This window comes from Gordionus sp. m RMFG-2023, chromosome 1, assembly GCF_954871325.1.
Source record: "Gordionus sp. m RMFG-2023 chromosome 1, tfGorSpeb1-WG-v2, whole genome shotgun sequence".
NCBI lineage: Eukaryota > Metazoa > Nematomorpha > Gordioida > Chordodea > Parachordodidae > Gordionus > Gordionus sp. m RMFG-2023.
This window is the reverse complement of record NC_088775.1, coordinates 73,338,291-73,464,432: the sequence shown is the minus strand read 5'-3', so window position 1 is coordinate 73,464,432 and position 126,142 is coordinate 73,338,291. Positions and strand designations below refer to the sequence as shown.

Below are 126,142 nucleotides of genomic sequence, written 5' to 3'. Positions count from 1 at the left end.
TCCACTAAGATGACTCTATTGATTAAAGCTTAATCTCAATCTCTAAGAGACATTTAGAAGCATGAATATTTTATTATAAATAAATATTTAAAAAAATAAAAAATTTTATTTATCTGGTAATATAACTGTTAAGCTTAAATTTCCGGGTCGTATTTTTTTTTAAAACTATACCCGGGCCAAACCTATTTTTTCTAAAAATCAAATCAAATATTTTAAATCGCCATTATTACATATAAAAATTAAAAATACATATAAATATATTTTAAAAAAAGCCTGAGCCGGCATGAATTGTTTTTTTTTTAAAAAAAATCCGGGCCGGGTCGTAAATGGTATCCCTGCAGATCTCATACATATATACATAACTAATTATTTTTTTATTATTCATTTATAAAAAATTTGAATATTCTTTTCCTTTTTTAATTGAGACTTTTTCTTTCTGAATAGAAAACTCTGTTTTCCAAACCAAAAATGACATATATTATCTTTATAAAAACCTAAATTATAATATTACTCTTACTAGAAAAAAGAAATTTAATCTATTATTGTAAAAAATTTGATTAATTTTATATTTTGATTAATGTTAAATATCAATTCAAGTAAAATTACAAGGGCATTGTTTGATAGTGAAAATGTAATCATAAATAGTTCCCTGCAAATCTAAATCTCCATTAATTCTGGTAAGGTATGCACCGAATAGTTGAGTTTTTTGGATCTTACCATTTTTATACGTTTGTGAAATAGTAATATCCTTACTATTTTGGACCATTTCATTCTATAATAAATAAAATTTGAGATGGTAGAGAATATGTTATATTTAAAATTTTGTGATTTATCAGAGAATTTACCATTACCCCCAAGACGAGGGGATGATAACATTTTTCTATAAGTTTAATCTCGTTGTAATCGAGGTAGAAAATGGTAAAAGGACATGCTTCCATGCTGGCATTCATTGTGGCCACCAACTATTTAAATGAAAATTTTAATGAAATAGAAAATAATGTGAACAAATAATTGTTTCATTACGTTGCTTTTGATGTGCAATGAATATTGATTTTCTATCAGCCATTTAATTGATTCTATATCTTCTTTGGATATAGAGTTTTTTTTATTCTCATCATAAATATCTACTCCATCTATTTTTATCAAAATATCTCTATGCAATTTGATAATTTGCAAACGTTCGGGACTAAGATTAAATATACATTATAAATATATTGATTTCTAATATAAATTTGTATTCATACAATGTATTAGGCAAATCCGCTCCCAACACATCTTTCGAATAAACCAGTTCATTACTTTCAATTTTATCGCACAAGTTTAAGGATTCTAATAATAATTTAGATATTAAAATACATGTTCATATTATTATGTATTATATAAGGTCATTATAAAAATATTTTTTACCTTCAAATGGAGTTGCAACAATTGGTGTTGTTGATATTGTTTTGGTATCTATTGCTGATATTGTTTTGGTATCTATTGTTTTGGTATCTGTTGTTGATATTTTTGGAATAGAATTATAAAATAGAAGATGTTATTTATTTAGGTCAGAAATATGAACATTTTGTATAGGAATATTTTTATTCAGAGGAAACCTATTTTAATTGATATAACAATATAAGATTTGCTATTTAGGCAGGTACGTAATGTGTATAAATCGTCATCAAATTTTTTTTAAGCGTAAATTCAATTTATTCTTAATAAAAATTATTATTAAAAACAGATTTACTTATAGAGTATAATATTTATAGGCCACTCATTTTATGCAAATTCAAAATATCAAAATTAAAAGAAGAGCTATTTAAATATGTAAGCCATTTGAATTAATTTTAAGAGATGAAAAAACTGGAGAGTAGGGCATTATAGAAATAATCTTGGGTGAATTAATTTATATATAAGATGTTATTAATTAGAGTATGTCACCCAGTAAAATTTTATATTATAGGATGATTTGTGTCTACATGTTGCAATATTATTAATAATTAACCATCATTTGAAGGAGTTTAAATAACTAATTAAAAGTTATTTGAGATAGTCTATAAGCCAAGAGTAGTTATCATAATTAGCAATATAGATAACTTTTATTGAAGGTGTAATTTAAAAGATCAAAATTCAAATTTAAAAGGGCTGGTAATTTCTCTAATATTTTATAATTACCAGTATCTATAAAAAAAAAATTTCAGTATAATAAAATTGTCAATAATTTATTGATTCTTTCATCATTTACATCATTAATATTGAAACAAACGCGGTTTCAAATAATTTAGATATTTTGTCTGTATTTAATTAAAAGATAACATCTTTTATCTTAAATATTATAACCAAAATGGGAACAATTAAATTCCTAAATCTGTAAAAAAAATAATAATATATGGTATCAAAAATTTTCAGGTAAATCAATACAGTGTTATGATGATTTAATGAAACATGTTGATGATTAAATTAAAACCCATCCATATAAAAATATTTTGTTTGCAAAAATAATTAAAATAACGCAAAGAAGAATAAAAGAATTTTTAATAATGTTTTGTCTCTATAATTTAATTATTTTTGCAAACAAAATATTTTTATATAGATGGGTTTTAATTTAATCGTCAATATGTTTCATTAAGTCATCACAACACTACAAACAATAAAAAATTTAAACTTCTATTATTATATTAAAAATAATAATTATTAATTTATAATATCAAAGAAATTAAAATTTAATAAAATGGATATACAAATAATCTCTACTTGCAGAATTGCAGTTTAACCTAGGGATTTACAGTGTAGTCTTTTGATATTTAATTACCTTAACCTAGAAAGATATTGATTTCAGAATAACGAATTAATGGTTATCGATTCATATTTTACAAATATAAATGATATAATTCGAATCAAATATGAATAAGAAAAATATATTAGTCCTCAAATAATTTTTTATCCATTATTTGATTGAACTATTCCAAATCATAAATATTCGAAATTATTTCTAATATTTATTATCCTAAATATTGGAAATATTCAAGTAATATGTTCCTTGCGAAAATTTTTATTATTTTACTTTATTTCCCATCTCTATATCACTTTTCTAAATTTTAATAACAATTTTTAATAATATTTGAAGAATTTAATTTTCTAATCAAATCAAATATTCGAAGAATAGAATCTAATAGTTATTATTATTCCTACGAATACGAATAAGGAATTATTAAATTCCAAAGTCGATTCGAAATTACAAATAATGTAAATATTTGATTCGTATTATAGGTGTACCATTTGAGCATCAACTCAAGAAACCTAATGACAATTTAGCCAATTTCCTCATTGGTTATAAAGAAACGTGATTTTTTTACGCTCAAATAATTTTTTCACAGATTAAATTATAATATAGGGAGACGGGGCTTGGCAAACCACTTAATCTCATTTTAAAATTAAATACACCAGAAGGTTAAAATTTTATCCTAATATAGTTTTTATTAGTTTATATATGTATATAGACAAAAAATCTTTTGAAATATTTAATTATTAAAATTTTTATTTAAGAAATAAAATTTTGATGAAATTTTCAATAGACTTTTACACGACAGAATTTTAATTTCTATTAAAATATATAAGTATTTATATGTAAATTAAATTTTATAGCAAAGTTTAAACACTCTTTTATAATTTTGGAAAGTTTTATGAGTATTTATTATACCTCGATATTATTTCAATCATAATTTATCAATTTAGAGCTAGTGGGGCTTGCTAAACCATAAACGTCAATTATGGCAGTTAATAATGGAAAAAATTTCAAAATCTTGAAAAGGCAATTTCATGTCTGTTTTATGATTGGTATTTAGGATTTATGCTAAGAAATCATAAGTTTTAATTTTTATATATAATTATTAGCTTTAATTTATAAGTATATGATATTTTGAACAATAAAACAATAAAATTATTCCATACGTATCATTATTAAAAAAAATGCTATTATGGCCTAAAAAACCAATGAGGAAGCCCCTTGAAGTGGTTTGCCTCACCTCGCTATTTGGGGCTTGTTGGACAAATTTTTTACTTTTACAAAAAATAAAATAAAAAAAAATGATTATATTCTTAAATTTTTTTATAAGGCACCTTTATAAAGTATAGTTTTAGGTATCTAATCATATATTATTTTTTATATTATCTACAAAAAATCAGGAGCTATAGCCAATTTTATAAAAATCGGTTCGACTAACCCCAGTCTCCCCTACCTCTTAAATTATATTTTTGCTGATGAAATAGCTTTTTACAAATCTAAAATTACTGATCAATTTTATTAAATACTGATATTGAATTATTTATACTGATTAAATATTAATTTTATACTGGTAAATGAAAAAAATATACTGATTAAATTCTGATCAATAAAATAAATAGCCATTAAAAGCAGTTCAAAATTTTTAAAACAATAAAAATAATATTTTGTTTATGGTAGATTTTTGTTTAGGGTGGTGAATAGCTAAAGTTGGTGATCTACTGATTAGCAAGTTTATATTGAAACTCTAATGAAATTATTAAATTATATATACTTAAATTTTGGAAGTTTTTTATACAAGCTGTGAAGTCTTAGTAATATTTTAATATTAACGCTATTTAAAATATAAACCTTGGCATGTGTGTAACAATAAGTTGACTTTGTGTGTAGTTCCCTGAATTTTAAAGTTTCCAGACGTCCTTAAGATGAAAGATTTATCAATGTTTGTTTGAACATTATTCGATACTAGGACTATGCTGTCGCCTAGCTGTGTTAACCTTGCCTAACAAAATATATAAAAGATTTAAGGAATTTAGCATTTTAAAAGATTCGTATAATATTAAAGATTTGCATCCAATAAAGTTGCAATTAAATATGATTCGTCCATAACTTTTTGAAATGAATGGATATTGGTATTTTAAAAAAAAATTCGATTCTTAATAATATTACTTATTTTATTATTGATTATACATCGGTATTAGGTGGGCTGGTTAGATTGCAAAAAACATTGTCGATTTTTTTCATTTAAAAAAAATTTGAAATAGCATAATTAACTCGAATATATAATTAAACTAAGTAATTCAAATTAATTTTAATAAATGAGGTTAAAATTTTTTAATATTAATTAGGCTATATTTTAAATATAATATTAAAATATGCTATAAACTAATTTGAATAATCGTCTTACAGATGTCTCACAAAATTAGTCATAATTTATTGGGTTAAATTTTAAATTGAATATTAATCTAATTTTTCAATATTAAGATTAGTTAACTATGAATGTATTAGAACTTCATAAAATCTTGAGATGAAATGTAGTATATACATATGACGAAAATTGGGAAAAACTTTTTAAAAATTATTTTATGAAATATTTTATATACATCGTTATCGAAGTTGAGGATTGGGTAGGTGATTATGCTATTTAATAAGTATAATTCATTCAGAGTATTTCCAGTAATTGTGTTTTTATAGCAGTTTGTATTTAAGTTGAGGCATTCAATTGGCCTATAAATATTTTCCGCATCTACTGATCAAATAATCTGGTTACCATTTCTTAACAAAGGTATTTCTTGAGGACTTGTATTTTTGTTATTAATGATTTTATAAATAAACTTATATTGTATATAGATGACCATTAGCTGGAATACTTTGTCACGGATAAATAAACCACTTTACATTTACCCCATCCTCTTTTATTTTAATGATGATAGAGTCGTTACAACTTCCTATCACCATTCAATCTCTATAACAATCTTATGTTAAGCCCCCCCCCCTCCCCCCTCCTTACTCTTGTGATAGAAGTGCAACAAAATTTATTTAAAATCCGGGTTAAAAAATTTTCGATGGGAATTGGGATTAAAAAAATTATTCATAAATATATTTTCATACAATTCTTCTTGTAAATCATCTCCCAAAATATCTTTCGAATTAATAGTCTTCTGCCCATTGTCCTCTAATATTCCGCATATGTTAAGGGGTTCTTCTAATTTCATAAGTACAAGAAATATATATTATGTAAGTTAAAAAAATTATATTATATTTTTAAAATTTTGATCATAAAAATATTTGTACCTTTATTAGTAACAAGAGGTGTTGACGATATTGTTGTGCTTGTAGAGTCTAAATATTATATAGTTGACATTTATTAAACGTTCTATATAAAAATATATATAAATATACAAGAAAAAATCTGTTAAACTTATAATAAAATATTAGCACATCGGCAATTATACACATTTAAAGGTCCCTAATTAATTTTTTTTTTATATATTTGATTTTAATATTTTTGATTATAAACGAGTTACTTATAATATGTAATTGAAATGTTCAATGGTGTTACTCATTTAGTTATCAATCATGTTTATAAACCTTGGCATGTGTGTATCAATATGTTGCCTTTGTGCTTAGTGCCTTGAACTTCAAATTCTCCAGAAATACGGAAGATGAAAGAATTATTAATAGATGTTTGGAGCATCATTAGATACTACAAGAATGTGATCTTCGTGTTGTGTTAAAATTGTCTAATGAAATATAAATGTATTTAAAGATATTAGCAATCATGAATATATTATATAAAATTGCAATAAATTTTGTGATTACAATTTTTGTATAATATGATAAATTTATAATATCAGAAATATAAAATTATAATAACAATTACTTTTTAAAGTCAAAAGAGATGGGTAATGCGCACAAAATTTTGTTCCCGATATTTTTTAAATCATAATAACATATTGATAGTTCTTTATTGGAAGAGTTTCTTTGCTTCAAGTTCAACTAATTAGTATGAAATTAAATGAACAAAATTTTTATAATTTCCTTTACAAATTGTCTTAAATAAATAAGTTATAAAAAGATGTTAATAGGTTGATCTTAAATAATTTATCTTATAAGAACGATAACTATTAAACAATAAAAAATTGTATAAAAATTTTAATAAAAAAGATATTAAAAGAACAATCCTCCAAAAGCGTTGCAGATGATTGCATAAAAAATATCCCAGCCTTGTAGAATATCTAAATAAGAAGAAAAAAAGAGCGAACCGACCCAGTATAAAATCGTTGGAACCAATAAGTGTTGTTAAACGGCTCGATTTTAGTCTTTTTTTAAAACGGTTAACTCAATATTTTAGCTAGAAAAATATTGCCTAAACCTCGAGATTTCGCTAATAGATGTACAAACCTTTGTGCCATCTATGAGATAATCTTAGACTGAATAAAATATTGAGCTAGCCATTTAAAAAAATTGGCTCAAAACGAGCCATTTAACAACACTAGAACCAATTTTAACCTATTTATAAATTTGGGAATTTTTAACTTACTTTAAATAATAATTATTATAAATTTTAATATATTAATTTTTGATTTAAATTTTAATTATTTATGAAATTATAAATTTTTTATAATATAATTTAGTTAGCTTTATAAATATCACATAGGTTTTCTTAAATTTTTCTAGAAAAGTTAACAAATTTATTCCATTTATTTTTTAAATATAGATTATCATTGACCAATTAAAAAAGATAACTACATACAGTAACTGGCTAACTTACTAAGCTGCGCTTATAAATTATAACGTACGCTTTTCAGATATAAACTAGCTGCTTGTATTATCTATGTTTTGTGGGTTCAGACAAGTGTTGGGATCAGGCAGGGCCGACCATTTTTTGAATTTTTGATAAGTTGATATTGTACACGTATCCTCCGCCTACTAACCAGGTAAAAAATATCAGATAATTTATCAGTTTGATTTTATGGGGAAGGATACATGTGTGCTTTTACTATCTTACAAAATGTAGCGTGGTATCGCTATTTTATGCGGCAAGGAATATAAATTCAGTTGGTTCTGTATTTATCGCCTCCTAAACACGATGTCGGACAACATTTGGACAGCGAATGCCAGATAATGTAAAATTTGTTTCAAGAAAAAATGGCCCAAAATTTATTTCCAAGCTTGGGCCAGTTCTGTGCCTTTGAACCACATTTACCATTAAATTTTTTTATTTGTTATAATAATTTTTATCATTGGGATTGTACTTGGCACAAATCAAATTAAATCAATATAAATGTATGATAAATATTTTTCTAAAAAATAACCTACAATAAAATAGATGTGTTTCCATTTTTTTAAAATTCTAACAATATCACTACCAGGGCAAATTAAAATTTAAATTGGTATTAATTTAAATTCTTTTTTGGTTTCTTATTTTCTAAAGTATATATCTTAAACTCATTTAATTTTGATATTTAACAAAAATAGAGAGTTAAAGTTATTGAAAAAAATATTGGATATACATCGCTATCGAAGTTGCCAATGGCATCAGCTCCCATGATTCTATTTACCAATAAAAATTGATTTTTTGTACCAGCATTAACTGAACTTTTATCATCTTGTTTCTTCCTCAGGGCAGATCTCTCTTTTATAAATATCTTCTGCATCAATGGACCAAATTATTTCGTTACCATTCCTTAGCAATTGAACTTGTGGAGGACTGTTTTTTTTGCAATTTTATAAATAATTCGTTAGAGACAATTAATTAAGATTCAACTTGTATTATTTGAAAACACTCAAATAAGATTCGTTTTTGTTCCATTTAAAGAGGTTGCCAATAACTGTTTTTAATTTATTTAAAGGATTTTATGAAACAATCAAATAAAACTATCAAGTTACTTGACTAAATATTCAATTATTTTTTAATATTCGTGGGTTTATTAAAAATTACCATCGATTTTTAAGGAGAATCTTGAATTAAATTATTTAATATTTGGAACATGATCAGAAAATTTAAAAAAATTAATAATTCACTATTGTATTTAATTTAAATTGGTTTAAAAAGATCACTTTAAAATAATTTTTAAAATGTTTACATTAAATCTGGAATCTGGATAGAAGGAAAAATCTCTTTTATAATAAAATAACCACTCTTGTGAATTTTGTCGCAAATTTCGTCTCTCCATTCTAAAGAAAATTATATATAAAATATTGAATTATATAATTTTAATTTCTAACCTAAAATTGTATTTTATTCACAAATTATTAGCGCTGTAAAGTAACGTCGATAAAATAACGTCGTTACTAAGAGCGTTCCTTTTTTTTTAAAGAAACTTGCTTCAAAAAGTAACGAGTATTGCGTTTCTTTTTTTTGGGGGGGGGGGGTAAAGGTAACGCAAAACATTTCTATTAAATATAGAAAAAAATATTTTTTATTTTATTTTATTATATATTATAATATATATTTTTTTAAATTTATAAATAATTTAGCCGAGTTTTTAATTCAGATTAACCACCAATTTCATTATAATTTTATTTAATACTTTTTATATGAATAATAATGGTCTATTTTAAGGAATAGGCCCGAACAAAGTGATTTATAAATAAATGTGTCTAATTTTAGCGCCCAATATTTTGTTTCTTATTTTTCCCGCTATACACCTAAATGAATTGTTAAAATAATGAATGGCATTTTCTAGTGCTAAATTTTTTTATTTTATAATCTTATATTTTTGTTCTAGGTTCTCACATTGCTAAAGAAGATTAAAATTAGCATAGCCAATAAAACCCCTCCATAATCAAAACTTTGATTTAATCGGGCATGGACTTTTTATATCTTCTTATTTCCATGGGCTTTTAAGTTAGTGGCCTTGCCTCATGCGCCCACAGGTAACTGCGACCTGCCTCAAAAAAGTTGGTGGCCCTTCTCTTAATTATTTTCAGTTGTTTATTATCTCAGTTTGATAGGCTTTTTAGAAAACCAAGGTTTGCTTGGTTAATATAATTATGTTATGTATATAACGCATAGAGCTAGGCGCTTAAAATCCACATATTATATTTTTGTTGTTGAATTTTATACAGTCAAGTATTTTAATCTAATTAATATTGAATCTATTATAATTTATTTTCTCTAATGTTATAATTTATTTTATAAAGAATATATGTCATTAGTACTTACTTCATATGAAGATGATTTGACTTGGCTCTGGCCCCAGTATAAAACATTTTTTACACCAATAAAGAAAATTAAGGGCATTAAGTCTATACTTTGTAAATGTATTTACCCTAATTCAAATATTTTATACGGATGTCCAGCAGCTCAAATCTAAAAAAGCATATGAAGGCAAAAATATATATTGAGATTAGATTCTGATAAAGATAAATTTAACTCTTCCATCCTCTGCGATAGTTGAACCGTGTTTAGCATAGCAAGAGCTGTGTTGGGCACTAGAGTACTAAGCGCTCTTGTTTATCTGATCAATATTATCAATTGTTGTTAAAAATTAATAAAAAAATTATTTTTAAAAAAAGATTATTTTAGGTCCGTTTTTCAAAGCCATTGTTCTCGAAAACTCTCCCAGACGCCATTTAATCGCTAATAAAAAGCAAATAATTTAATTGATTGTTATTAACAATTAAATAGCGGCAAATTTATAATGTGCAAAAAAATTAATTTAACCATATTATCCTCTGTTTGGAAATAAATAAAAAATTAGCTGCAAACATGCTTAGAAAACCGTTGTAAAAAAACATTCAGTCTGGAAATGGCTTTATAATATATTATTTTTTATACTTTTTTTATTATCTATAGAGAAAAAAATAAAGAAAATTTATACATAATATTTAGTATTTTGTCAGAGTAGCATGCTACTTTTCTTTTTTTATAAGGTAAAGAACAATCTAGCTCCTTTTTAAAACGTTACGAGTAACAAGTTTATTTTTTGAAGTACTCAATTCTCAAGGTTGATATTTTACATAGGGAAAAGTGGCAAATAGGATAATAATCTCATATTTGCAGCTTTGGATTAAATTTATTGAGTTGATAGTAGCTAATACATGAATATCCTTTTTAGCATTTCCAGGTAGAACGTTTTTTTAAAGCGCTTCCCTAGGCATATTTACAACAATTTTATTTCATTTCCAAACAAAGTATAATAATTTCAGGAGCTATTTAATTGTTAATAAAAAACAATAGATTTTTATTAGCGATTAAATGGCATCTGAGAGGACAAAATAAATTAATTTGAGAAATTTTTATTCTTCATTTGGAATAAAAAAAATTGCTGGAAATATGCCTAGGAAACCGCTCTGAAAAATAACTTTTTATCTGGAAATAATCTTAGAGATATTTTATAGTAATTTAGATATTCGTAAAATTTATATATTTTTTATACGCATATTTTTTATATGTAGCAATCTTTTAATTTATAATTGAGTAGCGAACTTATAATTTGTAAAACCGATGTTATAATAGAATTAAAGGTATTTTTGAACATAAAATCTAAAATGAAAGAATAAACCGAAAGTACCTAGATCAGCAATGTTAATTTTTATACTTATTAAATTGCTGAAATAAGATATTATCGCAAATGAAACTGTTTAAATGCAGTTTAATAATAAAGAATAAATATTATAGTATCTTTAGAATAAAATTTTGATTCAATAAAATTTCCCAAGAAAATCGAAATGATAATTAAATTAAACTTATTAAATCAATTTAATGAATTTACCTTTTGTGGAGATATTTGTAGCAGATGTAACTATAGTTATAATAATTATTATTAAAGAATAAAAAGGTATTGTTTAATAAAGCATCATTTAATTATTATTTTAAATGCTGATATGGTGATATGAAAAAATTACTGGCAGTCGAGGGGTCATTAGGAGATGCTGCCAAAGCATTACCAAAAAGGGGATCTAATAAAAGTTTGGTTGAATAAAAAGTAAATTATATTCATATATTTTAATTATTTAAAATTTATTTGTTGAAGTATGAGTTACTACTATATAAATTTTTAAATATGTATTAAAATATGATTTGAGCAGGAAAATATTTTTTATAAAATATCAAGGAGTTCACCGTATGTCAAGAGTAAAATTATAATAAATTTGAAAGGGTTTCCATAATAACATGAATAGTCATATAAATTGTAAATCTTTTAACCAACAGTTTTATAACACAATTTTGTAGATATGCTTGCTTCCCTCGATCTGCCTCGGATATATGTTATAAATTCATTAGGGATTTCTAGGGTTTGCTTTACAACATTAAATGTTTGAGTTATTTTATAGCTCTCTGGCATTTGTTCGATCTTATTCTACAATATATATAAATAAATTAATGGATTGTTTTAGTTTACAAAAGAATAGTCGGGTAAACTGGCTGATAAAACGAAAATTATTAATTAAACTAATTCCGCTTTGTAGATAAAATGAAACAGATTTTATCTCTTTTTATAGTTATTTTATCTGAGTAAAATGTTTTCTAGTAAAAACCTTATAACTGGGAATTTTTTTTATATTTAAAATATTTATAATATAAGACATTAAATAATTTAATAGTATTTTATTTCTTAAAAATAATATTTTCTGTGCTTTTTTATTAAAAAAAAGGAAATGGTGATTTTAATCTAAATTTCTTTAACAAGAATTATATATCAAATTTATTTTGAAAGTTTAAACTTGTAATGTAATTATTGGCGGTTTGTTAAAAAATGGAAATATGAATTTGAACTTTTAATTAGCATAATTTAATCTAACATTTCAGTTTTACTTATTAACAAATAATAAGAATATGTTTCGTAAACTTCATCCTCCTCAAACTGAGTGAGGAAACAGATTAGAGTTGTCGTATTATCTACAAATCTTAAAGTGCATAGCTGAACTGGGGCGCAATTCTTCCAACTCTTATCAGCGAATATCTTCAACTAAAATACAATGTAAAAATAAAATCGTCAATAAAAAAATATTCTAACGTTAAGTGCTTTAGTTTTTATATCTATTTTTTATTTATGAATGAGAAAACTCTTTTAAAATCATCATACATCACTATCAATTATATGTTTCGACTTGGAAAAACGCTCTAACCAAACTATTTGGTTTTCAGTTTGTCTAGTGATGCTACGTTTTTGAACTTTCAATTTAGGGATGAATATATCTCTGCCATCAATAGGCCAATAAATAGTATTGTTATCGCGAATCAGATAAATATCTTCACCGCTAAAATGTTAAATAAAATGTAATATTGATTTATAGAAAATATGTAAAAAATAATTTTTTACAATATTTTCGGGATGTTTGTATCATTGATTAGACTTCTTATATTATAGAAATTGGACTTTGTAACAGTCTCGCATATTTGTCGTGCATCTAATTGTTATTTATAATTATTTTATTTTATAGGACTTATTACATAAACATATATAATTTATTGGTAACTAATAAAAATTAAAGAAAACTTAAACTATTTAAATAAAGTTTGGGCATATTTTTCTTAATTTTTTTATTATTTAAGCATGTTATTCCTATCCATTGTTTTTGTTCTTGTTGGTTTTAAAATAACACTAACCAATTTTCTCATCATGCTATATATAGATTGTAGTTGTTGATGAAAGTTTCGGAGTAGATGTTCCTGTAAAAGCTTCCTTTGGGGTGGTTATTTCTAATAAATCAAAGATTTATTAATGTAACAAAATGGCAATAATAGTAAAAATCACATTTCAAAAAGTATGTATGAAACTTGCACTAATAATATGAGAATGGTATAGAATTTATGATGATACAATAATAATTATATTTAAGTTTTATTAAACTATTTTCTTCTAGATTCAAATGATAATACAATTTTTACAAAATACAGTTATATACAATTTCTACAAAATACAGTTATATATACTTGGTCAAATAAATTAATCGGTAATATGCAGTGGCGTAGCCAGGATTGTTCCATGGCGGTGGGGGGGGGGGGGTTAAATTTTTTAAAAAAATTTGCCAATATTTTTTGCTTTATTAGTGTTTAATCACTATGGTAGCCAGCTTAAATGGAAAAAATATTTGTAACAAAATTTTGGCCAAATTTAAGATTAATACGCGACTGAAAGCATTATTCTGAAAATTTTATCAATGTTTAGTCAATTCTAAGTTAATTCAATCCATTCGGTGAGAAAAAAAAATCCCCCCCCCCCCAACCTCTTATTTTTTATGATAACTCTATATATCTTATTCTATGTTAAAAATAATTATTTTAATTAAATTTTTGCATATAGCAAAATTTTGCAGAGAATTTCAATTTTATTTATTATTAAAATACTTTAACATAAATAACCCTTTATTTAACTATGTATTTATTTTAATGATAATATAAAATAAATTTCAAAATGTAGAAATTATACAAAAAATAAAATTACAATAAAATATGAGTAATTCTTGTACGGTATTTAAAAAAATCTAATTTAACAATTATAATTAATACAAATGAGTATATTAATAAAACATAAATAATTCTTATTAGAGATCTGCAAAAGTAGAAAAATCAGGTTCGGGCTGGGTCGTGCCTAATATTTTTAAAAATAATTCCGGCGGGGTTGGGTCAGGCTTTGGAATTTTTAAATATATCTAAATATATTAATTTTATGTTAAGTTTTTTATGTAAAATAAAAATACTTGATTTTATTTATTAAAACTAGACGCCATATAACATATATCTTTTATTTTGAGTATATAAAAATGAATTTCTATATTTAAATAAATTCGGGCCGGGCCAACATAACTTTAAAAAAAAAATTCGGGTTCGGGCATGGCAGGGTCGGTAAAACTTTTTTAAAATGATTTTGAGTCGGGCCGGGCTTGAAAAATTAGGCCCGATGCAGATCACTACTTATTGCAAATGCAATATTTTTATTAAAAATAGTATAAAAGATCAATAGATAAATATTATGACTAAGAATTCATTATAATCACGTTTAGAATATAAAAATTTCATGACTAAGAACGTATTATAATCATATAGCAATTTATGATTTGAATTTATAAAGAGAGGTCTACTTTTTTTCTGAGACTTGGCCAATTCATCTATTTAATCTTTTCAAAGTTGAAAAACCTTTCATTAGTGCAGGTGCTAATAGGTAAGGTAGCTAAAGCAATGTTTTGATATTATGCAGGAAATCTAAAGTGCAATTACACATAGAAAGAGCCTGCAAAGTATTTTTTGATTTCAAAGAGTACTCCATTTTGTCAAAATTTTTATACCAAAATTCGACATTACAATAAATTATCATACGATCCTGATAATTCATCAGAATAAAACTCTGAGATTTTCTCAATATCCTCTCGCGTTTTAAGTGTATTCAGACTCAACAAAAGAAAATAAAAGCTGTTTAAAATAAAATTGTGATTAATAAATCTTTCCTTTAATTGAAATAAAAATGTATCAGGGGAATAAAAATATTTATTTTATAAAATCCTCAATCGTAGATGCAACAATATTTAAGCGATTGGACTATCTAGAAACTATTCTAGGTTTAAATTTTTTAATCCCAAACATATTAGCAATCACCTGTACTTTCTCATTATATTTACCAAATCATATGATTTTTATTTTATTTAAAAATTATAAAAAATTAATAAAAATATTTAAAACTATCTAATTAGTTTAACAATATAAATTTTATTATTAAATTAATAAATATCTAATTTAACTGTGCCAGAAAAAATTTACAATATATTTTTATTGTTATTTAATATTTTACATATAATTTTTTTTTTAATATGTATTTTTAAACCATGTTATCATTTAAAATTGAAAATTCTTATTTGTTTTTTTAAAAATATTTCATTTTGATATCGTATATATTATAATTGAAACCGTTTTTTAAATAAAATTAATCGGAATAAGAAAAAAATTTAATCGGGGGTTATGGGGGGGGGGTTAACCCTAACCCCCATTCTCTATGCCACTGGTAATATGTTAAAATGCCGCCTCAAAATAAAAACATTTAAATGGACAAGTAAAGTCAAATAAATTAAATTGATTAAAGTAACGCCTTAGACAGTAAAAAATAAACATTTACATATAAATTAAAAATAACAATATATTATTTTACAATAATAACAGAGTTTATTTAAAAATTTATATTTAAACACTTATTTCAACTTTTGATTTATGATTTTTCTCCATTTAGTGTTTAATTAAAAAATATATTTTCTTAAATTCGAAAGTAAATTTTAAATATTTGTATAATACATAACGAAAAATTTCAACACTGGCAAAATGTTTTTGATTTATTAAAATTTAGATATCACTACCATAAAAGAAAATAATTAATGTGCATGGTTAATAAAACAATCATAAATAAAAATAAAACTTTTTATAAATATAATTAGAGTAATAAAAAAAATATTTTCAAATTAAATTTACTAGTTTGGCATTTTATAAAGGTAATATATGCGGATAAAAGGAAAAATAGCTTCTGGAAAATTTTAATCCCGGTCATTTCGTTAAGATTTAGAAGGAAATTAAAAATGTTATTTTTAAAGTATAAAAATTTGTTAAATGTATTTAAAATGCTTTATTAATATCTATATATAGATAAATTACTTTCATTATCAATATGATATAAAGATTACAAAATTCAATATTTAAATATTTGCTGTCATAATATTTGCTTTCACTATGAAGGTAGCGACTAAAAATAATTTGAGTTAACAATCTTAGAGCAATTATTCTAAAATATTTACATGACGAAACAGTGTTTTAAAATAAAGGAGTTTATAAATAGATATTATGATTTGTTCAATATTTTTGCGAAGTTTCCAAGATCGGATAAAAAAATTCAATTAAAAATTTGGCACTTTTTTAAACAATTGATTCATACACGAATATATAGATGTTATGTTATTACACCCATAACCTGAGCTTTAAATTAATTCCTTAGAGACTTATCTAGTTTTGAGAATTTAACTGTATGATAAAATTACCATAAATACTTCAGATGCTCAAAACACTCAGACAAAAATGTTAGGCATTTTTTACATTATGCATTTAGCCAATGCTTTATTAATCTAAGTTTCAGAATTAGTATTTTCAAAAGTTTGGTAGACTTCACGCATGGTATGACACCGTATTTTTTTTGTAGTTGGGATAATTGATTGAGAGATTAATAGCTATACTAATAAAGCATTAAATATTTGCTATCTTATAATTAGTGTGTCCAATTGTTTCGCCAACTTCATGGGATTTAAGTGATAGAATATTTTATAAAAGTAAATAAAAAAATATAATGGAAAAAGAAGGAATATTTAAAATAAAACCTATTAGAATTTACTCCATAAAAAATTCTGGATATGCCATTGCCGAGACCAAAGCAGATTCTGCAGCAACATGATAGGATAGAATATTTTTACATAAATTTTTAATTTAAAAAATCTTGCCCCTAACGTTGTAAAGAATTTTATTACAAATATATTTATATATAACTAACTTATATATATTTCTAGTTCTTATACCCTACCCATCATAAAACTTTACACATTTCTTGAGAGCTTATCTTTATTCATTCTCATTTCCTGTAAGCCTACCAATTTAAAAATGTGGAGAGGTAAATTGCCTCTGAATCTGGGCTTGTAGAAATAATAGGTTGTTTTTACAAACAGTGTTGTTAAACTATTGCGCTATTTTTTTCAATAGCAGTAGATTTAACGTGCTACTTTAAAAAGAAATAGCTGTAGCTCGCTACTAATTTGAAAATAGCGAAGTAGCTCTCAATTTTATATAATAAATTCACCAAAAATTAATAAAATATATATATTTATAATTTTATAAATTCTAAAATCATAATTTAATTTTAATTTTGAAATTTAAATTTTGCATTATAAATCTGCTTTCAAAATAATTAAAATTTAAAAAGTCGACAATAGAAATTTATATTAAAGATAATATTGTTACAGATTATATCGACAATTATAATAATATGAGAATTCTATTTCCTAAATTCGCAAAATATTGTAATCTCGATAAATAAATTAATACAGGGTATAAATTTCGTTGTAAGATGTGTCTTAAGAGTTTATTATCAAACAAGATTCATAGCTTCAACTTGAGGGAATAAGAGTAATATATCAAACACATTTAATATCAATATATAGGCCAATCCTTAATCTTTAAAATAAAATTTGAATCACAGTTTTTGAGCTAGATGAGTTTATGTGAAAGTTAATTTTCTGGCCCCTTCCAAACAATCTGGATGTTAAAGATGCTTAAAATTAACCACTCATCTATTTATAGATTTATAAATTTTATCAAAAGAGGCTAAATACGTATTTCAATCCTTTCATATTTTGACCAATTTTGAGAGAAATTGATTCAATGGAAAGGGGGGTGGCTTAGCCAGTCAGCAATTATGGCCATTTATGCCACTTATCCCCTACATAATTTTTATTCTAGCTATTACTGTTAAAATTTTAGACTGACCCTAGCTAGATCGCCACCTATTTTTTTGAAATAAATAATAATAATATTGAAAATCCTCTAAACGCATTTTTTTAAATCTAAAAATACTCAAATAAATATTTTTGATGATTTTTCTTATATAAAAATGTTAAATTTAATACTACATTACCCTAAAGTTCTAGTGCTGAACGATTATTTAGTCAAAGCTTATACTTACTGATCGTCGTTCTAGACTTAGGGATGACAGTATAGAAATGTTAATATTATTGAAATGCAATATAATATAAATAAATTATATATATATTTAAATTTTTAGTCATATTTTATACCAATGGTACTATTTTGAAAAAATAGAGCGATGCGCGCTACTTATAAAAGCAGTGTTTAACAATACTGTTAATAGCATACTTACATTTCCAAATCTTTTATATATACAACTGGGATTTATGATTTACCAACATATGTGATTTATCACCCATTTGTTATTCCCCAACTAGTGACACACCATTAATTCCCTGCCATTTGGGGAGGGGAGGGGGTGTTAGTTTAGCTAGGTACAAAATTTATAGTTCGAAAAATAGTATACTTTACCCATGAAATTAACATATATATTTATATTACTATATATTGAATAAAGAAGCTAATTTTTATTTAATCGAATTAATCAAATCCCAGAATTCCCCTTAATTACAATTATAATTTAACATTGTTCGCATTTATATCATTTGTAATTTATTCTTTACATGTTTCTGTAAATTGATAATAATCTTTTTTATATTAAGATAACCTTAACCTCTATTTTGTTTAAAAGAGAGTTTATTATATGTTGGAATTTTAACAAAGAAACATGGAGGGGGGGAGGGGTGTATGATAAAAAATCGACATTAAATCTTAAGACTTATGGGGTATGATATTTAAGGCATATTTTTGAGATCCTTTAGAGGATGGGGTGATGTTTTATAAAGAGAAAGTATATGGCCATTAAGAGAACGGTTTATAATTCAGTACAATTGTGTAGAGGAAAAATAATCTTCTTAAGTGTCATTCTGCAAAACTTCTCCAGTTAAAGAGATTTTATTCTACCAATAAATTATTAAATGAGAAGAGATAATTAATTTTTATTTTAATTATACACAAATTTATGTAAATTAAATTCAAAATAGGACAATTGACAAAATATCATAAATATTTTTCCTACAATAAAACAAAAATTTTGATTGGTTTATTTATTTATCTACTTGCCAATGTTAAAATAAAAATGATTTCGAATCTAAATTTCTACACAAGTTTCAACAAATAATTCACACTTGGAGTGAGTCTCCAAGTTTAAATTTTCTAGTTAAAATGCAATATATTATACAACTGATTTAATTTAACTGTTTGATATAGAAATTCGAAAATTCGATCTAATCTAAATAAATATTATCTCATCCCAATGTTTGCTCATGTAAAAGAAATAATTACAAAATTATAATCAATCTTATAAAAAAGTGATTCAAAAATAATTAAAATGTTATAATATTTAAAAATAACTACATTTGTTTATATTGATTTGTTTAATCAGGACTGGAACTAGAACCTTTTTTAAAATTTATTTATTCTTTCTGTTATCTTTTTTCATTCACTAATAACTATAGGTTCGTCATTTCTAAAATGGGATTAGTTGAATAGACAGTTTATTAGGTATTCATTATGTATGCCATAATATTATGTCGAGTTATAAATAATTAATAATTTGTAATAAATGACTGAATTGAATAATTTATATAATATTTATATTTATTTTGAATTATAATTCAATAAAAACGCAGAAAAAATTTGCAAATATTTTTGCTTTGGAGGCTGGGAAATATTTAGGGTGACTAGCCCAATTTGTCATTCCGTAGCCAAGGCCCAATGTTAAAAAATTTGAATTTACAAGGCTCTACCTTAAAGTATTCTAAAAATAATTTATTACAAAAAAATAAGTCAGTAACAATATCCCCCCCCCCTTTACTAAACCCAAAGAAAGAAAAAGCAAAACAATGAAAATATGCAAAAGAAATCAGGTTAGTAAAAAAGAAATCCAAAATAAAATTGGCACACTCCTTACCCTTTTTATATTTATTTACCCCGTCCCTTTTTATCCATTCAATCTCAAGGACAATCTTGTGACATGCCCCCTTCCAAGGTAGAAGTGCCTCCTGAAACGAAGTATCTTAGCTAAAACTATAAAAAAAATTAGTTTGGTATTCGAGAGGTGTTTGAGTCAAAATATGTTTTAAACCATTTTATTCATAATGTGTAAAAAAATTATAAAAACTCTATAAAAATTAGTTAAAATCACAATTCAACCCATTATTAAATATATTCTTTAAAAATTACACATAAATATATTAAAATATATAATTTCCATCTATAATTTTATATTTTATTTTCCCATTTGTCAAAAACAATTAATATATTTATTAGAACTTCATTCTTGAGGAATTTTGGAATACACTAGAGGGGATTTTTTGATGAGAGCGGGGTTTCAATGTCTACCACACTTTTGCATAAGATATTGAAGAATAAATAAATAAAAGGTTATAAAAAAGTTTTCGTTTAAAGTATAAAGATTGTAAATTCTGTTTGATAATGTATTGTTATATTAAATTAAATATTAGATGTTTACAAAGCGCGCCATAGATGTACAAAGCTCCAATTATTTATTAATATTATCTGGAGGAACCCTTCCATGTATTTATTTTAAAAAATTGGTTTATAACTTTATTTATACATATAACTTGACATAAATAATTTCGCATAGCCAAAACAAATTAATACATAGTAAAATAATAAATCAATATAAAAACAATAAAAAAAAAGTAAAAGCAACAAAAATATTTAAATAATAAATCCTAGATTAGCAAATTTTAAAACTTAAATAATCTATAGCTAGTGTTTTTTCTGAAAGATCTGATATTGCGAAAATCGTATTCTAGCATATATAGAATATCTACTCCGTGAATTAAAACAATTTTGTCATGAAATTCTGGGTTAACCCATAAGTTATAAATAATATTGGTTACATTGATATAAATTTAAATTCATTTAAATTAATCCTAATTCTAAATTCATGATAAAATAAAATGTATAAGCTAGGTTATAGATTAGATACACATATTGGAATACAATTTGAGCAAAATAATTATTTATTTAAAAAATGTGTGCTGCAAATGATTTAAATTTTAAAGATTATACCCTTCAAAATATATACATGTTCCTTGTATTAGGGACTATAATGTTTAATTTATTATATAATTTAGTATAAAATATTCTTTCAATAAAATTTTTGTATTGTAACATAATGTTATTATATTATAGATCAAACACTAAATTTATTCTCGGATACAAAATATGATGGCATGACTTAATTAATCTTTATTTTTGCCTTAATTATAAAAGGTGCAAAATAAAAATAGTGCCTCGCTATAACAAAAAAAACGCTCTAATTTTTTATTCATGAAAATTAAAATAAATGCAAAATTACCAGGACATTGTTTGATGGTGAAAATATATTGGTAAATATTTCCTTGCAAATTCAGATCGCCATTAATTCCAGTAAGAAATGCGCTGGATAATTCTTGTTCTAAGGTTCTATTATTTCCGTCTATTTGTGATATCATAATAGCATTACGATTTTGTACTATTGCATTCTATAATAAATCAAGATAGGAAATTGAAAATGTATGATATAAAATTTTTGTGATTTAAGAAACTCACTTTTTCTCCTGTGACCAGTGGATTTTTACATTTTACTATAGGTATGATCTCATTGTATTCGAGAAAACAAATGGTGAAAGGGCATGCTGTATTACTGGCTTTCATTGTAGCCACCAACTTTATTTTTAAAAAAAATTAAATACAAAATTAATAATTATTTAACATTGCTTTTGATGTGTAATGGATATTGATTTATTAACCATATAATTGATTCTATATTTTCAATGGATAAAGAGTTATTTTTAGTCTTATCAAAAATATCTGTGCCATCTATTTTTATCATAATATCTTCATGCATTTTGATAATTTGTAAATGTTCGGGGCTATTATTAAAAATAAATTATGTTAATTTTGCATATTCTATATATATATTTGTATTCATACAATATATTAGGCAAATCAACTCCCAATATATCTTTCGAATAAACAGTTTGCCAATCATTGTTTTCGATCTTTTCACAAATATCTACGGGTCCTAATAATATTTAAAGTATAAAATAAGTCCTATAACATGATATCTATTATTAAGTATCTTAAAATCATTATAAGAATATTTTTACTTTTATAAGCAGTTGTAACAACAGGTGTCGTTGATTTGGTTTTACTCTCTAATGTTGATATAGTTTAGAATAATTATTATTTGAATGATAAAAAAAAACTTTAGCCATGTACTCTTATCTCATTTATGATTATATTTAAGCTTCTCTAATGAAGAAAACATTGTCTATATAGTTGTTAAACGGCTCGATTTGTGCTGATTTTTAAAAACGATTAACTCGATATGTTAGCCAGAAAAATATTGCCTAAGCCTCGAGATTTACCTAATATATGTCCAAACCTTTGTGTCATTGATGAGCAGAATCTTTAGGCTTGCGTAATATTTTCCTGAATTAAAACATTGAGTTATCCGTTTTCAAAAATCGGCTCAAATTGAGCCGTTTAACAACACTATCTATATATAATGATAATATTGTTTAAGAAAATAGCGCAACCAATTCTAAAGATAATATCATGCTTATTTAATTTTATACAGAGAACTTTTTTTGGATTAATATTCTCAAAGTAGAGTTGTCAAATCAAGAGTGCATTTTAATTTATTGGTAGCTTATTACAAAAAGTATATATTATTATTTTAATCATTATTCTAAAAGTAAGATTAAATAAAAACATTTTATATACCTGTGGAAGTTTTAGTAAAATTAGATAGGTAATCCGTTGAACCTAGATATTTAAAAAACATGCAATCAAGAAAATTAAAATTTGTTAATCAAATGGCCATAACTTTTAATATTTTAAAGAAACCAAATGTTAAAAATATAAAAATACACAAAATTTCAAAAATATGTTTTGGCCACATTTTCAATTTCTATTAAAAATTTTTATTAATGTTATTCGATAAAGTTTCTCCAGATGATCCAGCTTCTATATAATTATTTATTCCTCCTTGAAAATCACACACAAAAGTAAATAAAACTTGGAGCTGAAGAATATTGAATATAAATAATTTTTTTTAATTTGTGAAGGCCTTAATTTATTGATATTATTTGTAGTTAAAACTTCTTTTTTTACAGATGGAGGTTCCTAAAATTTTGAGGTATTTTGAATCAAATTCAATAAGCCATATCTTTTCGTATAAAATATTTAACAGAAACTTTTTTTAAAAAATTTAAATATGCAGGCAATTTGCTATGAGTCAAATTTCATCTTTGAGATACATTTTTTGGATGCGATGGCATAAATGTTGATAGTTGGAAAATGTTATTTTTGACAATTATCTAAAAAAGGGCTACAATTTAAACTCAAAAGGACGGTCGGAAGTTTTAATGGGTTAAAAAAATATAGAGTAATTTTTTTTTAAAATAATAATAAATTTAAAAATAAAAGTATATATGGAAACAGTTGATTCGCCAGATAATTCAGATTCAATGCTACTATCTATTCCCATGTAAGTAAAATTTAAACAAATTACCATAGGGGTTACTTAAATTTATTAGCAAAAATATTTTTTTAAATATTAGTTGCATAAAAGAGGTTTTTATACTATAAATAATATAAATTGAGGCTTTCACAAATAAAAACATATTTCTTACAATCTTCTCGGACCCCAGTTATTTGATATTTTGCAGTGTGTTTGAGGGTAATTAAAATTTGTAAAAGAAATTTAGTTAATACATTAAATTTTCATTTTACAATTGGGATTACATATTGAATAATGCATTTATATTGTGTTTCTTCTGATTTAAATAAAATTTCTTTACTAGATAGTTAGTAGAAATTGTAAGATAGGAGAGACTGGGGTTAAGTAAACCCTAGGGCTTGGCAAACCACTTAATCTCGTTTTAAAATTAAAAAGACTAGAATGTTTAAATATTATCCTAATATAGCTTTTATTAGTATACATCTATAGACAAAAAATCCTTTGAAATAATTATGTTATTTATGTAATATATATTTGAAGTATAAAATCCAAGATATTTAAATTATATAATTTTAATTTTTATTAAAATTTAATTATTTATATATAAATTAAATTTTATAGCAGTTTTAACACTTTTTATAATTTGAGATAGATTTATAAATATTTATTATGTCTAGATATTGTTTAAATCAGGGTTAATAATTTATAACTAGCGGGGCTTGTTAAACCATGTCAATCCCATGTTCAAACTTCGATAAATTTTTTATATTTCCAGAATGTTTATTAAAGTAACCAAAATTAAGTTATAATTTATAACTAACTTCAATTTAAGAGTATTATGATATTTTGATCAATTAAACATTGTAATTATTCTAACGTATCATTATTAATAAAACGTCCCTTTCAATTTATTATAACCTAAAAAAACAATGGTTTTGAAAGTCCCTTGAAGTGGTTTGCCTAACCCTGCTATTAGGGCTTGTTGGGCAAAATTCAAAAATATGCTTATATTCTTAAATTTTTTTATAAGGCACCAGTAAAGAGTATGTTGTTTATAATATCTAAAAACAGGAGTTATAGCCGATTTTGCAAATCGGTTTGACTAGCCCCGGTCTCCACTATATTTAATTTTTAAAATAATAACCAGATCCGAAAGGAGTTGTTTCATTAACTGTTACGACAGTTTTAGTGGTTGTATCTAGGCATAAATAAATGAAAAATATAAATTGATGGTTAATTTGCAAATATATTTATAATTGAATTATGGTCATAACAAATTTTATGCTACTCTTGCATACTAAGATAAATATAATTATTCTTGAAAAATACTATATCATAGCTTTAGTGTTAAATAGCGCTATATAGAATTATAAAATTTTAAGGTAATTTAATACGAGTTATTAATTCACATCTAATTGCACAAAATATTTGATAAAAACATTCATTAAAATTTAAATATATAGGTCATTTTTTGCAATGAGTCTAATTATCAGAGATATTTTAAAATTCAAAGGCGCTGAGAGATGTTGGTAGTTGAGAATTGTTATTTGGAACAATTATCTACAAAAAAAGTGCTACCATTTAAAAATTATTCAAACTCATAATATAATTACAAAGTTGATCAATTGTTAAATCAAATCTCATCCATTGAAAATTTATTTAATTGTTTTTCACTTTTAAAAAGATCAACCCATTCTTATACCCAATTCAAATTTAATAAAATTAGCTCTCGCAATAGGAAATAAGGTTATCACATTGCAAAAATCAGTAAACAATTTGTGTAAATAACATTAATCCCCAAATCGACGGTTAGCTAATTGCATTGGACTTGCATGGTGTTACAGGAAACAATGTTAACCTAATAGCTTAATGCTTTATATAATAACTTCTTTTTTATTTTTATATATGAGGATAAATTTAAAAATCAAACCAGATACTGAAACAGTTGATTCTCCAGATGATTCAGCTCCAATGGTACTATCTATTTATTTTTAAGTAAAGATTAAACAAATTTCTATAGGATTTACTCTCATTTATTAGCAAGGATATTTATAATTAACTATTAGTGGTATAAAATAGAACAGATTTAATATACTAAAAATAATATTTCTAAATTGAGTCCTTCACAAATAAAAAATATATTCTTAATAAAATCTTATTCGGCTCTGATTTTTATTTGTTTTTTTAGTCATTTTCAAGGAGAGACTTAAAATTTATAAAAAAAATCAGTTAATACGACAGATTTCCATTTAATGGGATCTCATATTGAATAATCGATTTACATTGTTTTTATCTGAATTATAGGGAAATTTATTTTCCATTTTTTTCTGAATTCATGGTTTAGTAAAAAAAATATGAAATATATTAATTTTAATATAATGACCAGATCCAAAAGTAGTTGTTTCCTTGGCTGCTACGACAAATTTAGTGGTAGAGTCTAATGATAAACAATAAAAAATATTTTTGCTAATGATTAGATACTAATAATTAATATTATGCTACACTTCTACAACAGAATAATTTCTTATACACCAGAAATCTACTATATTGTAATTAGTTAAAGTGAGCTACATGGAAGTATATAAATGTGATAGATTGATACAAGTTTAATAATTCACACCTATTCGTATAAAAATATTAGAAATATTTTTTAAATTTAAATATCTTTTATTTTTATTGTGAGCCAAATTTTATCAAACAGATTTTGAGAAACTATTTTAAGGTGGGATGCTAAAGATATTTGTAGTTGAAAATATTATATTTGACCATTATTCAAAAAATAGGCGCTAAAATTTAAAGATAAACTCATTAAATAATTTTACAAAGTCAATCAGCTATTAAATAATATCACAATCATGATTACTTAGTTCTTATTTCTTTAAAAGATCTACTCATTCTTATACCCCATCCATTAAAGAATAAACTATAAATTTTTTAGTAGGAATTAATGTTATCAAATGTACATGTCTAAGATAAATTGCAATAATTATTAAACATTGAAATAACATTAATTCCAGAATTCGATGGATAGCTAATTGTTTAGAGCAGGAAATAATACGAAAAGTATGATAGTTAAAATAATCAATTGAATAACTTTTTTTAAATAGTTATAAATTTAAAAATTAAACCTGATACGGAAACCGTTGTTTCTCCAGATGATTCCGTCTCAATGGTACTATCTATTCCTATTTAAGTAAAATTTAGCAAATTACTAAAGGATTTACTATCATTTATTAGCAAGCATATTTTTAATTAATAATTACTGGTATAAAAGAAGTTTTAACTACAAATAAGATCCATAAATTTGCTCTCACAAATTAAAATATAGGGGGATTTAAAAGTTATATAAGAAATTCAGTTTATATAAATATTTTTCTATTTTAAAAGTTATAATATTGATTAATATATTTATATATTTTTTCACTGATTTTTATTAAGATTTATTTAAAGGAACCTTTTGTGGGAAATATGGGATATATTTAGACCTGTGCGCCGATGTCTCAATCGACGGCGGCATTATTTATTTTATTTTTTCATGCGCGCCGATTTCGCCGCCTCCTACTAAATTGTCGCCAACGGCGGCGCGATATTTATTTTAAAAAAATTTTAATTTATAAATCAATGTATTTTTTAATGAATTTAATTTATAAATCAAAGTATTACATTTTTTTATAATTTATTTGGGCGCTCTTTTCTAACATATTGTTAACATAGTTTAATACATTTCTTAAAATATTTCCTGTCTCACTCCAATTTAAATTTATGTATTTTCTCATTCTCAAGATTAAACTATGGAATTGCATTTTTACTCAGATCAGAGTCACATAAACAACACATATTAGTAATATTCTTTTGATTTTTATTATAACAAATTAAAATATAAATTTGGAATGCAAGCAAAATATAAAGTATGAAATATAATAAATCATTCAGATTCAGCAAAATTGTAATTGTCATGAATAAATATATTTTATCAAGATTCGTGGGACATAAAGAAGTCCTTTTTGCATTGAGTATTAATCCAGCAATGGAAATTTTTTTTGCAGGTATACACAAAGAACCTTCCTAGTTAAATTAGCATAGGAAGTTCTCGTCGCTTTTTCTTCCAAAAGGTTAATGTGAATCCTCTTCTGGGATAATAAGTTGGCTGAGCAAAATATGAAATTCTTGTTCTATATTACTAATGTTGTTATAATCGTTGCTTAGAAGGTAATGTTTACGAGCTATTTAACTGTATAAGAACTGGATGCTTGCCCATTATTTTCAACTTGAATCTCATCTGTGCATTTCTATCATGCTCTAAAAGTTTTAAATGTCTAATTAAAAATTGCAATGATGTCGTAAAATTCGAATTAAATATTCTGAAACAATTTTAAGATTTTGAAATCTGGAATCAAATAGAGTCGCTAATATCCAATGTTTCAAATATAATTTAATTAGTAAAAATATAAAATAACTTAAAGTTCAGTAATGGAAAACCTATTGTCAAGCTTTTTTTTATATTTTCTTTTAAGCTAAAGAGTTTTAAAGATTGTTTCTTATTTTATTCAGAACATTATTTATAGGAATTTTGCATACACTACGAACACTTTCTAGCATAATTAATATGTTGTGTCAGCGGGTAGGGCAATTTAATTAAAGTTTCTGTATTAATTAAATTGGTTGGTGCAATGCCATTTCTGTTATCCGATTCATGACATATCAAAATGGTCATCAAAGTATGGATTAGAATCATCAATATCCAAGATATGACCTGTCTCATAAATAGACGGAAGACATTTACGATGCTCTTCTTCAACTTCACATTACAAATCAGCTACTCGATATCTGAGGGCTGAAATAATTTCCCTAATTTTTTTAATGACAATATCAATAAAATTGATTATGTTTATCCGAATCTTGCTGATCTTATTTTCCCAATTTTAAGCAAGGTTCACAATAAATATAATCAGGCATTATTGTGCTTTCCTTATTCTCATTTTTTAAAAAAGATTTCCAAATTACCTCCAGACATAACTTGATTTATGATTAGTAGAGAGAGTTGTTATTTCAGAATTGTATATAGGGTAGTTTAAAACGTGCAAGTCCATTAAAATAATTAATTTTGTGGAAATGAAATAAGATATATGAATATATGTAAATTATATACACTATTCTATTATATATAGCAATAGAATACAATTCATATGTTAATTTTATTAATGACAATATTCAAATTTAAATAATAATAATTTAATGTATAAATATATTAAACAGCAATCTAAAAATTATACACGCCGCGCCGCCGCCATCCTTAATCGGCGGCTGTTACGGCATGAATAAAATTGATGGCGGCGCACAGGTTTAGCTATATTTAATTTTTAAAATAATAACCAGATCCGAAAGGAGTTGTTTCTTTGGCTGTTACTACAGGTTTAGTTGTAGAATCTAGTGTCAAACAAATGAAAATTAAATGACGGAATTTTTATAATTCTATAAATCAGGGCCTAGAAATAAAAAGTTATGACTCAATTATGATTTTAAAAAAAATAAACATCTACACATATATATTTTATAAATCGACTGGACTAGTTTAAAAATTATCTGACAGATGATTAAAACATTAGCCTATAATATTGTATAAATTTCATCGAAAGAACAAAATTATTTTGAATAACTAAATTTTTAAATCCCTGGATAGGTCAAAAAAATAGAAATCGGACAGTGTTGGACTCAAGATTATTTAATAAACTCCGACGGGACCTGAAATATACATAGCTATGCACTATCTCCGAATTTACTCATTTCGGATTATAATTATACTTTAGCTATATATTATGATTATAAACTTTTATGAGAAAATATAAAAATCATAACCAGATCCAGCAATAGTTGTTTTTTGCGATGGCGAGCCAGATCTAGTATCAAATTCTATTATTAAATAAAAAAAATTTAGCTTATCGGAAAATTGTAAGTGTATTCGTATTCTAAACCATTTCTCTTTAATATCACACCTTTTTATAGATTTTTCACCTCTTATTATCAATAAAAATTCGTTAAATATATAGTTATAATTAGACCTTTGGACGACCCACATCCATAGCAATTTGTTTTGATAAAATAGGTCTTCAGGAATTGTGAATTGAAATTTCTATTTCAAATGGGTTAAATTTGGTTGTTAAACGATTTGAGCAAATTTTTAAAAACGGCAAACACAATATTTATAAAAATATTAGGGAAGACTAAAGATTTTGCTCATTGATAGATATCCATTAAGCCAGTTCTCCGGGTTTCGGCCATATTTTACAGACTAAAGTGTTAGCCGTTTTTAAATTTAGCTCAGATTTAGCTATTTAACAGCACTAGTTATATTGTATTTTAAATTTTAACAAAAGTTAAAATTAATTTAAAGAGTTTTCTTGTGTATTAATATATTCCCGCGAAGGAATTTATTCCTAAATTACTTTAAACTTAAACATTGATGGATATAAGAAAATTTTATCTTCTAAAAAATATTTTTTATATTTTTTATATTTATCTCTATTATCTAAGATTAGACATAATTTTAAGAGTCTGTGAAATGTTCAGATATCCAAAGATACAGATGCTGAATAATATTATTTGTGAGACTTCTTGTGCTACAAGAAGAATGAAAATGTATGTAAAATTCATTCTCGACATAATGGAGCCAAAGACATCAAACTGTTACCGCATTATGAATATAGAAGCACCTATTTAGAGTCCCCTTAAGGAAATATCAGAATGGCCTGAATCAAATATTTTATCCGAAGCTTATTATTAGATTCAATACGACAAATGATTTCATTTTGCACTGGAATGTAGTAATAAATTTTTTTTATTACACACCTTTTTTTATGCAATTTTTCAAAATTGAGTTTATGAAAATCTCAAATATTATTATAATATAACTTATAAAATTAAGAGATTATATCGACGAATTTCAAGAGTTTTATGTGATTGTTGAGGCGGAAGCTATATATGATTTTGAGAATTCGCAAGCCTTGAATTCCACCTGGACAAACAAATCGCTCTAATATTAATGTGGACTCAATTGAAGATTACTATAAAATAAAGTTTTCATTCTACTGGATACATTTTTGACTCAAATCAATAAACGATTTATGATTCAGATAAAGCCCTTAAAATTTACATATACTATTACCTAGAATCTTACTGATATATTAAATCTTGATATTGCAAAAAGTAAATATTAAGCTCAATTTTATTTACAGGATAAGTGTTTTTGAAAACTAATTAATTTCAGAATTTAAATTTTGGTTAGAAATATTAATTTTATTATAATCCTTCAAAAAAAAATTTGGCGTTTTTCTAAAATATTAAAAAAATTATTATATATTTTGTCAACATTCTTAATTAATACAAGTGCAAATAAGAGGACCTTTTTTTATGGAGAATAAAAACCTATTAAAATAATACATCAGAAAATCGTATGAATGTACCAGATTTTCTCTATATATTGAGATTTAATCCCCAATACAAAAGAAATTTTTGAAATGGCGTAATCGCAAAGAAGATTAAATTAACATTTATGAACGATATTTTGATAAATAAATCATCATATAATGTTTAATTCTATATTTTATTATTATTTATATACAAGTTTTAAGGTATAGTATTTTTTAACTATAATATTTTATTATTTGACAATATACATAATTTATTTGGAGTAAATTTCATATATAAATTTATTTATTAAGGAAAACTCTCCCGATATTATATTTTAAAGTATGGAGAATTGTTTGGTAACCAATATTTTTATCTTTTACATTCTTTAACACTTATTCAAGTATCTCAAATAATACCAGAGATTATATTATAGGAGTTAATTCTACTAAATAATCTTTTAGAATTTAATTATTATATTGAATTATGTGTTTAGGGTATGTTAGATAAGTAAAAAAAAAATTCGAAAGAATATAATTAAAAAAATAATAAAATGTTTTATTATTCTAATCTAAGAAAAGAGTGGAGATTTAAAGTTGATGATATCATTTTATCAACAATATCTAATAACAATATTTATAAATAAACATCTAAATATATATTATGAGCAAAAGGAGATCAATTAAGAATAACCAGATTCTGACTTTCACCGATCAAATATTATCTTCTTTTAAATGGTACTGCCTTTATTTTATATATTTTTTATTTTAAAACAAGTTTTTACATTTAAATGAGTTCCCAGATTTTATTTAAATATTTAAAATTATCTTGACAATTTTTAAGTAAATCAAATCTTTAGGAAAGATCAAGTTTATGTATTTTATTCGTAAATAAGAAATATATATAATTGTTTTTAAAAAATATACCAGATCCGAAAGGAGTTGTTTCTTCAGTTTGTATGACAGTTTCAGTGCCATTTACTATTGATAAATAAAAATATAACGATTAACTGAATTGATATCATTTTGTTATCAAATATTTATAATTTATTATAATTAAAACGAATAAATAAAAATCTCATAATTCATTTAAAAAAAACATAATTAGTTTTGTTTTTTTTTGTTTTTTTTTACATGTACAATAAAAGAGGTTTTTATTCATAAATAATATCTATAAATTGAGGCCTTAAGAAAATGAAAATATATATTTTATCGATCATCTTATTCTCGCTAGTAATTACTTTTTGTGGTTTTTTATAATATATTTATTTAGTGTTTCATCTAAATTAAAATTAATGTCATATATTTAATTATAATAAACCAGATCCGAAATTAGTTGTTTTCTTGGATGTTATGACACTTTTAGTGGTAGTATCTAGTGATATATTAATAAAAAATTATTAATAATAAAAGTTTATATTTATTTTTAACACATTGATCAATTGCTAATTTTTCATTCTACTTTTAAAGAATTTAAGATCAGAATATCGAATTGATTTTTACACAGACATAGACTATCAACTGCATTCCGTACCTCCAAAATATATGCCTATAATTTTTACTTATACATAGACCACCAACTGCATCCTCTTACTTTAAGACAATTTTTAATCTTCGATATTTATGTTATGAAGTTCTCTTTCAAAATGCTGTCCTCAACTCTTCTAATTCATAAAACTGTCATTTATAATCGTAAACCTTCAAAAATATGCCAACAATGTCTTAAACATTTTACCTTCCTTGGTTTGAAGACATGAATTTGTTAATTCGCCAGAGATGATATAAATATATCTTCCTATAAATAACTTCATGTTGATGTATTTATAACCAAATTGTTAAAGAAATATTTGGTGATTCAAATACATGACATTTGTTCCATATGCCATAAATCTACAAATATAACCAAAGCTAGGAAGTTTCAAATTCATGGTCCCATCTCTAGACGCCGAGGTTCAGGGCTACCAAGACCTACAGATCCTCCATGATTCAGTTTATTAAATTTAGTAAGTCCTCCCTCATCAACTGTTGCTATTGATTCACCTCCAAGTCATCGAACACCTAACCTACAATCATGGGCCAATAAATTTTTATCACTACCCAACTATCCCACCATATCTGGTATACTTTAGGGTGCACGTAATTCTTTTGCAGAATCCTTTAACAAATTAATCTATTTAACTGTAAACAATCCTGGAAACCTTTCAAATTAGAAAAAATTACTAAACTTTACCAATTTTACCCTTAAAATTCCTGAATATAAAAAAATCTTATTATCCAAATATATTAAAACTTCAATATCCCTCTTTAACTCTTCAATCCAGATATGATACCAACTTCTACACACCACTCTAACCAATCTAATCAACTCCCTATTGCCCGTAAGGTCAAAAAGTTTCAAATAAAATAAATAGCTTTAATATAAACTCAGCCCTTCGTGCCACGACTTCTGAAGACTCCTTAACTCCTAACAAGGAGTCACCTTAGAAGCTTTGTTTCAAAAACACCTTATATGTGACTCAGAATTTGTCTATTCAAACCAAAACAATCATAATTAACATTTACAAGACAATTAAAGCCGTTAGATCTTAAAAATCTTCTGGGGCCTTGATGGCAGTCGTGCTATCTTCATACATGACATTTTAAAACCCAACGTTCTATGTAAAGCTTTTTTACAGAACCGTACCAGGTTATTAAATATAATTCTCACCATCACCCATCATTCATAACCTCTTTGGCGCCCGTCTAATAGGTCGCAAAAAAAGGACTAAGGTATTCGCCCAGTCGCGTTGAGTCCTTCTTCCGAAGAGCTGTCTCTAAGATCATTGTTTCACAAATCAAGGAATATCTTTCCTCATTCCAGTCGCCACTCCAATTAGGGTTTGGTGTTCCCGGAGGCGCTGAAATTTCTGCTCATCTTGCCTGTATAACTATCGCAAAGAGTATTCCTGACGATGTTGTCTTAAAACTCGATTTCACCTTTAATACAATGAACAATGAAACGTTAACACTTCGTTCCTTTGTTTTGCAACAAATATCCTGAATACTCTTTATACATTCTCCATATTTATTCAAACTCTACTTTTCTAAAATACAATAATAACAAATCAAATCTCAAGAGGGAATTCCACAGGGAGACCCCTTAAGCCTTGCCTTTTTTGCATTGGGATCCACAATATTATCCAGGAACTAAATCCATCCTTGCCTTAAATTCCTGCTATCTCGATGATTGTCTCGGGCAACCTTTCCACAATCCTTTCCATCCCTCCCATCTAGTGTTGTTAAACGGCTTGATTTGAGCCGATTTTTAAAAAAGGCTAACTTAATATTTTATCCAAAAAAAAATAACGTAACCCTGAAGATATTGCTCATAGGTGGCACATAGATTTGTACATCTATTAGCGAAATCTCAAGGCTTTGGTAATATTTTTCTAGCTAAAATCTTGAGTTAGCCGTTTTTAAAAATCGGTTCAAATCTAGCCGTTTAACAACACTACTCCCATTATTGAGAATCTCTCACATATTACAGGACTATCACTCAATCTCCCCAAATGTGAGATTTGCTTCCTAAATCCTACATCCATTCCTTTAGACACCACATACCACGTCATCAACAAAGATGAGATGAAGCCATAGAAGCTTTTTAAACAAATCCCTTAGTAATTTATCCAAATTAAACATATTCTTTAATTACCTCCCCATCCATCAATCCTTTTTTTAATCAAAGACTATTTTAATATACCCAAAATCCTCTACGTCTGAGATCCTCTACGTCTGAGATCCTCACCGATCTTCAAATGCAGAGATTTACTAGTTTCCCATGAAACCTAAATCAAGGGACTCCTTGATAATATATTAAACTTAATTTTTTTTAATTCATCCTGGCTTCAGGTCACCCTCCCCAGCAAGTCTGGTGGTATTGGTATCAGATCCTCGATGCAACTTCCCTCTCACCATTATCTCATCTCGCCTGGCTGCTCAATCTATTATCAATAATGGATACACTCCTTTAGATCCTGACCTTTTCCAAGTCCTCATCTTTTGAGACAGCAATTGTTCATCTAACCCTCTGCCGTCCTGCCTCCGACATTCAAAAAGACTAGAATGCTCCTCTAATCGCCCGTTCCGTTGAATACCTAATTTTAAATAGGATCTTTGAGGACAATCTTTATAACATAGTATTATATGCAAATTCAGGCTATGAATAGTTGGAAGCCACCCCCAGTTCCAATCTTGGCCTCCTCATAACTGGCAAACACGTATATTCATAGCCTTCCGCCTTGACTGTAATGCTGTAGTTCCCTCCATTGTATCGATTGTGGCCAGTCCATTGAATCGAAAGATTAGCATTCCTTGCACAGCAAGTTCTCCCGTGGATGACAACCTCGTCATAAATCTATTAACAACATTCCCCTAGCTGCTCTTAAAAAGTTAATATTCCATCCACCCTCGAACCAGTTGGCCTCTCAAATGAAACGCCATGTGCCCAGATTATATATTCCTCATTCCTTGAACCAATGATCTCCCGCTTACTTGTGGTATAACTGTGTCGATTTTGCAACAAAGTCCAGCCTCTCATTTTCTGCCATCGGAAAGGCAGAAATCCTTAAAAAAACAAATACGACTGTGTTCATACTAATCGTTACCAATACCCTAGGCATGTTTAGAAGTGAGACCTTCATTTTCAACATTCACTCTTCTCTAGGGTGATATGTACCCTTTTTTAATATTTTTTTTTCTTAGATCTTTTTTATGTTTTTCTTCATAGATTATAACATATATTTATTTTATACTTAATTTTTAATATATCATTTTTTGTTTTTTAATTTATATTTTCAATTCAATAATTTATATATAAATGTTCATGTTTTAATATTTGTTAAAAAGTTTATAATATCAATAAATAAATAAAAAAATCTTCATTTTACACTAGAAAAATGGTATATCGTAGCTTTAGGGTTAATAAAATATTTCATAGTTACTCCAGAAAAACATTATCGTCGTTTTAGAGTTGTATGGAATATTTTACATAAACTTATTTTTAAATTTAAATATATATACCAGTTTTGCCATGAGTAAATATATTAAATTTAATTTTCCATTAGTATAAACATTGTATTCTATATAAAATGCTAACAACATTTAAATATTGAATATAAATTTCTACTTATAATTTTATTCTACTCGTCAAAATAAAATAATTTCTTAATTACGTCAAAAAAATACTATATTGTAGCTTAAGGGTTAACAAATTAATTTCATAATTACTCAAGAAAACACTATATCGTAGTTTTAGAGTTGAAATCCGCTACATAGAAGTTTATAAAATTTTGAGATGTTTGATAAAAATTTTCACATCTATTTATATAGAATATTTTAGAGAAATTTTTTTTAAAATTTTAATATGTAAGCCATTTTTGTCATAAGTAAATATATTAAATTTATTTTTCCATATGTATAAATGGTATTATATTCTATTAAAATGGTAACAACATTTAAATATTAAATTTCTACTTTATTCAAAATATAAAAAAACTGTGTTTTTAATAAATAATACCTGACGTAGTTTCATCTGTCAATTTTTTTTGTGAAAATTAAAAATTATTAAGTATAATGGGACTAATTTATAATATAGCACCTTCGCATATCTTGAAAACAACTTTTAATTTATGCCTGTCTCCACTCAGTTCAAAATCTCCTATTAGATAAGTTATAAATGAGTTAGGATAAGTTTTATTATTGAGTATTTTTCCATCGTTATCAATTTCTTCAACACTAACATCAGTGTCTTTCTGTACTGCCTCATTCTAAAATATTAAGAATAACAAAATATTATATGTAAGTAAATAATCTCTTATTTTGGTTTCTAATCATATAAAATGGACAAATAGTAGATATATTTTGGAAATATTAGAATCAATACCAATACTCTAATTTTCTACCATTAAATGGTAACTTATGTGAAATAGTGTGTTTTAAATATCCATTAACAAATAAATTGGAATATTAAGATAAATTCTTTAAACCAACTTATTAAATATTTTATAGTATATTAAACAATAATTATGCAAACTAGAGTAAAATTGTTTTCATATTCTCCAATTTCATCCATTTTCTTATATTAAGTCAGGATGTCTGTGCCCATTGGCGCAATTGTTATATTATTTGGTTACATGTTAATACCGTGAAAAGCATTATTGTCTATGCATTACTAGTGCTACAATTTTACGAATCGAATATTTCATTTTCGAATAATATTCGCGAATATCATTTTCAAATTATTCGAATATATTATTCGTATCGAATATTAATCTGAATGAATAATATTCGAATATTTTTCGAATGATTTTACTTTTTAAAAATCTCATCTTTGAAACGATTAGATTTTATATAATCGGTTATTAATATTGATTATGACATTTTTCCAAAATAAGTGTTATAAAAATTAATTTCATCCATCTATAACATATTATAAATTGCACATATATTAACATATTATAAATTGCACATATATTAATATTAAGCATATGCATAACATTTAAAGCCAGTTTTTAAGGCATATACAATAAGATAACGTTTTTTTATTCATAGAAGATCTTTTATCCATCATCATATTAGAAACGGAAGTGAATAATTTTTCTGGTGGACAGGATGTACCAGGGATTTCAAAATAATTTTAGCCATTTTTGATAAGATTCTAAATTTTTTGAAGATTGTTTCCAACATAAAATAGGATTTTATTCAGGGAGTAGTATGGATTGCTTATAAATCAAATTCATTCAAGAAAGGGGTGGGATATCTTCCTTTTGTTTAATTTTGCAAAAAAGAATTGTGATACATTGAGGCTGATCTCATTTTCTTTTTCTATATAATAAGATTCCATTGCTCCCATAAATATATATTTAATATATTTATTCAAAAAATTGCTGTTTCCCTAAATAAATTTTACATAGAATTATTTAAATATAAATTTTAATTCAAGGTATATCTTTATCCAATGAGCAAATGATGCTAATTAAAAAATTTTTTACTTAATTAAATATAAATTTCAATTCAATTTATTTATAATAATAAAAATATTTGTAAGTAAAATTTATCGAATTTTGTAATAACCATTACTACTCATAATTTAAATACTTAAATATCAATTTAATTTTTATATAATCTTAATTTAAATTATGAGCAAGTAGATTGTTAAAAGGTTCTGATAAATTTTACATAGAATAACCTAAATATAAATTTCAATTCAATTTATATCTATATTTAATGAGCAATTAATAATTTAATTATTAAAAAAATTTATTAAATTTTACATACAATGTAATCTTAAAGAATACTATAAAATTATAAATTACCTTGAAAATAAAGTTTCAATATGGAAAGCAAAAAAATAAAAAGGAGGTTAATAAACACGCGATTAAATAAAATAATAGGATACGACCATAAATAGGTAAAATTACATCCACACATTTAAAATATGAAAAAAAAATTAAAATCACTTTTTCGAAAATTTTAAAAATATCTATGAAAATAAACAAAAAAATAATAAATATTCAAATAATATTAGTGAATAAATGAAATTATTTGACAACGAATAAAAACGATTATAAAAATAAAAAAATTATTGATAGGTCAATTATTAATATAAATTATTCGATTATTATTTAAATCCTATTTAATTATCGAATATTCGTTAGATGCACTATTAGCGAAATTATTATTATAGCAAATGCATTATCGAGAAAATATTATAGCGAACGTAATATCGCAAATATATCACCGTGAATTTATTATCGCGAAAATATTTACTCGAATCATCGCGCATATATTCCCATGAATGCATTATCAGTAGAATTAATGCAATTGTATTTTGAGTGCAATTCGGGATTAAATTTTTATATAACGTTTCCGAAATATTTTAAAATTAAAAATATATTAATTGATAAACTCCTTATTATAAAAAATTTAAGAGTAGCAAAGGAATTTTAATACTATATAATAATTGTATCAACAAATAAATTTATAAATACAATAAAAGGTTTTGTAAATTTTATATTTGATATAAATCAATAAATAGAATTACTAATATTCCGCCTATGTATGGAATAAGACATATCACCTCCACACTGCCATTATTATTAAAGACGAATCTGCAGAGCTTAAGGAGAGATTCACAATAGGAAGAACCAAATTTTACCCTTAACTAAAAATAAATATATAATCAATTACTAATAAAATATTTTTAAAATTGTTATTTTTATTTATAAAAATTATTGATTTAGATATAATATTAATGTCTGAGAGCTTTTCTGGGGTAGATAAAAGAGATCATTTATAAAAATTTAAGACATCAAAATACAGTATTAATTAACTATTCTATTAATTTACATATTTTTAAAAATTAACCACATTATTTAAATATAGGAAATTATAACAGAATAGTTTTATACAATACCTCACCATTCAACAAATGAGTCTTTCACTTATCAGGGAAGTATTGTATTAAAAATTTACTTAAATGATACTAACATTTTCCTAATTTATAAAGACGGAAATTTTTAATGTAAGAACACCTGACTATAATATATTATGTATTACATTGCTATCAATGCTACGATTTAAAGATTGTCTTTCTAGCCAAAGAATTTGTTCTTCAGCAACATGGGATATTCTACTTGATTTGTATTTCCTCATAAAAATATCGTTTCCATCAACGTTCCATATTATTCGATCATCATCTCTTTCCAAGTAAATCATCTGGGGACTATATAAAACAAGATATTTTGAATTAAATTAGAGTATAAAATTTTAAATTGTAAGAAATGGATATGATTGAAAAGAATAATTTTTTAAAACTCTTTGTTTTCTTTACAGTTACAATAGAGATGTATAACATTAATTTATTATATTTATTGTGATATGAAATTCTTGGATTTTCGAAAACTCTCATTTTAAAATCATTTATGGAGGGCAATTTTAAAAGTTGGAAAATATGATTTGACTTGAACTATATACCAGCACGTATTACCCTCAATTAATAATTTGTCGTGTAATTTTAACTAGTTGTTTAATAATTTTTAAATAGATTTTTTATGTAAAATTAAATAAATTCTCAAAATTGCAATGCAAAAATTGGGTGATGTATATAGGATAGGACCCTACAATTCTGAAATATATTTCTGGTCAGATCAGATGGTTTTAAAAAATCTTTTCTGTAAATGATTTTATATTATGATATACTTAATCCACGTTTAATCCGTGCACTTTACTATGCGTTAAATAAACGTTTAAAAATGCAACGAGGAAATTATTTTAATCATTGTAGATTTCCATATCAAATCAACTTAAGAATTCAACCTAACCCTCTTCGATATTTTTTTAAAATTTGAATGAGGGTGTTATATATATATAAAAAGTAAAAATATAAAATTTTAATTCCCAACTCAGTTTATTTCGAAAATTAAATATACTAAATTTAATTTTAAATATTTTAAAATGTAATTAAGCTAAATGCATAATTTAAATTTTATTAAATAGCTTTAATATAGCCCTTTATGATATAAAATTTACTTTATTAAAAATAAGTCTATTACCAAAAACCGGAAAACTGGAAATGGCTATAAAATAAAAATAGCACTTTTTATTCTTTCAAATTTTTTTTACAGATAGACCTTATATTTTCTAATATTAATGGAAAATCTTAGACTGGGACGAGTATACACTTTAAATATAAGTAAGGCCAATTCCAGACAGAATGTTTTTCGAAGCGGTTTTTTGATAATGTTACCAGTTTTCTAAAAATAAAAATTTGTCGAATTAATTTTTTTACATAATATAATATTTAAAAATAACAATCCCGAGCCACATTTGAAGAGGCCATTTAATCGTTATTAAAATCCAGTTTGTTTTCTTATGATTAAAAAAATAAAGATCTGGATTGTTTTTTTAAATATCATATTATATAAAAAAAATTAAATCGACAAGTCTTTTTTTTTTGGAAAGCTGGTAACATTACCCAAAAACAGCTTTAAAAAACGTTCTGCCTGGAAATAACCTAATGTGGCTGAAATCGTTAATAAATATCATTTTTATTAAAATATATATAGATTTTTTTCAAATTTTGAAATAAAAAGAAAACTTAAAGTTTTGACAAATAAAAAATAGGTGGGTTGACATTAATAATCTCTGGGTCAGGCCTAATATGTTTAAAAAAATTTAAACCGAATCAGGCTTAAATTATAAATAAAATAAATTTTATAGCTAATATTTTTTTATTTGTTTGTAGAATGATCACAAACTTAATTTTGTTCAATGTAAAATAAAACTCTATTTTAAAAAAACTTCTATACAATAAATTCGGGACGGGAAGAAATAATTTTTATGTCTAGTCTGGCTTTTTGGGACAAATTAAAAAAAAATTTGTTTGGGATTGGGTCAAATATATTTTTTTTATAAATCTTTCGGGTAGAAAAATGCCCTATGCAGATCACTAATAGACACTGTATCCTATTTAATACATAAGTTTAGGTATTTTATTTTAGAAAGAAAATAATTTTAAAAATATGAAATAAATATTATAATAAACATATTAATTAAATAATATCATATATTAAAGAAGAATGAGTTATAATAAAATTTGACTTTCATATCACATCAATACCGCGAAATGTATTATCGCGAATGCATTATAGCGAATGTATCATAGCGAATATATTAGCGCGAATGCATTACCGCGAAAATATTATAGCGAATGCATTACCGCGAAATATAGCGAATGCATTACCGCGAAAATATTATAGCGAATATTTAGCGCGAATGCATTATAGCGAATGCATTACAGCGAAAACATTATAGCGAATGCATTTCAGCAAATGTATTATCGCGAATGTATCATAGCGAATGTATTAGAGCGAATACATTACAGCGAATGCATTATCGCGAATGCATCATAGCGAATGCAATATCGCGAATGCATTACAACTAACATTATCACAATGCAATAGTGATTTATATTTGACAAAATTATATTTAACCCATTTATTAAGTTCCAAAAAACCAGAGAACCAGCTTAATTTTCTATATTTATTTAAAGTAGCGTTTTAAAATTATTTACCTCTAAAACACGTCACTTGTTATTTATGAAATTCGTATTTTATTAAAAAATATGTGGAATTTGGTATATTCAATTTTTTTAACGATTAGATTAAGTCGTTTTTTACAAAATACCCTATTAATAAATATTTTTATATTTTAAGATTGATTCTAGTAAAAGTTAATTTTTGCCCCAACAAGCCCCAAACCCCAGGCTTGTAGATTATATTGGTTTATTAAGTCTCCAGGATAATTGTTATTATCAATAATACACCATTTGTATATAAATAATTCATAAAAAATTTCAAAATGTGATATTTTATTTTAAAAAATGTTTAAGTTTTAATGAATTTTTTTTCTAATTCTTTTGATTATCAACCACCAGAAAAGGTGAAAGTTAAAGGGAAAAAAATAGAATTTAAAGCTATAATAGCCAATGAATACTTATTATATCATATTTTTAAGCATAATATAATTAATTCGACCTAATTCTACTAGCCCCTAGTTACTGATATGATTAACCCTTTCCAACGCTAAAAAAATATGTTGATAATTTTTAAAATTTTTAAATAAGATTAGATGAAGGGGAACATTGGATTGAGACCTCTATCTTATTAAATCTTTTGTAATGGTCAAAATTATTAATTTTATAGCTTTAAAACATAAAATCTTATCTTTTTTAAATTTAAAAATTATAAATGCCAACTCCTGTTTCAAATATAAATCTTAAAATGATAAAAAATATATTTAATTATATATTTTGGTGGTTTCAATAGAGATGATATGTGAATTTAGTTCAAATTTAATATTTTGTAAGTTATTTTCAAATCATATTATTCTGCCTGAAAGGGAATGCCTACAATAAATATTTTTAAACATAATGATTATGAGACTTTCTGAAATGGGAAAAGAATATTTTTTAATTTCATATTCTGTCTATTTAATTATTTCTAAATCTCACTGTGCAAATTGGTTTATTATTCATGATACGGTTTAAAACAAATTCAACTTTAAGAGAGACAGAAGGCCACAAATCCATATTTTTATGCCGTTAAATATTATAGTGAAACATTTTAATTATGCTTTAATATTATTTACTTATCTTAAGATTCCGTATAAAACAATTTCTAAAATACAGAGAAAATATTCAAAATAACGAAATTTGAAAATTTAGGGCAGGGCTTTAAATAATCAGAGCTAAAAAAATGCAGACCGAAGAACACAGGTATATTAATTTACGACATTTATATTATTTATTTTATTACTAATTTTGACATTGAAATATGTTAAATTCAATTTTGTCTGTACTGTAAAAAATAGCTAAATATTAATAAAAGTATAATTTTTTTGGCGTTGATAAAGCTATCCTTTCAAAAATAACCCAGCGGCTGAAATAATATTTTTCTATTAAAATCTTTAGACATTTTTGGAATTGGATAAAATAAAGTTATTACCAAACTATAATTTACTTATGGCACCTTACTTTAAAAAGATGAAAGGTGCAATAATTTTTTTTCAATTTTTTTAAAGATTTATATAAGTTAATTGATGATACTACGAAATAAATAAATAGATTACATGACTTGTTTATTAACTCATATTTTGTTATATTTTATTACTTAAAAATAATAATTTAATTTTTTTTAAATTCTGGAACCCTAACTGAACTTGGGATCAAGACTAGTGCCTGAAATCTAACTCGTTATATTAAAATTTATTAATGTTTACAACCCTTAATATTTTTGATTAGTAATTTTTTAAATCTCACTTTCGCGTTTCAATTTATATACAGAATTTAATTTTATTTATAAAACTCTTCATATATTATTAAAGATCAATTCACTATATTGCCACAAAAATAAATTTTTCTAACCAAAAATCTAATAATAATAATATTAGAATACAATTACAATCTGCTAGCTGCTTATAGAGTTTAATATTTTTACTAAAAAATATAAAAATATATATTTGCTATTTTATTTTTTTATTATAATTGAATACATTATTGTAAAATTATATATTTAAATTAATAAAAGTACTTATAATTTTCTTAAGGTTTGCCTTTAGGGTTCGCCATAACCCCGTTCTCCCCTATTCAATAAATTAAAAAGAAAAAACTTGACGTTTAATATTTAAAATAATTAGATGAAAAAGAGAAATCTATTTTATTACTTAGAATCTTTTTTATATATTTTGAGTCAAAAAAAAGAAAAGCCTTAGCCTTAATTTCAATAAAAAAATGTTTTTAGAGCCAATCCACATTTTAACTTAATTTTCAGATTCAGCTAAGTCAGTCGAAAAGTCGATAAATATAAAATTGCAACTTTTATGTTTAATATTTAAAATGATTAGATGAAAAAGAGAAATCTATTTTATTACTTAGAATCTTTTTTATATATTTTGAGTCAAAAAAGAAGAGTTTTAGCTTTAATTTCAATAAAAAATGTTTTTAGAGCCAATCCCCATTTTAACTTAATTTTCAGATTCAACTAAGTCAGTCGAAAAGTCGATAAATATAAAATTGTAACTTTCATGAAACTCCATTCGCGATATGATAATGCATTCGCTATAATGCATTCGCTATAATGCATTCGCTATAATGTATTCGCTATAATACATTCGCTATAATGTATTCGCGATAATTTATTCGCTATAATACATTCGCTATAATGCATTCGCAGTAATATATTCGCGATAATGCATTCGCGATAATTCATTCGCTGTAATGTATTCGCTATAATACATTCGCGATTACATTTTCGCGGTATTACATTCGCGCTAATACATTCGCTATAATATTTTCGCTGTATTATATTCGCTATGCATTCGCGGTAATGCATTTGCTATATTATATTCGCGATAATGCATTCGCTGTAATGCATTCGCTATAATATCTTTTCGTGGTAATCGACATTCGCGATAATACATTTCACGCTAAAATTTTCGCGGTATTGACATGTAACCTAATTTTTCCATACATTGGAATAAATGCATGATATTTTTGTGTCACGGGAATTCGTTCGACCGTTAAATAACTGATTTCGAGATTGGTTTCCATTCTAAAATGTTCAACGTTGCGGACAAATATATAATTAATTCCGGGGATATTAATTCTCGCATAATTATATGAATTCATAGGAGTTAGTGTATGATTTTCACAAGGCCGTTGCAGGCTTGTTCAAGCCGCTAACCTCTTAGTAATTTACCATAAAATTTCGCAAGGAATTTTGCCAAGTGCAGTGGAAAAAATGTCATTTTGCCTTGATCTGGAAATTATTATAATGGTTGTAGAGGGTTGTAAAGTTTTTTTTTGTTTTTATGGGATCTTTATGAGTGGTGAAGAGATTATTGAGCTCACTTTTTATTATCATAATTGTTACTTTATTACTTTTTACAAAATCTTATTATTTATTAATTGCTTCCAATTTAAGGGGTTTTGCGTTATATTTAAAATAATACAATACAATTTGGTAAATAATCTGATTTTTTAAGATTTTAGTTTTAATAGTGTTACACACATATATTGTCCACTTTTTTAAAAATAAATTACTATATATTTGGTAGAATATAGGATTTAAACCATACTACTTATATTTAAAATGTAATAACTCTCGGCCCCGTACTTGTCCTAATCTAGGATTTTCTACAAATATTAGGAAATATAATGCCATCAAAAATATTTAAAATAATAGCCATTTCCGGTTTTCTATTTCCAGAATTTGATAATAGACTTATTTTTATAAAACAAATTTTATACCATATTAAAGCGCTATTCTAGAACTATTTAATAGAATTTAAATTATGTTTTTAGCTTAATTAGGAATAAATATAACATATATAGTTTGATTATATATTAAACGAAAATGTAATATTTTTTGAATTTTGAATTTAATCATCATACCATTAAACAAAAAATTGAGATTTAATTTTACAATAATGAAAGAAAATATTATTCAGACTTAAAATGTAAAACTGGAAAGTTTTTAATATATCATTTGTATTGAGATTATTAAGATAAAGGTACTCAATTTGGGTGTGGTTTCATTTACTATTAAACGTGAACCCATTTGGGACATTTAAAATTTGGAAAATAATTTAATAATGATTGTATTAATATAAATATATTACAATGAATCAGGAATTTTGGGCTCATTAAAGAATTGATGTATGTTATAATTGCCACTTTCCTTCACTATGTCGCACATATCTTTGAGAACTTTATAATATTAATTATATCAAACAAAATTTAGAATAATATAAAATTTTTAAAATCATATTTATATAAAGAATACTATTATAGGAGGAAAATCTATTTACAATTTAGTAACAAATGTATAAAGCCCTATACAAACAAAATAATATTAAAAAATTACTCAAGTTAGACTATTAAAAAGAATATAGTCGCTAGATAGTATATTTATTTTTTAGTTAGTCTATTATTAAAAAAATAAACTAATGTTAGAATTCATTGCATCAAGATATTAATAAAATATCTATTATTATCTTATAGTGGCAAAAAAATATTTTTCTATCTATCATAACATAATATCTCATAATCCTATATACTTGTAGAAGTTGTAGTAAATTTTGTAGATTGCTCTGTCCAACCTTTTATATTATAAAAATGTAAACTATATTTATAATTAAGAAATTAAATATTGATCATTAAACGAAAGTTGATAAGACAAAGTTCTTAATTTTTCTAACATACTTTAATCTTGAGATTGATATTTCCTCATAATTTACAATATAGAAACACAGATTTGTTAGCATTAAATAATACTTGATGAAAAATACATATTTTCTTATAGTGGGGAATAATGTTATCAAATGTACATCTCGATACAATACTAAAATTAATAACCAATTTGCGATAAATAAGATTAATTTCAAATTCGGCTGTTAGCTAAGTGCATTGAGTCAACATGCAGTTACAGCAAACAATTAAAAAATATAAAATAATTTTTTAAACATAATGAAAAATTTAAAAATCAAACCAGATACGGAAACAGTTGACTCTCCAGATAATTTATCCTCAATGGTATTATTTATACCATATTTAAGTTAAAAGTATATAATTTACTAAAAGTCTAATATGGTTGTTAGCAAATAATTTTTTGAATAAAGATGTAAAAGAGGATAGTTCTAACTACTAATTGAGACCTTCACAAATAAATATTTTTTTTATTCAATCTTCGTCGGTTCGCAGTTATTTGATTTTTTGTAATGTGTTTTAAGGAGGGGAGATAAAATTTGTAAGAAAATTTAGTTAATACAACAAATTTACATTTTACAATTGAGATTTTATATTGAATAATATTAATATAGTTTTTCTTTTGATTTATATTAAAGTTTATTTATTAGTGGTAATAGGAAATTTGGGATTATATTTGATTTTTAAAATAATAATCAGATAAGAAAGAAGTTGTTTTATTAATTACACCAAAAATCTCCTAAATCTTATTAAGATAAAGTGCCCTACATAAAAGAATAAAGTGTAAGATAGTTTGTATAAGTCTAATAATCTGCATCTATTTGTATAATATTAGAGAAATATTTTTTCAAATTTTTAAATTTAAATATCAACCGTTTTTGTCATGAGTATATTTATCAACCATATTTCTAGAAACAATTTTAGGATGCGATACAAGATATGTTGGTAATTGAAAATATTATTTTTGATAATTATTCAAAAAAAGGCGTTACAATATAAAAATTATTAATAAAAAAAAGGAATTAAATCCATAAAATGATTTTACAAAGTCAATCAGCTGTTAAATAATATCGCATTCACTGCAAATTTTCACAATTTTTTTTTTCCAGTTTTTAAAAGATCAACTCATTTTACATCTCAGCCATGCTCATAAAATTAGATACACCTCTAGAAATTAATGTTATCAAATGTAAATATTAGAGATACATTGCTAAAATTAGTAACCAGTTTGCGTTAAATGATATTAATTCACAAATTCGAGCCATAGTTATCTAACATTGGTTTAGGAAGCAGGAAGCAATTAAAAATATATAGAAAAACTCTTTTTATAAATATGATCATAAAATCAGATATCAAACCAGATATGGCATATTTAAACTAAAGGATTTACTATCATTTATTAGCAAATGTAATTTAAATATTAACTATTAATTGTATAAAAGTGGTTTTTATATTATAAATAACCTGAATAAATGGAAGCTTACACAAATAAAAAAATTATATTTATAAAATCTTCTTAGGTTCCCAGTTTTATTTTTTTGATTTCCGAAGAGGAGACTCAAAATTTCTAAAAGAAATTCAGTTCATACAATATTAATTTTACAGTTGGGATTATTGAATAATTCTTTATATATAGATTTTTATCTGATTGATATTAAAATTTATAGAAATTTAGTAAGAAATATGAGTATATTTAATTTTTAAAATAATAACTAGATCCGAAAGGAGTTTCTTTAGCTGTTACGACAAGTTTAGTGGTAAAATCTAGGATAAACAAAAAAATAAAATATGATGACAATTTTGAAAATATATTTATTTACTACTGATTAGATTAATAATGAATTTTATATTACTCTCACATAACAAAATAATTTCATAATTATATATCATAACTTTACAATCATATCAATTAAATTTTGTCAAACTATATTGCAAATTTATCTAATTTTTTTTTAAATGTTTTTAAAAAATCAACAACCTATTCTTATACCCCATCCAAGCTTAATATGGGTAGCTACGATTCTCCAGAATATTAGAGTTATCAAGTGTACATGTATAAGATACATTGCTAAAATTAGTAACTTTATGTGCTGCAGTATTCAAATATAGAATTTATTTAAAACATTTTATATTAATTAACTTATTTAATTCTTACTTTTAATTTATTATGAAATTTAATATTGGGATCAAATCGTAAATCAAGATCTATTAAATAATGTCAACTTGCGATAACAATTCAAACGTGATAATCCAACAGAACAAGTAGTTGACTATAAGAAACAATGATGTCGTAGTATTCAAATATATAATCTATCTAAAACATTTTAAACTTATTTAATCCATACTTTTATAATTCATATTATGTTATATTATAAAATTCTTAATATCGCTTATATTATATTTGTTATAATTTCTTATTTAAAATAATTTAATAAACTTTATATAGAAAGGAACAGTAGCCCCTACAACGGAAGGGGGGGGGGTCCAAAGCAACTGCTTCTAAAAATTTGAGTAGGGGTACTTTTTTTCTATTTTTTTAAATTTTTTATTTTAAAATTTTTTATTTTAAAATTTTGAGTGGGGGTACTTTTTTTCAAAAATATTTCACTTTAAATTTTTTATTTAAATTTTTTTTTTTTTTTAAATTTAATTCTTTGTTTTGCTACATCTATTCATATCCAATTGATTTCTGGTTGATGTATGTAATAATAAGACCCCTACCTCTCCCACTTATTATTTAATTTAATATGTATTTCTGGAAATTTTGGTGGATGTTTAATAAATTAGGTTGTTATCCAAGATTTCTTGTCATAAATTATTTATCCAATTTCAAAATATGCCCAAAAATATTACCAAAAAAAATAAAATGTGTTAGAAGAAAATATCTGACTCTTTTAATGATCATGAAATTTAATCTTGATATTATTGTGCATGAATCTTCACAGGCCCATATGATGGCCGATTATGGAAGGCTTTCACACAATAAAAATTCCATATTACAATTTATAATACCCCATAAAGAATGTGTGGATAATAACCGTTTTATCATAAGAATAATAATAATATGTCTAGGTTATTTAATATCTCGTAACCAAGCCTTCTGGGGAAACAGACAACAAGAAGGCAATATGATGGGCCTTATTAAACTCATTGCAGATTCTGAACCTGTACTGGGAGAAAAAAAATAAGGGATTAAAAACGAAATTATATTCAAATCTATTATCATATAATAACATAAATATTCTCATTCAAACCATGAATATGGTTATAAAAAAATGAAATTGAATTTAACAGATGCTTTTCAATCATAGTTGATGGCACATATGATGTTTCGAAATCAGAAGCAATAGCATTGATAGTAATATATGAAAATAGTGAGACGCCTAAGCTCACTGAAAAACTGATAAGTCATACATTGTATGGGAAATACAAATGGTCTCTATATTAAAAAGAATATAATATCCAAACTTGGCTCCATGAATTTATCTCTTGAAGTCCTAGTTGGGCAAAGCTATGATGGCGTCTCAAACATGAGTGGAAGAATCAATGGAGTGCAGGCTTTGATTAGAGCAGAGGCGCTAAGGCAGCTTTTATTTGGTGCTATTGTCATCAATTAAATTTAATCATTGTTCAATTATGTCAATCAATAAATGAATTACGAAATGTTTTAGGAATATTAGACGAGATTATATATATTTTAATGGTGTTAAAAGATATGAGGTGCTCAAATCATATCAGAGTAATGCACTAACAAAATCGCAACAATTTCAACGCATCAAGAATACCACTCGGTAATATCTTATTTGTTTAGAAAGAAGCTGGCTATCGTCTTATTCTTATAAAGCTATAGTAAATTTTTTTCTACTTTATGATGCCTTGAGGGCAGCTTTAACAAATTTAAAAGATTCTGAAGATCTGCCACTTCCAGTATGGCTAGTGCTATAGTCTTTAGAATAGAAAAATTTGATTTTATCTTATCACTTTGTGCTTTGGATAAAATATTGTTGATAACAAGTTTGGCTTGTACAAAATTGCAAACCATTTTTAAGGATATAGGATTTGCAATAAATCAAATTCAATTGGCAAAAGATTGCTTTATTATCTTGAGAAGTATAATATAAATTATTGTCTTAATTATTTTTTAATCTTAAAAGATAATAACATTGAATTTTTGGATGTTTTTTCAAAGGCACAAGATTTTATGAAGGAGAGAAATCTACCTTTTGATTTTAAAAGTTCTAGACTTCAAACATTACAATCCAAAAAGGAGAGGTATATATATACTTTTATCATTAAATATAATAATTTTTTTTAGCTTTAAAATAGGTGTGTTTTATGCTGCACTTGATTTGATTATTATGCAGTTTAGTGAAAAATTTAATGATGAATCGATGAAAATCAAACATCATTTTTTACACCAAAGGGAATGACGGAAAATTATTAAAGATCGAGGATATCTGTGAATTTTACCATTTAAATTCAAGTCAAATTTTCTAAGAAATGTTGAAGTTTAGAAATATTTATAAGATGACCAAAATGCGGGATGTAATTATTACTCATGACCTAGAGGTTCAAGAATCTAAAGATTTGTCAGATTCTGAGAAAATTTATTTAATTAAAATATTTTTACCAATATATTATTTAACTTCTTCTGATGATGATGATAATTCAGGGACTTATGATTCAGATTGGAAAAACTATTCATTTATTTTTCCTTATCGTCTACTTATAAATTTTTCTGCTTTCCCTAATTTAACAATTTTATATAAATATTTATTAATCATTCCTAAAACCTCATGTACTGCCGAAAGAATCATGAGTAAAATTAAATTAATTAAAACAAGACTTCGTAGCACCATGAAAGATCCATTTCTCAATAATTTAACCATTTTATCAATGGAAAAAAATTTATTTAAACAATTAAATATTGATGAAATTATAAATTCTTTCACTTTCTCTTCCCCTAATTTATCTAAATTATTAATTTAAAAATAATATTTTTAAAGTATATATTTTTTGCATTTTATTTATATTATATATTAAAAATTAATGCAATAAAAATTATTTTTGAAATTTATGGGTGTCATAAAATAATTAACATTTTTTTGAGGGGGTGGGGGGTACTTTTCAGGGGGATATTCTGCTTTGTTCGCTCAGAAAGTGTAGGGGCCACTGGAAAGGAATATAATATAGCTTTATTGTATTAAATAAAAATTAAATAAAATATCATAAATAAAATAAAGAAATTATATTTATTAAATATTTAATTAATGATCGGCTGAGTATAAACGACAATAAGAATATCATAATTTTACTAGGTAATTGCATTGAGTTAAGATGATGTTTTAGGAAATAATATAGGCCGAAAAGTCAAATGGTTTAAAAAAATATGAATAATAACCTTTTTTTTAAATATGATTATTAATTTAAAAATTAAACCAGATACGGAAACAGTTGCTCCAGATGATTCGACTTCGATGGTACTATCAATTCCTATTTGAGCAAAATTTAAACAAATTAAATATCATTTATTTATGTATATTTTTAATTAACTATTTGTAGAATAGATTTATAGCTAAAAATAATACTACAAATTGAAACCGTCACAAATTATAAATATTATATTTATTCAATTCTCTCTCCAGTTTTTTTTCATTTTTCTAGCGATTTTCAGCACGAGGATTTAAAATTTATAAAAGAAATTCAGTTAATGCAAAAAATTTCCATTTTAAAACAGAGATTTCATATTGATTAATACATTTATATAGTGTTTCTTCTTATATAAATTAAAATTCCTTACTAAACTTTAAATAATAAATATGAATGAATTTAAGAATAATAACCAGATCTAAAAGGAGTTGCCTCTTTTACTGTACGACAGATTTAGTGATAACAAATGAAAAATATTGATCATAAATTTGTATACTTTTACAATTTATTAATACGAATAATATATTTTATATTATTGTAAATACAAATATTAATAATATTATTGAGATTTTATAATATTTTCAAATTTCCAATTAAGTGAATAATAAATTTTAGACAACTTAATTCATTTATGCCATTTTTAAAATTTTTTAATTTATTCAAGATTATTAATTAGAGGAAAATGAAAGTGAACTCAAATAAAAATTATTATGTTGGATATTGTTATTAAAGAAATACGTCTAAATAAAAATATTAAAATTGAGGCATGACTATGCTTTTTAATTTTAACTATATTTTGCCTATAAATAAAATAAAAAATTTATTTTATTCAAAAATTCTTAAACCCGAGCTAAACCCGGGTTCAAAAATATTTCCCTGAACTGAACCCGAACAGAACCCCCTTTTTACCTAAAACCGAACCAAACTCGGGCAAAAATGTTGAGTTCGCTAACAAAATATCTTAATTACTCCAGAAAGATATTATATTGTAGCTTTAGAATCAAAGTTCGCTACTTATAGATAGTTGTGAGGCAAGTTAAATTATACACATCTATTCATGCAAAATATTTACAAACATTAATTAAAATTCTAATATATCCACTATTTTTGTAATTTTATCAAAGAAATTTTTGAAAATTTTAATTTTATGCCAGAAATTTTGGTAATTCAGAAGTGTTATTCTTGACAATTTATAAAAAAGGATGATATAAATTTAAAATTAATCTTATTAAATTACTTTATAAAGTCGATCAGGTGTTACATCATAACGCATCTATATCAAATTTACTACTTTTTTTGCTTAGTTTTTCTACCCAAGTTTAGTAATTATAGGTACAAATTTTTGATCTAAGATACATTGCTAAAATTAATTATCAATTTGTATTAAATATAATTAATTCCCGAATTTTACGGCCGGCTAATTGCATTGATAAATGGGGTTACAGGAAACAATATTGGCTGAATAGCTTAATGTTTTACAGAATAACATTTTTTTAAATATGATGATAGATTTTTTAAATCAAACCAGATACTGAAACAGTTAATTCTCCAGATGTTTCAGTTCCAGTGGTACTATCTATTTATTTTTAAGTAAAAATTAAACAAATTACTAAGGGATTAACTTTTAGCAAATATTAGTGGTTTAACGGAGGTTTTTTATATTAAAAATTAATATCTATAAATTTAGGCCACAAATAAAAATATTTAAAATCTTCTTTGGGGCCAAGTTTCATTTAATTTTTTTAATATTCTTCAAAAAGAGAATTAAAAATTTATAAAAATATTTTAGTTAATATAACATCTATTTTAGATTTGGAAATTCATATGGAATATTACATTTATATAGTTTTTTTGACTGATTTATGATAAGAGATATATTTAATTTTTTAAATAATAACCAGATCCGGAAGGAGTTGTTTCCTTGGATGTTACAACAACTTTAGTCGTAGAATCTAATGATAAACATAAAAAATAATCAAAAAAAGATGTTATACAAAAAAAGGCGCTACAATTTAAAAATTATTAATATTAAAAAAAAGAATTAAACCCATAAAATGATTTTATAAAGTCTATCAGCTGTTAAATCGTATCTCAATCATTGCAAATTTACTTAATTTAGTTAGGTTTTTAAAGATCAACCAATTCTATACCTCACTCAAGCTTAATATAAGAAACTAATATTACTCCAGTATGAATTAATGTTATGAAAGATATATTACTAAATTTATTTGAATAACATTAATTCCTAAATTAGACGGTTAGATATCATTCAGTTTTAGGAAATATTGTTGGCCAAAAAATCTAATATTGAAAAAAAATAGAATAACCTTTTTTTAAAATATAATCATTAATTTAAAAATCAAACCAGATAAGGAAACAGTTGATTCTCCAGATGATTCGACTTCGGTACTATCTATTCCTATTTAAGTAAAGTTTAAACAAATTACTTAGGAATTACTATCATTTATTAGCAAATATATTTTTAATTAGGTATAACTAAAAAATAATCTATAAATAGAGGCCTTTACAAATAAAATTTATCTTTTATAAAATCTTCTTCGGCTCTAAGTTTTATTTGATTTTTGTAATGTTTTTCAAGGAGAGACTTAAAATTCAGAAAAGAAATTCAGTTAATGCAACAGATTTCTATTTAGATTTGGGAATTCATATCAATTATTATATTTATAAGTTTTTCGTCTGATTTATGTTGAAATCTATTTACTAAACTTTTGTTATGGAATATGAGATAAATTTATTTTTAAAATAATAACCAGATCCTGTAGGAGTTGTTTTCTTGCTAGTTACAACTTTAGTCGTAGAATCTAATTATAAGCATGAAAAATAAATTATATATGATTGTTATTTTGCAAATAATTTGATTATGATTAGATATTAATAATTAATTTTATACTCTTCCACAATAAAATAATTTCTTAATTACACCAGAAATCTACTATATCGTGTTGAATTAGAGTGGCTACTAAGAATATATAAAAGTGTGAGATATTTTAGTACAAGTTTAATAATCCACATCTATTAGTATAAAAATATTAGAGAAACATTTTTTTAAATTTAAAATTTAACCATTTTTGTCATGAGTTTTTATCAAGCATATTTCTTGAACTATTTTTTAATTTATCTGATATATTGTATAAATAAATGTATTCGTGATTGAAAATAAAATTCATTTAAAAGGTAAATAATTTTATTAGCTGCAAAAGTCTCTTCAGAAGGATTTAGGGGCCGATTAAAAATAAATTACATAGAAAAATACAATCTTAAGAATGGTGATTTATGTAGAATTTTGACTCATGAGGAAAAGTTTTAATTCATTTGATAAAATATTTGTTCCTAATTTCTCTTAAATGTTACAGATAGTTAAATATAAATTTGTCTCTTATTATCAATAAAAATAATAATTCAGTAAAAAAGATTTTCTATACTAAAATTTATCTATAAATTGAGACTTTTACAAAATATAAATACATAAAATCTTCTTCGGGGGTTTTATTTGATTTTTCAATGTTTCTATAGAGGACTTAAAATTTATAAATGAAATTCAGTTAATACAACTGATTCTATTTTTCACTTGGGAATTCATATTGAATATTACATTTATAAAGTTTTTTTTATCTGATTAAAGTGAAATTTATATAATAAACTTTTATTAAAGAATATGAGATATATTTAAAAATGATAACCAAATCCGAAAGGAGTTGTTTCCTTGGCTATTACACTAATAGTCGTAGAATCTAATGATAAACATAAGAAATAAATTAAATATGATTGTTATTTTGCAATTATTTTCCTAATAATTGAATATTTAGTATAAACTTTATACTACTCTTCCAAAGCAAAATAATTTTTTAATTATAACAAATTCTACTATATCGTATTAAGAAAAATTGTGAAGTATATAATTTGAGATAGTTTGATACAAGTTTAAAATAATCCACATCTATTCAATAAAAGTCTTAGTTTCAAATATAAATATCAACCATTTTTGTCAAGAATCTAATTTTATTAACTATACTTCAAGAAACAATTTTTTGGATGCGATACAAGAGATATCGATAGTATAAAATATTATTTGTGACAATTATACAAAAAAGGGACCACAATTTAAAAATTATCAATAAATTTAAACCCATTAAATACTTTTAAATATGATATTTAATTTAAAATCAAACCAGATACGGAATCCGTTGTTTCTCCAGATGATTCGGCTTCAATGGTACTATCTGTTCCTATTTAAATAAAATTTAAACAATTACTTAATAATCTACTATTATTGGAAATATATTTTAATTAACTATTAGTAGTATAAAAGAGGTTTTAACTACAAATAATATCAATATATATTGAGGCCTAATCAAATTAAAATAAATTTTTATTTTATCTTCTTTGGGTCCCAGCTATTTTTTGTTCTGATTTTCAAATAGGAGACTTAAAATTTGCAAAAGAAATTGTTTATAAATAGATTTTTCCATTTTACTATCGAAATTTAATATTGATCATTACATTTATATAGGTTTTCATCTGATTTTCATTTAAATTAATTTAAGAAAACCTTTAATAGGAAATGTGGATAATATTTATTTAAAAAAATTAACCAGATCCGAAAGGAGTTGTTTCCTTGGCTAATACGACAGGTTTAGTTGTATAATCTAGTGATAAAGAAATGGAAATTAAATGTTAAAATTTATTATTTGTAAATCAGGGTAGATTAAAAAAAATTCATGAACTCAAATAAGACCTTATAAATAAACCTCTACACATTTATATATTTTTTAAACCTACTGGAATTGAATTTGAATTTTATATATTAACTAGTTCAAAAATTTTTTGACAGATGATTTGTCCTTAATCTTTTTAAAATTTTATTGAAACAGCAAAATTATTATGAATAAATTTTATTTTTAAATACCTGGATAGGTCAAAAAATAGTAATAATCGAACACCGTTGTTAAAGAATATTTTTTTAACTCCTATCAAACCAAAAATAAATCATAGCTCTGAGCTATCTAAGATTTTATTCATTTCTGCTTTTAATTCAACCTTTTTTATGATTAAATATTTTATGAAAAAATATAATATAAAAATCATAACCAGATCCAGAAATAGTTGTTTTTTGCGATGGCGAGTCAGATTTAGTATCACATTCTATTGATAAATAAATACAATTAACTAATTATCTTATATATTATGAATAACTATATTGGTTTTAAAATAAAATTTATTTAAAAGGTAAATAATTTTATTAGCTACAAAAAGAGTCTCTTCAGAAGGATTTAAGGACCGATTAAATAACAAATCATACAGAAAAATTAAATAAATATGCTAGTGATTAATGTAGAATTTTGACTCTTGAAGAAATGTTTTAATTCATTTGGTAAAATATTTGTTCCTAAACCATTTCTCTTTAATATCACAGGTTTTTAAATAAATTAGTCTCTTATTAGCAATAAAAATAATTTACAGTTATAATTAGACCATTTAAACAAGCGCGTAGATGACATGGGGAAGAGATTGTAGCAATTTATTTAAAAAAATAGGTTTACATGAATTGTGAATTGAAAAGATATATTTCAAATAGGTTATATTTTTATTTTAAATTTTTTCAAAGATGTAAATTAATTTGAATATTTTTTCCATGTATTAATATTTTATTTATTTTATCCCGCGAAAAATTTAAAGTAAATTCGTATATTACTACAAGAAAATTTTATCAACCAAAAAATAATTTATTTCCTATTTGACAGAATTTCTAAAGTGAATAAAATCTTCAGATATCCAAAGACACAGCAGTTTACGATTATTTGTTCATGTGGTACAAGAAAGAAGAAAATTCAATAGACATGCCCTACAGGATGGAGCCTTCGACATCAAGCTGTTACAGCATTTTGAATCTAAAAACGTCTTTCTTGAGTTCTCTTAATTACGACAACTATTTCTGTGGAATGATGTAAATTACACAAGAATTTAATTAAATACTTTTCAAAAACATGGTATGGATTTGGTTGAGGTTATGAGAATCGTGAATATTATTATATTACAACTTAGAAAACTAAGGGATCATATCAAAATTCACGAGATTTATGAGATTGCTGACTGAGATCATAGCGAAATAATCTAATTTCGTAAGCCTCGAGTTCTACCTATAAAAACAAATCGTTCTAATAATAACGTGTACTCAATTGGGGATTTCATAAATAAACGTTTTCATTCCATTGGATACATTTTTCACTCGAATCAATGTGATTCATCTATGCCTTTAATAAGTTTACAAATACATTATATCCTCTGAACCTATTTGTATCATGCAAATATTCTTGTAAGATAAATATTTATTTGGAGTAAATTCATAATAAATTTTATTTATTAAGAACAATGGCGACATTATATTTTAAAAAATGAAGGATTTTTAGGTAATAACCAATATTTTAAAATATAAGAATTCAATAATCTTTTTTATAAATCTAAAATACTCATTCGAGTATCTCAAATATCAGAGAATATATTATAAGAGTTATTTTTATAATAAATATTTTAGAATTTAATTATATTTTTAAGGTATGATAGATGAGCATAGAAAAGTTTTCGGGAGAATATAATTAAAAAAATAATAAATAGTTTTATTAGAAGAATCTAAAAATGAGGAGAGATAAAATAATGACAACATTTTATCAACAAAATAAATATCGAAATGTATATTAGGACCAAATGAAGTTCAATTTTAAATAACTAGATAGATTTCGACTTTTAGGGATCAAAATGTTATCTTCTTTTAAATCTAACTTCCTCAAATCTTAATTTATATGTTTTTTATTTAAACGAAGGGAAAAAATAATATTTACAAATTTTCTATCTATAACAACTTTCCATATTTTATATGAGATCTCTTATTCTTTTAAAAGGTCATTGTGGCAATTTTTTTATCAAATCAAATCTTTAGAAAATATCAAGTTTAATATTTTATTCGAAAATAATAAATATATGAAATTATTTTCTAAAAGAAACCGTATCCAAAAGGAGTTGTTTCTTCAGTTTGTATAACAGTTTCAGTGGCATTTTCTATTGATAAATAAAGATTAATGAAAACGATGTCATTTTGCTATTAAATACTTTATAATTAATTATTAGTGGTATAAGAAAGGTTTTTATATATAAATTAAATCCTTAAGAAATGAAAAATATATTTTATTCAATGATCTTTATCTAGTGGTTTAATTACTTTTTTGTGATTATTTTTATTAAATAATATATTTATATAATGTTTATGATTAAACTAAAATTTATTTACTTAACTTGTAGTAAGAAATATGGTATAATTTAATTTTAATTATAATAAACCAGATCTATAATTAGTTGTTTTCCTGGATGTTACGAAACTTTTAGTAGTAGTATCTAGTGATATATAAATAAGAATTTATTATTTATAAAGGCTTATATTGTAAAAAATTTTAACCCATTGATTGGGTTAACAAAATAATTTCTTAATTATTCCATTAAAACAAAATCCTAGTTTTAGAGTTGAAGCCCGCGACATAGAAGATCATAAAACTTTGAGATAGCTTGATATAATTTAATAAATTCACAAATATTCTTAAAGAATGTTTTATAGAAACTTTTTTTTAAATTTAGATATATAGGCCATTTTTGTCATGAGTAAATATTAAATTTATTTTTCTATTAGTATAAACCTGATATTATATTCTTTATAAATACTGACGACATTTAGATATTGAATATAAATTTCTACTTTGTTGAAAATAAAAAACTGTGATTTTAATAAGTAATACCTGATGTGGTTTCATCTATCAATTTTATTTGTGATTATTAAAAATTATTAAGTATAATGCGACTAATTTATAATATAACATACCTTCGCACATCTTGAAAACAACTTTTAATTTATGCCTGTCTCCACTCAGTTCAAAATCACCTATTAGATAAGTAATAAATGAGTGAGGATAAGTTTTATTATTGAGTATTTTTCCATCGTTATCAATTTCTTCAACACTAACATCAATATCTTTCTGTACTGCTTCATTCTAAAAGAGTAATAATAACAAAAGAATATTAGTTTTGTTTCTAATCATAAAAAAAGGAAACAAATAGTAGGTATATTTTATATATATTAGGATCAATACCAATACCCTCATTTTCTATCATTAGTAACTTATTTTTGTAAAAGCAGGTTTTTAATATCCATTGTATTAGATAAATCATTTAAGCCTTTTTAATAAATATTTCTTTAGTATATTAAATAATAATTTGGAAAACTATACTAAAAATTGTTATTATATTCTCCAATTTCATCCATTTTCTAAATTTGGCATATAGATAGTCAGATTATCTCTGCGAAATGGTGCAATAAATTTATATATTATTTGGTTACATATCAATACTATAAAAATTTTGAAAAACACTATTATCTCCGCTAATATATTAGAGTAAAATTTTCCTAGCAAATACATTATCGAAGCGAGTAGCGAATATATTATCTCAAATATATTACTTCGAATTTATTGCGCATATATCACGAAAACATTATTGCGAATGCAATTACTAATATATTATCGCGAATGCATTATCGCAAATAAATTGCTGCAATTGCATCAGAAATAAAATTTGGTGAAAAATTCTGGACTTTAATATAATTATCCAAAATAAAAAAAAACGTAAATTAGGCCGAGTCTCTATTAAATTTAAAAACGGTTTAAACTTACTAAATAAGTTAGAGTAAAGCATTGGAAAATTTTATGAATGTCTTTAGAACCAGCAAACAAATTATGTGATCCGCACACCCAAAAGATAACAAAATTATAGTTTCCAAATATTTTAAAAATAAAAAAATCTATTTTAAAAAAAGTTAAAAGTAGCAAAAAATATTTAATGCTTTATATTAATTGTATCAATAATTTGTCAAATATAAAGAAATTTATAAATAAAAGACTATCTCAATCGCGGGAAGATTACTCTTATTACATTCGTGTAATGCACTTGCGATAATGCATTTGAGATAACATATTTTCTAAAATTCCATCGCTATAACGCATTTGCTCTAAAGAATCGCGATAATTTTTTCACGATAATGTGTTTGTTGTAATATTTCTCTTTAATGAAATTGCGTTAATATATTCGCGGTAATGCATCTGCAATAATGTATTTGCGATTGTCTTCGCTGCAGTGCATTCGCTATAATGCATTTACTGAAATATCTTTTCGTGGAAAAAGTCTTGCGGTATAGACAAGATACGTTATTGTTTATATTCTGATAATAAATTAAATAGGTGAATGAAATTAAAAATGAAACTATAGAATTAATAAGTGCCAATAATAGGTTAATTATATATTTGGTATAAATCAATAATTAGTATTACTAATATTCCGCCGATGTATGGAATAAGACATATCGCCTCCACACTGCCATTATAAATAAAGACGAATCTGCAGAGCTGAAGGATAGATTGAGAAAAAGGAGAACCAAATTTTACCCTTAACTAAAAATAAATATAATCAATTATTAAAATATTTTTAAATTTTTTAAAAACTATTAATTTAGATATAATATTAATGACTTATGAGAGCTTTTCTTGAAAGTAGATCAAAGAGATCATTTATAAAAATTATTTTAACAAGTCAAAACAGAGTAGTATTTATTATCTATTACATATTATTAAAATAAAAACCACATTACTTAAATATATGAAATTATAAAATCAATAGCTTTTATACAAAATGAATACCTCACTATTCAACAAATGAGCCTTTCATTTATCAGGGAAGTATTGTATTAAATATTTACTTAAATAATTCTAACATTTTTCTAATATATTAAGACTTGTCTTTTTAATGTAAAAACACCTGATTATAATATATTATGTATTACATTGCTATCAATGCTACGATTTAAAGATTGTCTTTCTAGCCAAAGAATTTGTTCTTCGGCTACATGGGATATTCTCGTTGAATTGTCTTTTTTTATAAAAATATCGTTTCCATCAACGTTCCATATTATTAGATCATCAACTCTTTCCAAGTAAATTATCTGGGGACTATATAAAACATGATATTTTAAATTAAAAAAAATTTATAAATTTTAATTTGCGATATGATTGAAAAGAATAATTTTATAAAACTCTTTGTTTTCTTTACAGTTACAATATAGATATATAACATCTAACATTGATTTATTATATATATTATATTGTGGTTTGGAATTCATGGATTTTTGAATACTCTAATTTCAAAATCATTTATGGAGGGCAATTTTAGTATTACAGTATGTATAAAGTGTCCTTAATGTGGATAATTTGCCGTGTATTTTTTGAATACTACTAATTTATATAAAGTTTTAAACTAAATTCTTTATATAAAATTAAATAATTGTAATGCAAAAATTGGGTGATATATATAGGTAAGGACCCTACACATTCTGAAATAAATTTCCGATCAGATCAATTTTTTTTTAAAAAAGTCCTCTGTAAATGATCCTTTATTAGGAAATTCTTAATTCTCCTGTTATCGTCTGATTATAAAATAAACTTTTAAAAATTTAAATAGAAAATTGGATATCTTAATTATATATATCAAACTATATATATATAGTTAGTTTGACATATTTAATAAACGAAAATGTAAAACATATTTTAAAATTTTGAATTTAAATATCATATCACTTAACAAAAATTGAAATTTTTTTTTAAACTCATTTAAATGGTCAGTAATTGATGAATTTAAAAAAATATTCAGATTAAAGTGTAAAGCTGGAAATTATTTAAATTTATTATGTGTACTTAGTAGATTATTTAAACAGGGGTACTCAATTTGGTTGTGATTTTATTTACATTTAATCACTAACCCATTTGGGACATTTAAAATTTGAAAAATAATTAATAAAGATTATATTAATATAAATATATTACAATGTATCAGGAATTTTAGGTTCATTGAAGAATTGATGTATGTTATAATCACCACTTTTTTTCACTACGTTGCACATATCTTTGGAAACTTTATATATAAATTATATCAAACAAAATATAGAATAATATTATATAAAATCCTCATTGAAAATCATTAAAATCATATTGATATAATGAATACTATTATAAGAGTAATATATATTTACAATTTAGTTAAACCTGAATAAAGCCCTATACAAACATTAATATTCGAATTTTTCAAGTTAAACTATTAAAAAGAATATAGTCGCTCTAGCATTGAAAATCGCCAAATAGTGTATTTATTGTTTAATTAATTTATTATTATAAGAATAATAATAATGTTAGAAATAATTGCATCAAGCCAATATTAATAGAAATTATTATAATCTTCTAGGGGTATTCTATCTATCATAACATAATATCGCATAATCCTTTATACTTGGCGAAGTTGTAGTAAATTCTGAAGATTGATCTGACCAACCTTTTATATTATAAAAATATAAACTATAATTTTTAATAATGATCATTGAAAGAACACTGATAAGAGAGAGTTCTTAACGTCTCACATTTCCCTATAATTTTCAATATACCAAACACCTCTTAGCATTAAATAATAATTGAAATAATAAGCATTTATTATCAAATCATGGTATGAAAAATACTGATAGATAATATATAGTTGGTTTATTTAACCTTTTTTTGTCAATTTTTAGTAGGCAAAAAAAAATGAATCTAGTCGTAGCTAAAAACTATCGACTCAGACTCAGGTCTTCTAAAATATATGTCAACTTGGAAGATAGCATAAATAATTAACTCGCGCCTAAATTCTTAGAAACTTTTTTTAATATGTTCTTCTATATTGAGTCTAATTAACTTATATAAATAAACTACTAAATTTATAAAATAAATTTATTTAATACAACAGATATCCATTTTACAATAAAGATTTTATTGAATAACACATTTATATAGCTTTTCTTCTCAGTTATATTACAATATCTTTACTAATATGATATATTTAAAAATAAACCAGATCCGAAAGGAGTTGTTTTATTTCCTCTAACGTCTGTTATAGTAGTAGTATCTAGTGATAACAAATAAATTAAATATGACTGTATATTTTGCAAATAAGTTTAACTAATGCTCTTAAGCAATATCGATAGGGTGCTACCCTTTCAAGAAAAAAGAACGCCACTTATTACTTGTTTTAAAAGTAATAACGCTTTATTTTTCTTTTGAGTAGAGGTAATGTAAACTTTACTCATTTAATATTTTCTTAAATATAGAATTTTTTATTTATTATATATTTTTTTAAATTTTATAAATAATTTAAGCCGAGTTTTTAATCCAGATCAGCCACAACTTTGTTTTCATTTTATTTATTACATTTTTGTTGCTGAAATTCCTACATTAATCTAATTAATATTGAATCTAGATTTTTTAATTTTATATTCTCTAATATTATAATTACTTTTATAAAGAATATCTCAATACACTTATTTCTTTAAATGAAGAAAATTTACTCTGCTCTGGCCCAGTATAAAACATTAATTAGACAAATAAAAGATATGGGCACCAAGTCAAGTGTAGATTATGCCCTAATTCAAACCTCTACTTTTAGTAGCTCAAATATAAAAAGCATATGAAGGTAAAAATATGGATTCAGAATAAATTTTGATACTGAAATTTTTATTTGATAAGGATCTGAATGAAGATAAGGATAATCTAATAAGAATTTTTGGAAATAAATAACATTCCTTAAATATTTTTTTATTAATTTCATCCAAATGAAAATTTTATTTATTAAATAAAATACAACCTTTCCACCTGGGATCGTTTCTAAATAAATTGCTGAAAAGTGAATCTCGCTTATATCTCCTAGAAAATTTTAAAGTAATACAGAATAATATTAATAGATGCTAGGGAAAAAACATTTATATTTAAATTGAGTTTGGAAATAATTTTAAAAACTTACCCTCTTTTTAAAAAACGCAATTTAACAAGTGCTTGCTTACTTAGCATTTTAATATTATTTTTAATATTACTTTTAAAATTTTCTAGGAGAATCACCAATTTTTTGTTTTGATTTTAGCGACTTAGAAGGGGAACCTCCCATCCTCCGCACCAGTTAAGTGTGTTTAGCACATCGAAAGCTGTGTTAAGCTTATATGATTAAATGTTTAAAAATCTATCTTATAATTTATTATTTTTTTATAATTTTATTCTTAGTGTATTGATAAAAAGATAGATAAAAAGGAAGTTTATATATAATATTTAGTATTTTTTAAGTAATGAGTAACGCGTTACTTTTTAAAAATAGATAATACGCGTTCCATTTTCACTGATAACGCGTATAGGCAACGCGTTATGTTCCTTTTTAGAACATATGAGTTACTTATAACGCGTTTCTTTTTTGAAGTAACGTTTACAGCATACTTTTACTAATGATTAGCAGATAGTAATGAATTGTATGTTGCTCTTGACTAACAAAATAATTTCATAATTACACCAGAAAAATATAATAATGCAGCATCAGAGTTTAGGTATCCTAAACTTTGAGATAGTTTATAGAATTTTCTTCTTATAAGGTTATTTTTGCCAGATTTATAGCTTGATAAATATGAATTTAATAACTCTTCCATAAAAATATAATATTATAATTACAACAGAAAAACATTATAACGCCGCTTTAGAGTTAAGCGTGCTACATAGAAATTCTTAAAATTTGAAATAGTTTGATATTATTCCACTTCTATTAGTATAAAATTGTTTACAAAAACCTTTTTGCCATTAGTTTACAAAAAAAAAATTTTGAGAAATTATTTTTAAATGCGATGGCAAGCTGGTAGTTGAAAAATGTTATTTTTGAAAATCTATAACAAAAGGCATTAAAATTTAAAAATTATTAAACCCATAAAATAATTCTATGAAGTAGATCAGCTATTAAATAATATGAAATTCATTGAAAGATAACTTATTTTCTTTTAGATTTTTAGAAAACATATACCCCATACAAGCTTAATAATATTATCTACACATTTTCCAGTAGGAATCAATGTTATTCAATGTCATTGTCAAAGATAAATTGCTTAAATTAGGAACTAATTTGGGTTATATAACAATAACATTAATTACTCCAAGGTTAGCTTTAACCTAGAACGAGGTTAGAGGATATAATATTGGCCAAAAGTTTTAATGTGTAAAAAATATAGAATAATTTTTTTTTTTTAAATATGATTATAAATTTAAAAATCAAACCAGATATGGAAACAGTTGATTCTCCAGACGATTCAGATTCTATGGTACTATCTACTCCTATTTAAGTAAAATTTAAACAAATTACGAAAGTGTTTGTTACTATCATTTATTAGCAAATATATTTCAATATAATATTGGTTGTATAGAAGATTTATACTATAAATATTTTATATAAACTGAGGTCTTAACAAATAAAAAACATATTTTTTAATCAATCTTTGGGGTTGAAGCTATAATATTATATGTAGTGTGTTTTAAGGAGGGTAGTTAAAATTTGTAAAAGAAATTTCGTTTATCAACAAATTTACATTTTAAAATTGGGATTTCGTATTGAATAATACATTTATATTATGTTTCTATTGAATTAAATTAAAATATCTTAAAGAAAATAGGAGATATATTTAATTTTTAAAATAACCAGATCCAAAAGGAGTTGTATTCATGGCTGTTATAACAGGTTTAATTGTAGTGTCTAGTGATAAACAAATAGATAAACAAAAAATATGATGGTTATTTTGTAAATGCTTCTCCTATTGATTAGATGCTAATAATAAATTTTATGTTACTTTTGCATTACAAAAAAACTTTTTAATTACTCTAAAATAATACTATATAGTAGCTTTGGAATTAAAGTGTGAAACATAGAAGTATATAAATTTATAGGTAGTTGTGATGCAAGTAAATAATCTATATTCATTTGCACAAAATATTCAATAGAAACATGATAATCATTTTTGTATTGAGTCTAATTTTATCAAAGAGATTTTAGAAAATTTTAAACGCGATGCTCGAAATTTTGGTAGTTCAAAAATGTTATTTTAGACAACTAAAAAAAGACGCTACAATTGTAAAATTATTTAAACTCAATAAATTAATTTACAAAATCGATCAGCCGTTAAATCATATCGCTTCTATTGCAAATTTACTACTTTGGTTATCTAGTTTTTAAAAATTCAACTCATTATCATATCCCATCTAAGCTTAATAAATGTAACTACAAATTTTCTCGCAATTGGAATTAATGTTATCATATGTATAATATCAAAGATGTGTCGTTAAATTAGTAATCAATATGCATTAAATAAAATTAAATCCCGAATTCGACGGTTTTTCAATTGCATTGAGCTAAATGCGATTAAGGGAAATAATATTGGCCGTATTAAATATGATAATAAATTTAAATATTAAACCAGATATTGAAACAGTTGATTCTCCGGAAGATTCATCTCCAATTGTACTCTCTATTAAAATAAAAATTAAACAAATTACTAAAGGATTTCTATCATATTTTAGCAAATATATTTCTAAATATAAAAGAGGTTTTTTATACTTAAAAATAATATCTATAAATTGAGGCTTATATAAATAAAAAAATATATAAAATCTTCTTCGGGGCTAAGTTTTATTTGATTTTCATTTTGGTAATGTTTTTCAAGAAGAGGACAAATTTATAAAGATTCAGTTAATACAACAGATTTTTATTTTATACCTGGGAATTGGTTTTTTATCTGATTATGGTGAACATTATTTACTAAGCATTTAGTAAGAAATATGAGATTTATTTAATTTTTAAAGTAATAACCAGATCCGAAAGGAGTTGTTTCCTTGGCTGCTACGACAAGTTTAGTGGTAGAATCTAATGATAAACATAAAAATTAAATTAAATATAATGGTTATTATGCAAATATTTTTGCTAATAATTAGATATTAAGCATAAACCTTATAATACTCTTCCACAGTAAAATAATTCATTAATTACACCAAAAATATACTATATCGGACTTAGATAAAGTGTGCTACATAGAAGGATATAAAAGTGAAATAGTTAATAAAATTTTATAATCCACATCTATTAGTATGAAAATATTAGAAAACTATTATTTTAAATTTAATATCAACATTTTTGCCATGAGTATAATTTTATTAACCATATTTCAAAAAACAATTTTCGGATGTGATACAAGAGATATTGGTGGTTGTAAATATTATTTTTGACAATTATCCAAAAAAAGGCAATACTAAAAATTATATAAAAAAAATAAATTAAACTTATGATTTTACAGAGTCAATAAGTTCATAAATTTATTTTATTTTTATAATTTTAGATTAATATAAGTAACTAGAAATTCAATATAGGAATTAATGTTTTTAAATATACACGTCTAAGATACATTGTTAAAATTAGTAACCATTTAAATAACATTAATTCCAAATACGACAGTTAGCTAAATTGAGCTTAGCACTGTTTAAGAAATAATATTGGCCGAAAAGTTTAATTTAAAAAATATATAGATTTAGAATATGATTATTAATTTGAAAATCATACCAGATATGGAGACAGTTGATTTTCCAGATGATTCGACTTCAATGGTACTATCTATTCCTATTTATGTAAAATTTGTTAAAATAGTGCTACTATAATTTATTAGCAAATAATTAAATATTAGTTTTGTATAAATGTTTTAACTATAAATAATATCTATAAATTGAGGCCTTCACAAATTAAAAATATTATTTTCATTCAATCTTCTTGGCTCCCAGTTTTATTTTTTCTGTAGCGATTTTCCACAAAGAGATTTTTAAATTTGCAAAAGAAATTCAGTTAATACAACTGTCATTTTAAACAAAATCTTGAGACTTGTGTAATCTTATTTTGAAATCTTAATTTAAATAGGCTAAATCGAGCGATACAACACTAGTTACTACTGATTTAAATTAAAATTTTATTAGATTTTTAGTAGAAAATATGTGATATATTAAATTTTAAAAATAATGACCAGATCCATAATGTGTTGTTTCGGCTGTTACGACAAGCTTAGTGGTAGAATCTAGTGATACAAATAATAAATAAAATAAATATGATGGTTATTTTGTAAATACTTCTCCTATTGATTAGATGCTAATAATAAATTTTATGGTTCTCTTCCATAAAAAAACAATTTCATAATTACACCATTATAATAATATATCGTAGCTTTAAGGTTTTGCACTACAAGTAAGTTTATTAAATTTTAAGGTAGTTTGATACAAGTCTAATAATGCATTTATTCCTAAACTTTTAAACTTTTTCTTAATTTAAAAAATCGGCCATTTTGTCATGAGTCCTTTATCAAATAAATTTTGAGAAACTATTTTCAGATGCGATTTCAGAGGTTGGTGAAGGAATTCTATTTTTGACAACTTCCAAAATTATGCACTGTTTAAAACATGCTCAATTGATTAATGTTCATCATAATTAATTGAATTAAGCTTTTTATATAAAATTTTTTTTTTTATATTTACTTGTTATAAATTAGATTTTATAAAATGTTTAAACGAGATAAATTTTTTATATAATATAATGTGCAATCATAATGACAATTAAAAAATTATTAAAATATAATAGTAATTTTACTCATTAAATAAATTTCGAACGTCAATGATCTGTTAAATTATATCGCATTAATTCTTAACTTACCTATTTCTTTCACAGTTTTTAAAATCAACTCTTATACCCAGCCAAGCCCAAAAAATCCGCAAAATTTTCTTGTAACAGGAATTAATGTAATTAAATGTACACGGCTAAGATATATTTCCAACATTAGCAATCAATTACTTTAATAACATTAATTCTTAAAATCGGGGGAGAAATTCCTAGCTAAAAAGATCTAAGACCAGGTTACAAGTAAAAATATTGGACAAATAGTCAAAAGCTCTAAAAATAGGTATAAATTTATTTATTTTAGATATGATAATAAATTTAAAAATTAAACAAGATTCGGAAATACTTGATTCTCCAGATGATTCATATTCAATGGTACTATCTATTTATAAATAAAAATTAAAAATATTATTTAGTATAATTATATATGATATATAAATTTTGCAGAAATTTTAATCATTTTTTCCACATTGCAAAATATTTCTCAGAGCACCAGTAAGGATGGAATTGGTGTATTCAAGGAAGAAAGAGGCGAATATTTCATCATTAACCAATTCGCCAGTTTTCGTAAATATCATTTTAAATAGTGTTTTACATTTTTGCAAAATAGTCATAACTTATTTTTTTTGGAATTAAACTGTTGCCAAAATTAACTAGGTATTTTTAAAAATATTTATATGTATGTATAAATATAATCAAATTATATTTTTTTTATTTTATAATAAATTAATTTTAAACATTCTCCTAACTGTCCTTAAAAAAGTTAATATCCCATGCTCTCTCGAACCAATGAACTTTTAAATAAAATAACCCTATGCTCGGGTGATATTTTCTATCCCATGAACGAACGGTCTCCCGTTGACCTGGAACTACACTTTGTCGAATTTATAACGACGTCTAACCGCTCATTGCGGGAAAAACAGATTACAAGCCATTCCAACGAAGTATACAAAATCTTAAGCATTCACTTCTCTCAATGTACCTTCCTTTTTTCAAGTTCTTTTTAATAAAATTTTTATATATTTATTTTTTCATATAATTTTTACTATATTTTTATTTGTTTTATTTTATAATATTTCATTTTGATATCATTAAAGATGTATTTTATATATAAATATTCACAGAGTTAATTATTTTTTGGCAAAATAAAATCTAAGGAATGGAAAAAAAATGATTAAATGTCTGATTCTGTATGTGTGACTTTTTTCATATATAATTTTGAATTGATAATTGATCAGACCTATGTATCTGTCAGATACAGAATATAATATGAATTCTGATTCGTCACTCAGTGACGTTGAGATTTAAATGATTCAGTTAGAAGAAATAGAAATTTACCACCCCTTCTAAAACTTTTACCAAAACAACGTAATTAAATGCAAAAATTTGGATTTCACAAATCCATTATTTTAAACTGACTGGCCGTGGATAAGGAAAGAAAAAAATTTATCAAAAAAATGGAAATTTTAATAATAAACACTCGAATGTCTTAAGGCGATCCTGAAACAATTGAATCACTCACACCCCTAAACCAACATCATTTGATTATATAATTTTGACCTAAAACGACAATATTTATTGTTTACATAATGAACATAATAGAAAATTTTATACAATCCAATAATAATACATTATTTTTATTTGGTGATCTCAGATTTAAAATACTTCTTATCAAATATAATATTAATTCAGCTAATAAAAAATTTGTGCCAACATTTCCCTCTCCCCTCCAATGAATTATTTTATATTTCAGTATAAGCAATATTTTTTTTATATAATTTATATTTTTTTTAAATAAAAGCTATAATGTGATAAACGAGTTTTCCCCTAAATTTCTTTTAAAAACATAGTCCTGCCAAAAGTCTTTCAAAGCGAAAAAAACCACCCAAACTCTTTCCACTTTAAAAATCCTAAATATATCCATTGTGTATAAAACAACTCATTTTATTTATAAGCACAAATATTTAAGAATTCTAATTATTAGTAGTTAAGATAGGGCACTTTATTATTATCTATAACTTTATCATTATTTAGATATATTAGCTATATAAACGTTGGTTTTATAATTTACTAACCAATCGAAGTTGTAGTAAGTTCAGAAGTATAATCCGTTGAACCTTTATTGTAAAAAAATATAATTAAAAAATTAAATCTTGATTATTTCGGATATTTATTAATTAAAATAAGGTATTGCCATTTCTCAAATTAAACTTAACTTGTTAAAATTGCCATTAGCCTTAAATTTTTAATAAATATTTTGGCACTTAACTGTACTCTAAATAAAATTTGAATAAAAGATATCAAGAGTTAGAATATTGTATCTTTTAAAATAAGAATTCATGTAATATTTGGATATGAAAACTATTTTTTTTTAACCCAAACGGGCCTGGGTAGCATTACGTGTTCTAATTTTTTTACTCATTTGCGATTTAAATAAAATTTTATGTAATTACTAATTTATCAATTTAAATTTTAAAATATCTGACGCCAGAAAAAAATTATTCCTGTATAATTTAAATTCTATATTCATCAAACAACAAGATTGATTCAAGATATCATATTTTGGATTGTATTGATTTAGCAATCAGTAGATGCCCGAAATTCCAAACTCCAGATATCTTAGATCTGTAATTCGGATGATAAATATATTCATGTTGAGCAGAGAGATTTTAATGATTGTTGTAAAAATGATAAAATATATGATAAAGACAAACATAAAACTTTGAAATTTGATAAGCCTATTGATATGTGAAATGGGAAATGAGAAATAATTTTCGATTCTTATTTAAAAGAATAAAGGAAAATGAGCTCAAATCGTTTTATTTTATTTAGATTTGATAGAAATTTTAAAAGTTTTTTAAGATTATTCAAAAGATTATTAATTTTTTATCCACAAAAAAAAGAATGCATGCTAAAATACGCTTTGTTTTACAGTGATATCTAATCATTTGATCGTCAGTGATAATGTTAATTATCATATTTTTCCTAAAATAAAACATATATTAAGTAATCAATTTTATCAAATATTTAAAAATTATAGATTCCACACTCCGTCCTAGCTAAAGAAATATCAACTAATTTTCTCTTTTACTAATTTTATGGATTAATGTTATCAAATGCATGTGTCTAAATTTATTATGAAAATTAGTAATATTAAGGGAAAATAACATTAATTAACAAATTCAAAAAGAAAATTCTTAGTGAATCTTATTGTGCTAGTACAAAGTAACAACGGCATGTAACGATTATAAAAATATACCGCATATATATAAAAAAATTTTAAAAAAAACTTAATAAAAATTAAATTTAAAAAAATTAAGAGATCGGACTTGCATTGCTATATGGAAACATGGATAACAATGCAATAACTTCGATGAATAGCCAATGTAATGGCTTGTTTGAAATAGAAGATTATTTTAGAAAAATTATTTCATAGTAATATTTTATTCAATATAAAAATATTTTATTCAATATAAAAATATCATTTTTTATTTTTAGCATTAATGGGAGGTGTTAATGATATATTGTAGAATCGCCTTAAATAATTAATAGAGCTACATAAGAAAATTACGGTTAAGAATTTATTTTTTTTAATATCATAGAATAAAATAGCATTAATTTAAAATAAAGCTTTGAAATATTTATCAATTAAATTTGCTAACCTTGGCATGTATGTAACAACATGTTGCTTTTATGTTTAGTTCCTTGAACCTCAAAATCTCCAGAAATCCGTAAGATGAAAGAATTATTATAGAATTTTTGAATGTCATTAGATTCTACGATAATTCGGTCTTCTTGTTGTTTTAAAATGATCTAATAAAACATTAATTATATTCAAGAGTTTTGAAATTTTATATTAGACTAGTATTTTAAACTAATTAAATAAAGTTGCAATCCCTTCTCTATTAACGTTATCTTTTCTTAAATATATAAATTGGAAATATAAAATCATAATTTAATTACTTCACTATTAGTAGCAGTGGTGGGCAACGTGCACATAATATTGTCTTCGATATTTTTAACATTGTAATAACATATTGAAAATTGAGTATTGGAAGAGTTTCTTTGAATTGTTCTCAACTAGCAAGGATTGAATAAATAAATTAGAATTAAAATATCTCACAATAAATAATTATCAAAGATCCTACCATAAGTTTATTATATTTTATCTTATAATTTTATTTAACCAAATTTTAAAAATAAAAACAAACATTGTTTATCCTGGCTGGAGTACTTGATAAAAAAAATATATTTATCCTCTAGTTTATATTTTATGGCTCTTTTCTTCCTTGACCTTATATATTTTGTAAATATATTCCACCTTACACCCTTTTACCAAAAAATTATATCCTACTAATCGGCACTTTTAGAAATTAATATTTTAATAGCGACAAATTTTTGGATGATTTGCATCCAAACCCTGTTTTGCCTTGGCTTCAGCCGAGTCCCTTCTATAAAAAATATTATATATTATTGATTTTTCCATGCTTCTCTTTATATCATCTTCGTTAACGTTAGCTGAACAATCGGAAATGCTAATTCTAAAAGATGTCATTGTTTTATTCTTTATTAGTGTTAGTGTCAGACCGTAACTAGTATAGTAGCCAGTATAAATGGAAAAATTATTAGTAACAAAATTTTTTCCAGCGTTACGATTAAAAAGCGAGTAAAGGCATTATTCTGAAATTTTATGAATGATTAATGCTCAATTGTAAATAAATATAATCTGTTTAGAAGACATAAAAAGAGAAAAAAATTGCATTATTTAAAAAAATCAATCTATCCGGTGTGTTCTAATATTTAGTACCTGAGAGCCACAAAAGGAAACTGAGTTATAAACAAAAGGAAAACTACAGTTTTTTGGAAATATACCAAACCATTAAAATATTTTATTCTGATTGGTAGATGGTTTGAAAGGGAAGAGAATTATTGGTAAAAAATAAAAAATTATCAAAATTAGCATCAAGCCAGAACGAAGAATATAGAAGTTATAAGTATCTGGTTTGCGTTATGATCTAGTGTCTTACTTCTTTAATCAATTTTGTCAGCCACAAAAAAAGTAGTCAAATTAAGAACCAATCAAAAGATATGGAAGCATTATCTCTGATATTTATATGAATAATTAGTGTGCATTTTATATTTTTAGAGCTTTAACTCGTTTAATAGATAGTTTAAAGATTAACATTGTTGGCAAAATATAAATAAATTGACAAGTTTGACATCATTTTAGAATAAAAATTATTGAAGTAATGAATTATATAAAGCATGATTAGAAGCTACTAATTCAACAATCTGTTTTTCTAATCAATAAATAAAAACCAGTTATAAGAGAAACAAAAACTACGACACGCTTTAGGCTGAGTCTTAAATATCAAATTTTAAATTACGATGCAAAAGGAAATCACGTGTAAATATTTAAAGTTTTTCCCCTATTCAAAATATTTAGAATCTTATGATTCTATGATTTTTTTAGATGTTGATTGTTCTTTTCAGTTTATTTAATTGATATTTAACATATTATTATTAAATTAATTTAAAAAAATAAAAATCTGAATTTATGGGCGCCCATCCCCTGTCTACGCCCAATGTTTAAATAATATTTGAAGCTAATACAAATAAATAGCTAGATAGCCACTTAAATCTTTTTTCAAATATTATTTGTGCGGGGTGTAGGATCTATGATCAATAATAAATATTAATCTTATGATATAAAGTAATATCACCTCAAATTGTTATATACTAATGTTTTGTAATAAATTGACAATAAAAATATAATCCCCAAAATCTGAATAAGTAATTAAATACACTATTCGACCAGCATTTCAAATTTTTTTTGTTTATGACGAAAAAAATAAGGTTATTTATAACAAATAAAATGACTTATATTATTGCTTCATTTTATTACTAATTCTTCATTTTGGGGCATTTAAGACAATCATATTTACATTCTTAATTCCTAAATTAAAAGTGATAATCAAAAAATATAGGGAAATATATTTTGAAATAGACTAAAAATGGAAAGGGAAAAGATATGTATAAATCTCATTTCATCATTTCATGCATTCAATATTGGTTTAAAACAATAAATGTCGATTTTTTTTTAATCGTTCATAATTTTGGAGACATAATTTCGGTTGTTTGAAAATAATTTAGAAATGAAAAACCTAAAAAGTGGGTATGTTAATATATCCATAAAAAATTTGTATATATTACATTGCTATCGAAGTTGATAATGGAATCGATTCCTAGAATGCTAATTGCCATGTAAAATTGATCTTGTGTAGTCAAACTGACCGAGCCTTTATAACAGGTCATCTCTTCCTCGTGGCAGTCCTTTCTTTTATAAATATCTTCTCCATCTATGGACCAAATAATCTCATTACCATTCCTTAACAATTGAACTCGGGGTCTGATATTTTTTTAAATTTTATAAATAATTCATTATTCAAGTTAGATAAATATTTGCTTTAGTTAAAGAGTTGCGACGACAATGCTCTAAAATTAATTTAGAGGGTTTATTAAAGTGACATCAAATAATTTATTCACTTTAGCCAAAGATCACCTCTAAAAGATTTCACCTAAGCTATTTTAATAGTAATAGTTTAATTCTATCATTTTGAAGATATAACAAATATAAAATTATTTGAATTGTTATTTTAATATTCTCAAATCTTCTTAAAGCTGCTTATTAAATTTGTTATGGAATGACTCTAACCATACGCGTAAGCAGGAATTTGGTCTGGGTGAGGGGCGGGGTGGATAATAAATTTTTTAATGAAATATTATTGTTATTTAAAAATATCAAGCATAAATTTATTAGGACTAATAACTATTTCTAATACACAATTTCAATTATATGAATTATAAAAAAATTATATATATAAACCGGCACATAAAAAACTATAAAATAAATGTGAATTAAAAAATATAAAGTGAATTTAACCACCATATGAATCACTTAAATGACCCAAAATAGAAATTTGAATTTTTTGAGCCTTTAAAATTTATATATAAAGTAAAAAATTTTAATGTTGGAAATATAAATATTAATACCGTTGGGATTGAGCTAATTTTTCAATTACTCATCCTTGCTTGGCGTCAAATGCCTATAAATATTTAAAAGATCCAAACCATTCAATTCATTTTCAGAAGTTGTACTTCTTAGGTATGTTTTCAGAGAACTGCAGGCCCGGTTCCCGGGCCGGACCGTATTTTAATTTTTTAAATACACCCGGGCAGTGTCTAAATTTTTTTTTAAAAAAAAACACTCGGGCTGGGCCGAATTTTTTTAAAAAAAAAATTATCCGGTTCCGGCTATATATTTTAAAACCAAATATTTGAAATTATATAAAAATCAAAAATAAATATAATTTATTTAAAAATATCCAGGCCGGGCCCTGCAAATTGTATCTCTGCAGGGCTCTGTTATTCTTCTTAAAAAGAGAATGTTCTCTCATTAGTTTACTAATGGGAAGAGTTTTCTAATATGTATATATAATCATTTTAATACATTGGGAATAAAATCTAAAATGTGTTTGAAATTATACAAAGCATCCATAGCATTTTTTGGGACTATATCTTAGTTAATCTTTTAAACATAGTTATTTAGCTAATAAGGCATCAAACAAATATTTTTTTTTTCTATCACCATCTGTAAAAGATTGGGAAGGCTTTTGTGGAAGTAATATCTGCAGATTGGTAAGTGCTGCATGATGAATTAAAAACCATTCATTTATTTGGATTATAGTTTTATAATACTTTTCTACTGACCCTATACTAATGTTTTGACGATGAGCTTGCCTTGCTTCAAATCGAGTGAGGCAAATATTAAACACTTATAGCTCTCCTTTACTCAACAATTACATAAAAATTGAAATTCTTCAACAACATTAGCCCTAATTTCCTTGAGTTCTAATAAAATTCACTCCGCTATTCTCATCTTCGTAATCAAGTCAATGCCATGTTTTTAAAAAGTATTACATAAAATAGTTGTATAATTAAATAATACATTCTAATGAAAAAAAAATTGAAATAAGTATTGAATCCAATAATTTTCTTGCTTCTGAGAAAATATTTCTTTCAGGCCATGTGATATTTCAGTAATAGCATTAATAATCGGCTCTTCTAACTCCATAAATGATGGCTGAGACTCCATCTCGTTGGACAAGCTTGCACTTTCTTTCTCCCTGTTAGACAAGGAGTTTCAGAAAAATTATATTTGACTAGAAATATAAAAATGGTAGATAAATATTACGCCACTAGAAATTTGAAAATTATAGGTATATATTATGCCAATGAAAACTTGAAATCGAAATTAATAAATAAAATAACTTAATAGATGAATGTGAAATAAATGTAATTAAATATATATTTAACATGAGATAGGAATAAATATTAACAAATAAATATTAATTTAAACATTAATATTTTTGAAAAATATATCCGGCATCTGCATTTTTGCCCCCCCCCGCTTCGTACGCCAATGACTCTAACTGAGAAGTACATTATAAAATTTAGAGCAGATATATTATTAAATTTAAAAATATTATTGATTTTATTCAAGGAATTAGAAAATTAAAATATTTGACGGGCTGTATTTAAATTGATAAGTATTAATTAATAAATAAGAAAAATTATACATTGAATCAGAAATCTGAATCGAAGGAAAAATCTCCTTTGGATCATATTGACCACTCTTGATAACTTTTTGACATAATTCGTCTCTCCATGCTGAAGAAAAGAATAAAATATAATTAATCTTTAAATACTGAATTTTTGCAAATCTATATTAATCGTTTTATTATAACATTCATAATCAATATTTGTCGATACTTCAATAAAAAATTAGGAATTTTTAAAAAAGGTGTATTTTTTAAAATAATAAGTTAAACTTCTATTAATAAATTGATAGTTTGATAATGATCGATTTCAATAAATTTTTGTTTCGAAAATTTTATTCATCATGAAATAAATATAATTTATATTCACTTTTTGTGGGGATACTTTTATCAGTTGTGGCTATATTGTTGCATTAATATAAATGATTATATATTGATTTCTAAAAATGAGGCATATAATAAATTTTTTTAACGGCATAATAAAATGATAATATTCGAATAACAATAATAATTTTATTCAATGTTATATTTTATTTTGAATATAACGATATCTAACGCCAGATTGGACTTTAATAAAATTAAAGAATATTTAACAAATTTTTTAAAAAACATTTATGAGATTTAAATTAAAGGGTTATACCGATAACTAGTTTTTTTATAAGATTACTCCTGAAGTTCGATACCATTTATATTTAAAAATTTAATCCAAAAAAATATGCATTTCAATTAATATAACATTTTAAAATGGCTATTTACTTTACCTAATAACTTTAGTATATTAAACACAATTCGAAGTAATTCAAAATCATAAAAAATAAAATTTGGTAACATCGTATGAGCTATAGGATCGGGCATAAATATTGCAATGTAAAAGAACCCTGGGAATTTTATAAGCAGGACAATCAAATTTTATAATGTATTGATATGAAAAACAGATTATCGTTATAGTAAATAAATTGATCGAGAGGTTTTCAGACCAGAAAAAGATCTTCCGTTGTAGAAGGAGTAAGATTCGGCAAAATTCGAGATCTCAACTTTGTCTGTTTGAAATTTTTAAGTTTGAAGTTCCTCCTACATGAGTCTTTTAAGTATTTTGTATTTATTCAATGCTAGGGTCAAATGATTCTTCAAAATCACTTTATAATTGGTGTTTTTTTTAACAACTAAATTTTTAGCTTATATTTACATTTCTTTTCATAATATTTTACCGATTCTTAAATTTAAAAAATTAGTTCAAATTAATCATATTATTAGGTAATATGAAATAACCAGATCCTGAAATAGTTAATTTACCAGATGATCCAGCTTTAGTAGTACTATCTATTGATATATAAATAATTATTAAAACATATCATTATCATAAAATTAAAATAAGAGAAATAAATAAATCATTTTAAACATCAATAACATCATAATTTATCTATTTTTTTTTATATTTATGTTTTTCTTATAAAAGCAAAAAGACAGTAGTTAATGAAATCGTAAATAGAACCTAAAAGCGATTGATAAAAATTATTATAATTATTTTATTTAATATAGTTTTTATATAAATTTTATTTTGCAAATAGTTTACATGTTATTTTAAATATATATAATTTTTTAAAAAATAAAAGAAGTGAGATGATTTAAAATTTTTAATTTATATTGTTTTATTTTATAATGAAAATAAACTTATTTATTTGATGTTTTTTTAATAAAAAAAATAATATGCTGCTATTATAAAAATGTAATATTCTTTTTAATATAATTTATTAGTGATTTTCACAATCTTCTTTGTAAATACATCTTTTATTGAGGTATTATATTGTAAATTTTATTAGATAAAAAAACATTAGGTGAAATCTTATATAATTTTTTTTGCTCAATTTTGTAAAATTATCTATTTTTTTATTAAATGAGTTGTTTCTTTTTAAATAATTTTTTTTAAATATTTATATTAAACTTTTTTGATGTTATTTTATATGATCTTTTTAAGGATAATATTTTAATGTGACAATTGTCATAATCGTTATTTTTAAATTTTTTTGAATTTTTTTGACAAAAATAGACTAAAATAAGTATTGATAACATGTTTAAATAAAAATTTAGTGAAGATGTACCATAGAAAAGTGACAATTGTCATAATCGTAGTTTTTAAAGTTCTTTGAATTTTTTTGACGAAAATATGTTAAAATAAGTATTGATAACATGTTTAAATAAAATTTAGTGAAGATGTACCATAGATAGGTGACAATTGTCATATTCGTAGTTTTTAAAGTTTTTTGAAGTAAATAGGCTAAAACAAGTATTGATAACATATTTAACATAAAACAACATTAAAAAAATCCAGGACGGGCCGGCCCTGAATATATAATAAAAATCCTGGCCAGGCCTAATTTTTTTTTTGAAGAAAAGAGCCGGGACGAAATTTTTATATTTTAAAAATTAGGGTCATGCAAATAACACCTCTACTGCTATCTCATAAATTAATTATTTACAAAAACCACAGTTAAAAATTTCTAAACAACACATAATATGAATAAAAATCACCTTTAAAAATATTTAATAAAAAAAATTTATTAATATTTACATCAAATTTTATGAAAAAATAGGAAAAAAAATGTCGAGTTAATAATTGATTATTCTTCAATCAAATTATCTTTAGCTTAAAAAAAAAAAATATTTGTATTTTAATTTCTTAACCTATAAAATTAATTATAGCACTAATTTTAACCTATTTGCTTCAAAAAACTTAAAAATAACGATTATGATAATTGTCGCTTAAAATTTTTATTTAAACATGTTATCAATACTTATTTTAACATATTCTTGTCAATAAAATTCAAAAAACTTTAAAAATAATGATTATGACAATTGTCATTTTTCTACGGCACATCTTCACTAAATTTTATTTAAACATGTTATCAATACTTATTTTAACATATTTTCGTCAAAAAATTCAAAAAACTTTAAAAATAACGATTATGACAATTGTCACTTTTCTATGGTACATCTTCACTAAATTTTTATTTAAACATGTTATCAATACTTATTTTAATCTATTTTCGTCAAAAAATTTTAAAAATAACGATTATGACAATTGTCACATTAAAATATTATCCTTAAAAAGATCATATAAAATAACATCAAAAAAGTTTAATATAAATATTTTTAAAAAATTATTTTAAAAAAAACACCTCATTTAATAAAAAAAACAAGATAATTTTACAAAATTGAGCAAAAAAAATTATATAAGATTTCACCTAAAAGATTGTTTTTTTATCTAATAAAATTTACAATATAATTCCTCAATAAAAGATGTATTTACAAAGAAGATTGTGAAAATCACTAATAAATTATATTAAAAAGAATATTACATTTTTACAATAGCAGCATATTATTTTTTTTTATTAAAAAAAACATCAAATAAATAAATTTATTTTCATTTCAAAATAAAACAATATAAATAAAAAATATTAAATCATATTATGTTTTTTGTTGATAATAATAAAATATTTACATTAAATATAAATAAAATAAATTGTTTTACTAAAATAAATAAATAATAATTAATGCTAGGCATCGATGCAGAATTTTTGACTAATTTATTTTAGCCAATTTTTAGGCTTAGTTCATTTTTAGGCTAAGCCGATTTTTAGGCTTAGCCGATTATTAGGCTTAGCCGATTATTAGGCTTAGCCGATTATTAGGCTTAGGCGTAGTTTTTAGCCGATTACGCAACACGCTGCGTGATATACTTTTTATATTTAAATTGAATAAAATTTATATATATATTTAATTAAAGTTCATGAAATGTTTATTAAATTTATATGCCTTTTATAGTTTTGTTAAATGATTCGATTTGAGCCCATTTTTAAAAACGCCTAACTGGTTATTTATACAGAAAAATTATTTTGAGGAGTTGTCCAAACTTTGGCGCTATCTATGAACAAAATCGTCAGGCTTGCCCTAATAATTATTCTGGTAAAATATTGAGTTAGCCATATATAAAAATAGGCTCAAATCGAGCCGTTTAACAACATTAGCATAAATTTTCTTTTAATATATCATAATAAATATAAAAATCAAACCAGTTCCGGAAACAGTTGATTCTCCCGATGATTCTGGTTTAAGTGTATTATCTATTAATGTATAAGTAAAAATTAAGATTGTTAGTATATAATATGGTAAAAATTATAAACTTTGCAAAGATTATTTAACATAATTTTTTGTATTCTAAAAAATCCCTAGAGCACCAAAAGGATATAATTGGTTAGCCAAAGGAGCAGAAATTTCCTACTTAACAAATTTGTCAGTATTAGTAAATAATATTTAAGCTAATAGAAAATTTTCCCAACATATCCTCTCACTCCCTTTTCCAAAAAAAAAATAATAGTTTTTAAATACTGCTAGAAACTTCTGAGAAAAGAGAGGGCTGAAACTATCTAAAAGAATGCATAGCAAAAAAGCATCTGAAAATCTGTCTTTTTAAATCTTGAATATGTCTAGCTAAGAACTATTTCTGCAGATATAATTAAAATATTTTCAGAGTTAAATATTGTAGGAAATGCAAACAAAATTCAAAGTTTATTGTATCTTTTTTAAATAAAAATTCTCGTCAATGGAATAAATTGTTTAATAATTCTCAATAAGATAAAATTGGTCTATTCCATTTTAAATTAAATAATTTTTTTTAACACGTGTATATAGAAAAGATGCCAAAACTTTAAGTTTTATTATGCAGTAAATCCAGAGAATGCTTAATCCTAAATTCCTTTTGAATTGTTGATAAAATAAATTGTTATAGTTAAATGGTTGAATATAAGGAGTTGTGATATGAATAATTCCTAAGCGGTTCTAATATGTGCAAATTATATTGTTTAATTTTTGTGTGCTTCTTTTTAAAGGATTTGTCTACTGTTCAAATATTTTTAATTTTTTTTGATAACTTTAAATTCAAAATTTAAAGTATGAATAGAACAACCAGAACCACTATTTATTAAAATATTCAGTACTGAAGCAAAATTATGATCTGTGTTCCAAATTTTTATAATATGCAATGGTTATCATTTTATCAGCACTTTTTATCTTTTATAATGGAGCTTTTATTTTGTTTTTAAAATTTTTGTATTTAGCACAGATAACTGCAGATCGTTAGAAAAGCCTAATTTGAATGATTTTGTAAATTCAAGTCTAGATTAAATAACAGGATTATTATCTAATGTACGGTCTTAAATATAAAAATAAACTTCAGTAGAGATTTTTTTAAACAGACTGGAATTGAATTTATTATATCAATTAACTAGTTTTAAAATTATCTGATGGATGATTAAAACATACAAACCTTTTGTATTTTTAAATTTCTTTGTAACAGCAAAATTATTTTAAATTAATAAATTTTAAAATATAGGGATGGGCCAATAAAGCCGGCAACAGCGTTGAGTTAAAAAATATTTTTTAACATCAACCGGGTTTAAGAATGGATTGCTCCAAGCTATCTCAGATTTTACCCATCTTTGATTTAGATACAACTTTTGCTTTATACATTTATGAGAAAATATAATATAATTATAATAACCAAATTCAGAAATAGTTGTGATTTAGTATCAAATGCTATTAAATAAATAGATAAAATTAATTATTTATCTAATTTTTAATAAACTTTTATAAAAAGTAAATAATTTTAGCTACAAAAAAAGATTCTTCAGATGGATTTATAGACCTATTAAATCTCAAATAGAAAAATAAAGTCTTAAATATTAAAGTAGAATGTCCCATACAATAGGTATAATTTCAATTCTTAATAAAATATTTCCTTTTGATAATATATTTGTTTTTAAAACTATTTATCTTTAATATTACAATCTTTTAAATAAGAAAATTATATCTTAATATAAATATAAATATTAATTCGGTACATATATAATCCTAATTAAACAGTTTTAATTATACTTCCTTTCAATATTCGTATCATGCACAATTTTATTTGGTAAGATAATTTATTTTTAGTAAATTATATATATATATAATATATATTTTTATATTTATTAAAGAAACTCTCACAACACTATTTTTCAAAATATGAAGAATTATTAGGTAACACCCAATATTTAAAATATAAAAATTGAATTCTCTTTTTTAGAAAGTTTTGAAAACTTATTCTAAAATATTATAATAGACTGTTACAGCAGTTAATTTTGCTAGAAAATTTTGAATTTAATTATTAACTAAATTGTGTAATTAGTGTATGTTAGATGAGTATAAAAAAATTGTTTTCTTACTAACATTTGAAATTAAAAAATAATTAAAAGTTATTATCCGAATCTCGGGATGAGGAGAAATCTAAAGATGATAATTACATTTTATCAACAAATCATAATAATAATTTTTTTTATTATTCTATATTTATTGGTGCCAAAAAGAGCTCAATTTAAAAATGGATAGATTCGATTTTCACCGATCAAAATGATATTTTTTAAAGAATCTAATTATATTCGTTTTCCAGTTATTCTAAACGAAATGACAAATAATTTTACAATTTATTCCATCTATAACAGGTTTCTATTAGAGCTTTTAGATTTTTATAAAATGTCTTAGGGTCATCTTTTGATTTTGAGAATATCAAACCTTTAAAAAATATCTTGTTTAAGTAATTTATTCAAAAATATACAATATATTATTTTCTAAATATTAATAACCAGATCCGAAAGGAGTTGTTTCTTCAGTTTGTATGACAGTTTTTGTGACATTATCTATTAATAAATAATTTAAATTAAGCAAACAATTTAAGGATATGGTGTCATTTTGTTAGGAAATATTTTTTTAATTAACTATAGTAGTATTATACTGTATTCACAGTTAACGCGGATTCGCACGAAATATATAAAAACACAGCATATTTTATTTACTTAGCCGCGAAATAGAGCTAACGGTGAATGCAAGATTATAGAGGCTTTTTTTACAACAAATAATATTTATAAATTGAGGCCCTCACAAATTAGGGCTTCTTAAATATGAAATTAAATTTAAAAATTTTACTAAAATTTATTAGTAAATATATTTTTAATTATTAGGGGTATATAAAAGATTTTCTATACTAAAATTTATCTATAAATTGAGACTTTTACAAAATATATATACATAAAATCTTCTTCGGGTCGAGGTTTTATTTGATTTTTCAATGTTTCTATAGAGGACTTAAAATTTATAAATGAAATTCAGTTAATACAACTGATTCTATTTTTAATTTGGGAATTCATATTGAATATTACATTTATAAAGTTTTTTTATCTGATTTAAAGTGAAATTTATATAATAAACTTTTATTAAAGAATATGAGTTATATTTAAAAATAATAACCAAATCCGACAGGAGTTGTTTCCTTGGCTATTACACTAATAGTCGTAGAATCTAATGATAAATATAAGAAATAAATTAAATATGATTGTTATTTTGCAATATTTATTATAAACTATATACTACTAATTATAGCAAATTATTATATCGTATTAATAAGAATTGTGAAGTATATTATTTGAGATAGTTTGATACAAGTTTAAAATAATCCACATCTATTCAATAAAAATTAAAAATTTTAGTTTTAAATATAAATATCAATTATTTTTGTCACGAATCTAATTTTATTAATTATACTTCGAGAAACAATTTTTGGATGCGATACAAGAGATGTCGATGGTATAAAAAATTATTTGTGACAATTACACAAAAAAGGGACCACAATTTAAAAATTATCAATAAATTGAAACCCATTAAATACTTTTAAATATGATATTCAATTTAAAATTAAACCAGATACGGAAACCGTTGATTCTCCAGATGATTTGGCTTCAATGGTACTATCTATTCCTATTTAAATAAATTTAAACAATTACTTAATAATCTACTATTATTGGAAATATATTTTAATTAACTATTATTGGTATACAAGAGATTTTAACTATAAATAATATCCATATAAATTGAGGCCTTATTAAATTAAAATAAATTTTTATTTTATCTTCTTTGGGTCCCAGCCATATATGATTTTTTGTTCTGATTTTCAAATAGGAGACTTAAAATTTGCAAGAAATTTAGTTTATAAATAGATTTTTCCAGTTTACTATCGAAATTTAATATTGATCATTACATTTATATAGGTTTTATCTGATTTTCATTTAAACTAATTTAAAACCTTTAATAGGAAATGTGGGTAATATTTATTTTAAAATAATAACCAGATCCGAAGGGAGTTGTTTCCTTGGCTAATACGATAGGTTTAGTTGTATAATCTAGTGACAAAGAAATAAAATTAAATGTCTAAATTTATATTATTTTGTAAATCAGGGTAGATTAAAAAAATATTCATAAACTCAAATACGATCTTATATAAAAATAAACCTCTACACATTTATATATTTTTTAAACCGCCTGGAATTGAATTTGAATTTTATAAATTAACTAGTTCAAAAATTTTCTGACAGATGATTGTCCTTAATCTTTTTAAAATTTTATTGAAACAGCAAAATTATTAAGTATAAATTTTATTTTCAAATCCCTGGATAGGTCAAAAAATAATAATAATCAAACATCGTTGGGTTAAAAAATATTTTTTTTTACTCCGATCGGACCAAAAAAAAAATCATAACTTATCTACGATTTTATTCATTTGTGCTTTTAATTCAACTTTGGCTTATTTTTATGATTAAAAATTTAGGAGAAAATATAATATAAAAATCATAACCAGATCCAGAAATAGTTGTTTTTTGCGATGGGGAGTCAGATTTAGTATCAAATTCTATTGATAAATAAATACAATTTAATAATTGTCTGATATATTATGTATTTAAGTTTAAGTTTTAAAAATAAAATTCTTTTAAAAGGTAAGTTAAATTTTATTAACTTGTAGCAATTTATTTAAAAAAATAGTTTATATGAACTCTGTATTGAAAAGATTTATATTTCTAATAGGTTATATTTTTCTTTTAAATTTTTTCAAAGATTTAAAATAAATTTATCGATTTTTTCCATATAGTAACATTTTATTTATTTTATCCCATGAAAAAATGTTCCTTACATTATATTATAAACACTAATGGATGCAAGAAAATCTTATCAACATATATATAAACTATTTATTAGACAAAATTTCTATAATGAATGAAATGTTCAGATATCCAAAGACACAGAAGAATAAGATTATTTGTGATACTTCATGTGGTACAAGATATAAGAAAATTCAAAAGACATGCCCAACAAGATGGTGACTTCGACATCAAGCTGTTACAGCATTTTATATCTAAAAACGCCTTTCTTGAGTTTAAGTTCGACAACTATTTGCTGTGGAATGTTGTAATAAATTATTGTATTACACAAGAATTTAATGAAATACTTTTCAAAAATATGGTATGGATTTGGTTGAGGTTATGAGAGTCGTGAATATTATTATATTACAACTTAGAAAACTAATGGATCATATCGAAATTCACGAAATTTTGAGATTGCTGACTGAGATCATAGCGAAATAATATAATTTAACAAATCGTTCTAATAATAACGTGTACTCAATTGGGGATTTCATAAATAAACGTTTTCATTCCATTGGATACATTTTTCACTCGAATCAATGTAATTCATCTATGCCTTTAATAAGTTTACAAATACATTATATCCTCTGAACCTATTCGTATCATGCAAATATTCTTGTAAGATAAATATTTATTTGGAGTAAATTCATAATAAATTTTATTTATTAAGAACAATGGCGACATTATATTTTAAAAAATGAAGGATTTTTAGGTAATAACCAATATTTTAAAATATAAGAATTCAATAATCTTTTTTAAAAATCTAAAATACTCATTTGAGTATCTCAAATATTATCAGAGAATATATTATAAGAGTTATTTTTATAATAAATATTTTAGAATTTAATTATTAAATTATTAAATTTAATTATATTTTTAAGGTATGATAGATGAGCATAGAAAAGTTTTCGGGAGAATATAATTAAAAAAATAATAAATAGTTTTATTAGAAGAACTAAAAATGAGGAGAGATAAAATAATGACAACATTTTATCAACAAAATAAATATCGAAATATATATTAGGACCAAATGAAGTTCAATTTTAAATAACTAGATAGATTCCGACTTTTAGGGATCAAAATGTTATCTTCTTTTAAATCTAACTTCCTCAAATCTTAATTTATATGTTTTTTATTTAAACGAAGGGAAAAAATAATATTTACAAATTTTCTATCTATAACAACTTTCCATATTTTATATGAGATCTCTTATTCTTTTAAAAGGTCATTGTGGCAATTTTTTTGTTAAATCAAATCTTTAGAAAATAACAAGTTTAATAATTTATTCGAAAATAATAAATATATGAAATTATTTTCTAAAAGAAACCGTATCCAAAAGGAGTTGTTTCTTCAGTTTGTATGACAGTTTCAGTGGCATTTTCTATTGATAAGTAAAGATTAATGAAAACGATGTCATTTTGCTATTAAATACTTTATAATTATTATTAGTGGTATAAGAAAGGTTTTTAAATATAAATTAAATCCTTAAGAAATGAAAAATATATTTTATTCAATGATCTTTATCTCGTGGTTTAATTACTTTTTTGTGATTATTTTTATTAAATAATATATTTATATAGTGTTTATGATTAAACTAAAATTTATTTACTTAACTTGTAGTAAGAAAAATGGTATAATTTAATTTTAATTATAATAAACCAGATGTATAATTAGTTGCTTTCCTGGATGTTACGAAACTTTTAGTGGAAGTATCAAGTGATATATTAATAAGAAATTTATTATTTATAAAGTATTGTGAATATTTTTAACCCATTTATTTTACTAATTATGAATTTTATTCTACACATCATAATAAAATAATATCATAATTACCTTAGAAAAATAGGGTTAACAAAATAATTTCATAATTACTCAATAACACACTATCCTAGTTTTAGAGTAGATGTCCGCGACATATAAGATTATAAATTTTGAGATAGTTTGATATAAATTTAATAAATTTACATCTTATTTAATATTTTATTAAAACTTTTTATAAGTTTAGATATGTAGGCCATTTTTGTCATGAGTAAATATATTAAATTTATTTTTCTAGTAATATAAACATGTTATTGTATTCTATATAAAATACTGATAACATTTAGTTATTGAATATCAATTTCTACTTTGTTGAAAATAAAAAGTGACTAATTTATAATATAGCATACCTTCGCATATCTTGAAAACAACTTTTAATTTATGCCTGTCTCCACTCAGTTCAAAATCTCCTATTATATAAGTTATAAATGAGTGAGGATAAGTTTTATTATTGAGTATTTTTCCATCGCTATCAATTTCTTCAACACTAACATCAATGTCTTTCTGTACTGCTTCATTCTAAAAGAGTAATATAACGAAAAGAATATTATTTTTGTTTCTAATCATAAAAAGGGAACAAATAGTAGGTATATATTGTATATATATTAGGATCAATACATGCCCTCATTTTCTTTACATTCTAACTTATTTTTGTGAAATAGTATGTTTTTAATATCTATTGTATTATTTAAGATAAATCATTTAAACCAATTTACTAATATTTCTGTAGTATATTAAAGAATAATATGCAAATTAAATTAAAATTATTTTTATATTCTCTAATTTTATCCATTTTCTAAATGAGCTTATAGAAAGTCAGATTATCTTTGCGAAATGGCGCAATCAATTTATATATTATTTGGTTATATATATCAATACCGTTAAAATTTTGGAAAGCATTATTGTCTCCGCTAATATATTAGAGTCAAATTTTATATCAACTACATTATCGAAGCGAGTAGGGAATATATTATCGCTAATATATTACCTCGAATTTATTATCGCGAATATATTTCTTCCAATTCATTATTGAGCATATATCACGAAAGCATATTTCGAATGCAATATCACTAATGTATTATCGCGAATTATCGCAAATGAATAAATGCAATTGCTTAGGAAATGCAATTTGGTAGAGATTAAATTTTAATATTAATCGGACTTTAGACAGTGTTGCTCTGGGATTTGGGATAGGGTCTAAAACAATTTTTAAAAAATCCACTTCAAATTAAATTTTATTAAAATATAGTAAATTCTGGACTTTAATATAATTATCACAAAATAAAAAACATAAATTAGGCTGATTCTCTATTAACTTAAACTTGCTAAATGAGTTAGAATAAAGCACTAGATAATTTAAGAATATCTTTAGAAAATAAAAAATCCAGTGGAACAAATTATGTGACCAATAATTGATAAACTCCTTGTTATAATAAAAATGTACAAGTAGCAAGAATTTTAATAATCGTATCAACCATTTATTAAATATGAACAAATTTAAAAATAAGTGACTAATGCATTTAAGTTAATATATAAGCTATAATGCTTTTGCGATAAGGCATACGGGATATTTTTTATGTGGTAATACTTTACTATAATGCATTGCACTTAAAATTTGCTATAATGTATTGCTGTTGTAATTTGTTATAATACATTAGCTAATCTGTTTTCTGTAATATATTCTCTTTAATACAATCACGATAATAATGTCGCAGTAATACATTTGCTGTAATGCATTCGCGATAATGATTTCTCGGTAATATATTTGTTGCAATGCATTTGCGATGTTTTAGCAGTAATGCATCTGCAGTAATGTATTTACAGTATTGTTTTTATGGTAATGAATTAGCGATAATGCATTTGCTGAAATATCATTTGGTAATAAATCAATTCGCGGAAAATATTTTGCAGTATTGACGTTATACAATATTATTTATACTATGGTATTAAATAAAAGAGGTGAATGAAATTAAAAATGATCTATAGAATTAACAAGTGTCGATAATATGTTTATTAATTTTATATTTAGTATAAATCAATAATTAGAATTACTAATATTCCGCCTATGTATGGAATAAGACATACCGCCTCCACATTGCCATTATTATTAAAGACGAATCTGCAGAGCTGAAGTGGAGATTGAGAAAAAGTAGAACCAAATTTTATCCTTACCTAAAAATATATATAATCAATTATAATTAATATTTTTAACATTGAGTGTTTTTTTATTTACAAAAACAATTTATTTAGATATACAATTAATGACTTATGGTAGCCTTTCTTATGAGATGAAAAAGATCATCATAGTTAAATTAAAAGATAATTATTTATAATTTTAAATCAAAATACATTATTCATTAACTATTCTATTAATTTAAATATTTTTTAAAGGCTAATATAAACACCATGTTATTTAATATTACAGCAATAGCTCTTATATAAAATGGATTCCTTACCATTCAACAAAGTATTGTATTAAATATTTACTTAAATGATTCTTACATATTCCTAATTTATTAAGACTTTCCTTTTTAATGTAAAAACTGCTGATTATAATATATTGTGTATTACATTGCTATCAATGTAACGATTTAAGGATTGTCCTTCTAACCAAATAATTTGTTCCTCGGCTACATGGGATATTCTCCTTGATTTGTATTTCCTCATAAAAATATCATTTCCATCAACGTTCCATATAATTCGATCTTCATCTCTTTCGAAGTGAATCATCTGGGGACTATATAAAACAAGATATTTTGAATTAAATGGGAGTATTTTTAATTTGCAAGAATCTGATATGAATAAAGAGATAATTTTTTTTTAAACTCTTTGTTTTCTCACAGTTATAAGAGAGAATAACATTGATTTATTATATAATATATTTATTGTGATATGGAATTCTTGGAATTTCGAATGCTCTCATTTTAAATTCATTAATGGAGAGTAATTTTAAAAGTTGGAAAATATGATTTGACCTGAACTGTGTTTGAGCATGTGTAAACTACCTTCAATGTGAATAATCTGTCGTTTACCTTTGACTACTCTTAATTCATATTAATATTTAAATAAATTCTTTATATAAAATTAATATTCACAAAATTGCAAAGCAAAAATTGAGCTTGAATATAGGAGAGGACCCTAAACATTCTGAAATACATTTCCGGTCAGATTCGTTTTAAAAACGTTCTCTGTAAATGATTTTATATATATAGTTTACTTTATAAATTGAAGAAAATGTAAAAAATATATTTTGAATTTAAATATCATACGACTTAACAGAAAATTAAATTAAATTTTATTAAATTCAATGAGGCCAGCAATAATGAAATAAAAAATTATTCAGATTAAAATGTAAAACTGTAAAGCTTTTTAATATATCATTTGTATTTAGGAGATTATTTAAACAAAAGTACTAAATTTTGGCGTGGTTTCATTTATTTTTAAACGTGAACCCATTTAAAAAATTGTAATATAAATATATTACAATGTATCAGGAATTTTGGGTTCATTGAAGAATTGATGTATGTTATAATCACCACTTTCTTTCACTACATCGCACATATCTTTGAGAACTTTATTATATTAATTATATCGAACAAAATTTAGAATATTATATAAAACATAAAGAGCATTAAAATCATATTGAAATGATGAATACTATTATAGAGGAATATCTATTTATAATTTAGTAACAAATGAAATACAAACAAAATAATATTTGAAAATTAGTCAGTTAGACTATTAGAAAGTATATAGTCGCTCTAGCATTGAAAATCGCTTAATAATATACTTATTCTTTAGTTAGTTTATTTTTAAATAATAATAATGTTAGAATTAATTGCATGTGGCATAAAAAATATTTTCTATCTATCATAACATATAATATCTCATAATCCTCTATACTTGGGGAAGTTGTAGTAAATTTTGTATATTGCTCTGTCCAACCTTTTATATTATAAAAATATGAACTATATTTATAATTAAGAAAATAAATGCTGATCATTAAACTAATATTGTTAATACAAAGTTCTTAATTTCTCAAACTAGTGTTGTAAAAGGCCTAATTTGGGTCGATTTTTCAAAATGGCCCGATTAAAATTTTAGCTAAAATAATCTTATGTAAGCATCGAGATTTGGCATAGATGTCCAAACATTTCTGCTAGTTATGAGCAAAATCTTTAGGCTGCATAATGTTATTTTGATTACAATCTTAATCGAGATGTTTTTTAAAATCGACCCGAAACGGGCTTTTTAACAAAACCATCTCAGACATCAATTTTATTGAGATTGACATTTCCCCTTAATTTTCAAAATAGAAAGAAAACTATATTAGCGTTAAGTAATAATTGAAATAGTTTGATAAATATTACAAACAGTTTTTTATTTTCAATATATATGATTAATTTTTTAGTCAATTTTGAGGTTAAAAAAAATAGTAAAACCTAGTTTTACTTAAGAACTCTTAATCATATTCAACAGTTTTAAGATATATGTCAATTTTAAAGAAAGCATAAATATATTAACTTGCGCTAATTACTTAACGAATATTATTATCATGCTCCTCTAGATTTAGCCTAATTAACCTTTATAAATAAACTATAAATGTATATATGTAGAATACATTTATATCGTGTTTCTTCTGATATAAATTAAAGCTAGACTTTTCTTAAGAAATATGGCATATATTTATTTTTAAAAATAAACCAGATCCGAAAGGTGTTGTTTTATTTCTTATTACACCAGTTATAGTGGTAGTATCTAGTGATAAAATGAAAAATAAATTTAAGATGAATGTATATTTTGCAAATACATTTTAATAATGATTAGATGCTAATAATGAATCTTATGTTGCTCTTGAATAACAAAGTAGCTTCATAATTACACCAAAAAAATACTATAACGTAGCATTAGAGTTAAAATGAGCTAGATTTAATTTGTCTAGCATATTGTTTAGATGTTAAAAATAAACTTATTTATATTCTTCAAAAAAAATAATTTCCTAACCAGAAAATATTATTGAAAATTATGAGAAGTTACATAAATAGTCTTGTTAAAAAGGCTGATTTGACCCCCCTATTTTTAAAAAGGGCTAATTAAATAACTTTTTCCAGAATAATATTGCCTAAGTCTCTAGATTTTGCTAGATATTGCCATCTATGACCAAAATTTTTAGACTTGAGCAATATTGTTTTGGATAAAATATTGAAATAGCTGTTTTGAAAAATTGGCTAATATCGAACCGTTTTACAACATTATATATAAATGTTTATAGAATTTTTAGCTAGTTTGATGCAAGTTTAATAATCATATATTTGTATTAAAAATTTTACAAAAGCATCATGTATAGAGGCCATTTTTGTCATGAGTGCAATTTCATCAAGTAAATTTTAAGAAACTATTATCAGATGCGATGACAGAGATTTTATAATTTAAAAAATGTTATTTTTGATAATAAAAATAAGCGCCATCAAAAATATTCCATAGTAATATTCATTATAATTAATTGGAATAAAAAATTAAATTTTTATAAATATTTTTATATCTTTATTCTAATTACTTGTTATAAATTAGAGTTTTTAAAATGTTATAATGTGATCGATTTTATAATATTATTATAAGTGGCATTACAATTATAATGACAATTTATAAATTATTAAAATAAAAATAGAAATTAAAATTAAAATCATTAAATGTTTTTAGAGTCGATCAGCTGTTAAACAATATCACTTCTACTGTTAATTTAGTTTTTAAAAGATCAAGCCGTCTTATAAATTAGATCCAAATTTTCTCGCAGTAAGAATTAATATTATTAAATAAAAGTATAAAAGAATTTGTAATCAGTTTGAGTTAAATAACATATGCTAGCTATGTGCATTGAGCCAACATGTGGTTACAGGAACAATTTTTAAAACATATATTATTATTTTTTTAAACATGATGATAAATTAATAATCAAACCAGATACAAAAACATTTGACTCTCCAGATGATTCAGCTTCGCTGATACTCTATTCATATTTAAGTAAAAAGTAAACAAAAGACTAAAAAATCTAATATCCTCTATTAGCAAATAATTTTTTGATTAAATATGGAAAAAAGTACATTTTCGAACTATAATTAATATCGTTAATAGAACAAATTTTCATTTAACAATTGGGATTTCATATTGAATAATATATTTATATAGTTTTCTTTTGATTTATACTAAAATTTATTTATTATAGGTAAGGGAATTTGGGATAATATTAATTTTTAAAATAATAATCAGATCCGAAAGGAGTTGTTTTCTTGGTTGTGACAACAGGTTTAAAGGTAGAAACTAGTGATAAACAAATAAAAAATAAATTAAATATTTTGGTTAATCTGCAAATTTTTATTAATGTTTGTTAATAATGAATTTAGGCTACTCTTTCATAACAAAATAATATCATAATTACACCAGAAAAAAAATTATATCGTAGCTTTAGGGTATTGCGCTACATAGGGGTTTATAAAATTTTAGGGAAGTTTGAAGCAAATTTAATCATAGACATCTGTTTGTATGAATATTTTATAGAAATATTTAATAAAATTTAAAAATATATTGGCCATTTATGCCTTGTGTCCAATTTCAAATAAATTTTGTAAAATTATTTACAGATGCGATGGCAGATATATTAAGAGTTCATAATTGCTTTTATGACAATTATCTAAAAATAAGTGCAACGATTTATAAATAATTTAAGCTCGTTAATTTTTTTACAAAATCCGCATTTATGGCAAATTTTTATAAATTTTCAGTTTTTAAAAGATCAACCCATTTTATACCCCACCCTAGCTTATAAAATTAGTTATACCCTCGCGTAGGAATTAATGTTATCAAATGTAAATATATAAGATACATTGCTAAAATTAGAAACCAATTTGCCTTAAATAACATTAATTCCTTATTTTAACAGATAGCTAATTGTATTGAGCTAACATGGGGTTATAGGAAACAATTAAAAATGATAAATTCAAAGACCAAACCAGATACGGAAACAGTTGATTCTCCCGAGGATTTAGCTTCAATGGTGGTACCTATTCATTAATTATTAAAGGATTTAATTTCATTTATTAGCAAATATAATTTTAAGAACTATAAATTGTATAAAAGAAGATTTTATACTATAAAAACTTTCAATAAATTTCTTCCTAAATAAAAATTTTATTTGTATAAAATCTTCTTAGGCTCCCAGTTTTATTTCTTTTGATTTTCTGGGAGGTGACTTAAAATTTGTAAAAAATGCAAATAATACATCAGATTTCTATTTTAAAATTGGGATTTCATAATAAAACATTTATACATATTTTTATCTGATTGATATTGAAATTTCTAATTTAATATATATTAAATATATTTTATTTTTAAAATAGTAACTAGATCCAAAAGGAGTTGATTCTTTCGTTGTTACCACAGGTTTAATGGTAGAATCTAGGAATAAACAAAAAAAAAATAAAGATATGATGGTAAATTTGTAAATATTTTTACCATTGTATATACTAATAATTATTCTTATATTACTTTATAATAAAAAATTAATTTCATAATTACACCATAATATAATTGTAGCTTTAGGGTTAAATTGCGTTACATAAAAATTTATAAAATTTTGAGATAGTTTAATACATAATAATCCACATCGATTTACACTATTATAACTTTTTTTAATTTAAATATATGACATTTTTACTAAGAGTCCAATTTCATCAAATAAATTTTGTGAAACTATAAATTTTGATCATTATTCAAAAAGAGGCAATACAATTTAAGAATTATTAACATAAAAAGAAAATTTAATTTATTAAACTAGTTAGAAAATTTATCGATCAACTGTTAAATCCTATCGCATCCATTGAAAATTTACTTAATTGTTTTAGATATAAACCCATTCATCAATCTCACCCAAGCTTAATATAAGCAGCTATAACATTTTTAGTAGGAATTAATATTATCAAATGTAAATGTCTAAGAAACATTGTTAAAATTAGTAGCCATTTGAATAACATTAATTTCTAAATCCAATAGCTAGAATTGCATTGAGCTAAGACGTAGAAAAGTATTATGGTTAAAAAAAATAAGCAGATTATTTTTTAAAATATGGTCATAAGAAAATCAAACCTGATGCGGATACCGTTGATTCTCCAGATGATTCGGTCGCAATTGCACTAACTATTCCTATTTAAGTAAAATTTAACAAATTACTAAATGATTTACTATTATTTATTAGCAAACATATTTAATTTAAAAGAGGTTTTAACTACATTAATATCCATAAATTTAGGCTCTCACAAACTAAAATAAATATTTTTATTTAAGCTTCTTCAGCTCCCGATTTTTTTGCTTTTTTTTGGGTTAAATAGGGGACTTATAAGTTGTAAAAGAAATTCAGTTTATACAACATATTTTTCCATTTTACAATTGAGATTTAATATTGAATTTTTTCTTCTGATTTATAATAAAATTTATTAATCAGACTTTTAGTATAAAATAAGGGATATATTAAATTTTAAAACCAGATCCGAAAGGAGTTGTTTCCTTGGCTATTACGATAGGTTTAGTTGTAGAATCTAGCGATAAACAAAAAATAATATATGATGGTTTTTATGTAAATGATTCTCCTATTGATTAGATGCTAATAATAAATATGTTGTTCTTGCATTACAAAAAAACATTTTAATTATTACAAAATAATACTATAGTTGCTTTAGAATTAAAGTGCGTAACATGGAAGTATATAAATTTATAGGTAGTTGTAATGCAAGTTAAATAATCTATCGATTTGTAAAAATATTTAATAGAAACATGATAAAATAAATAAATATATACACCATTTTTGAATCTAATTTTATCAAAGAAATTTTAAAAAATTAACGCGATGCAAGAAATTTTGATAGTTCAAAAATGTTATTTTAGAACAACTAAAAAAAGACGTTACAATTGTAAAATTATTACTCAATATATTACTTTACAAAATAATCAATCAGCCGTTAAATCATATCACATCTATTGCAAATTTACCATTTTTGTTACCTAGTTAATTCAACCCATTCTCATACCCCATCTAAGGTTTATAAAGGTAACTATAAATTTTCTTGCAATAGGAATTAATATTATCATATGTACATATCAAAGATGCGTCGTTAAATATGTAATCAATTTGCAATAAATAAAATTAATTCCCGAATTCGACGATTTTCCATAGGCATTGATTAAATATGATAATAAATTTAAAAATTAAACCAGATACGGAAACAGTTGATTCTCCAGACGATTCATGCCCAATTGTACTATCTATAAAAATTAAACAAATTACAAAAGATTTCTATCATATTTTAGCGAATATATTTCTAAGTGGTATAAAAGAGGTTTTTTATACTAAAAAAATATCTATAAATTGAGGCCAATACAAATAAAAATATATACAAAATCATCTTTGGTTTTATTTGATTTTTGTAATGTTTTCAAGAAGAGGACAAATTTATAAAATATTCAGCTACAGCGGATCTATTTTACATTTGGGAATTGAATATTACATTTATATGGTTTTTTATCTGATTATGGTGAAAATTATTTACTAAACATTTAGATTTAGTAAGAATATGAGATTTATTTAATTTTTAAAGTAATAACCAGATCCAAAAGGAGTTGTTTCCTTGGCTGATACTACAAGTTTAGTGGTAGAATCTAATGATAAACATAAAAGGTAAATTAAATATGATGGTTATTTTGCAAATATTTTTGCTAATAATTAGATATTAAGCATAAACCTTATGCTACTCTTCCACAATAAAATAATTCATTAATTACAAAAACCTACTATATCGTTCTTAGATAAATTGCGCTACATAGAAGTATATAAAAGTGAAATAGTTTGATAAAAGTTTAATAATCCAGTATAAAAATATTAGAGAACCATATTTTAAATTTAATATCAACCATTTTTGCCATGAGTCTAATTTTATCAAACCATAATCAATTTTGGGATAAGATATAAAAGGTGTTGGTAGAAATATTATTTTTGACAATTATCCAAAAAATACGATATAAGAGGTGTTGGTAGTTGTAAATATTATTTTTGACAATTATCCAAAACTAGTGTTGTATAGCTCGATTTAGTCTATTTAAATTAAGATTTCAAATAAGATTACACAAGTCTCGAGTTTAAAATGACAGTTGTATAAACTGAATTTCATTTGCAAATTTAAAAATCCCTTTGTGGAAAATCGCTACAAAAATGCAAATAAAACCGGGAGCCAAGAAGATTGAATAAAAATAATATTTTTAATTGGTGATGGTATGATTTTCAAATTATGATCATATTCTAAGATATATATAAGTTTAAACCATTAAACCTTTTGGCCAATATTATTTCTTAAACAGCGTCATAGATCAATGCAATTAGCTAGCATTAGAATTTGGGAATTAATGTTATTCAAGTGGTTACTAATTTTAGGAATATATCTTAGACATGTACATTTAAAACCATTAATTCCTATTATTGAATTTCTAGTTGCTTATATTAATCTTGATGGGGTATAGGAAGATCCTTTAAAATTATGAAAATTAAATAAATTTATGAACTTATTGACTCTGTAAAATCATAAGTTTAATTTCTTTTTTTATATAAAATTAAAATTTTACTAGATTTTTAGTAGAAAATATGATATATATTTTTTAAAATAAGAACCAGATCTGAAAGAATGTGTTTTCTTTACAGATTTAGTGGTTGTATTTAGTGATAAACAAGTGAAAAATAAATTAAATTGATGGTTAATTTGGAATTGTTTATAATTGAAGGTATGCTAATAATGAATTTTACGCTACTCTAGCACTTGCATACATTAATTATTTCATAATTAATCCTGAAATTACTACACCATAGCTTTATAGTTAATTAATACTCTTTAGAAGTTTTTAAAATTTTAAAGTAGTTTTAATATAAGGTTAATAATCTTCATCAATAATCTAAATCTATTTGTACATATGTCATTTTTACGATAAGTTCAATTTTATCAAAGATAAGAAAGAAATTTCACACGCTATATCAAAGATATAGGTTGATCAGAAATGTTATTTTTGAAAATTATCTAACAAAAAGCTCTACAATTTAAAGATTATTTTACAAAATCAATCGGCTGTTAAATCATACTACATCTATTGAAGAATTTACATTTTAGTTTTCTATAGTTTTTAAAAAAACAAACTATTCCCATACCCCATATAAACATAATTACAATTATCCACATATTTTCGAGTAATAATTAATTAATACTATCCAATTCAATTTAAAGCTAAAATTAGTGACCAGTTTGCTTTAATTAACATTAATTCTCAAATTCAACGGTTAGTTAATTATATTGACCAGGAAACAATATTTGCTGAAATAAAAGGAATATTAAATAACATTTTTTTAAAAATATGAGCATAAATTTAAAAAGCAAACTCCTGAAATAGTTGATACATCAAATGATCCAGATTTAGTAGTACTATCTATTGGTATAGTTATATGTATATCGATGTTACACAAATTAATATATATTATATGTTAGCATTTTGACTTTGAAAGGTAAAAGAATATCCTTATATTTATTTAAATCGGGATATTTATAATTTAAAAATCCTATAACATGTAAATTTATCCATATAATTTTTGTATTTTATAATGCAAAAAAAATTTTCGATTTAATAAACAAATCTTCTTATTTTCTTTTAATTTTCTAAAGTCGAGTTATAAAAATACTTATAAAATATACCTATTGCCGTTGTAGTAAATTGAACGGGAAAATCGGTCGAATCTTTATATTTATAAACAAATATGATTAAGAAAACAAATCTTGATAATTAAATAGGCATTTATTAAGATTGTCAGTTTTGAGGATATTTTATCCTGTTAAGATGAGTAAGAGACCTGTGCAGAGTATATTTTATAGGCTGACAGGGGTTTAAAAACATTTCTCATTTTCTTGTCTACATAAGCTTAAATTTTAAAATTTCCAGCCTAGGCGATTATAAATTTTTGGAACATGCGCATATTTTAAAGTTTGGCCAATCAATAATATAGCTATATTTTGTAAAGTTTTCAAAAAGAAATCAAAATCAAGTAAATAAATATGTAAATGATCCATCTTGATATTTTCCAACAATTTAATTAATACAAATTTAAATATATTCAAAAAAAATGACCCTGCAAATTATATTGCAATTTGATATTTTTAAAATCAGATCCTGACTTGGGTGTGCCCAGGCCGGGCTTTGATGTGGGTTTGCAGGTCTTTTAGATAAGCCTTAGCCTCTAATTATTAAAATCTGAACTAATTTAAAACTTGTTTATAAACATAAGAAAAACATTGTATAACGAGAACTAAAATCAATTAATATTAAAAGGTAACTCGTTATTATATTAATAAAATCTTAAAAAATATAATATTAATTCAATTTATAAACCTTGGCATGTATATAACAGCACATTGACTATATGTTTAGTTCCTCGAACTTCGAAGTTTCCAGAAGTCCTCAAGATGAAAGACTTTTGAAAAATTTCTGGAGCTTTATTCGTGGCAAAAACAATGCTGTCATCGAGCTGTGCTAAACTTGTCTAATAATATAACATAAAAGAATAAAGAATTCAGTGTGTACAAATGCATTCATAAATAAATAATCAATTATCAACTGATTATAACTTTCCGTTAAATGAATATTTGATATTGAAGTAAACATAATAATACTTGATCAGATATCAGATATTAAAATAAATAATTTACTTTAACATTCGGTGGACGAGTTAGATTACAAAAAACATTGTCGATAGGTTTTTTGAGGAAAAATTTGAAATAGCATAGTGTTGAATTATCGTTGGATGAATTCACTTGAATAATTTTCATCTAATGAATATCAATTTGTATTTTGTTAAGTTTAAACTTTTATTAAAAAAGCGATTTGATTTTAAAAAAATATAAAAAATAAAATATTGTAAAAATCTTATAATTTGACAAGATTTAAAATATAAGAATAATTTCTATAAATTTTTTTATATACGTCGCTATCGAAGTTGATGATCGGGTAGGTGCCAATAATACTATTTATTGAGTATAATTTATCCAGAGTATTTCCAATAATTGTGTTTTTATAGCAGAATGTATTTGGATTGAGGCATTCATTGGTTTGATAAATTTCTTTTGCATCTACCGACCAAAAAATCTGGCTACCAGTTCTCAACAATGGGATTTCTAGAGGACTAATATTTTTTAATCATATTTTATTACTAATTTGCAATAGAAAACTTTATAATGTTTAAACTTACTATGCAAAATGCACTATATTATAAAAACTATTGCTGTATAGTTTTAGATTCTATTTAGAGTGATCATTACTCTATGAGAAACTATTAATTAGAGAAGTTTTTTTCATAAAAAAAAACAATTGACAATCTAGCTATTTTTGAAATGCATATGAATTTATATTTGACCGAACTAAATGTTTAAATACATATAGATGTTCAATTCCCTTTTATGATTTAATTTATACTCGTAACCTTAACTTTATAACTTCATTGTAAAATTTGTAGGGTAGATATGGGTTAAATTATTTTGAATATATTTATATAATATTCATACAATTCGTTTGGTAAATCATCTCCGAATATATCTTTAGCATAAACAGTTTTCCGACCATTGTCTTCGATATTTTGGCATATATTCAAAGGTTCTTTAATATTGTAAATACCGGAAAATATATTATTTTAACAAATTATATCATTATTGTTATTAATATTTGGATCATTTTATATAAATAGTTTTACTTTTAGTTACATGCGGACTTATTGACACTGTGGAAGAATCTAGAAGGTTTGAAATATTTTATAAAAGTCATGATAAAAATAGATATCAAAAAATTAAAATGAGAGAAAAAAATTTCAAAACATTAATAAAATCATATATTTATATATTTATATTTTTTATAAACCTTCGGTTTTTTTAATAAAATAAAAAGGTAACAGTTAATGAAGTCAAAATTACTGTAGAAGTCAATATAATTTAATTAAAACAGGGAAATGTTTATTATATTTATATGGCATTTGCATTGATTGATTATTTTTTGAATTTTTTAAAACTATATCCAGATCATTTAATTATTTTACAGTCAATCGGTTGTTAAATATTACATATCTAATTGCATACACTTTAAAATTACATATTCATTTTAAAAGATATACATTCTTCCCTGTCCAAGCTTAATGAAATTAGCCACAAATTTTTTCATAATAGGAATTAATTGTATCAATGTAAATTTCTATGATATATAAAAAAAAATGGTAAACAATTTGCCTTTTATAACATTAGTTCTCAAATTTGAGTCACCTAATTGCATTGAGCTAAGAATGGATAATAAAATAATATTAGAAATATCTAATGGTTTTAAAAAGATAGAATAACTCATTTTTTAAAAAAATAATAATAAATTTAAATATCAAACCAGTTCTGGAAACAGTTGATTCTTCAGATGATTCAGATTTGATGGTACTATCTATTTATATATAAGTAAACATTAATATTAGAAGATTGTTAGTATAATATGCTATACAAATAAAACTTTACAAAGATTATTATTTAACATCAATTATTCCTAAAAAATTTGTTAGGGCATCAATGAGGTAATAATTGGTATAGCCAAATTTCCCCCATAACGAATTTGCTATTATTAGTTAATATAATTGTATCTAATGTAAATTTTACTCAACCTACCTCCAACCCCACTCTCTCTCCGTTTTCCCAATAAATTAATTATGTCATAATAAACTATATTATATAATAAAAATATGTACCAGTTAATAATTTTTAAATAATGACTGTTACATATTTTAGAGAAAAGGGGAGGCCATCTTAATGTATAGCGAAAAAGGCCTTTAAAATCTTTCTTTCAAAATTTTGGATATGCCTATGGAGGATATAATAATGATTTCTGCAGATATGTGTTCAAATTGCTTTCAGAGTTTCTCAAAACATTAAGATACGTCATTGGCTGTAATTTTATAATTACTAAAATTGGATATATTAGCTATCTACAAGTTAGTTTAAAAAAATACCAACCTGGAGAAATTTTAGTAAATACTGAAGTAGAATCCGTTGAACCTTTATTGTAAAAAATTTTAGTAGGAATTTAATTCTTGATTATTTCGGACATTTATCAATTAAAATAAAATGTTCTACTTCTCAAATTAAACTTTACCTTAATTTTTCTATATTTAAGTGTTATTACAATCCAAATGACAATTTAAAAATTATTAATACAAAAAGAAAAATTAAACTGATTTAAAGCTTTTACAAAGTCATTCAGGAGTTAATATATATCGCATCCCATGAATAATTTACTTAATTCTTTTTCAGCTTTTAAGGGATCAGCCGATTCTTATCCCCCAGCCAAGCTTAATAAATATCGAGACCTGCAGGCCCTGCTCTAAGCCCGGCCCTTTAGGACCGGGCCTGACCGTTTAATTTTTTAAAATATACCCGTTTGGGGAGGGGCCGTATATTTTAAACCAAATATTTGAAATCGTCATTATTAGCTATAAAAACCAAAAATAAATATAATATATTTTGAAAAAATCCGGGCCGGGCCTGAAATTTTTTTTAAAAAAAATCCGGGTCGAGCTGTTAAAAATTTTTTTAAAAAAAAATCCGGGTCGGAGCGAAAATTATATTTTTAAAAAAAATCCGAGCCCCTCTGCAGGTCTCTGATAAATATAGCTAGAAATCCTTCACTATAAACCAATGTTATCAATTGTACATGTCTACTATTGCTAAAATTAGTAACCAATATGCGTTATATAACATTAATTCTTAAATTAGATGGTTCATAAAGTTGAATGCTTTAAAAGAAATATTTTTTTTAATTTCATTATAAATTTAAAGATCAAACCAGATATGGAAACAGTTGATTCCCCAGATGATCCAGCTTCGATGGTACTACTATCTATTTATATTTAAGTAAATATTAAACGAATTACTAAAGGATTTATTAACTAGGTATATAAGAAGTTTATTTTACTAAAATATCTATAAATTGAGACCTTCACAAATTGAAAATATATTTTTTATTCAATCTTTTTCGGCGCCTAGTTTTTGTTATTTACTGGAATAATTTTTAAGAGGATACTTAAATTTTAGAAATTCAGTTAATAGAACTTATTTCTATTTTATAATTGTGAGATAATACATTTATATTCTAATTTATATTAAAATGTATTTACTAGACATTTAGTAGGAAATATGGGATATATTAAATTTTTAAAATAATGACCAGATTTATAAGGAGTTGTTTCGGCTGTTACGACAAGCTTAGTGGTAGAATCTAGTGATAAACAAATAAATAATAAAATAAATATGATGGTTATTTTGTAAATACTTCTCCTATTGATTAGATGATAATAATAAATTTTATGGTTTTTGTCCATAAAAAAATAATTTCATCATTACGCCATTAATACTATATCGTAGCATTAAGGCTATTGCACTACAAGGAAATTGATTAAATTTTGAGGTAGTTTGATACAAGTTTAATAATTCACATTTATTCCTAAGTTTTTCAGAAACTTTTTCTAAATTTAAATATTGGCCATTTTGTCATGAGTCTAATTTATCAAACAAATTTACATAATTATTTGGAATAATAAGCTTTTTATATAAAATTCTATTTTTTTTATATTTACTTGTTATAAATTAGAGTTTATAAAATGTTTAAATGAGATAAATTTTTTATATAATATAATGTGCAATCATAATGACAATTAAAAAATTATTAATATAAAATAGAAATTAAACTCATTAAATAAATTTCAAACGTCGATCATCTGCAATAATTGTTAACTTACCTATTTCTCACAGATTTTAAAATCAACCTTATACACCGCCCAAGCCCAAAAAATCCGTAAATTTTCTAGTAATAGGAATTAATGTAATCTAATCAATTTACTTTAATAACATTAATTCTTAAAGGGGGATAAATTCCTTGCTATAAATAGCTAAGATCAGGTTACAGGTAAAAATATTGGACAAATAGTCAAAAGCTTTAAAAATAGGTATAAATTTTTTTTATTTTAGATATGATAATAAATTTTAAAATACAAGATTCTGAAATACTTGATTCTCCAGATGATTCATATTCAATGGTACTATCTATTTATAAATAAATAATTAAAACTATTATTTAGTGTAATATTTATTAGATATATTATATAAATTTTTTAGAAATTTTAAGCATTTTTTTCAAATCGCTAAATATTTCTCAGAGCACCAGTGAGGATAGAATTAGTGTATCCAGGAAAGAAGAGGCGAAATTGTAAATATCATTTAAAAGAGTGTTTTATAATGAGTTACATTTATGAAAACAGTCCTCTTATATTTTTTGTGAAACTGCTGACAAAATTAACTACGTTTTTAAAATATTAATATGTACGTATAAATATATTCAATTTATAATTTATTTTATTTTATAATAAATTAATTTTATATATTTACCAAGCTACCCTCAAAATAGTTAATATCCCACCCCTCTCGAACCAATGAACTTTCAAATAAAATAGCCCTATGTTCGTGTGATATATTCCTTATCCCCTGAACGAACGGTCTCTCGTTGACCTGGAACTACACATTGACGATTTTATAACGAAGTTTAACCTCTCATTGCGAAAAAGGAGACAGATTACAAGTCATCCCAACTTATACAACATTTGTCAACAGATTACTCTCGAAATATGCCGGTCCAATTTCTTAGGCATTCACTTCTCTCAAGGTGATATTATGTACCTTCTATTTTTTTAAGTTCTTTTTATGTTTTATATTTTATATATATTTATATTTTTCATATAATATATTATATCTAATTTGTTTTATTTTAAATATATTTCATTTTAATATCGTTAATAATGTATTTTATTTCTAAATATTCAATGAGTTAATAATTTTTTGACAAATAAAATCTAAAGAGTGAAAAAAAAAATTTAAATGATCAAATATTCTGTATGTGTGCCTTTTTTCATATTTAATATTGAAATAATGATCTGACCTATACTTTCTATTTAAAGGATTCACGATGAAGAAATAGAAATTTACCATACCCTTCTAAAACTATTACCAAAACAACGGATTTAAATGCAAAAATATATCGAACAGCTTCGAAATATATTTTGGATTTTACAAATCTATTATATTAAACTGACTGGCCGTGGATAAGGAAAAAAGATCTTTATCAAAAAAATGGAAATTTTAATAATAAACACTCTAATGCCTCAAAGCGACCCTAAAATAATTGAATCACACCCGAAACCAACATCATGTGATCATATTTTTTTGACCTAAAATGATAATATTTTATTGTTTAATGATCATATATAAAATTTTATACAATCCAATAATAAAACATTGTCTTTATTTTATGCTCAGATTTAAAATTACTTTTTATCAAATATAATATTGTTTTTATATCTAGGGCTCCCTTAACTATTCTAGCTTTTAACAATACTAATTTTAAGTTAATAAAAAATTTACTCTAACATTTCCCCTCCTTCCCTCTCCCCTCCAAAAATGAATTTAATATTTCAGTATTAGCAATATTTTATTTTATATAAGTAAAATTATATATTTTCTTAAAATAATGGCTATAATAGAAATTTTTGATAAACGAGTTTTTCCCTAAATTTCTTTTAAAAACATTGTCCTGTCAAACATTTTTCAAAGCGAAAAAAGCCAGCCAACATCTTAAATATATCTATTGTGTACAACTCATTTTTCATTTAAAAGACCAAATAATTCTAATTAGTAGTTAAGATAGGGCACTTTATTATTGTTATAACTTTATCATTACTAAAGGTGGGTATATTGTCTATATTAAAGTTGGTTTTAAAATATACTAACCAGAAGAAGTTGTAGTAAGTTCAGAAGTATAATCCGTTGAACCTTTATTGTAAAAAAATATCATTAATTTAAATTTTGATTATTTTGGATATTTATCAATTAAAATAAAATATTGCCGAAAACTAATTTTTTTAAACCCCAAACGGGCCTTAAAATGGGTAGCATTACGCATTCACTTTTTTTTACTCAGCGATTTAAAAATTTTATGGAAGATTCTAGACTTCGAATTTTGGATTGTATTGATTTAGCAAACAATGGATGCTCAAAAAAACTCCAGCTATTTTAGATCTGTAATTCGGATCATAAATATATTCATTCGAGCAGAGATTTTAATGATTGTTGTAAAAAGATAAAATATGTGATAAAGACAACATTAAAACTTTAAAATTTGATAAGCCTATTAATATGAAATGGGAAATAAGTTTCGAATTCTTATTTAATAGAATAAAGGGAAATGAGCTCAAATTGCTTTTTTAAATGAGATTTGATAGAAATTTTAAAAATATTTTAAGATTATTCAAAAGACTATTGATTTTTTATCCACAAAAAAAAGAATGCATACTAAAATTCGCTTTGTTTCACAATGGTATCTAATCATTTGATCGTCAATGATAATGATAATTATCATATTTTCCCTCAAACAAAACATGCTTAAAAAACTGAATCATAGATTCTAATCTATTATCTTCAGGTATTTATAATATTTGGAATTCATATATTATATTAAGTAATCAATTTTATCAAATATTTGATAATTATAGATTCCACACTCCGTCTTAGCTATAGAAATTCGCAACTAATTTTCTCTTTTTACTAATTTTATGGATTAATGTTATCAAATGCATGTCTAAATTTATTGCTAATTAACGTAAAATAACATTAATTAACAAATTCAAAAAGAAAATTTGAATATTATTGTGCTAGTACAAAGTATCAAAGGCATGAATTTGTAATCATGTTTATGAAGGATTTCTTTATTTTTTTATTCATTGAGTTTATTATTTAAAAAACGAATTTAAAACAAGGATCATATAAAAAACAATTAACGATTATAAAAATATACAGCACATATATATAAATTTAAAAAAAAAACAACTTAAAAATTAAGAGATGGGGTTACCTGCATTGCTATATGGAACCATGGATAGCAATGCAATAAATTTGATGAATAGCCAACGTAATGGCTTGTTTAAAATAGAGGATTAGTTTACCGGTTCTGTTCGGTTTCATCTGATTATTGGGCCCTACTGTACGACCCTATCCGACAACACAATCCTATTATCCGGTTCGGTCCGACCGAAGACCGATTAAAAAAGTTAATCGTTTACTATCATTTAGTTAATACATATTCATTAACACTTAAAACATGATTATTTAATGCCTAACACTTTATAATATCTCATTCATCGTTTACTTTTTATTCTTCCGTTTCATTCATTCGACAAGTAATTTAATTTATAAGAAATGGAAATTGAAATCATAGAAGATGATAATATTATTGAATCACCACCCTCAGCCAAAAAATAACTTTTGATTTAGAAAATGCAAATGAAAAAAATCGATCAAATTCAAATTTGAAAAAGAATTATATATAAATTTTTTAAAGGATAATTTTGGGCAAACATGTAAAATAGGTTTCCAGATATTTCCAATTCTTCAAGCACAATTAGATTATGCATATATATCAAATTGAGAGCTCAAAATTTTAAATAAATTAAACTTTATCAAATAACTTACTTATAGTTATGAAGGGCTGGAAACAATAAAAACTCAAGATTCGAAATATTGTATTGGTATTGGATGGGTTAAAAATGGAATAATTTTTGATTTTTTAGAAGATAATAGAATATTTATTTATAAATCAGTTTTATTTTATAAACAAATATCTAACACATATAAAAACAATAACTAATTAAATATGCTAATCAAATTGATTTAAATTATATTCAATAAATTTGTATTGGTTTAATCTTTTTGTATAAATAATAAAATAAAAATGATTGATAATGTAATTAAAATATTGGTAATTTAACACATTTTATTTTTATAAATTTCATGCAAAATAAAACTTTTATAGCTTAACAAAAAACTTTTATACGCGTCCGGGTAGACCGGACCGGACTAGACAGTCAGCTGGTCTCAGTTGACTTAACGGTCCATCGGTCCGATCTCATTTTAGAAAAAGGATCGGACCGTTGCAAACACTATAGAAGGTTATATTTAAAAAAGTACTATTTTATTCAATATAAAAATATCATTTTTTATTTTGGCAGTAACGGGAGGGGTTAATGATGTTGTTGTAGAATCTAAGTAAATAAGGGTAATTTTCTAAGGCAGTTCTTAAAACATAAATAAATGAAAATAACTAGAGTTATATAAGAAATTTAAGGTTAAGAATTTTTTTTAAAAAAATAAAATGACATTAATTTAAAATAAAGCCTGAAATATTTATCAATTAAATTTGCTAACTTTGGCATGTATGTAACAACACGTTGCTTTTATGTTTAGTTCCTTGAACCTCAAAATCTCCAGAAATCCGTAAGATGAAAGAATTATTATAGAATTTTTGAATATCATTAGATTCTATGATAATTCGGTCTTCTTGTTGTGATAAAATTATCTAAAATATAAATATTATTCAAGAATTTTTAAATTTTATATTAGACTAGTATTTTAAAAACTAATTAAATAAAGTTGCAATCCCTTTTCTATTAATGTTACCTTTTTCTTAAATATATATAAATTGGAAATATAAAATTATAACGTAATTACTTCACTATTAGTAGCAGTGGTAGGCAACGTGCACATAATATTGTCTTCGATATTTTTAACATTGTAATAACATATTGAAAATTGAGTATTGGAAGAGTTTCTTTGAATTGTTTTCAACTAGCATTGATTGAATAAATAAATTAGAATTAAAATATCTTACAATAAATAATTATCAAAGATCCCACCATAAGTTTATTATATTTTATCTTATAATTTTATTTAACCAAATTTTAAAAATAAAAATAAACATTGTTTATCCCGGCTGGAGTATTTTATAAAAAAATATATTTATCCTCTAGTTTGTATTTTATGACTCTTTTCTTCCTTGACCTTAATTAATTTACAAATATATTCTACCTTATACTTTATTACCAAAAAATTCTTTTAGAAATTATTATTTAAATATAGTGGCGTGAAAGGGGGTGACAAATATTTGAATGATGGGCCTCCAAACCTCCTTTTTGCCTTGGCTTCAGCCGGTCCCTTCTATAAAAAATAATATATATTATTGATTTTTCTATGCTTACTTCGTACTTTTAATTCATCAATCAAATATGAGAGCCACAAAAGAAAACTAAGTTATAAACAAAAGGAAGACTACAAGTTGGAAATATACCAAACCATTAAAGATGTTATATTTTAATTGGTAGATGGTTAATTGGGAAGAGTTATTGGTAAAAAATATAAAAAATATCAAAATTAGCATCAAGTCAGAACGAAGAATAGTTTGCGTTAATATTTAGTTTCTTATTTATTATCTTTAATCAATTTTGCCAGCCACAAAAAAGTAGTCGAATTAAGAACCAAATACAAACTATGATATCACGCCTTAAGTGTAAAGTTATCCAAAGATATAAGCATTATCTCTGATATTTATATCGACAATTAGTGTGCATTTCATACTTTTTAGAGCTTCAACCCGTTTAATAGATAGTTTAAAGTATAACATTATTGACAAAATAAAAATAAATTGCCAAGATTGACATGTTATAATGAAAATTATAGAATCAATGAACTATTTAAAATATAATTAGAAGCTAGCTACTAATGTATCAAGAAGTTTTTTTAATCAATAAATAAAAACCAGTTATAAGAGAAACAAAAACTACGACACGCTTTAGGCTGAGTCTTAAATATCGAATTTTAAATTACGATGCAAAATGAAATCACGTGTAAATATTTAAAGTTTTTCCCCTATTCAAAATATTTAGAATCTTATGATTCTATGATTTTTTTAGATGTTGCTTGTTCTTTTCAGTTTATTTAATTGATATTTAACATATATTTAGAATCTTATGATTCTATGATTTTTTTAGATGTTGCTTGTTCTTTTCAGTTTATTTAATTGATATTTAACATATTAATATTAAATTAATTTTAAAAAATAAAAATCTGAATTTATGGGCGCCCCTCCCCTGTCTACGCCCAATGTTTAAATAATATTTGAAGCTAATACAAATAAATAGCTAGATAGCCACTTAAATCTTTTTTCAAATATTATTTGTGCGAGGTGTAGGATCTATGATCAATAATAAATATCAGAGACCTGCAGGCCCGGCCCTAAACCCGGGGGCCGTATTTTAAATTTTTTAAATATACCCGGGCCGGGCCTAAAAAAATTTTTTTAAACATATATCCGGGCCGGGCCTAAGATTGTTAAACCCGGGCCGGGCCGGGCCTTAATATTTTTTATAAAAATTTTTACTTTATGAGTTAATGGTTATAAGATTATATTATATTATAGTTATGATTAATATAATATTGAGTGATGGTTAACACTACCTAACACCCACAGATCGTTCTAATTATTAATTTCCTGCAAATTTATTCAAAGTATTAATATATTTTTTTATAATTCATATCTAAATTTTTACAACATATTTTACCAAAACAATCAAATAAAGGAATATCTTAAATAAGCCCCAATATTCAAGTATTATTAATATATTTTTTTATAATTCATATCTAAATTTTTAGAATATATTTTACCAAAACAATCAAATAAAGGAATATCACTTCTTGAAGTTTGTAATACCTTTCAAAGCGAAAAAGGAGAAATAAATTGATTTTACTTAATATAAAGCATTTTTTAATTGAAAAATTTGTTTTACATAAGTATCATTTTATTTCTCTTTTTCTCTGTCCCAAATTCAAGCAATTACGTATGTAGTCAGGGACAGATCGCAAGATGACGGAAAACTATATAAAAGATTATATTAAATTACAAGTGGCTCAGGAAGTAAATGAAATACCATCGACCAGTCAAATTACGACTGTTGTTAAACAAACTGAATCGTTTTATGACAAATGGGGCGATGGTAATTCTGGTAATATGTCAATACCCGATGATGAATATTATAATTACATAAATAAAAAAATAGATGAAACATTTAAGGTAGATAATTTGTTAGAGTGGTGGGCGGCTCATCAAAGCGAATTTCCAATTTTAGCAAAATTGGCAATTCCTGCTTCAAGTGCAGGCTGTGAGCGGAATTTTTCCACTACGAGAATTCTTGAAGAAAGAAGAAGTAATCTTCAACCTGAAAAGGTAGATATGCTTCTCTTTCTTCATGATAATTTGTGAATTTTTAATATCTTTCTTGAGTATAGGGTTTCGTCAATCATGCTGGTTTTTTACTTTGCAAACTGTCAAATATTTATTGCATTTATTATATTTACCTTGAGTCATGAAAGTTTTTAATCCAACATTTTTCATTATTTTTTTTTACAATATTATATAATACAATTATCTTCTTTTGTTAAAAATTTATATTATAAAATAAATTATATTAATATTGTGCAATTAGATTATATTTTCAAAATACTATTTATTATACATGCATTTTTTTAAATAGCGATTTATTTTTATTTTATAAATTAAATAGTAAATTAAATACAATATATTATATTCTCAAAATATTTTCTATTTTTATAAATTAAATATTAGTTTTATTTTTATAAATGCAATATAAAATAGTATATGCTCAAAATATCCATTTTTATAAATAACAGTTTTATAATTTTTATAAATTCAATATAATATTCTCAAAATATTAGCTTTACATGTATTTTTTAAATAATAAGCGATAATACTCGCTGAAAAATATGGTAAAATACCTCATAGGTGAATTTTTGTATATACCAGGTCGAATATAATTTTAAAAAATTCCGAGCCAGGCCTGAAATTTTTAAATCCGGGCCGGGCCGTAAAAATTTTTAAATCCGGGCCGGGCCGTAAAAAAATTTTTTAAAAAATATCCGGGCCGGGCCGGGCAAATGGTACCTCTGCAGGTCTCTGATAAATATTAATCTTATGATATAAAGTAATATCACCTCAAATTGTTATATACTAATGTTTTGTAATAAATTGACAATAAAAATATAATCCCCAAAATCTGAATAAGTAATTAAATACACTATTCGAGGCCAGCATTTCAAATTTTTTTTGTTTATGACGAAAAAAAGAAGGTTATTTATAACAAATAAAGTGACTATATTATTGCTTCATTTTATTCCTAATTCTTCATTTTGGGGCATTTAAGACAATCATATTTACATTCTTAATTCCTAAATTAAAAGTGATAATCGAAAAATATTGGGACATATATTTTGAAATAGACTAAAAATGGAAAGGGAAAAGATATGTATAAATCTCATTTCATCAACATTTCATGCATTCAATATTGGCTTAAAACAATATAAATTTAAATGTCGAATTTTTTTTAATCGTTCATATTTTTGGAGACATAATTTTGGTTGTTTGAAAATAATTTAGAAATGAAAAACCTAAAAATATTCTTCAAATGGGTATGTTAATATATCCATAAAAAATTTGTATATATTACATTGCTATCGAAGTTGATAATGGAATCGATTCCTAGAATGCTAATTGCCATGTAAAATTGATCTTGTGTAGTCAAACTGACCGAGCCTTTATAACAGGTCATCTCTTCCTCGTGGCAGTCCTTTCTTTTATAAATATCTTCTCCATCTATGGACCAAATAATCTCATTACCATTCCTTAACAATTGAACTCGGGGTCTGATATTTTTTTAAATTTTATAAATAATTAATTATTCAAGTTAGACAAATATTTGCTTTAGTTAAAGAGTTGCGACGACAATGCTCCAAAATTAATTTAGAGAGTTTATTAAAGTGCAATCAAATAATTTATTCACTTTAGCCTTAGATCACCTTTAAAAGATTTCGCCTATTTTAATAGTAATAGTTTATCATTTTGAAGATATAACAAATATAAAATTATTTGAATTGCTATTTTAATATTCTCAAATCTTCTTAAAGCTGCTTATTAAATTTGTTATGTAATGACTCTAACTGAGAAGTACATTATAAAATTTAGAGTAGATATATTATTAAATTTAAAAATATTATTAATTTTATTCAAGGAATTAGAAAATTAAAATATTTGACGAGCTGTATTTAAATTGATAAGTATTAATTAATAAATAAGAAAAATCATACATTGAATCAGGAATCTGAATCGAAGGAAAAATCTCCTTTGGATCATAATGACCACTCTTGATAACTTTTTGGCATAATTCGTCTCTCCATGCTGAAGAAAAGAATAAAATATAATTAATCTTTAAATACCGAATTTTTGCAAATCTATATTAATCGTTTTATTATAACATTCTTAATCAATATTTTTCCATACTTCAATAAAAAATTAGGAATTTTTAAAAAAAGTGTATTTTTTAAAATAATAAGTTAAACTTCTATTAATAAATTGATAGTTTGATAATGATTGATTTCAATAAATTTTTGTTTCGAAAATTTTATTCATCATGAAATAAATATAATTTATATTCACTTTTTGTGGGGATACTTTTAGCAGTTGTGGCTATATTGTTGCATTAATATAAATGATTATATGTTGATTTCTAAGAATGAGGCATATAATAAATTTTTTTAACGACATAATAAAATGATAATATTCGAATAACAATAATAATTTTATTCAATGTTATATTTTATTTTGCATATAACGATATCTAACGCCAGATTGGACTTTAATAAAATTAAAGAATATTTAACAAACTTTTTTAAAAAACATTTATCAGATTTAAATTAAAGGGTTTACCGATAACTATTTTTTTTTATAGGATTGTTCCTAAAGTTCGATACCATTTATATTTAAAAATTTAATCCAAAAAAATATCCATTTCAATTAATAATATAACATTTTAAAATGGCTATTTACTTTACCTGCAGTGGTATAAATAGAGGTAGGAGTTACTATATATATTTTAAATAAAATAACTTGTATATTAAACACAATTCGAAGTAATTCAAAATCATAAAAAATAAAATTTGGTAACATCGTATGAGCTATAGGATCGGGCATAAATATTGTAATGTAAAAGAACCCTGGGAATTTTATAAGCAGGACAATCAAATTTTATAAAAATGTATTGATATGAAACGCAGATTATAGTTATAATAAATAAATTGATCGAGAGGTTTTCAGACCAGAAAAAGATCTTCCGTTGTAGAAGGAGTAAGATTCGGCAAAATTCGAGATCTCAACTTTGTCGGTTTAAAATTTTTAAGTTTGAAGTTCCTCCTACATGAGTCTTTTAAGTTTTTGTATTTATATTCAATGATAGGGTCAAATGATTCTTCAAAATCACTTTATAACCGGTGTTTTTTTTAACAACTAAGTTTTTAGCTTATATTTAAATTTCTTTTCATAATATTTTACCGATTTTTAAATTTAAAAAATTAGTTCAAATTAATCATATTATTAGGTAATATGAAATATGTATTTCAAAGGCATAACCAGATCCTAAAATAGTTAATTTACCAGATGATCCAGCTTTAGTAGTACTATCTATTGATATATAAATAATTATTAACGCATATCATTATCAAAAAATTAAAATGAGAGAAATAAATAAATCATTTTAAACATCAACAAAATCATAATTTATCTATATATTATTTTTTTTAAATATATTTTATGTTTTTCTAATAAAAGAAAAAAGACAGTAGTTAATGAAATCGTAAATAAAACCTAAAAGCGATTGATAAAAATTATTATAATTTAATTAAAGTTCATGAAATGTTTAATAAATTTATATGCCTTTTATAGTTTTGTTAAATGATTCGATTTCAGCTGATTTTTAAAAACGCCTAACTCAATTTTGAAGAATTGTCCAAACCTTTGCGCTGTCTGTGAACAAAATATTCAGGCTTGCTCTAATTATTCTGGTAAAATTTTGAGTTAGCCATATATAAAAATAGGCTCAAATCCAGCCGTTTAACAATATAAAATATTTTTGAGTTTTTTAATATATCCTTTTCTTAAAAATAGGAAATAGATAAAATATATTTCAAAATCCTGACCAGATCCAAAAATAGATAATTCAATTATTTAATAGTCAATCTCATCTGTTAAATATCATATTGTACAAACTGTTAATTTACATAATTCTTTTTAAAAAGATTAATATATTTGAGTATCCCGTCCAAGCTTAATGAAATTAGGTATAAATTGTATCGTGATAGGAATTAATTGTATCAGATAAATTAATAAAATTAGTACCCAATTTGCTTTAAATAATATTAATTACCAATCTAATTGCATTGAGCATATGCCAAATTACAAGAAATAATAATGATTTTAAAATAACTTTCTTTTTATATATGATAATAAATATAAAAATCAAACCAGTTCCGGAAACAGTTGATTCTCCCGATGATTCTGGTTTAATGGTACTATCTATTAATGTATAAGTAAAAATTAAAACTATTAGAAAATTTTTAGCATATAATATGGTATAAATTATAAACTTTGCAAAAATTATTAATATAATTATAATATAATAACCCAATTCAGAAATAGTTGTTTCTTGCGATATTGAGCTAGATTTAGTATCAAATGCTATTAATAAATAGATAAAATTAACTATTTATCTAATAAATTGTTGTGCATTCCTTTTTAATAAACCTTTATAAAAGGTAAATAATTTTATTAGCTACAAATTGATATTCTTCAGATGGATTTAAGGACCAATTTGCGTATCTTCTTTCCCAAAAAATTTAAATTCTAATCCGGTTGATATAGCCGAGAAAAAAAACAATGAAATATTCCAAATTCACAAATTATATTTTTACACCGATTGTTATCTCTTCCCTTGGACATATGCCACGCGGAACTTTAAAGTTTTTAAAAAATATAGGGGATAAGACAAGAGCCCTTACATCAGAACCTAAAGAATTTTATTTTTTAAAACAAAACCTTCAAATCACAATTTTAAAATATAATTACGCATGTTTTTTGGGAACTTGTAGTCCCACCTCCGTTTTTATATAATATTGTTTTATTTTATTTTATTTTATATTTGATGTGAGAAACTATATTGAATAAAAATATTTACAATCAAAAAAAAAAAAAATTATATCTCTAATAGAAAAATAAAGTCTTAAATATGAAAGTAGAATGTCCCATACAATAAGTATAATTTTGATTCTTAATGAAATGTTTCCTTTTTATATTGTTCTAACTATTTATCTATAATATTACAATCTTTTAAATAAGAAACTTATCGCTTATTATAAATATAATTATTAATTCAGTATACATATCCCTAATTACACAGTGTATCATACAGTTTTATGTTATAAGATAATTTATTTTTAGTAAATTTTAAAATATATAATATATTATTTAAATTTTATCAGAGAAGTGCAGGTACACGGGTCGGGTTGTATTTTAATTTTTTTAAATATAACCGGGCCTGTCTGTATATTTTAAAACCAAATATTTGAAATCGCCATTTTTAGCTATAAAAATCAAAAATAAATAAAATATTTTAAAAATTCCGGGTCGGGCCGAAAATAATTTTTGAAAAAAAAATCTGGGCCGGGCCGTACAAATGGTACCTCTGCATGTCTCTGATTTTTATTAAAGAAACTCATGAATTTATTTTTCAAAATGTGAAGAATTATTAGGTAACACCCAATATTTAAAATATAACATTTCAATTCTCTTTTTTTTAAATTTTGAACACTTATTCTAAAATATTATTATAGACTATTACAGCTGTTAATTTTACTAGAAAATTTGGAATTTAATAATTAAAACTAAATTGTGTGTTTAGTGTATGTTAGATAATTATAAAAAAATTGTTTTCTTAGGCTGTGTCCAAAGTATCAAAAAAATTTAATCGCGCAATTTGCGCAAATCTAGCGAAAAAAAAATATAAGCCATTTTTAATGGAAAATTAAAATGTTGACCTAAATGATTTTTTCAAATTTCTATAAATACCAAAAAATGATTTAGGCCAAAATTTTAATTTTCCATTAAAAATGGCTTATATTTTTTTTTCGCTAGATTTGCGCAAATTGCGCGATTAAATTTTTTTGATACTTTGGACACAGCCTTACGAATTAACATTTAAAATTAAAAAATAATGAAATGTTATTATCCGAAGAAATTAAAAGATGATCACATTTTATCAACAATTCATAATACAAAATTTTTAATAAACTTCTAAATTAATTATTTGGGCCCAAAAGAGCTCAATTTAAAAATAGATAGATTTTCACCGATTAAAATAATTTTTTTTTAAAAAAATCTAACTCTCTCCGCTCTTAATTATAGCTTTTTCTAGTTATTTTAAACGAAAACAAATAATATTATAATTTTTTTTTCTATAACAAATTTCTATCTTGCATTCGAGTTATCAGATTTTTTTAAAATGTCTTAGGGTCATCTTTGATTTTGAGTTAAATATCAAATCTTTAAAAAATATCTTGTTGAAGTAATTTATTCAAAAATATGAGACAATATATTATTTTCTGAATAATAATAACCAGATCCGAAAGGAGTTGTCTCTTGTATGACAGTTTTTGTGACATTTTCTATTAATAAATAATTTAAAATTAAGCAAACAATTAAAGGTTTTGGTGCTATTTTGCTAGAATATATTTTTTTTAATCAACTATAGGGTATTATCCTGCATTCACATTAACGAGGATTCGCCACGTATAAAAACACAACATATTTTATTTACTTCGCCGCGAATTCGAGCTAACTGTGAATGCAATATAATAGATATTTTTTTACTACAAATAATATCTATAAATTGAGACCCTCACAAATTAAAAATATATTTTATTCAATTTTCTTCGCCTGCCAGTTTTGTCTGATATTTTAGTAATTTTCAATAAGAAGACTTAAAATCTGTAATATTGAATATTGCATTATGCTTCTTCTGATCAAAAAATTTCTTAAATAAAAATTTTTATATCATATATCATATATGATATTTTCAATTTATAAAATTATCCAGATCCGAAAGTAGTTGTTTCTGTGAGTTAAACACATGAAAAATAAATTGAATTAATAATAATTTTGTAAATTTTTTTAGTATTGGTTAGATTTTAATGATAAATTTTATGCTTCTATTCCATACCAAAATATCATAATTACAGCAGAAAAAATCTATATTGCTATGAAAAATACGCTATAGATTAAGAATTTTGACTTAGTTTGATACAATTTTTATATTTCACATTCATTCGCATAAAATATTTTACAGAAAAATTATAAATTTAGATATACAGGCCATTCTTGCCATGAGTCTGATTATATCAAAGAAATTTAGAGAAACTATTTTAGATGCGAGAAATTTTGATAGTTGAGAAATGTTATTGTTGACAATTTTCCAAAAATATCGCTATAGGAAATATATTCAATAGATTAATATTCCTCATAATTAATTGTAATAAAAATCGAAAATTTCTCATTAAGAATTAATGTTATCAAATGTAAATGTCTAAGATATATTATAGAAATTAGTTACTAATTTGTGTGAAATAAAACTAATTTTAAATTCGACATTTATCTAATTGCATTGAGCTATAACGGGGTTACATGGAACAATATTGTCCGAATAGTCTAGTACTTTAATGGCTTCATTTTTAAATATGGATAAATTTAAAAATCAAATTAGATACATAATTTAAAATTAAACAAGTTATTAAAGGATTCACTATCATTCACTGAGTGAATAAATTTTTAATTGAATAAAAGCGGTTTTTTTGTAACTACAGACAATATCTATAAATTGAAGCCTTCACAAATTAAAAATATTTTTCGGTTCCCATTCAATAAATAATTAAAATTTGAAAAGAAATCATTTAATTCAACAGATCTTAAAATTATAATTAAAATTGGGTAGGTTTTACGAACTGATTTTAAATAAATTAATTTAATCATTCATTTGTCTGAATATATATTTTATAAAAAATTATTGCATATCATTAAAAATGATCAATATTAAAAAATGTTTTTACTCAAACTGGTAACAGAAACAATAGATGGTGTTGTTGATATTGTTGTAGAATCTAAATATTTAATTAATGGTCTTCATTCATTAAACTTTTTATTAATATTGTAAAATATAAATGAATGCTACTTAATTATATATATATTGTATTTTTTTAAAAAAGAATCACGGTTATAGATTATACTATAGAAAAATTACTGAAATGGCGTTAATTATTAATTATAAATTAAATATATATCGTTTGAATTATATAAACCTTGGCATATACGTAGCAATATGTTGCTTCTATGTTTAGTGCCCTGAACTTCAAGATGTCCAGAAATCCTGATGATGAAAGAATTATCAATAGAAGTTTGAACATCATTAGACACTATAATGCGATCTGCGTGTTGCTTTATTATTGTCTACAAAAAAAACATGATTTATATTCATGAATTTTAGCATTTTTTACAAATTTTTCTTTAATAACATGAAAGAATTTAAATTTATCAAAAATATAAACTTAAATTATAGCGAAATTACTTTTGTATTAGATGCGATGGGCAACGTGCACAGAATATTGCTATCGATATTTTTAAAACTGTAATAGCATATTGATAATTGATTATTGGAAGAGTTTCCTTGAATTGTTTTCAACTAATCAGTAATAAATTACAAAAAAAAATATAAATTTTAAATTAAATTATCAATATATTCGTGTATTTTTAAATTGAGAATGTTAAGTTATTAATTTAATATAATATAAATGTTTTCATTTATTTATGAAAAAAATTAATTATACATCACTATCGAAGGCGCTGATGGAACCAACTCCGATAATGCTATTTGCTAAATAAAGTTGGTCTTTTGTATTCTCGCTAACCGAGCTTCTGTAGCAATCTATATCTTCCTCATTATAATTCTGTCTTGTATAAATATTTCCTCCATCTATGGACCAAATAATTTCGTTTCCATTCCTTAACAAGCGAACTTGGGGACTGATATATAATTTTTTGTAATTTTATAAATAATTAGGGTGAAAATTGCAAGATTAGGCTAAATATTATATTAAACTTAATAGTGATTATTTTGTTTTTTTAAGAGGTTAGTTTTTTTTTATTACAAGTAGTGTTGTTAACTTATATCAGTGATTTATTATAAATTTCTATACATTTCAAATAAAAATGTTTAATTTATGCTCAATATTATTTATTTTAATAGAAATGAAATCTAAAATATATCTAAAAAACTATAAGTCTCCCATTAGAAACAAACTAAAATATTTGACATTTATCCCCGTGATGAATTTTCCTAAATAAAGGTATATGGACCTCTGTATTTGAATTGAGATAAAGGATGAAATAAATGAAACAAATTATTTTCATATCTTACATTGAATCAGGGATCGGAAATGAAGGGAAAATCTCTCGTGTATTATAATGACCACTTTTCTCAACTTTTTCGCAAATTTCATCTCTCCATTCTAACAATATAAAATAATATATAAACTTCAAATAAAATACCAATTTAAGCAATTTTATTAAATTATTGTAACAATAATCGATGTTATATCAAAATTCCCATGGAAAAATAGAATTTATTTTATTTTCTTTCAAAATTAATAATTAAAATAATAAATTCTAGTTTTTTAAGAACATTTATTGGTATTTTGATTTTTTTCCTTATAGAAAATAAATTTTAAAAATATCAGCATTTTCTGGTAATTCAAATCATATTTTTACTTTTGCAAGAACATCATAATATGTATATATCAAATTGCTATTTTTTTTTAAATTTAAATTTTCAGGTTAAAATTTAATAATTTTTTAATATTTCTAATTTTAGGGATTACCTGGCCTCCACAGATTTTTAAGAAAAATTTTGTGTATTAATAAGTTTCAAATATCTTGTATGATTAAACTAAGCTATTAAACGTCATATTGCCATTGACTAATAATAGCCTTTTATTTTACTATAAAATTTAAAAATCAATTTATTACCAATAAATTGATAATAAAAACCCGGAAATGGACATGGAAAAAGTAAATTTTTTTTCTTTATGAGCTCAAAAGATTTGTTATAGCTAAAATTCATTAAATTTAACATATAATATATATCATTCATATTAATAATATATAATATTTTTTGGTAATCAAATATGAATGATATTACCATTCTATTTTGACCATAAGAGACATAAAACTACTATATATTACATTTTCATATTAAAGGGCTATAATTAAGCTATATAATAATATAAAAGATCAGCTTAATTATTTACCGATATTTGAAAGTAACTTAAGTAATTTATATAAAATTTTAATTTCGTATGAGTCAATATCTCCGGAGAAACGGAATTGGAAATTGAAAAAAAATTCCTCTTGGTTATAGTATATATTATATACATTTTATAAAATTTTAAGAAATTGATGGGTTGAGATTGAAAATAAACTTTTGGTTAAAATTCTACTATATAAAATTTTGCATTTCTATCAATTTTGATAATAATTTCTTTCAAAATAAATTTTTATTCAAGAAATTTTTTAAGAACTTAATTTATTTTGAAATTATTAATAATTCTTTAATTAAAAGAGCCCCTTATTGATCAGTAAATTTACCTTTTGTGGGGGTATTTGTAGCTGTTGTGGCTATATTGTCATAAATAATTAAATTTTCAGAAAAATACATAACATAAGGCTAAATATTTTAGTATATGTAAATTGATTAAATAGAAAGCATCATTATTTTTTTAGCTATAATATGTTTATAAAAGGTTACTGGCAGTGGATGGGTTAAATGTAAATAGTGTCGTTGAAGTTAAGTCTATGGATTCTTAGTAAAATAAATTTTATATTTATATATTTTTTTTAAAATAACTATACTTGTAGAAATAGGAATTACTGTATAAAATAAATTAAAATATAGATATTAATTTATGGTCTAGAGAAAATATCTCAATTAATAATCACATATGTACGAGTTTACTTACAAATCAAATAAAACATTGTAAGAAAAAATATAGAAAAGGATTTCCATAATTTAACGACTAACTATGTAAATATTAAAAAATTTTAACCTGAGTTGCAATTTTGTAACATAATTTTGTAAATATGTTTGTTTCCTTTGATCTGAAAATTTCCTCTGATATAAGTTATAAATTTATTGGAGACTTCCAAGGTTTCTTTTCCACCATTAACTGTTTGAATTATTTTATAGCTATTTGGCATTTGTTCAATCGTATTCTATAATAGATGTATTGTTTTTGTTCAAAAATTGCTATAAAAAACTTCTTTTTGACTTAACTAAGTATGCTTGCTAATACTTAATTAAATTCGGCTTTCTAAAATGGAACAGATTGAGGAGCAGATTCAGAATTTTTATTAAATTGGATGCAGAATTTCAACATTTATTTCGTGTTAGCAAAAATATTTCGCACAAAACTTTTCAAAGTTTATTTAGTGCAAAAAAGATAAAGAAAAAGACAAATGGTAAATAAAAATTCGTTAATTTTATACTCTAACCATGGCTAAAAAAACATGTTAAAATATTTATAACTTTAAAACATATAACTCGGTTTCTATCAAATTGTTTTTAAAGATCAATTGAACTTAATACCTTTGAAATTCTGTAAAATTTGATCAAACGGTTTTTAGAAGACAAAACCTTAGTAAAAAATTTTGAAGTATGACCCTTTATTTTGCAAGTAAAATTAATAAGTGGAAGATGAGATTGTTACATATTATACAAAATAAAGATGATCGATAGCATATATTTGGTTAATTACATTTATTTGGTAATTCTATAATTGTGTTTTTAAAAAAGATACCATGTATTATAATTTATGATTAAGAAAATATTTTGAAAAAAGTAAGTGTACAGTTTTGATCCAACATAATAGGAACCTACTAGTCTGCTTTTGAAACATATATTGAGGGTCTTGATTTATTTTTTGAAAAATTTTATATTTTTTTTCTCAATTTTTAAAAACGACTTCATTCAAATTCTTAAGAATTTTGTAAATTTTAAGTTCAATAATTTAATAAAATATAAAATTTCGGGTGACATGTCGCGATTAGAGTTATAAAGATTTTAAAATTAGATCTTTTTTTAGCCGCCTGGTATAAATTTATAAACAAAAAATATTAATTTTGAAAATAATCTCTCATTAAAGATATATAATATAAATAACTGACTTTTAACAACTATAATTATTAAACTATTAGACCTAAATTCTATAGATCTTTAAGAACTAAATTGTGTACACTCTAACATCATAATGATATTGAGGCTGAATAAAGAAAATTTGACACATGAAATTTCTTTCAATGATTAACTGAATATATCTGACGTCTCAATTCTTAATCAAATAAGTATTGTGAAATAATAAAAAATCCATTCGTATCAAACTTCATCTTCCATAAAAGGAGTGAGTAAACAGATGAGAGTTGTTGTATTATCGACAAAGTTTAAAGTGCATATCATGACTGGAGGGCAATTATCAAAACTATTATTCA

The 126,142-nt window shown here is 23.9% G+C and overlaps 3 protein-coding genes across 3 annotated transcripts; all 3 read right to left on the bottom strand.

The window, feature by feature from the left end:
• Positions 1 to 22,279: 22,279 nt before the first annotated feature.
• Positions 22,280 to 37,380, bottom strand: LOC135929800 (uncharacterized). Its single transcript, XM_065466525.1, has 14 exons — positions 37,342 to 37,380; positions 36,907 to 37,075; positions 36,826 to 36,840; positions 32,593 to 32,646; positions 32,199 to 32,252; positions 29,725 to 29,778; positions 29,242 to 29,295; positions 26,997 to 27,053; positions 26,252 to 26,305; positions 25,799 to 25,849; positions 25,013 to 25,066; positions 23,130 to 23,171; positions 22,511 to 22,558; positions 22,280 to 22,425 (listed from the first exon to the last, which is right to left on the bottom strand). The coding sequence occupies exons 1-14, from the start codon at positions 37,378 to 37,380 to the stop codon at positions 22,280 to 22,282; spliced, it is 891 nt and encodes a 296-aa protein (XP_065322597.1).
• A 2,465-nt stretch (positions 37,381 to 39,845) lies between these two features.
• Positions 39,846 to 92,299, bottom strand: LOC135929793 (mucin-22-like). The gene is made up of 44 exons (XM_065466515.1): positions 92,204 to 92,299; positions 91,685 to 91,804; positions 89,983 to 90,151; positions 89,142 to 89,195; positions 87,472 to 87,525; positions 86,966 to 87,019; positions 86,541 to 86,597; positions 86,091 to 86,141; positions 85,430 to 85,483; positions 85,287 to 85,358; positions 82,823 to 82,873; positions 80,022 to 80,072; positions 78,774 to 78,864; positions 76,348 to 76,543; positions 74,098 to 74,214; positions 73,797 to 73,947; positions 72,210 to 72,251; positions 70,481 to 70,516; positions 69,491 to 69,541; positions 69,040 to 69,090; positions 68,296 to 68,349; positions 67,904 to 67,954; positions 67,132 to 67,185; positions 66,714 to 66,770; positions 64,486 to 64,539; positions 63,895 to 63,936; positions 63,435 to 63,522; positions 62,399 to 62,564; positions 60,389 to 60,557; positions 60,306 to 60,320; positions 59,857 to 59,910; positions 59,524 to 59,577; positions 57,613 to 57,666; positions 57,117 to 57,170; positions 56,694 to 56,750; positions 56,205 to 56,255; positions 55,275 to 55,325; positions 54,869 to 54,922; positions 54,402 to 54,455; positions 52,513 to 52,566; positions 48,787 to 48,837; positions 46,926 to 46,967; positions 46,488 to 46,575; positions 39,846 to 40,032 (listed from the first exon to the last, which is right to left on the bottom strand). Exons 1-44 carry the CDS (start codon positions 92,297 to 92,299, stop codon positions 39,846 to 39,848), a joined length of 3,273 nt encoding a protein of 1,090 aa, XP_065322587.1.
• Positions 92,300 to 92,346: 47 nt separating this feature from the next.
• LOC135929787 (uncharacterized) lies at positions 92,347 to 122,241 on the bottom strand. Its single transcript, XM_065466503.1, has 27 exons — positions 122,231 to 122,241; positions 122,101 to 122,108; positions 121,906 to 122,031; positions 121,657 to 121,707; positions 118,184 to 118,237; positions 118,025 to 118,075; positions 115,816 to 115,906; positions 115,179 to 115,374; positions 111,334 to 111,450; positions 111,031 to 111,181; positions 105,950 to 106,000; positions 105,569 to 105,622; positions 104,126 to 104,176; positions 103,452 to 103,490; positions 103,267 to 103,357; positions 102,689 to 102,887; positions 102,415 to 102,534; positions 102,098 to 102,248; positions 101,407 to 101,448; positions 97,772 to 97,828; positions 97,031 to 97,084; positions 96,640 to 96,690; positions 94,337 to 94,390; positions 93,536 to 93,577; positions 93,117 to 93,204; positions 92,608 to 92,675; positions 92,347 to 92,369 (listed from the first exon to the last, which is right to left on the bottom strand). The coding sequence occupies exons 1-27, from the start codon at positions 122,239 to 122,241 to the stop codon at positions 92,359 to 92,361; spliced, it is 2,079 nt and encodes a 692-aa protein (XP_065322575.1). The 3' UTR covers positions 92,347 to 92,358.
• Between the last annotated feature and the right edge of the window lie 3,901 nt (positions 122,242 to 126,142).

What these genes read in the sequence shown, in the direction of transcription:
- LOC135929800 (XM_065466525.1), bottom strand. Translation starts at nt 37,380, where the DNA reads ATGGATGAAATTGGAGAATATGAAAACAATTTTACTCTA. An exon ending in AACAACGGTTTCCGTATCAG is followed by an intron (nt 26,306 to 26,996) that starts GTTTAATTTTTA and finishes GTTTATCATTAG; the next exon opens with ACTCTACCACTAAATTTGTC. An exon ending in AACAACTCCTTTCGGATCTG is followed by an intron (nt 23,172 to 25,012) that starts GTTATTATTTTA and finishes TTAAATATCTAG; the next exon opens with GTTCAACGGATTACCTATCT.
- LOC135929787 (XM_065466503.1), bottom strand. An exon ending in ATTGCTACGTATATGCCAAG is followed by an intron (nt 121,708 to 121,905) that starts GTTTATATAATT and finishes TTAAATATTTAG; the next exon opens with ATTCTACAACAATATCAACA. An exon ending in ATTTACTACAACTTCCCCAA is followed by an intron (nt 93,205 to 93,535) that starts GTATAGAGGATT and finishes AATATAATAAAG; the next exon opens with TTCTCAAAGATATGTGCGAT.
- LOC135929793 (XM_065466515.1), bottom strand. Translation starts at nt 92,299, where the DNA reads ATGAGGAAATACAAATCAAGGAGAATATCCCATGTAGCCGAGGAACAA. An exon ending in AACAACTCCTTTCGGATCTG is followed by an intron (nt 67,955 to 68,295) that starts GTTATTACTTTA and finishes TTATTTTAATAG; the next exon opens with AGAGTACAATTGGAGATGAA. An exon ending in AACAACTCCTTTCGGATCTG is followed by an intron (nt 56,751 to 57,116) that starts GTTAATTTTTTT and finishes TTATTTAAATAG; the next exon opens with GAACAGATAGTACCATTGAA.